Here is a 144179-nt window from a genome sequence, read left to right as displayed (position 1 = left end):
TAACCCTCTGGCATATTATCTTCTGTGTTCGGCACACTCCTTGAATCTGGTGGGCACACTCACAGCTAACTGCTGTCTTCAAATGGTTATGTTTATGCAAAGTCATATGTTTATTTTAGCGCATCAATCTCGAGATGGTCAGTGACCGAGACTATGATAAAAGAAAATAACATCAAGAAAAAACAATTACCTAAGAGACCATATAACAAGATGGGCTGCCAAATGGTATCAAGAGCTTTACTGCTTCATTAATGGGAGTTTCATAAAGCTTTTACAAAAATCTCTAAAAAGTCACAGGAAAAGCCAAAATTCACGTTTACAAAAAATAGGTAATAAATTCTCTGGAAGAATAGAAACCTTGCAGCAATCAAAACTATGCAAAACATTAATACTGACCTTAGAGTTATTTGCAATTTATACAGATCCCTGAAAGAATGTACAAGGCTTACGAGAAAGGTTTGATCATTATGAGATAAAGGGCATGGAGTTTTGTAAATGTAAGGCTAACACCTATGATCTACTCTAAAAGGACAAAAAGGGAAAAAACTTTTCATGATGAATCAAGAAATAATAATATGGCCAGACTCACCGGGAGACAGGACATGATATTTAATGCATTTTATGTCATAAAAAACATTTATAGTGAGCTAGATAACAGGTCAAAAATTTATTTCTAGCACAATGAAGTCTTTGGTGTCTTATACGAACTGTTGACAAACAAAGAAATTTGGAATAGAGCTTCCATTTTATACAAGTATCCTGCTGACCTTGCCTAGGATCGTGGAGAACTTGTTCATTTTATAGAATTTGTAGAGCTACCTAATCTAAACATAAAAGAGCATAATTTGCCTAGTGAATTCTTGAAACTCGATAAGCAACTGACAACTCTTTCCCCTAACATTGATGTAGCTTTAAGAATTTTTCATTCATGATGTCAACGAATGCCTCTAGTGAAAGTACCTTCAGTATTTTAAGAGTTAAAAACTACCTCCACAATTGCCAGATTGTTAAGCCTGACTATTTTAAAAATCAATGCAGAAATTACCATCTGCTATCACCTTTGATATTAAGGAAATTTTACCAAAGAAAACAAGTAAAGTTCGTGTATCAACATTACATTAATTTCTTTGCTATTGACTGGTAATTTTGAATGATTATTAATAATGATTTATTTTCTTATAATTAATAAAAATGTGTTTTATATGAATTAAGAATAGTAATATTTTTGTCACCTTAAGGTAGAAAGATTTTCACAAAGCTCATAAACAAGTTTTTGTGAAGGGGGGGGGAGGGGGTGCAAATTTTTGGACCTATGGGCCAAAGAAAGTTAAATCCACCAGTGAGTGTTTCAGTTAGAGACAAGACATGCAGCTGCTCTGTATCTCTAACTCAGATAACCACTGTATGGCCACCGGCTCTTCCTAAAATGCCCTTTTGTGACTTATGCCAAGGTTAGAATATACTAGATTTCGGAGTTCCGATTCTCTGATATCACAAGACCCATCTAATTGCTTCACTTCATTCAATAGAAATAGTGCCAAGCCTCAAAATTGTTAATATTTTTTCTTTTGAAATTACTAGAACAAGGGAAACAACACCTTTAAGACATAAAACATAAACAGGTAATTAACTATACAATAATATAGTTTGTGTCAGACAACTAATAACAGATGATTAACATGCTTATATCAATCAGCTGTGATAAATACAAGAGAAGTATATGTCTGACCGAATGGATAGTGCAATGTAGCAACTGGTGGTTGGGAATAGCACTCTGGCCTGTATAGACAATATCTCTTATTAACAATATCATTAAGATATGTTACATATCAAATATCAAACATCATATTGTGGTGTAGTCAAAGTGCATCGTTTCATGAGAGAGAACTCATCTAGCGTGTAGAAAGCTTGATCTTGTAGCCAACACAGTAGTTTTCTTCATGGCTTCTGTGTCTTGGAAATATTCTTCCAGATATAGTGGCAGTTTTATGAACAATTTCAATCCACAAATGTTTTCAAATAAAGCTGTTCTGTGGACTGGTAGTGTATAATCTCCAGCCTGTCTGGTAAAGTAGCTATGCAGATTCCTCTGTTTTAAATGGTCTTTGGTTACAGAATAGTTACCAGAATGTAAATTGATGTTACTGTCAGTATTTTGCAGTCTTTGAAGATGTTCCTGCAGCTCTCTCTACGTTCTGATTCTGGCATTATTCTTACTGATCTTTTTGCACTACTAGGCCTCTTATGAAGATTACTTCTAACTCCAAAAGTTATTCCTTAGCATAGGTGGCTTTTGAATAATGCATGGTATGCAATTCTTGTGACCTCTTGAGTGCTGGTTGCCTTTTTTCTTTTTAATGCAAACAATGCTGAGTTAAGATTACAACTTGCTTATATTAACCAGAATACTATATTTATTTCAAGCAAAAAAATGCTCTAAAAATATTTATACCACTGCAACGTTTTGATTGTTTAACACTGAGAAGCCCTTGCTATGAAGCTATGTACCTCTGTTCCAAGGGAATTTCAGAGTTTCTATGTTATTGCTCCATAATACTAGATCCGCTGAGTTGTTTCACCTTCTGACTTTAGGACTCCACTCAGCAACATGGCTGTACTAGCAGCCATCTTGATTTTAGCCCTATAAATACAATATTAACTTCGAACACTCTTTTTAACTTTATCTGTAAATCATACTATATATAATTTTAAACATATGATCAATACACATTCAAAAGCTTTAAAGATTTCTCAATATTTGTATTGATTATTAGGATAAAAAAATGAAAAAAGTTTGGATGTGTATTAAATTATATTTTCAAAATGAGATATCTCCAATAATTCTACAACCAAAAAAGTAAAGGTGTAAAGTGTTTGAAATGTAACAATGTTGTTATGGAGTAAATTGCAAGTAGTTTCTTTGCAGCCAGCTCTTAAAACTCACTATCATAATTTACACTACCCAGAATATAGAACTTATTACCAGCTAAACCAATGTAACATTATACTTCTTCAGCTTCAACTGAAACTGCCTACATTTGAATCCATTGAGGTCAGTGAGGAAAGCTGTATTTTATATAAAAGTACACAATTATCATGAGAAAACTATCACTGTATGCTATTTGGGCAAAACTTGTTTTCAGGTTTCTAAACTACATTTATTAATGCTATAAAGGTTATCCATTTTAAATGGTAACCATTGGTAACTAATATATATATATATATATATATATATATATATATATATATATATATATATATATATATATATATATATATATATACTCACTTACTTTTTTAGTGGCAGATAAAATATTTAGGAATCCTGAATTCCTAAATTTCTTCAGGATTTTATATTTTCATCTAATTTTGGATATAAAACAACATTACAAAACATTTTTATTCTAGGAAGTTTTCTTTTTAACTCACTGAAGGAACTACACCCTACTAAAGTAAAAAATGGCATGTTTACATATCACATCATTACTGGCTCTGGAAAAATTCAAATCAACTTCTTTTCATATCTTTGATAATAATTCTTTTCAATACAAAGTTTTCTTCAGATTTTTCATAGGAATAGACAAAACTTGATGTGTGCAGAAAAAAGTGTATAGACTCAATGTGCAACTAATCTGCAGAAAGTAACCAAATCCATGACGTTTTCTTTACACATCTTTATGGACGAAGTTCTAGGAAGATGCTGGTTATTTAGATGACCAATATAATAATAGAAGACCACTGATGGGAAGATATTAAACTTTTTACTACCCACCAAACTTGAACTATTTACCACATGTATGTAGTATGTATTTATATTTATATACTGTTATGTTATATTGTGTATATGTATAACCCGTCTGATATAAGGACTTTGTCATTACAATATATTTGTGGGACGACAATGAATATTCTTGATTCTTTGCACACCAATAGAATTGTAAGTCATGTAATAAGTCTTTTAATCATTTATTTAAATTGACTAATTTACTCAGTCTGAGGTCTTCAATAAATGCTGTTTAACTTATAAGTCTTCTAAATAATAAAATCAGGAAAGTTTGTAAAGCAACACAACTTCTCACTATTAATTAAAAATATGTTTTAAACGTATTGTTTTATATTGTACACATTTCTTTGCTTCATTTTTAATACCTGTTTCATTTTTAGTGGTTTAGCTGGGTTACAAACAGTACAACAAATTTTTTTGTAATAAAACATGTAATATACAACAACACATACAAGTAACAAATTGCACGAGAAACAAGAATATATTTCATAATGATGTTCTCAAATACTGTGATGAGAACAGTGTGGTCCTATGTTACGAAAACATGGAGTCATGCAACATCTCGATCTCCTTCTCACGTTGGGCGGCACGCAACTTCCGTTTCTTACTCTCCTCATACTCAGGATCATCGGTTGGCAGCTCATGACGGCATAGAGGACAGGAGTTTGTCTGAGGTCAAAGTCGGAAGTCATTTTTTGGGAAAAGTCCAAAGTTTTTTACCAGGACATAATATCTCACAATTAAAAGATGTGGTTAATGAATATTTGTCTGAGTAACAATATATTACGCACCTTCTCCAGCCATGGTAGAATACATGGGGGGTGGAATGTGTGTTTACAAGGCATTTGTTTGACTCTCTCGTTAACTTCCCAGGGCTTCAGACAGATTGTGCATTCACCTTCTATAGACATAAGAAGACAGAGGTTAACCAATTAATTCATGCAATAACAAACTCTCATGCACAACATCATTAGCAAATGCAAGACCAACTCTAAGAATTTTTTAGGATTGTCACTTACAAACTTAGTGTTTCACGACATTACACTTTACTTTATACTCAATGAAATAAAATGCTTCTCCAAGCTATAAAGCATAAAAATATGCTCTGCTCTCTCATGTGTTCACGCCTTGCACCTTATTTTTAATCAGTAGTACTTATTGAGCTCTAAATATTCCTATGTAAAAACCTGTACAATGTTCAAGGAAAGAGCAACACTTACTTTCTAATTCCAGTACTACCTTTATTTAATATCGGTAAATAACAATCACAGATGTGTACGAGATCCCATACGAACATACCTAAGAGTGTGCTATTCATGTAACAACAACTACAATAATCTCTGATAGAGAAGATTAACATAATAAGTACACTTAATAACAAAGATACACTGTTTGCAGTGAATACAAACAACGTGAAATAATGTCTTTCTTGAAGACGTTATTGTATAAAAGACAAAAGAGGGACATATATCCTTGCCATTTTCTGGTTCCAGAGAGATTTTAATCTGTGGTGCCCAAAAGAACAGAGTATGGGACAGGAAAGTGGGGCGGGATTCCGAGACAGGCAACAATAGCCGAGCAGGTCACTGGTATCAGCTAAGTAGACAACAATACAGCAACATTGTGGTGGTAAGGCTTCTGGTTACCGGTAATTGAATAGGATAAGGGGAGGAGGTTTGGTTAAGGAGCAAGATCATGCTTGATTGTCGTTGCATGTCTGTTCTTCTGAGCAAATGTTTTGTGTAGCGCTGAGGACATCAATTTGTGTTGGCGAAGTACTTTTGTGGCATCTATTTTGATATGATATTAATTTTACTAAATTAGGGGAGTGAAGGAATTTTGGATATGGGATAAATTTTAATTAGACAATTGGGAGGGTTAATCGGAATTATTATTTTTGTTCATGTAGGTAACAGTTGACATTTCATTAATATTCAATCATACAATTGAAATGTCCTAGATATAAATAAGGCTATTTATAATATATTTATATTATAGTATATTATTATATGTTTACTATTATATGTTTATTATTATTATTATTAAAATAATATGAGTAATTAACCCAAGCTGGGAGATATTTGTTGTGGTGTAAACCAAGTGACTCTGGGTTTGGTAATTTGGTCTTATGTCTAGTATTAAAATACTTTCTCTATCACGTTGTGGTGTCAATTTATTATTATATCTTAAGATAAATAAAAGAAAAGGTGGTTGAGAAAATAAATAAATTCTTGTTTACAATCTGTATTACAAACTTTTAATGAACTATAATTATTAATTTCTTTTACAATTCTTTTATTAACAATTCTCAGGGTTTTTTTTTTTAAATATAATGAATGCTCTATTAAATACAATTGTTCTGCTCTTATCTAGGGGTAGGTTCTTTCACCTGACAAAGACAATTTAAAAGAAAAGACAGCCATATATTAAATTATTTATCATGACAGTTATTGTTTGGAAGATTAAAATATTGAAATAAAAAAATTGATATTAATTGTAAGTAAAAAAAATATTATGACAGAGAATTGATATTAAAGTATTTTATGAGCTTTAAAGGAAATTTAGTACAATTTTAAGTTCATTTAATTGGGTTTGGACAATGATCTTTGAAAGAAAGGTTTATATTGGAATATAAATTAAATCTCTGACCAGTTTTCTCCTTTATTGAGCGATTGGATAGCTGGGTTGTGATGAAGGGTATCCTTGACGAATGTCTAGAAGACGGGCTCCATCCTGGTGGGTAGTTTGGTGAAATGATGAGAGTGAAGATCTGGATGTTCTATGTGCTGAAGTTCTTGAAGTTCTATTTGAAATACTTCTCTTGATGCTGGATGTCAGTTCTGGCAGATGAAGCGACGAATATGAGAGTGAAAAAATACCAAGTATAATACACTGCTTGGTGTCAATTATGATAAGTTCAATGTTCTCACTCAACTAATTCCCTTTGTCAAGTATAAAAGGAATATTCTCGAAGCTCAGGTGAGTGTACTGTGTAATTTGATATTTTACTGGTTAAATTGAAGGTTTTTATGATAAATTAAAAAAAAAATGTAGTAGTCAGTACACGGAGATCTGTCTTGTCTCAAGACCTCGAGGAGACTGGTTAAAGATGCTAACAAGATGGTTTGGGTCTGTGTGAAGCTGTTTAGATCACTGCTGGCCAATCAGAGTGGTCAGTTAACAATGGCGAACTGAGGAATTTTTCTTATTGGTCAGAGTGAGGAAGAAGGGTTTTGGGTTTGAGAATTTGATTTAAATGTTCCTTTATTGCTCTTATAATTAAAAATAATGATTTAGAAATATATCGGATTATATTAAAAGAAACGATCTTTAGGTATTCGGACAAGTTTTTTTTTTTTAATATATAAGCATTGTTTGGTAATAGTTAATGGCTTCTCCTGTTGTACAAGTGCTTAAATATACTTATGCTAAGGTTCTAAATACACCCAGCAGGGATCACTTCTGGCTGGTTTATACCTACCAGTTGAACCCACCACTGGGCACAGCAAAAACCGATGTGCCACTTCAATCTGGGCAACCTTATGGATGTCCAGTAGCGGCACATCACTAACCGCAAATGTTGAGATTCTGGGATTCATGGGCAATTCGATAGGTCTAGCCTACTGTGGAGGATGGCTGTTGGAGTTGGTGGGGTTTGTTCCCTTACCTCAGAGGCTCTTGTTAACCTCAACAAGGGTGTGCCACCCCCTGCCTACTTTGACTGGAGAGGCTGGTTCACAGCTGGCCTCCCTTCTTCCGGGATGACTTTGAGATGTAGTGCCCTAATTCTTCCTCATGGATCTCGATAGGAGGCGGCCCCTACTCCCTAACCTTACCCATCCTGAATATCCTATCACTCCGGAAGCAGCGCAAAGGTCCTTACAGGACTAAGTGCAATTTATAAGCTTCTTGTCCTAAGAGAACAAAAAAAAAAAAAAAAAAAAAAAAAGGTTCTAAATTATTATATTGTGGGTGTGGGCATTATTAAATTCGTATTCCTTACAAAAATCTACTATAGAAAAGTATAATTTGTTTTGTTCTTAAATCTAGAGATTATTAAATATATTATATGAGAAGTCTTATTTTAATGCATGGGCAAGTGTTTGATTTGAAAGAACATCGATTTTGTCGGTAGGATGTTACTTGAGATAGGTCAGTGGTCACTGTCCAAGATGGCTGCTATTATTACACCAAACCTCCACTGTCGATTGCTCCCTTTTAGGTTATCCCGAGCATTGAAAGAAATTATATTCAAAAATCCTTTCGTAGATGATTTTTATGATCTTGGGTGGTAGTTATCTATATACTGGGTCCTTTTCGCTATTAAATGTACTATTATTCTGGTATTGACAAATATTGTTAAACTAGGCTCTAAATTATGTTTGTTTATAATTAACTACAGGATAATGGTATTTAATATCTAATAAGTGATTTTTTAACATATTTTGGTGATGTTCAGAGCTATATTACATAATATTATAAGAAACTAAATAAATCGAATCTATTTGTCATTGTGTCAGGTCTAGGGTTAAAATTCAATTATGGTTAGGCCATGTTGAAATTGGATAGACTAGTTAATATTATAATTATTTTTGAATCTTCTTATTTAGGTACATGTTTTCTTATAATTAATATTGTTTTGGAATGTGTTTGCATGAAATGATGATATTATGTTGTGTCTTAACTAATAGTGGTCTTAGGCCTATATTATGTAACATGAAAATCTGAATTAAACTTAAAATTAACCTATGAAATTAGAAATAACTGAGAACAAATCTTAAAACTAAACAAAATCTTACATTTAACAACTTATAAATAAACTTGGTTAGTCTTTCATTTAAAAAAATGTAATACTAGTCTAAGCAATGCCACCTATCATGGCATAATAAATCAATATTATTTAATATTGCAACAGCGCAAATTCTGATTTTAACTTGGCCATCTACCAACTAAATTATAATAAAATGATCACAAGTATAAACATAGCAATTAATAATAAAATTATAAGTAGTCAAATAAATCATCAAACTCAAATACAAACTCAATGTTATCAAATACTGCTCAAATAACTGCCTAATATAAAATATTGTTTTGTAATTACCAAATTATTTCAATAAATCTATAACATTAAGAACTTTTAAGAGTTTATATCAACAACCTCCTCTTGTTACGGTGACATCAGGTGGTGGGGGGGGGGGGGGGTGGGGGGGGGGGGGGGTGGGGGGGGGGGGGGGTGGGGGGGGGGGGGGGTGGGGGGGGGGGGGGGTGGGGGGGGGGGGGGGTAAAAAATCAATCACAAAAATGTTAATATTTGTACAACTCCTGGACAACAACAAGCAAATTTCCTCGCTTGAATCCTGAAAAGTAAACAAATACGCTGTCTTAATATTAAACATTCCTATTTGCTAGGCACCAAACACTATATGAACCACATGTTTTTAGATGATAACAAGCATCAATGTATTTAATGGCTCGCAGTATGATAAGCATCCAACACTCGAATGATCAAATCAACTTATCCATTTAGAACAAATTTAATGCTGTCAGACATGTTTAACCTGTAGGATAATAATTGTAAGTACTACGCTGCTTCAAAACTTTCGTGTTTAAATAAAGTTGCGTTATTTTTTATAGTCTAAAATGCGTATATTTCTTTTACATATAATACAATCTTAAAGTTCTATAACGTAATTCACTTTGACATTATTGTTCTGAATTAATTCTAAGTTTAATCATGGCATATATCGATATATGAGTAATGGCTGCTAGAGATGAGAAATAATGTTGTTTGTCGATAACCTTTTACAAAATTTTTGAGGATATGTTCCATTAACGTGTAGCTGTGGTTACAATGTTAGTATACGAATATCTATTTAACTCACTACAATGTAACATTTTAGACCAATAAAACTAATAAAATTATAAAATGGTTAATTCAAATTTTCACTATACAAACAAAAATTATTGGGTTAATACGCAAAGTCTTTATCTACTATTTGTTATAAGGCTATACATACATAAGTAGTATGAATATAAAAGTTTTAAGATAACCCTTTACAAGCGGCACACATTGATCTGAGCTTAAATTTGGGTTGTATCTTGAAAAATGTTTTTCTTTTTTGGTAAGAAGTGTCCGATGGCGTTGAACAGCAAAATCTTCACTAATGGCTAGGGGCGATATTCTGATCTGTACTTTCCAACCTCAGATTCACATCCAGAAAACTTCCCTCGTGATAATAATTAAATTCAAGCTCAGATTTCATGGGCTACTTGTAATATATTATCTTTTATCTTTAGGTGCTTATAGTTAACAGAATTACAATAACCTAATCCAAACCTACTTATATCGCTATGATAACCTACTTTCCAAATTGCAATATATGTCCATTCCTAGCCGCATTTGCTTGCACTAAATAGGCCGCGCATGTTACTGGTTATTGAGTAATCTACAACCAGGAAGTCGTTTATGACAAACACCAAATCATTCAGCCCAGCTTTTACTGAAATAAAAGTATCTTGGTAATAGGTTACCACTGAATCACTGACTACTAATACACGTTTTATTTGTGTCAAAGTGTCTCAGGACATTGTTATCCTTCAAAATAGTACAAAGTAAGTCAATGTTGTCACTGTTTTTGTGTGTTATATTTTATAAATACACATACCTTACATACTATTTTTAAATTCAACATAGTTAATCACTTTTTAAATCCTAAAATAAAGTACCTATAACGTAATTTGGTTGAATTAGGGGTAATTCTAAGCAATATATGGGTCAACCTCGATTTTTCTCATATTACAATATATTGTTCCTATAGTCCAATTAAGAGAAGGAAATGACTAGCAATTTCTTGCCGGGAAAGCAGTTATAGGGAGCAGGCAACTGCCTGACGGTCATATATTGGCTTAGAGTTACGATTAGTGATCAGGGGGCACTGACGTGATCTGGGCTTCAATTTTGGAACTACTCGAGTTAATTTTTTTTTTAAAAGGAGCAAGCAGCGCGAAGCGCTGCGCAGCGCGCAGGCTTCGTGCTTGATCCTTTTTTTATATTAAAAATTTTTGATAAATTGTTATTTAACATATTACAATATTAATGTAGGTGTAATGTATGTAAAACAATTTTAAAACACATAATTTACATGATGGAAAGCAAAGTAAACCAATATAATCCGCCCAATACACAACTTCCGTAAAAATCTGGTAAAGTAATCTGTGTCATTCCTTGGGCCTGAATCTAATTCAGTATTGACGAAGAAGATCACGCACGATGCTTTGCCCGCTGCGCAGCGCTTCGCGCTGCTTGATCTTTTAGAAAAAAAATTAACTCGACGTTAGTTCCAAATATGAAGCCCAGATCACGTCAGTGCCCTGATCACTAATAGGTTAATTCTCGCAGTTGCCTGCTCCCTATAACTGCTTTCCAGCAAGAAAATTTAGTCATTTCCTTTTCTAATTTACTATTGGACACATTATAATGTAATATGAGTTGCCTGCTCCCTATAAACTGCTTTCCGGCAAGAAATTTTAGTCATTTCCTTTTCTAATTGACTATTGGAACATTATATTGTAATATGAGAAAAATCGTGGTTGACCCATATATTGCTTAGAATTACCTGAAGTAAGTAATTATCGAGGATTCTTTATTACTTTCAATATCATGAATATTGATAATTCAAGTGTTGGATGTTTATTATACGGCAGCAAATTTAATTTCTAAAATTGAAGAAAATTACTGATTTTTGTACAATATTTGTAGTGCTTTATCTAGTTTTGTTCATCACATTTAGGAACAACGGTTCTCTTTGTGAATGTTTTAGTTCAAGAATTTTACATTTCTTTGTGCAAGAAATGTTGTGCTGGGCTACCATGGTCCTCTAGCTGAGGATACACTGTTGTTTCATTGATTAGACGGGTTTACAGCATGGAGTGAATTGTTAAAATTTAGTGGACATTAATGATTCAGCCTTTACTATTTTATTTTACTGATCGGTATTATCTCAAGGAAGGTTTTTTGTTCGCCTTCAATCAGTGCGAGAAAGCCACCTTAATGCCACAGCCCGCGTTAATAGCAGGAATGAATTACTGTTAGGCCATTCAAAAACTATTATCGCCTTGTACAAATAAAAATCTTTTTAAAAAATTTAATTGCTTTCTGCTGTTTTTTAATTTATTTTTTAAGCAGTTCTCCTTTTTGAAAACAAAAAATTACTTCCAAAGGTTGCTGAACAAGTAATAATATTACCTCAAATATAATGCTACCATTTGGCTAAGCTAAGGGTATGGGTAAGCTAAGCGGACTCGGTTTTTAATATCGAAATTGGCAAACGATATTAATCATAACCATCGATATAATCAATTCGATACTGATTAATTTATTTTGAACAATTAACTTAAATAATCTATATCAGCACGCTGTAAACACTTAATTAATACAAGTAAGGTAATATTTCAAATTTTATATAAAGTAACAATTTGATTATTAAAAAATAGCAGTCTAATCTTAGAAAACTACACGGGAAATTGCTTTTGAAAGATGATAAGACATGCGTTTCGTTACTTAAACAGGATGGACTCATACCGAAAAAACCCATGTATGTTGAAAAATTTGTGGGAAAGAATCAACTGTAAACTGTGAGAGGGAGCAAATGATGGTCGTCTTCAGGTTTTCCTATATTTGGTTTTTATAATAATTTGTTTGATCACTGTAACATATTAAATTTTATTTTTTATTAAAAAAATATGGTTGTTAATGAGGACTATAGATACTTTTATATCGATTGATTTCTCTAGGATTTTTAGATCGCGAATATTAGGTAATCTAAGCTAACAGTACTAACTTGGAAACATAATTATTTTTTAGGCATTCAAACCTGGTTTTGCAAGGTTAAATTATTGGATCCTGTTTCAGTCTGTCGTCTAAAACTACCCATCCAACTACTTAGATTCATTATGGTTGAATTCTAAGAAATATTAATCATGAAAGTAAAGTAAAAACAGAGCTCTATAAAAGTAAATTATGAATCTAGTCCACAAGATTTTATTAAGTGAATATGATTGCTTTTTGGGTTTATTTTTAAATTACACAAGAGACTGTACATGATCACCGTTACAATTCCCCTTTAATTCATTTATACCCTAGAATAACTGTGAATAATAATTAAGTTTAAATTACAAACTACGAAAAAATGTTAGACTATCACTTCTGATTTGTTTTTCCAATTATACACAATGATTGTTTTGAATTACTTAATGTCTTCTGCTTGTTCAGCTTCAGAACAGCTGAGCTTTCATGCAGTTTTTTTCTTTCAAAGCAGAATCAGCTGACAGTTTGTTTATTGTTAGTAAATAAATCGATAGTACCGAATATTATTATTCTTTTTGAAAGCCGAATTGTTGAATAATGGCAATATCAAAAATGGTGGTAAATTCGCCTAACAGGCAAACGCTATATAAATACCCTAAATATGGCAAAATGTTAGAATGGAGTTCCACAACGCGGAAAAAATTAATGTTTTTTCCCATCTATACCGTATTTAAGGTGGGGAAATTAGTGAAAGAAAGGCGATGGAACGGAAGGAACTGAGAGACCTATTACAGAAGAAGCAATCGTGTTATATCTAGGTTTTATAAAGCATATTGCCAAAAGGGAGCGACATTGTTGATTATTAGGTGTAGTGAAGAAGAAAGAAATACTGTATTTTAATTATAATGGTTAATCAATATTCTAAAAAAATTGTTCAAATTATGTTTGGTTCCCATATAGAAATCATCAAACTATGCCGCTCTCCTCCTAAGATAAAAGTCCCAAGTCTGAATATGATAGCTTTCTCCAGCTGAACTGAGAGTGTCTCGAAATTTGGACTTTATTTTCTAACAGCTTTTTACATCAATAAATTTCATTCTATTTTATTTGTGTATTTACTCTACTGGTGCTTGTACTTGTTTGTATAGTTTAGTTCTGCTTATTAATAACTAGTTTTGTTCTTTATATGTTTATTACAGAGTAGAAACAACTCTTTATTATTAAACTGCATTATATTTTACATGTATCGTCAGATTATAGATTTAACTCATTTATTTCCTAAGGCTGAACGGGGAGGAAACTGTTTGAGTTATATTAGGTGTAAGGTTTTTTTTTAATCACCTTTTTCACCTATTTTAGATGTTGTAACCCGTTGGCAGTAACGCATTAGTACTCCTCTCGGTATGAACTACGTGAGAGGTCACTCATAAAAATAAGTGCATTGTTTCGACCGCCACTTTGTCCCCCGTTAGCAGTGCGCCGATGTTGTAATCCGTTAGTGTTCAATAAACATATGGAATCCCTTGCACCACGTGTCTCACGCCTAATGCCAGTGACTGTTTTAGTTGGGGGGGGGTGGGGGGGGGGGGGGGTGGGGGGGGGGGGGGGTGGGGGGGGGGGGGGGTGGGGGGGGGGGGGGGTGGGGGGGGGGGGGGGTGGAGGGCTTGTAGGAACCCCTTCCTTGCACACTGCATACGGTATACCCTCACATGATTCTTATATCAAATCATTATAACTAAGTAATTATTGTAAACTATAACAATTATTTTAGAACTGCAATATAACATCGCTTATGATTATTGTAGGTGGTGCTAGATTAATTTCAATGGTGACATCAGCAAATGTGTATAGATAAGTAGCCACTTTTTTTATCGTTTGTCATGGATTTGCCCACTTGTACCACTAGTACACTGCATAGATTGTACTTTTCTAGCACTTAAGTTGTATAATAATAATTTTATTTATTTTTTCCTCTAGCATATCACAAAAACTAGTATAGTGGACCCCGCTGACCAAGGTTCTAACTTAGCGGGGCCAAATGCATATATGGTTGGTGAATAAATGAACTCTATTCTATTAAAAAAATCTGTTCTAATCTTTCAACATTTTACAAATAAGAAACAAGAGGTATTTGATTACAAAAAAATTGTTGTGTGAAAAGTACAATTGTCTATCCATACAACAGTGGTCTCAAAACATGAAATATCCGAATAAGAATTTGAGGGAGCGAGTATTCTACACACTACATATCTCAGTTGTTTTTTTTTAGATTTATCACAGGCCATATCAAATCTTCAGTAAGAGAACAAAACTTATTATAAAAATAAGATTTTGAGATCAATTTTGAAATTTTTAATTAGATTTTTGTCTAAAGAGAAAAAATACAAATTGTTTAGCATACACTCGAAATGATGTGCAAAATCCTGTGTCAGAATGTTCTAGTCCGACCATTTGTTTTTAATAGCTTATTTCAATCGCACCCAATGAGTTTTTTTTACATCATTTTACATATTAAAAGAATACACAAGATATTTTGATATGTTTTCTTAAGATAGGATAGTTTTTTAAACAGTTTAAATTTGACTCGATCACTTAACTTGTATCATATTCTCAAGGAAACAGAACCTATATATCCTTTCTATCTCACTGTTATACCGGTTTTACAAATATATAATTTACACGGCTTTCACGATTTATTGGTACATGTTTATGTAAACCCATTTAAAAAGATTTCAGTCGTAGGTGGTTGGTTGGTGAATGCAGACCAACTGTGACCTGTATTAATTCTATAGTTTAGTTTTAATAATTAGTGTTGTGTTTTGTTTACTATTATGTGCATATTTTAGGATTAGTGAAGTTGACACACAACATGGTGGTTGTGATTCCTGACTTATGCGTGTCACGACGCTCTGGTATGATTTGTTTATTTTAACCTAGTTTAATTATGTATAGGGTTAGTTATTTACTTGAAGAAGAGATCAGATTTCAGATCTCGAAACGTAGTGTTACTAATTTCTTTGTATCACTGAACAATAGTAAATGTAACTGTGGAAAATCCTGTGTCCTTCACAACCTTTCCATCGTCAAAAACTAACCTCAATCAAAGAACGAATCCATTATTTATCCAGATTGTATGCAAATTTACCATAAATTATTATTTATTTACATATTATTAGTTTATGATGCAATCTTACATAATATTTTATTTATGCAACTTTTCTGTAATGTAATTAAGTTTTATACACTAACAATTAACTTAAATCATTCCAATACAATAATTGAATCAGTAGGTACCAACAAAACAAGTAAACAAACATTGTGCAACAATACAGTTCTGCCAGCTGAACCAAGAACCATAGAAGAAATAAAAATATGTAAAATAAAACCTAAACAAACCCCGATATTGATATCAAGTTTGATATTATCTATTTGCAACGATACGAATTTTATCGGAATTTAATAGTGTTTACTCAGTTGCGGAATTTAAAAATTACGCGACAAGAAAGTATGTAAATTAAATGCGCCGCATACAAGATGCCTGGTTAATGACGGCGGCCTAATTCACCGCAAATGCGTCGTAGCTAGCTCGACGGTTATAGAACATTCATCTGACAATAATAAACATTATGTTATGTGAAACTTACAACAAAAATAATACAAAATTCCGATAGCTTTTTTATTTTTTAGTTTCTATTTTTTAAACTTTATAACACGCAATATTCCAACAATATGAGTGCAAAACGTATAAAGTGTAATTGTTTAGAACACAGAGCGGTGGCCAGCCAGGAATGTTTACATTCTCCTCATTGTCTCCGCGTTTGTTAACCTATCCCAACACAAGAACATCCCCTCTGCTTGTTTTAGCCTTGTTATCAGCGACAGATTTACAGCGGGATATGTTCATCGTCCGATAACACTTGACCTTGACTGCGGGCAATGACCTGGACTTGTTATACAATGAACCGTGTGACAAGATGTTACAAAAGTTTACTACGCCTCTCCTTTGTTACCAAAACATCAAAGGAAATCATAGGCGTATCAAGGATAACCTAGTGGGGGGGAGGGGATGGGGTTACCTCTACAAATTTTCCGTACCTCCCAGCCAAGCTGGGGTAAGGGAGCACCCTCCTTAAATTAAACGTTTTTTTATATTTCTAACCATGTCCCTGATAAATCACCAACAAAAATTGGATATAAATTTACATTCATTCTTAAACAAGATATATTTACTGTGTATACAACTACACAAATTTTGAATCATAGAATTAGTAATTGTGTGTATTTTTTACCATTGCTGAGCAGTTGCCGTTCATCGCGCGCATTGCGCAGCAGCAGACGCTCGGCGATGAACAAATATAGACATACAAAATAGGAACTTCAAGTTAAATTTTATTGGCAAAGTATATTTATTTACTATTGTTGTGTAATTTTGGGTTTCCATACCCAATGTGTGACAGAAACACGTTACAAGCGATCGGTTAATAGACCTATCTCAATCATTCATAAACGTACACGAATATAGATCGCTGAAAAATAAATATATTTTGTTTTTGGCTATTTTAACATCATCATATTAGTGATGACAGAGACTCAATTACCATATTATGCATTCTTTTGGGTTACAGTTTTAGACAAACTATTACGGAATAAACCTGAGATCTAACACGGCACGATATAGACAACATGTTTTTATTCTTTCTAAAAATGTCTTTCATTTAGTAGTTTCTTCGAGGCAAGTACGCTGAACGTGAAAAAATAAAACTGATAATTTTAGTGAGAAAAGTATTGGAAAATACCGTAACATTGAAATTGGAATAAAGTGTTCAATGAAAGAGATTTTGAAAGACAAATCATTAACCTTTTTACAGCCAAAGTTGTTTAATAAAAAATTAAAGCTTAACAGACGAGAACTTCAAGATGCTTATATTTTACATATCAATGCCCCCAGAATTAATAGTTATTATAAATTAAACAAGTTTGAACACAAAGCTTATTGCTAGAGTAAAATTTGACAATGTCAGGGCCTTGATTGTTACTGTTGGCAATTCTTTGATGACAACCTAAAAAAATTATCACCAATTCTATTTTATTATTATTTATTTATATTTTATGCCTGAAACTTATGTAAACAACAAAAGTTCTAGTGTGTAAAATAAACCATTACAAATTATGAATTTCATTTCAGGTATTATTTAAATACCACGGTATTTTTTGTACAAGGTTGTATATTTTCTCGAGGTTGAGTGGAAGAGAGGGCTAAAATAGTCCTAACTAACTCCGCCTCAAAATAAATTAATTTTTCATTTCATTTCATTACTTAACTTTGATTGTACATATACTTAAAAATTTTTTTTCTACTTTAATTGTGAAATTACAGTTTTTTGTAACATTTGTTAAAATAGAATAGAATAGAATAGAAACATTTTTTATTTCCAAAAACATATACACATATTTTTGTACACATAAATGTGTTGTTACAAAAAATTAAATATTGGAGACATATTGGAAGTTCACCACCAAAGGATTGAAAGTTCATTACTTTAATTTTAAAGGTAGGTCAACTGTAAAACACGTTTTGATAAGCGATGATTTTGTATACGCGTATACGTCTTACAAAATTCTGGTTGAATTGTTTTAAAATTGTGGTTTGGTGAAATTGTACACCGGCGAAGTGTAGCAGTAACAGAGAGTAATATTTAGTTACTTTTAAGAATTATAATGTGATTAAATAGTAAAATCAGTAATCTAGAGGTTTTGTACTTTTATTTTATTTTTGTTTGCGCACCCACTACTGATCGCTATTCATTAATAACACAAGTTACTAATACACGAGAAGCGCCAACAACGAAAGCGATGAGAACTATGTTAAGACTATTACAAATTAGCTGTTCAAAGAGGTGATTGGCAGGCGTTCATGGCCATTGCTCGCTGTCTCTCAAACCCGAAGCGCGGGAAGTGAGGTCTGTAATGTATTTGTCAACCCTTACAAGTCACAGACGGACTCGTCATTCCGAAAAATTACGAAGCATGAGTCTTATGTTTCACTATATGTTTGCTGTAATAGTTAAACTATCAAAACAAACTAAAACAAAACTGAACTATGATACATTGTTCGACAACGAGTACTCTTTCAGTTAACAAAAGTTAAATATTTATATCAAATGGAGGGAGGGTTACAACCCACCCCCCACGGATACGCCTGTGAAGGAAATACCTTCTTTATGTCGAATCTTTCGCAACCCATGCCTATGCGGACACAGCTACATTTGAATAGTCACTAGCATCTTGGATCCTACTCGACCAAATTAGTTCTTGTTTAGCATTTTTAACCAAAATGTATGTTTTCTTCAATAGGAAACATTTGCGCTTCCCGCTGGGTCGAGTATATACGACAAGAACGACAATACGAAGAATATGAAATTAAGGTTATGTCACTATTGTATCTATTAGGCTTCATGGCATTATTGAACAGGTCAAACGATCTTGTGACCATTGAGCCTATCGGGACGAGTGGATAAAAAAAATTTCAAGTACAAAGTCATGTGGTCAAGGGCATGTCACTGAGGTAACCTCTACTTATTGTACCTATATTAAACATTGACCTTCACATTGAGGCTATCGGGACGAGTAGGTAATAAATATTCAAGGTACAAAATGATGTGGTCAATGGCATGTCACTGAGATAACCACTACCTATTCTACCCATATTAAACAGTGGCCTTCACATTGAGGTTATCGGGACAAATAGGTAACAAATATTCGAGGTATTCATGTGGGCAATGGCATGTCACTGAGGTAACCTCTACTTATTCTACCTATATTAAACAGTGGCCTTCACATTGAGGTAATCGAAACAAATAGGTAATAAATATTCAAGGTAAAAAATGATGTGGTCAATGGCATGTCACTGAGATAACCACTACCTATTCTACCCATATTAAACAGTGGCCTTCACATTGAGGTTATCGGGACAAATAGGTAACAAATATTCGAGGTATTCATGTGGGCAATGGCATGTCACTGAGGTAACCTCTACTTATTCTACCTATATTAAACAGTGACCTTCACATTGAGGTTATCGGGACAAATAGGTAATAAATATTCAAGGTAAAAAGTGATGTGGTCAATGGCATGTCACTGAGATAACCACTACCTATTCTACCCATATTAAACAGTGGCCTTCACATTGAGGTTATCGGGACAAATAGGTAACAAATATTCGAGGTATTCATGTGGGCAATGGCATGTCACTGAGGTAACCTCTACTTATTCTACCTATATTAAACATTGACCTTCACATTGAGGCTATCGGGACGAGTAGGTAATAAATATTCAAGGCACAAAGTAATGTGGTCAATGGCATGTCACTGAGATAACCACTACCTATTCTACCCATATTAAACAGTGGCCTTCACATTGAGGTTATCGGGACAAATAGGTAACAAATATTCGAGGTATTCATGTGTGCAATGGTATGTCACTTAGGTAACCTCTACTTATTCTACCTATATTAAACATTGACCTTCACATTGAGGCTATCGGGACGAGTAGGTAATAAATATTCAAGGCACAAAGTGATGTGGTCAATGGCATGTCACTGAGATAACCACTACCTATTCTACCCATATTAAACAGTGGCCTTCACATTGAGGTTATCGGGATAAATAGGTAACAAATATTCGAGGTATCCATGTGTGCAATGGTATGTCACTTAGGTAACCTCTACTTATTCTACCTATATTAAACATTGACCTTCACATTGAGGTTATCGGGACGAGTAGGTAATAAATATTCAAGGCACAAATTGATGGGGTCAATGGCATGTCACTGAGGTAACCTCTACCTATTCTACCCATATTAAACAGTGGCCTTCACATTGAGGTTATCGGGACAAATAGGTAACAAATATTCGAGGTATTCATGTGTGCAATGGTATGTCACTGAGGTAACCTCTACTTATTCTACCTATATTAAACATTGACCTTCACATTGAGGTTATCGGGACGAGTAGGTAATAAATATTCAAGGCACAAATTGATGGGGTCAATGGCATGTCACTGAGTTAACCTCTACCTATTCTACCCATATTAAACAGTGGCCTTCACATTGAGGTTATCGGGACGAGTAGGTAACAAATATTCAAGGTACCAAGTAATGTGGTCAATGGTATGTCACTGAGTTAACCTCTACTTATTCTACCAAACATAACATATTCAAGGCACAAAGTGATGTGGTCAATGGCATATCACTGAGGTAACCTCTACATATTCTACCCATATTAAACAATGACCTTCACGGTGAGGTTATCGAGTTGAGTGAGTAACAAATATTTATTAAATGTCATCTGGTCAATGACATGTCAGTGATGTTAACTTTCACGCATCAGCGAGGTAAGTGAGGTAATCTTTTAAATGGCATCTGTGACTTTCACGTAGACGCCATGGAATCGGTGACAAGATCTCAACATATTAATCCTATGACGTCACCGTGGAGACTAATATATATTTTACTCTCTATATATCGCACGAGGGTGGATCGTGGATTCTTCACAATACTCCCGACGTAGCCCCTGCATAATTGTAAGAGGCGACCTGAAAAGAATCTTCTCATCGACTAAATGAGTTTTTAAACCAAACTGAAACATTGAAAATTCATAACTCAGAAATTTGTGATTCGATTAAGATCAAACTGTTATATATCATAGGGGCAGATGTACTGTTTAATAGTATGTAATTTTAGAATTATATGAGACAAAGCTGTTACTAAATTGCAACTTTAACCCTTATTCTTGACCAGGCGATTAAAAAAATCGGCATTGATCACGTATGCGTGTGTGTCCTGGATGTTCATCCTTTGGACAACACCATGTTTACCTCTGTAGTTCAGCTGAACATCTCCGAAAAAGAACTTTAACGTTATGTAGAAGAAATTGTATCCCAGTTAGCAGACTTGCCGCTCTAGTGTTGTCCAGTGCCTGCCCCGGTACCGTCTTCCGTACCGCGTACCTTCTTACCCCACCGGTAGTGAGTGAAGTCTCGTACCCGGACAATGCTACGTCAAAGGAGGATCGTGAAATGTTAGAATTCCGCCTAGGCATTTTCACTTTCATGTTTCACAGCGCACTCTGCGTTGTTTGAACGATAGCTTGATTTGCTATGCACTAAATTAGTAAATATTTTTCTGCCCTAAATTCAGTTAAAACTCTTCCTAGGTGTTTTCGAGCCTTTTTTAATTCCATGTTTCACCGAATACCTTGTGTTGTCTACGCGATAGCTTGAGTTTCAAAATTGGTTTAAATTTTCCTGCTCAAAAATCGGTTGACTTCCCCTAGATCGTTTTTGTTACATTTTCACTTTGTATTTGACATTGCACTCTGCGTTGTCCATACGATAGCCTGAGTTAGCGAGTGTTATTGTATCAAAGATTAATTACAACAGTGGGGGGGGGGGGGTTAATGAATCAGTTAACCCCCTCCCCCGATATTATTTGTTAATTTATAAAACTAAAACTCAAACAACGGAGCGCTCTTTGTTGTATCCGACAGCCTGAGCTGCTCTAAATTTCGGCCCAAATCAGGCGTAAGAACAAAAATTGGTAAGTGAAAGGAAATTAATAGTTCCGATCGTTAGCAGTTTGTCTCAATGGAGGTAAAAATTTTAGTTTTAGATGTCCCATACACTGATAATACCCAGTGTTCTGTGTCGTCTGGTTGTCAGCGGAAACTGCTTTGACCGGTAGAATCTGTTGTTTGCGCGAGATGGGAAAGTTATTACGCTAAGATTACTCAGCCCTTGACCCAGAGCGTTCCCTAAATAAAAATTGTACACTTGCGGTGAAATGCTGTGGTGCATGTTAAAAATCGGGCACTCTGTGTCAACCTGTCATCCATAGTCTCTCAATATAGAGGGGGGGGGGGTCCAGAGATCGGCGGTGGACCCCTAGCAATGTTTGGTATATTTACAACTTACAAAAATTGTACTTCCATCCCAGAACAGTAGATCCCATTGAGAGTAGTTGCTTAACTCCTTACTTCACTGAGAGGAGGAAAGCCGCCCAAAAGGAGAGAAAGATCCAGTTGTGCTTTTAAGTCTCCATCAGAAGTTGCCAAAACTGAAGAGGTGGGTGTTGATCTTTTTCGCAAGTCAGTTGGGCAGATCCTTGGTTGGCAAAAATGGCTGGAGTGCCGATGTCCACCCTTGTATGGATCTGCATTAACCTGAACCTACTTTGGCATTAGGATGCTGATGGAAACGAGAGTAAACAGTTTAACATGGTCCGGTAAAACAATTCATAAAATGATAAAGTTGATCCTCATATAATTAAAGTCTGGTGTGGATCAAATTAATGAATGTATAACTTGGATCCACAAATTCTGACTAAAGGCTTCAAAGTACGAAAGGAAAATGGTTACCCATACCATGAAGGAAACAGGATTTTTCCGAACAAAATCAGTAACACCAGTGATTTCTTGTATCACTGAACGATGGAAAATGTCCTGAAAAATCCTGTTTCCTTCACAATCCTTCCATCGTCAAAGACAAACTTCAAACAAAGAACCATACCATTTTCTCCTTTTCACAGATAATCAAGGATCAGTATAACAATAAAACACAAGGACTCAGACATGAGGTACGAGCAATTGGCAGACAGAATTATGTGGTGTCTATGCAAATAAACATTTATCAATACTTGTCTGGGGACATGAAAATAATCCCTATTCAATCGCCTTATCAGTGCTCCATGGTGGTAAAGGCTCTTGGATGAGTTAATGGCCTATTTACTGTCTGACTGCCAGGGGAAAGAAGGTGGCAGGAATGCAGTAAAGGGTCTGCGGAAGTATGTTCATATGACACGTTGGATCATCCGTGGGGGTGAACCTATTTGTAAAGTGCTGTTTTACTACTCTCTGTTAAACCTTGCAACTGTTTTGCAAAGAGCAAACTTTAGATTTTCAATCTCGTCCTGGATATTTGTCAAGCTTTTAACTAGCTAACTTTAACTTCAAATGTTAAATAACAACTAATGAGCATTGTCTTGTTGCTGTTCACTCAAACAAAGCCATTGTTGGTATGTACTATGGCTTTTGATGAGTAAGTACATTTGTGTTCATCAACCAGATAATAGTGAATCTAAGTGTCCGAAAATCAATTAAGCATGTCAGGAGTCCTATGGTAGGCCAATATGTATTTATGAAGGCTTTTATTTGTGTACATACTACACCGGTTAGAGCATCATCAGTAAAGTTATGAAGTATAAACGGAAGCCATATGATAAAGCAATTAAAATAAAATTCATAACTAATAATGATGACCAGAAATTTATAAATTATAAAATTATTGAGGGAAAATACTGTTTACAACTCAGAAATTTGGACTGGATTTCTTCTTTTATCAACGGTAGAAAAATATCACTAAAATTTATTATGGTTGAGAAATACTATGAATTTTTGCATCCACAAACCATTTTATCTATCACTTTCTTGCTCACTGTTGTTTGTTTCTAATTTAGTCAAGTAACTTCATAGATTATTAGATGAATGAGTTTTATATTTACAATTTATTTTACGGATTTTTCTGATGTTCCCTTCACATATGAAATACATATTATCTGGATTGTCTTCTTTTTAATCTACTTTTAAGTTTTATTTTAAGTTTCAGCTATATAATTAATCTTAAATGGTTATTTTAATAAAAAATTCAGCCCGTACCAAAAAAAGCCAGATGGATGGTGCATCTGAATTCCCCCTCTACATCCCGCACCCTATATTATTGCCTGTTTTACAAGCATAAAAGATTACTAATTAATCCTATCATCTCTTGGAATAAAAAGAGTTGTTACAGTGAGTCATAGCAGCAAAACATGTTGTTGTCTGACAACATTGCTTCAAATCTCATTTAACTATTTTTGTGTGGGCTGCTCTAGTATCCATTTCTTTAAAAATATTATCTCAGTTATCTGCCTCTAAATTATTAATCTTCTTGAACAAACATTATATTGATTTGATGTTAACATATTGAGTATGATTTGAATTATAATTCAAACACAGTCCACTGAAAGACTTCTTGTAAAATAATGATGTTTTAAATTGATTTTTTGTTTTTGTTATTAATATTTCAAGGTTTAGAATTTTACTGTTAGTTTTTGTGTATGTCATATCTCACCAGACTATAGCTGTAGACCCGTGGAGGAGGGGTGGTGGTTATTTTCGTCTTAGGACTGAAGATTTTCTGTATAGTCTCCATGTGTAGACTATACCCATAGGTACATTATTTTAAACATTTATTTAAATATTAAAACTAGCGCTTTGAAATATACAGGCACAGTCTTCACAGATTTAAATTTGAGATATTTGTGATGCTAGGAAAACTTTTTCTCTGGAGCTGGCAATGGCATCGTGTACGTAGTGGTGGGAAGGTTTTCATTTGGCGTGTTACCGGTGTTGAATGCCTCGATGTTTTTCAAATTTTGTTTTAAATTATACCAAAGCAATCTACTGCAATTGAATTTTAGAACTTACTTATTTAAAAGGCAATTCCACCTTAATTCAATATATTTACTAGTTCATTTTAACATGTTTACTGTGTTGTTCAATTTGCGGTGAGTGCCATTATAGATTTGAATTTGGCGCGTAATCTATCAGTAGCCGCGAACACGATAATCAGCTGTGCCGACTTTTAGGTCATAGCTTTAACAATGGGAGCCTCCTACTATCTGGAATTCTACTGGACAGGTTCTGGTAGGATCATTCCTGCTTAGGTTAGCAAGCGGAGAACGGAGGTTGTGTCAGAGTCATGCAGCTATCGTATAGAGTAGGCCGGATAGAAGTGTATGTAGATTGTCTAGGCTGAAGTGTTGTAGTTAGGGAACTATCTAAATTATTAGTTTATCTTTTCCTGTCAAACCTGATTAGGTTTGGGTAGGGGAAATCTAGTGGCAGATCCATGGTAGATAATTAGTCCTGTGGAAAGGTGCCCTCTTCCGGTCGACACAAGGTTGCAAATTTTGTAATCTTTCTTATACTGTGACATGATTAACCGGTGACTAATAAGCCGCATTTTAAATTTTTTGACTAAAAGAAAAATAACATTTATTTGGTATTTTTTAACCTATACCAAGCAAGTAATATGTGTTCTAAAAATGTTTTAGCATTGATACAAATTTAACTTTTTTTAGTAATGCGCCACCAAAAATGTAATTTAACATAGTTTTATAACTGTACATATGACATATACTATCTTACAAACAACTAACAGTTCTACGAGTAAAAGAACAATAAAATTGGTTGACTGATTAAAGAACGAAGAAAAATTACATATTTAATGCATATTAATACGCTTATTAGGTAATTAAAGGGATCAGAGGTCAACAAATAATACACATCCACATAAAAAAATACATTCATATTATTTCATAGGATTCTATAAAACACTATAAATTTAAACAGATCATTCACAACAAAAATGATCTCAAATTCCTTTGGTAATAACACAGATCCAGGTTTATAAAGTTACATTCAGAGTTTGATCAAAAATTAAAACAAATTAGAAATATTACTGTTCTTAACATTACTATTACAACAGTAAAACAATGGAAGTTTCTCAAATAAATAAATAACATATCCATATTGAAATTTTTAACATAAGTCACTTTTCCTTACAGTTAAATAAATCAGATTAACTGTGCAGTATTAACTGTATTAACAAAATCTTAATTTTAATTTCTGAACATTTCATATCCATTGTTTTCATAAAGAGAAATAATTTTATTGATTGAACTCGGTTCACAGGTTCATGGATCCAAAATAGGTAGGTGGAGTGTGTCTGTGTGTGGAGACCTCAAAACCGAGGGAATGGGGTGACCCCAGAGGTACTGGCACGACCGTAGTCACTGCGGTAACTGTTGGATGAACCCTGAGAGTATCGGTCCTCTGTGTAGTCTGGGAAATCTTCATCCTCATCCTCGTCCTCGTCCTCATCACTCTCATCTACCATACTTAGCTTCTCATCCTCGTGAGATATCAGTTCAGCTATTGCCCTGCACAACATGTGAAATTTTACTGTTACTGTATTTATCACAAAAAATGTATAGCAAATGTTTAAAAAATATTTACCATACATATTGGCCATTCCACTGCCACTCTACACTGCACCTAAATGAATGAAATGTGCAGTGTGTTACTATTTTCAAATTTGTCAGTGTTAATCCTTTTAGCTCCAGCGTCCACCAATATTTCGGACACAGGTGGTGTAGCTAAAATGCCCAACGTCCGGTATATCGAACAGCTCGAGAAATTATTTTAACTCGCTTATAATATGACGAAATGTTATCAGGTTCACATCTAAAAGTACACATATTTGTGAACTATTAAAAAAACTCGAAATTATCTTTAAAAATAGGAAAATTAGATTTATTTTTCCTCAAATATGCACTACGGTTTATTATCACACTGAGCTTTTTGGCAAGTCTATGGAAAAAATGACTAGCGCTAAAAGGGTTAAACACTGAAATGAATGACAACATACCATACAATTTACTGTTACATAGTTCATTATGATTTGCATACATTTTTGTCTAAATCCTACAAACCATGTTTTTTGCCAAGTTGTGAAAGTAATTCACTCTAACTAACAAAGTTATGCTATAAAGACAAAGTTGTACTTTTCATACCAATGTTCTCAGCTCAGTCGGTAACAGCGCCACCTGGTTCTTTTCTTCCTTAACGAGATTGCTACTTGAAAGCCATGAACTGATGCTATATTTTTAATTATTTTGAATTACCTTCAGCACAAAAATATTGCAGACAAAACACCATTGTTATTAAAAAAGAAAAAGGCAGTTATTTTGCAGCATTAACAATAGACTTAAAAAGTAGATCTTTAAATGACAGATCTACTATTACACTGAGCAAGAGTTAAACAAACGGATATTGATTTCCTCTAGCAGTAACAACAGTGAGTCTGCAAATCCAAATTAACATGTTGAAATGGTAGGATATGAGCATGACTTCTGTCTAATATCGGATAGGAAGATTAGGAAACTTCTCATTGCAATTAGTCTTTAAAGGCCTCATGTGCTCCTAACAAAGTCACAGGATTGGTAAGATTGGAGGTAAAGGCCTCCACCTACTGTCGAGATCCAATGAAGAGGAATAATGGACATTACGGAATAATGGAATAATGGACATCTCAGACACGTCACCTTGAAAGAAGGAAAGGCTAGGTTTGCTCCAGACAATTCCAATCTAAGTGGGCATGGGAGACCAGCAGTACTCCCTCATTTTTAGGTTTCAAAAAGCCTTTAAAGTTTAGGGAGCCCCACCCACTCCAACTAGACAATTAGACCTATCAACCAGTCCTTTTTAATCCAACATCTTAACATTTGCAGTTGATGATGTGCCACTCCAGGACATCTATTGTGTTGCCCAGATATAAGTGACACATGCTGTACTTGGTTTTCCTGTATCAGTGTCGGTTCTACTGGCAGATATAAACCAAGCAGAAGTACACCCCCTTATTGGGGCTGGCCAATAATTAGTGCTGCAACAAATTTATTAAAATTTTATTGTGAAATGTTGTCCATCAACTTGGTTCCAAATGTTTATTGAGAATTTGGTTCTGACATATCCCTAGTATAGAGATGAACAATTTTTGACTCACCGGAGCAGCTTCCCCTCGTCAGAGCTCTGGTCCCAGTCCGTTACGCCCGGGTGTGCTACCTTGTACTCCAGCAGCTGGTCTAATCTCTGCCTCAACTCCTGCCAACAGGTCATTAGAATCAGTTGTGTCCTGTTGTCACAATAGATTCACATGAATGTCAGACATTATACAGGAGTGCGTGTAAACGCTACATAATGAGTAAGGACGTCATATGACGTTTTAGCCTTTGTATTTTTGTATTATCGTAAATGCATTGCTATTACTGATTGCCTTTAGGTAGATTAGTCTGTAAAGTGGTTCCTTCTATCGGCAACATACTTAACTTCCATGTTTGTGCTCGCATTCACTTGTTATCTGATTTTATCACCAGATCGCAGTAGCCACCTGGTGAAGCCACCGACTCAAGGTCACGTCGCGCACGCATCGCTTTTTTGTCAGAATATGCCACCACATTATACTAGCCATTCCTTGTATACTGCATACTGTGGCCATATTTATCTTGTGAGAGTGACATATTTGTCAAACAACAATCTAGTTTGTTACTGTTGTCCAAATGGCAGACAATACTGATTGAGTCTGCCGTAGTGAGGAAATAAGACCTTTGATTTTGAAAAAGTACTGAAATATTGACTTGTAGATCACGTAGTCCTTTTTTATTAAGCTTTCAAATGTAAATAAACATTTTTTTAAAGATTTTAAATATTTTAATTTTTTTACTCCTTTTTGATAATAACTCAGTTTATTAGAAATATTCCAAATATCAAAATCTGCTGAAAAATTTACTTAGATAATGTCTAAATTGATTTTATACTTAAATTTAAAATTTATTTTCTTTAGCCCTATAAATAAAAAACACTGTAAACCTCATCTATGGTTCCACAGCACTTCACTAAACACTTGATATATACTCAAAATATATACAATAAATTGTTAAGTGACACTAATTTTTTCATCACTATCCATAAAATATACATATAAGGATATTTTTCACTCTTGACTGTAAAATCATTCATTTGAGTTAAAAATCATTTGAAAACTTTGAAACAAAATCTGGCATATTCACAGAGTTAGCATTTTCAGTAGGTAATCCCTTAACAAACAGTCTATATATTATCTCCTTCCAAAGTGACTCTGAAATTGTTACCTTCACCAAGAAAGCAGTGGAGGTTGCACATGTGAAGCCTATTTTGGGGGACAGTTCAGTAGGGAATCCCTTAACAAACAGTCACCCAGAGTGACTCTGTAATTGTTACCTTCACCAAGAGAGCAGTGGAGGTTGCACAGGTGAAGCGTATTTTGGGAGACAGCTCTATGACCACCATCCCATTCTCCTTGAACAGCTCAAAGTTGTGCCCAAAGAAGATGAGAGCCAAGGCGAACACCATGGTGGTATCGTGCAGGAACACCTTGGAGGTCTTCATTTTGAGATGGTACACCAGGAACCGTCCCTCGAAGAACGGCTCGTTGCTGTTTATTGAGCGTATGTGCAAGCTTACAGGACCATCTTCTGGTGTAAATATCTTCTGCCGTATATCACCTTTCTTTGTTTTCTTGACATTTCTGACATCAGAAAAAGCAGATGAAATTATATAGCATATTTTAAAATACAAAAATCTATCTAAAAAATATGCATGCTTTGGTATGCAAATGTGTTTGTGTGTAAAATTTTTTATAAAAACTTGTAATGGTGTTGTAATAAAGAAGAAAATGTATTGTTCCCGAAATCCTGAAAGCATACTACTGTATATGAAATAAATACATAATACCACTGTTGCGATTTAGTAGATATTGGTCACTTTTCTACCAATCGGAACAAAATACTCCCAAACGCACAAACATTTCTTAAATCCCCTCAGAGAACATTTACAAGATGACAATTGAAGCTAACCTAAGTAGGCTAACTTGAAAGTAATTGTGAAGAAACATTGTAATGTGTTTGAACTGAGTAGAACAAACAAAGACAGTTATGGGATTCATATAAATTCCCCTAAATAAATCATTATTTATGGATAAAACAATATCAAAAATATTACTCATCTCAATACCAAAATTATTGTCTCTATTCTAAAGTACAAGTTTATATCCGATTCCCATATTATTTGTAACTTAGAATAAAATATGCTAAAAGGGTTTGTTTTGTTACCGTTAAAGCAAATCTAGCCATTAAAATATAAACACACATGTTCTCTTACGGAAGACATATTTGTTTGACACAAATTAAAGGAGAAACAAAAATTAGCGAACATCTCTTTCGTGCAGAGCAATGGATGTTCGTGCAGATGCAGCAGACATGCAGCCAAGCAAGAACACATATAGACATAGGAAATAGGAATTCTAAGCAAATTATTAATTACAAAACTGCAATAATTTGTTGATTTGGTTATCAAATGTGTACTTTTATAGACAAAATATTACAAAACAAGTTTCCGTAATCTGTAATATGTGTACTGCCGATCAATTCTTATCTGAGAATAGATGCAGCAGATTCGCTGGATGTGTGAATATAAATATAGATAGAACAAACTGTAAGGAAAATATTGTTTATAAAACTACAGATTTATATTTTAATTCTGTTTATATGTTAATTTGGTTAACTACTATGCTTCTTCATACATAAAGTACGACAATAAAACGTTTTAGCGATCGACATATTGAGGATTATCAGTTATGAACATCGCTAGTCATGATATTTATAGTGAAATAAAAACTTTTCAAGTGTATTTTAAGTACTTCTGTTGATTTTATTCCATATTTTGTAACAAAATACTTTCAAAATATTGGTACTAGAATTAAGTGAAAAAAGCTGTGTTATCGAGAACTGTTGATACCTAAATACAGTTAAGTGTTGCAATATCAGAACACAAAAACTTGATAGATATGTTTATTTATTTACTCGTTGAGTACCCTTTGATAGCAAATTTGTTATGCCTATCCTACAAAGTACAGGATGTTAATAAAATATCTTTACAACTTAAAACAAACATTAATTACCTTTATTTGTGGTTCAAAGTTAAAAAATTACAACTAAAATATTGACAATTTCTCGAGATTTTTGAGAAGAAATGAACCTAATTTTGATATGTTTTCCATTATTTGCATGTAAATAATCAATTCTACATTCCAGATCGACCCACAGACAAAATAACATTTGATCATCGATTTCAACAAACGCTACCCTGATTCATTCTCCTAGTTCTTCATTGGTGTTTATTCATTAGCATACACCCAATCCTTGACAAAACTCCAAACAAACAAACAAAATCACATGGGTAGGTAATATCTGGAGACCTAGGAAACCAAGATATTGAGCCCATGATTTGGGAATGTTTCATCCAAACAATCTCGAACAAACATATTCCAATGGATGGTGTTGTAAAATTACATTTGACTGTACTTCTTATAGTTCAGGAAGAGAAAGTTCTTCCACATATCAATGTAAGAATTTTCACACAAAACATTTAATTTTTCACTATCCCTGGTGTGCTCTTCATAGCAATTGTGTTCTCAGTCTCCCAAATCCTACTATTTGTTTGTTTGATTACCTGATAAACGGAAAGTAGTCTCATCAGAGAAATACTCTTTTCAGACAATTATCATAAACGTTATCTAGCGTAGTAGTTACAGCAAAGTCCTTTCAAAGAATTTGGGGTAATATTTTGCAAAATTGTAGTTTGAATGCACAGAATTTTAAGTATTTGAGAACTTTGTATGCGGCTGAGTGTTTCATGTTCAACTCAAGTGTTGCAAGTCTCATGGATTTGTTTCAGCTCTTCATAGACGTCTGTTGATCACGCTAGACATCTTCACATCGCTGACACAGAATCTACCATTACTTTTCTTGAGGTGTAATCTGTCAGTGTTCTTGAACTTTTCATACCAAGCTCTAATAGAAGTCTTGAAAGAGAATTTCTATTATATCTCATGCGAAATCTCAGCTGAACCGTAACAAAGACTTTCAATAAACCACTCGAATCACTGTGGATTAACACAAGTGTCCATTGAATAAGAATTTAATTATTTGTTTGTGTTTAGCAAGCAACAATATAAACCAGTCATTTGATTATACTGCCTGCAGAATAACCCTTTGACTTGTAATCCCACAATGAATTCGGGAGCGCGTTACTTGTAACCTGCAATAATACTGATAGCCATACGGGAAGCACTACGGCACTAAACAGTTTTCACAATAATGTTTTGTGATAAATAATCTCTCCCCTGAATACGGTGTGAGATATAGCAGAATGGTTAAGAAACACTTTCAAGTAGTTCCCGTTGTTCCCACTAGATCATAGTTATTCTTTTTTTAATCCAATTTACCGCCACCATATGATGGTGGTTAATCAGCCCATATGACGGGTGTACCAAGCTGATTCTAGTTTGGTTTGTGTATGATTATGTTGTTGTATCTGATATATGTTGTAACCACATTTTTACGTTGCTGGTTGACCTTAGTATGTTTATAAGAAAATACTCTCAATACTTTGCTTTATACTTATATTTTTTTTTAAGTAGAATAACTTTTGTGCATAATTATAATTTCTATTTAAGTACACACAAAATCTTCAAATATGTTAAATTAAGTTTTTTCTACATTACTTCTCCTGCAGTAAACCCAAAACATCTACAAAATTTAAACACTCACTTTTTAGGGCACTCTTATAGAGAACCTAAAACTTCATGAACAACTTTTTCATATGGTGGTATTATGAAACTTTCTGATAACTCCACCTCAAAAATAAAGATATTTTTCATTTCATTTTAACTATCCTAAGCCTACTGAATATTTCATGAGCTATAGGCTGCTGCTGTGATGTAAGTATATACTCTAGACTAGGCACGTCCGTAATGTATAGTTTAACCCTTTAAGTGGCGGTCATTTGTGGTCTCAGTGGCAGGCCGTTTTCGGGTAAATTGCCGTGATCGTTAAACTTATTTTTAGAAAATATTGTCTAAGTGATAACCTAGCAACATATATATATTTTTGTGTTTTCCTTATGAACTATAGAATAAGAATAAATATGATATTTTGGTTCCTTATATTTTTATTTTCAGATTGAATATCATTGTAGATGTGTAAGATTTTTCTTTTAGAAAAAATAATTTTTAAGTTCTACTGTCACTTTGAAACTACTACTGGAGCTACAAAATAATGTCATATTCACAGAATATACACAATTTTATTCTAAACAAATTACTTTCCTATGAATTTTTTTCTATTTACAAGAACACAAAAAAGTTAGAAGGGAAAAACTAAATCTATCTATGTACAAACTGTTTTTTTTTGTTTTTTTTTTTACTCCGAGTCACTTGAGTCACTAGTCACTCACTAGTAGTGTAGGCCTAGGGCCTATATGGCTTAGTTTTGTCATAGCACAATATATTTCGTAAATATAAAACAGGAATTGTCTTATCGCAAAACCCCTCCCCATCCTCAGACAGAGGTCAAAGTCGAGCGGTCTAGTAGATAACGTGATTACAGAATCTCGCCGCCCGTTCAGCTGGTGCGCCGCATTCTTGTACTTTGGTGTTTTACTGTGTGTGTAATAGATAAGTGATGGGTGACACTATGAGAATTTGGGATTTACCCAGGAGCGAAGAGGGGACCATTAGTTTTTTTACAAGATCGTGACTAGTTGCCTAAATCTAAAATATTCGTGGCGGTCGGCAGTTACCGCTGAAGGCGGAAATCCACTACGCTCACTCACTCATCCTTGATATTGCTGCATTTTTGGGCGTCACAGGAAACCCATTAACAATTAATAATCGTGTAAGTTTGTAATTGAAGAGTTGCTTTTTTCGTTCTATAATTTTTTTTTCTATAAATTTATATGTTTGTGTTCCTCATACTGGTGTGGTCGGTATAATCCCAAAGTACCCCAACATTTTCCATGACGAACGAATAACCTAAACATTTACCAGTAACACAAACAACGCGAAAAACAATAATATACTGACAATAACAGTACGCAAAGTCGCCAAACAAAACAGTGACGAGACGAGTAGACAGCTGTTCTCTCGTCTGCCGCCAGGTCAAACGAAAACTGTTGGGATTCATTTAGGCCAGCAAACATTAGTAACATGAATACACACTATATTATATGATATGTATAGAGAATTTCATGGAGAATACGATAGTTCAAACTAGGCCTAAAAATAATGGATGGTTGCGGAGCAACAGCCTTAAATGTGAAGCGACGGCTGTGACGGCACTTGCCACTTCGCCACTTTGCCACTTATAGGGTTAATAATCTGACTTGACCGAATTTTGTTCAGGATTCTTATCAGATCTCAATGGTAATGGCACCAAAATTTCTAATTTTAGACCAAGTAATAGTAGGTTTTTATATTTTCAAACCTTTTAACTATATTAGAATTGTTTTATTTAACCCTTCCAAGACTAAGTTCTTCAATACCTTTTTAGATCATATCCAATATATAACATAAATACACTACACTGCACTTGGCCTCATTGAGTAATTTTCTCCTCAAATTTCATTAGAGCCCATTACATACCTTGTTATGTAAATATTTATGAACCAGAACACTGAGAACCTGGAAACGGTCCATCAGATTTTAACAAGTAACACATATAATGAATATGTCACAAAAATCAGGCATAATTTTGGAAAAAATGGTTTCCATTAAAACAGTTTGAAATTTTGACTTTGACAAGTCCTGCAGCCCAACTTATTAAACAGTATAATTATGAAAAATATCCATCCAGCAAGACTGCTGGACTCGTGGCCAATGGTGAAATGTATTTTATTAATTTAATCAATCCATATATTTATATATGAGTATAAATGACAAAATAAAGTGTAACTGAAGTTCTTCAGCCAAAATTGTAAGCTAACAACAAATAAATGAAAATCATACAGAAGTTGGCAGTTTGTTTTGATTCAAGGATATTGCACAGTTGCAGCACTTTGTTTAAGGTTCAACTTTACATTTTTGTGATGTCAGTGTCAAAGTGATGCATTTCATTCTGCTGTACTGGTTACTACATTTTGAATTGTTTAGGCTTATTTACTTTCGTATTTAGTAAGTTACGTTAAGTATTTTATTTTAAAATATTTAGGCAAAGATCCAGTATTCAATTTGAAACGAAAATTAATATTTGGTAAATTCAGATCATTTAAGTGTAGGTGAATTTATTTAAGAACAAACCTAATAATGAATCTAAAATTAAACAACAAAACTATTCCTTAATTTCACTGAAAAAACCTCATATTGTGTCAAAAAATCTAAAAAAATACTCACTTGACGATGGCAACATTCGGGTAGAGACCAGCACAGATAATGGCTTTGATGAGTCCAATGTTATGGGAGTTTCGGTTGCTTTCTCTGTCCTTGACGTAACTTGTGGACAGGAATCGCATGTCATGTAAGTGGTGGGCAAACTGCTTCTTCATATCTCTATTAATAGAAATATTATTTATTAAATGCAATTAAAAATATTATACTATGTGCTGATTTAAATGTAATTAAATTTAAATAATATATTAAACTTACATGAATAAATTTCAATTTGAATTATAAATGATATTCCTGGCCACTATAGACAACATACTAGTGAAATATACTTCAAGAGTGTTATAGTTATTTTTAGTTTTAATTTAGAAAGATTATTTCAACTCCTGTTTGACCATCCTGGCACCACTTTCGGATAAACCGATTCATTTATTAAAAACTCAAAGAAATTTTGTCAAATTGAAACTGGCTAAAGCAGATAGGCTAACTTATCTTTGCCGTTGAAAGTCTGTTGACTAATGTACCAGTTTCAAGATCTCGAATTTTGATCAGAACAAAACTGTTGTCACCAAGTTCCACTCCGGGACTGGAAGTTTAAAACCAACAACAGCTTAATATCTGTTGAATGAGGATGGCTGTCCACTACAAGGCCAAAACATTTCAGTAATTTAATTGTGAGAAATGTTTCGACACAGTGTGAAATGGAAAACAGAGGTGTCAATCCTGTATTTTGTTTCAGATGATGTGCTGCTCTGCCACGAGATGTGCAGATATTGACTTTTCTCCCCAGTGCTGGTGCATGTGTTGTGCAGTGATATGGTTTGTGCTTCTTCTGACCACTCTGGACTTCAGAGTGTACTTCATTTCTTTTTATCTACAATTTGTTCTGGTTGACTTTAGCACACTGGCCATATTAGTGTTTCCTTTTTGTGTATTCTTAACGTTATGTATCAATGTTTTTCACCTGAAGAGGAGGATAGATTCCGACTCTCGAAATGTAGTGTTCTATTTTTGTGACATAATGATGACAGATACCTGATATCCTGTTACTCTCAAATCATCCATCGTCAATAACATATTATAAAACAAAACAGCCAAGAGAAGACTGACACAAACAACTCACTTGAGCATGGAGAGGGTGTTAGGACTGAGGTAGTATTCTCTGGTGAACCTCCAGCCACCGTTGGTCTGGTTCTCTGCCTCCCAGCGTGTGAGGGCCTCGGCTAACACCAAGTGATCACTCTTGGTGCCCATGGCCAATTCCTTCTTTTTTCTGAAGAATGCCTTCTCTTCTTCCTTCAACATCCACACAGTCTAATCAAGCAGGTGTAATTCATAGTTTATGGTAAAAACCTGAGTGAAGCTTATCTAGAACTGTAAAATAACTGGAATCCTACCATTTTCATATATTATATCAATTGTTTCTGTTTTATGTGTGAACACATACACTAACTGACCTAATCATTTATACAGCATTTAATTAAATCTGCAACCATTCAGTAAGAAGTGAAATGAATAGACTAAAAAATGCACAACAACTAACAAAAATACAATTATAAGAAAAATAAAACGAAATTAACATCAAAGTATAGTAAAAGAAGTATTTTGCCAAACAAGAATTGAGGCACAAAAAATTATAATTTAATCCTTAATTGTTCAGTTTTAATAAGCAAAACCGCAAAATAGCACAGTATTTTTATACCTCAGGAACATTTCTTGAACTGGTTACAAAATGACTTACGATAGGAACTACAAAAGCGTCTTTGAAGCTGAGACTAGCAGCCACAGAGAACACAGGGTCTATCACAGCAAACAGAGCTCCCATCAGGATCATCTTGCCTGTCTGGGGGTCCATGGGCAGTTTGGCCAGGTGGTAGCCGAGGGGTGTCAGATGTTCATCGTTGTCCAGGGCGTTCAAGTCGTTCAGAAGCTGCAACACATACGAAACTGTCACAGGTAAAAATGAGTTCAGTATAATATACTTTCACAAATTAGCACCTTAAACAAGTGTAAATCACCTTACAAATAGCTTTTTTAATTTGACATCTTCATGAACCACATTGCAAAAAGTTGAAATTACTTATGATGTGGTTCGTTGGCTCTACAACAAATAACATATTCTGTCCAACCTCCTACATTAACTTACAGAAGTTGCATTAACAAGCATCACAATAGTTAACTGAAATCAATATTGGCATATTGCTTACATTATAGATTAGGATTTAGTACATTTTCTTTTATTGAAGAATAGTTAATAAGTTATTTTAATACGGGATATATATATATATATATATATATATATATATATATATACAGGGTGTCCCAAAAGTCCCACCCCCCATTCTAACTTTTGAACGGAATTAAACAAACCAATATCCTTTAGGGGATGGTTATATAATGACAAATGATGATTTTTGCGCTACTATCAGAAAAACTCTCTCTTAAAGGTTTTAAGAGTTCATGCTTTAGGTTTCAATTGAAAGGGGTTAAACACTGAGTACTTAGCAGCAATGTTTGTTTTGTTCAGTTCGATGTGTTTATATTAGAATTACAATGTTTTGTGAATAGCTTTAATTTCTCTTTGGTCAAGTTTCACTTTACAATCTAAAACACTGTTAACATTTAAAAAAGAAGACTACATGATCTCTTGGTCTACAGTTCATTTAATTTATCAATATGTAAATATAAATATGTCTGAAAAAGTTATAGAGTAATAGGAGTTAATTATTATTTTATTAAACTTAGACAAAGCAATTTTATTTATAGCTTTTTTATATCCAAACAAATTTTATTTGTTTATTTTTCTTGTATAAAATTGACATTTCACATCCTGGATTTTCTGACAGTCCTCTGTTTCAGAAGTCTCAGGAATAATAAAATAGACTCATAACTGATTAAAAGCAAAGATCAATCAAGTACTTCCATATGTGAGGCTGATTCTAAGCAACAAGGTATTACAGAAACTGGTAACCACTAAATAGTACACAGAACAAACATAATTTACCTTTAGAGATAGGTCTATGGCTTTAGGCTCGGGAGGATTCATTACTTTGGAGAGGAAAGGCTTGATGCTGCCTAATTGTAACATCTTGGCTTGCAATATCACTTCCTCTAGCCTGGTCCTCAACATCTCAGGTACTGGGTATGACTCCAACAGCTGCTCCCTGGCTTTGGTGAACAGGTGGTAGCACACACCTTCACGCACTCTGCAGGTCATAACAGATTACATTCCCAACTAGAAGGCCTTGGAGTAAGACATTTGTCAAAAAGCTGGTTCATAAGCTACCTGAAAGGGCGAACGCAGGTCACAGAATTGCAACAAACCAAGAACCGTGTCACGAGCAAGCACCGCTCCAACCCATTGCCAGTGACACGTGGTGTGCCCCAAGGATCCGTCCTGGGACCAGTCTTATTCATACTGCTGACAAACGATTTTGCTAGCTATATTCAGAACCCGAATACAATGACAGTAATGTATGCAGACGATACAACGATACTGCTCAAAAACACCAGTGCAAATGATCTTTACACAGACACAGCAACCGCTCTGAATAAAGCATTTCAATACTGTAAAGCAAATGACCTAGCAGTAAACCCCTCCAAGACATCCCAGATGAATTTCAGCAGGAAGAGAGAAGAAATTCTTGAGACCCCAGGCGTACTGATGGAAAGACATATGAAATTTCTCGGGCTAACCTTGGATGATAAGCTTTCCTGGAATCACCACGTAGACAGCATGTGCACGAAGATCAGCTCAGGTATTTACGTTGTGCGAAGGATCAAACAAATTGGTGGCCCCCAAGCAGCAAAAACAGCATATTATGCACTAATAGAAGCCCATATCAGATATGGCCTCATTATATGGGGAGGAACATCAGCTGCTAATGTCAACCGAATACTTATCCTTCAAAAAAAAGCAATAAGGGTCCTTGCAGACCTTGGGCCGCGGGAGTCCTGCCGAAAAGCATTCGAAACACTAGGAATAATGACTGTGGTGGCTCTCTACATACAGGAAGCCATACTGCACGTCGACAGAACAAATGTCCCTACAGGAAGAGACCTCCACTCCTATGATACCCGGCATGCGTCACAATGCATCCTGCCAATACATCGCACATCCCTTAAGGAGAAAACACCAACATATGCTGGCCGAAGACTGAAAAAACCTGCTCCCGCCAACCCTGGGAAGCCTGACAGGACTGGAGCTGAAGAAGGAACTTAAGAGGTGGCTGCTTGAGAGACCTGTCTACTACACTCTTCAAGAATTTATAGAAAACACCAACTGCATCAGGACAACATGAACATTTGAAGCAGAATATTAAGCCTTTAGTTTAAATCGCTAATTTTGTACCTTGACTATCACATGTCTTGATGATATTGTAATAAAGAATGATTGATTGATTGATTCAGTGATAGGTCTGTGGCTTTGGGCTCAGGAGAATTCATTACTTTGGAAAGAAAGATCTTGATGCTGCCCAATTGTAACAGGTTGTTACAAATGCTTACCAAGATGACACTATGGGAAAAACTTAAAGTGTACGAGTAGTTTGCTTGATTTCAAGATGGCGACATGTCGATTGATGACAAACCTCATTCTGGACGTCCATCAACTGCCCGAATTGACAAAAATATTGAAAAAATTTGACTTTTTGTGCTCACAGACCCTCGAAAGACATTTGATCAACTGTCAGAGATTAGTGGGTTATCTTAGAGCTCAGTTCAGCAAATTTTAATGGGAGATTTGGGAATAAAAAGGATTGCTGCCAAGTTTGTTCCTTGAATTCTGACTGACAATCAAATAGAACATTGTGTTGAAACATGTTGTGTTTTAAAACAACGGCTTGAAACTGATCCAGATTTCCTGTCAAAGACCATTGCTGGTAATGAGTCATGGTGCTATTGTTATGACCCAGAAACAGTCAAGCAAATGGAACATGTCATCGTCACCATGTCCAAAAAAATGTCGTCAAGTCAAAACAATGCTGATTTGCTTTTTTGATGCCAAGGGTTTAGTTCATTCAGAGTTTGTTCCCCCAGGTCAGACTGTCAATTAAACCTTTTATTTTGAAGTTTTACAAAGATTGTTCAACAGTGTTCGTCAAACAAGATCCGATTTGTGGCAGACTGGAGCCTGATTCTTCCACCACAACAACGCACATGCACACACAGCCATCTCTGTTAGACAGTTTTTTGTTGGCTAAAAAAGGCATGGTTCACGCACCTTACTTGCCTGACCTGGCACTGTGCAACTTTTTCTTATTTCCATGCATGAAAGGACACCGATTTGAGGACATCGAAGAGGTCAAGAAAAAAACGAGGGAGGGCCTGTCAACCATTTCTAAAGATAAGTACAAAAAATGTTTCGAATAGTGGAAACATCAGTGGAACAAATGTATTAGTTGTAATGGAGAGTAATTTTTAAGGAGATAAGGTTTTTTTTTGTAAACATTAAAAAAATATATAGCTTTTAAAAAATATTCTGGTTTCTTTTGGGTATCCCCTTGTAGATTACATTCAGTCCTATGTCAGAGGAGCTTTCTAAGCTTTTGGCTCGAAAACATTAGATAGGCTATATCAGGTATCGTAAGTGAACAATTTTCTATCCTTATTTTAACAATATAAATTAGTTATACACAATACCTAAGGATTGAAAATGTATTAGGGAAAAAATCATTTCTTGTTTTCAGTTTTAAGAAAGTTCCACAGGCTCATCATAACGATATACTGGATAATCAAAAAATACTTATGTATTAGCTCTATTTGTCCTCTGCTTGGCATTGGCTAGCCTAACCCATTCATCTTTCAGTGTGAAAATGTTGCCTCTTATTGTCAGCTAGAAAAACTAAAGAACATGAATGACAGAAAGGGCTTTCCAAATATTCGAACATTTTATAATACACTCCTTCCACACGCAAGGAAGATATATGAATACCACCTCTACATTTCTGGGGGTCACCTTGTTTAGCTAAATTCCTACAGTTGCTTAAGTTAGATTACCAAAGTAGCCAAGAGGTAACGACAAAACTCATAAAGAAGTGTGTACGATAGTATGAGATGATCAGATGCTGTGTCAACTGATTTTAAATGACAAGAAGGCAATACACATAATGTAACTATGGTGGAAGTTTGATTCGATGTGAATGTTGAATCCTCTTCACCGAAATTACACTATATTTTGTAGTCTAGGTTTCTCTGATGCCGAAACGATATAAAGAGTTTATTTTGAGTTTCTCGTCACCGACTTTTTAAAAATATCTTCAAACAAACATGACTCCAGATTCCAGGAATCAAGTGCGTGACAGCGTCAGATTCTAGATGCTGCACTAAGAGGACAGCTAAACTAAACTCAACATTCATATAAAAAGACAATGTTATTGGCTGAAATATTGCACATTTGAGACAAAGGTAGTGTTTACAACTACTTGGCTATGCTCACATTAACCCATTGCGGATCGTATTGTTTTGGCGCGTGGGCACCAGCGGGCACGAATTAATTTACGGTCAGCTGCCGCACAAACAGCAATTGTGCGCTACATCGTATCGCTCGCTATTGTATACTAGAAAATTCAGCTGTGAAGGTATTCATTCAGATGGAACATGGGCCTACTGGGGTATCCGTGATGTAGGAACGATAACACGCGAGCAATGTTCCGGGGTGGCAGGGATGATGTCTGAATCATAGTCTAAATAAAGTGGCTCGGGCGAAACGATTACAACATCCGGGCCATTGTCTAGACTAAACCCGCCAACATGTACGTCTGTGTCGTTTAGTTCCGTGTCACTAACCTCAAAAGTATTAGTGTTATTTTCAATAACAACTGAAGAAAACACCCAATCAGAAGCCCTAAAAAGCAGAGAGTAAACTCATATGAATGATTTTTCAACTTCGACATACAACTGCGATCTGTAGGATATTTTTAAAACTTTTGAAAACTCTAAACGTAGACCGTTGTTAAACAATCTTAGTTGACAAGTGATGACGATCGCCCGATATATCAGACATTAATAGAACTATTTGGAGGGAAACTTAAAAGCAGACCGCTTTTGCGACCTGAGTTCGTCATCGTGCCGTTAGGCCCGGCCGCTGCGTGACGAGCCCAGCTCATCAGTGATCCGCAATGGGTTAAATAAAGAAACCAATTAGCACAGAAACTCCACTTAGAATCTTCTTACAAACTATATTGGCTGTATTACTCCTCCAGTGTCAAACAATCGCTCCTGTACTACATTCCAACAAGCATCAGTTCAAGGTACACCCACCTGCCAGCTCTCCCTCTCCTCTGTCTGGCGTTAGCCAGGCTGACCCACTCCTCTTTCAGTGTTGTCACATTGAAGTTCAAGTCAAAGTTCTTCATCTTGATTCTTCCACAGTCGACCACATACACCACGTCGTCTATGGTGATGGATGTCTCCGCTATGTTCGTGGCTATCACTATCTTTCTCACTCCTAAAACAGTTGTTACATAGCTTGAGAAACTAAAAGGAAAGATCATGAAATAATGTTTTAATAATGTTAACTTGTCCACAACTGCAACTACATAAGCTTGCAATTACCGAGGTGTCCACATTAACCCTTCCCACGCCGTAGACAGATATATTAGAATAGTAGACCAAAACGCTAAATAGAGTTATATCCAATATTATAGATTATGTCTCTCTTGGAGAATTTTCTAGTTCATAAAAGGCCTTCAAAATGCCCGGTGCACTCTCCGTGCTTATTGCGGTTGCCAAGAAAGTATTTATAAACGACCTTCACTCTGCGGCAGAGGGAGGGAAGCGCCCTTTGCCTAACTCCGAACACTTGCTCATCAGTTCTGCGTCTCCCACAGAGCCATAACCAAACATATCCTTGGGGTGTATTAATGCTTTCTTTGTTGTCAAGAGTGCTTGTCGACTATGTACCTCGTTATTATTCTTCATCGTGTGGTAGTGTTGTGATTAGTTTGAAATATTTATCTTGTTTTATAGTAAAATGTAATTAAACTTTTCAGTTTAGTTACATTTTGCAATGAAATTAACATTTATTTGAAATAAACAGTATTAATAGTTCTTTATTTATTTCTATCAATACTTTTAAGTAAAATGCCTTGTTTTAAATTTTTTTGCTTTCACATTTTATAATTTAGTTATAATAAAAATTAGCTTTGAACTTAATGAAACAAAATATTTTTACTTGTCTTGGCGTTATAGGAAAGTTAACGGATTTATTGGTAGCGTGTTAAGGTTTAAGACATTGCATCGCTCAAAGGGAGAAACCTCAAATCAAATAAAAACAACATTATTTCAAAAGAATGTTACATTTTATTATCTACATAAATATTTTTCCATTATATAAATTTATATAAATTATCTATTTAAGTACTTGACTTAAGGCAGAATGCACTGAAATGGCATTTTGGTACTTTTCTCTGGAAAATTAGCACTTTGGTTTATGCAGAAATCTTTCCCCTGTATCTTAGCAATGTATCACAAACACTTGAGAGCATGTCTGTGTGATCGTACTTGCTGGAAGCAGAATACAAAAGTTTAACAAAAAAGACTGTCCAACTCATACGAAACATTAAACAACATTCATTTTTATTTATTCCTCTATAATTAATATGCTTAAGACCATATAACAAATTGATCCCTTTCACTGTTACATTTGTAACCAATAAATATCTTATTGCAATCTATTATGTTTTACTATATTTCCGGTTTATCCAGATATTTGTTTTTTCGGATCACTTCTAGTCACAACTAATCCGGTTAAACGAGGTTGTAATGTACAACCTGCAAACAAAACAAGTTTATCTAACTAGTGAAGATATTAAAAATATAACTTGAAAATCATATCATTGCCTTTGCTAGACAATAAGATAGTTACAAATGACAATATACAGGTATAAACTAATAATAATTAATAAGAGGCATCAAAATATTCAACATTTTATTAAATCTTAAAACAACTAAGACATCTCTATCAGAACAATAACTTTTATAACTTTTGTTTGAGGCCATTTGCTATGCTCATTTTAAAATTATTTAATATAATATTCCAGACTACTTTTGGAAATAAGTATGAATTTCTTTCATTCCCCCCCCCCAAAAAAAATTAATGCTGGAATAAAAGCTTTCCAATGCTTCAAAGTTATATGAGGGTTATTTAATAAGTAACGAGACAAATTACTACTGCTAAGGAACGGCTGAATTGGTTCATATGAAACTTGCAGGATATAAAGTTGGCACATTGCGATAACATCTGATCAGCTGTTTTAACATATTTTGTAAACATAACCTCAAATTTACTCAGTTAACAGTGGCAAGTCCACTTGAGAATTGTACAGTAGATGAGCAACGTGCTGTGATCAGAGTTTTAGATCGGAAGGTGAGAAAGGTTTAAAAAAATCCATGAAAGAATGTTAAAAGTGTATAGAGATAATGTTTTGAATCCATCGAATCTCTAAAAATGGGTAGAACAGTTTCAAAGTGGCAGTACAAAAGTTTCTAATAAGTAACGCAGTGGATGACCGGTCAAAGTTCGGACTTCCTCTCTCGAATCTCGGATTGATGCACTAATTCAGGACAATACATGTATAACTGTCCATAAAATTATTCACAACAAGCTACAGTACAAGAAAACCTGTGCGATATTGGTGCCCAGACAACTCACAGATGCTCACAAAGAAACCCGGTTACAGAAATCAATCAGCCGAAAGTTGAGAAATCAATATTTGACTAAAGGAGAAGGTTTTTTGAAAAGAATTGTAACGTGTGACGATATATGGATCCACCACTATGAGCCAGAGTCAAAATGACAGAGCCTTGAATGGAAGCATACGACTTCTCCCACTTGCAAAAATTCAGAACCCAGCCATCTGCCGGTAAAGTCATGCTTTCAGTATTCTGGGATTTTCAGGGGCTAATTTATTGTGATTTTCTTGAAGGCCAAAGAACAATCAACAGCCAGTACTACAGTGACATACTGGAAAACAAGATCAAGACCTACCATTCGAAAGAAACACCGTGGGCTCTTGACTGAAGGCGTGATTTTGCTTCATGACAATGCTCGTCCACATATGGTACTGCTAATGAAAACAAAACTTCAGAAACTGCGGTAGGAGATCCTTCCATATCCCTCCTACAGCTCTGACCTGGCCCCATCAGACTTCTATCTGTTTGGACTTCGGTCTATGAAGGAAACATTTTCAGTCAAATGAAGAGGTTAAAAATCAGGTGCAAAAGTGGCTTTGAGATCAATCAAAGGATTTTATGCCAAGGGCAATTACAAATTAGCTGGAAGATGGGACTAGCATAAGTGTTGCTGGGGGCTACGTTGAAGAGTAACCAAAGTTTTGTACTGATTGAATAAACAGTTTTTGACCGGTAGAAACTTGTCTCGTTACTTATTGAATGACCCTTGTAGTTTATGTAAGAAATGATTCAAACAGCTACATCAGTTAATATCTACCACTAACTAGGTTCCCTTACTGTAGCTAACCTCTTGGTGGGCGGTTGAACACAGACTTCTGGGACACTGTAGACAACATGGAGTGCAGAGGTATCACCAAGTAACCAGCTGAAACATTGGAATTTACTCTACATCATAACATGCAATCTCAATAATCTACGAGACACTTAAATATATTACTTTTAAATTTGTGGTTTACTGCCTACACTATAAATAAACTTTGGCCAAATTCATACACACCTACGGTGTGGCCTGAGTTGCAAACCACAAACTATAAAATTACGATTTCTTACTAGTTGAACGCAAAAGCAGAATTATTACCTGACGAACTTTGATTATGTTATTTGAGAATTTTTGTCAAAGAAAGCAAGAAAAGTGTATGTATCGTTTACTTTGCAATGCAATAATGGTTTTTCATTGTTTTCTTATTAAAAACATAATGGTGCTTTGAAATATTGAAATAAATAAAAATATTATTCATAAAAAATTCTTTTTACGAGGGTTGTCCATAAAGTAACCGCCGTTTGGGCGTGGCGCGATAAGTAGTAGGGGTAGCGCTGCCATTCTCACATCGGTGTACGCAGCCGTTCAGTACGCTTCTAGCTGTGCAAGGGAGAGCATCGTGCGATTGCGCGTTCTTTTGATACAACGTAAAAACATGAGCACCGTGATAGAAAATCCCGCCACGTGTGAAGTGCGTGGTGTAATAAGATTTCTGTGGTCGAAAAGTTACACAGCAGCTGAAATTCATCGTGAATTGAGTGCGGTGCATGACCCAAACATTACGAGCGAAGGTGTAGTCCGTCAATGCAAAGGGGTCATAACCGCTTCGCCAAGCAAGCCGAAGAAAGCTCGCCAATCTTTTTCAGCGAGAAAATTGATGGCTACAGTTTTTTGGGATGCTAAGGGCATCTTGCTTGTTGAATTTATGGAGCGTGGTACGACCATTACAGCTGCAGCTTACTGTGAAACCTTAAAACGGCTACGACGAGCGATTCAAAACAAGCGTCGTGACATCTGGTGTTGTGTTTGTCCATGACAACGCCCGCCCTCATACAGCTCAAAGAACGACAGAACTTTTGAAAAAGTTCAAATGGGACGTTTTTGACCACCCCCCCCCTACAGCCCGGATTTGGCTCCCAGTGATTTCCATCTTTTCCCGTACATGAAGCGGTGGCTTGCATCTCAGAGGTTTGCGAGTGATGAAGAGCTTCAAAACGCTGTAACATGTTGGCTACGTTCTCAGGCGGCAGATTTTTTTTAAAGACGAAATTTAAAAAACTGTTAAAAGATATGATAAGTGCTTGAATTTGTATGGTGAATATGTAGAAAAGTAGAGAAAAGCTGCAGTTATAACATTTATATAATAAAATTTTTGTATCTCAACTAGTTTAAATTTTATTTCAAAACGGAGGTTACTTTGTGGACGACCCTCGTAGTTAGAAAAATAGTCATAAAACACAAGATCTTTGGGGGGCCATTAATCTTTTAGGGTCTAGGAACCCAAGAAAGTGAAATTTGCAACTGTTCACCTTCACAAAAATAGATTGGCCACTCAATCCATATATTATACCACAGTAACTCTAACTCCGTCTCACTGTGCTTGCTTATTTCCCTCCAACCTTTGGTTTGGAGAGAGAAGTTACATTATTTCTGCTTAAATTATATGTACGCCTAATATCTGCAAACTCCTTGATTGGTCACTCAATCTATAAATTGAGAGCAAACTTAGTGCAATGTTGTATATCTTTGAATTTACTGTTGGTCTAGGAACATTTTAATCAACACATTCTACACTTTTGTTTTGTGTATTATTCAAAAGAGTGGACGTACGAGCATTGTAACTGACAAACTGGTCACTAAAGTTGACCAAATGATTCATGAATGCTGTTTCACAAACACCAATGTTCTTATTGATTTTCTAGAGTGTGGTGCAACAATAAACTCTGAGCGGTACTGCCAAACAAGCACCGAGGAATGTTTTCATAAAAAATTTTGCTTTTGCATAACAATGTCTGATCTCACACGGTAAACCGTACACAAGAACTCTTGAACTCTTTCAATTGGGAACTTTAGCTACTCTTTATTGTTATGGGCCATTCTAATTCTGAAAACATATGACAGATATCAATTCCGTGGTCTTTACTGGTTCATTTACTAAGACAATAATACATCATTTAGTTTTGTTACTGACAAACCCTCCTGGGTCAACATTCTATTGAGTCGATATCTTGTCCCAACCAAGTAAGAACACAAGTATAGCTCCTTCACCTTGTGTCCTGTCTATGTACTTTATCAGTTCAGTCACCAGTTCTAGGCTCAACTCCTCAATCCACTTACCTCGCTCAGACAAACCCTCCTGGGTCAACATCCTATTGAGAGTTGATATCTTATCCCAGCCAGGCAGGAAAACAAGTATAGCTCCTTCACCTTGTGTCCTGTCTATATACTTTATCAGTTCTGTCACCAGTTCTAAACTCAACTCCTCAGAATCCTGGTTGTACAAGAAATCAATCACCTGTGCGGAATAGTTCTTGCTGGATGTCAATTCTCTGAAATCAGAAGTTGATATACACATTTACGGTGGATCCACTCATTTAAAGGAATGGTCAAAACTGTTTATTATATTTAAGAATTTTTTTAGATTTTATGGTTTTGCAGCCCCTTCAGTAAATTTGACAGACAGATCCATGTATTGCATGCAATTAAGTTATCATTTATTAAAAGTAGCGTCTCCTCTTTCAAATTAACATTTTTTCACTAAAATATTGCTGGCGATAGAGTTGCCACACATGAACCAGCACTGCAACCTTATTACTCAAGGACCAATAACCTGAAAGGCTGCCAGAATAGTTTTGCAACTAAAACCTAACATCTGCTAAACTCAATGGTGGAATATCTGTTGAATACTATGTTGAATGATTTATTCATCAATGTTATCTGTTTATGTGGGAAATTATTAGACTTGTAATGAAATTATTTTAATCATATAATCATAAGATAAGAATAGTCTTACCTCAAGTATGGATGAACCATGCCTCTAAATAGAAGCATTTCCTCTTTTTCTTTGGGTTTCATTCTCCATTTCTTTGGATTCTGACCACGAAACTTCTGATATCTACCATTATTCTTCAGTTTTGGAATATACCTGAACATAGACAGTATCAATTTAACAGATTTAACGTTGATTAATTAATTATTACATTAACCTTTCAAAAAGTCTAGTTTCTCTAGACACAATACAGTTAGATGAAAGTTATCAAACATCTTTCAAGGGTTTGTAATGGACACAATTTTAGTACTATTATTTCTTTGGACATTATTTATCTGTACAAAGAATATTACGGTACATTAACTTTGGGAATAAACTGAGAAGCTGGCTACAGGAACACCCCCTTCTACACATTGGCATAATACAACCAATGGACTGGCTTATTAAAAAACTAAACTTCCTAAAATTAATCCAATAATTGTATTTTTTGATGAAACCGCAGCTCTTAATGTCCATGTGAATAAAGAATATTTTCTATTACCAGTTTGATAGTTGTAAAGACAGCAAAAGAAAGAACCCATAATACTGACGCCTCTTATTTTATTTGGCCATTCACAAACTTCCATGCTAATGAGAACTTTATGGACGATTTCCAAAAACTGTTTTAAGACATACATTATTATTCATAAATATATTTACTAACTTTTATGGACAGTTAAAATATAAATTATGCCTCTCAATTCTTTCCTTATCTTTAGGGAACCACTCCTACACTCTATTTCCAAATATAGCAACATTTTTGTAATACAGAGTGTGTTGATTATGGGTTTGAGATTTTGTTGTCGACATTTTCAGCATTGTCTATTATTTTTTTACCAAATTTGGTATACAGGTTTATTGAAATAGGGTTTATAAAATTTAAAAATAGTTTTAAAAGCCAACGCAGCAATTTCATAATAGCGGCTTCATAATATTTTCAAAGTTAAATCATTCAAAATCAGCAAGATTACAAAAAACTACAAGAATACTCAGTGTTTTGTATTTTAATTACAAGTGATATAGGATATTTCATTTTATTAGAACTTAACTACAGTTAAAATAGTTAAAAGCAATTAAATCTAATATAGTTTCTTTCTTTTTTTACAGGATCCCGGAACATCCCTAGGATTCATCAGCATACTTTACATTATATGCAGCTAATAACATAAAATGCAGTATAGTACAACCTCATTGACTTTGATTAATTGGACCGATACTATAAGTGATTATCATAATTGGATTATAAGTGAATCATATAAACGAAAATCGTGATAAACCAGGACTAAAGTAAACACACATAGATTACAGATAAAAAGGATCGTATTTGTAGCAAATATAACAGTAAAAAAATGAAATATTATTCTGATTTTACAGAGATTTAATTGTAGAGGAAATTTAAAAGGTAAAAAGAAATGTTGTTTATTATTTTGTAAAAACTTAAGTCACTTTTGTGTCACTATAGTACATTGCTTCCGGGAAGTACAATCAGGTAGACATTTTAAGGCCTTCATTTCCCAGACTGTCACTCAAAATAAACTCAGCTGGTCTGGCTGCACCACGGCATAAGAGTGGGTCATGACATCCATTTTCCAGTTCATCATTATCAGAATAATTTTCCTTGTTATCTCTGTTACCTTTAACCTGTTGAGGAGTAGCTGAAAGTTGTTCCAAAAGAGTACAGACGGTTATAGCTGTTTGATCCCAAAAGAGTATTGATGGTTATGACCGTCCATGACGGGGTTGCTAAAACAATCAATATTGCAACTGTTTATGCACTCTAGTGGCGTTCTTACATACTATTTCGACTGTGAAATGTTCAAAGTAGTTATCAGACAGATACTGAAAGCACATGTTGCACTAAGAGAAGAGGCCGCAGCTGTGACGTGTCCGTTAGGCGGAGCCCACCAGCCGCTACGCTTGTGTCAGGTCGCCATTTCCCCCGCCCACTACCAGTAAGGGAAAATGGCCGAAGGAAGCTAAAACGCTGCTTTGTGTATTCAAATACAACACGGGGTGAGCGTAAAAGGAAAGAAACTGCTTATGAGTGCACAAAATGTGAAGTAGCACTTTGTGTGTACCCGTGTTTTGAACACTATCATACGTTTGTAAAATTCTAAAAAAAAAACAAAATGTATGAATTTATCAAGTTGTAGATCCAAAAAATGCATTATTATGATATTTTGTAAGGTTTCAATACATTTTGCATGAAAACTACAAAAATTTTTTCTTTACTCCCTGGAGTTCATTAAGGATAATTTTGCTTACTCTAGTATACACTAGGTAGGATGACGGTTATAGCCATCAGTACTCCCCAACAGGTTAAAGATCAAAGCTTGCCGGTCATGCAATCATTTACATCTTCCAAATTTACAAATATCAGCCTCCCGCAACCTTACTACAACATTGCTAATGTTGAAAACCAAACATATGTTAACAGAAACATAAATTATATTGAAAATTCAACAACCTTGTTTTTATTCTTCAAAGAATTGGACACCATTACATTCTATTTAGTCAATCCAGATAGCCCATAGATGCAGAAAAATGAGAGCCGGATAAACAAGGTTATACTGTACTGGAAATTAGACCAGTTAACCCTTTAAACCCGAGTTCTTCAATGCTCCTTCAATCTCATTGACTTGGATTTTTTTGCACATGTGAAATTTATGAGTAGTACATAAATATTTATTGCATTAAGTGTATATGATTGTACATATTCTGGTCCCTTTTAAAAATTCAAAAGTAAAAAAATTATTATATTTTAACATGTCAAAGTTTTAATAAATAATGAAAGTATTTAAAAAATACATATCTAGTAGCCAGTGTTATAGGGACTAAGATAATACATATGTTATATAATATATTGTTTGCATCATTTATATACATTTTTGAATATGGTTATATATGTCCGGTTAGGGTACTGAGTTTGTAACTTCTGATGATATGTAAAAATGTTTCAAGGAACAATCTGTATATTCTTATTCCACATGAAATTTTGGAATAAGAATAAGGTTGTTCCTTGAAACATTTTTACATATCATCAGAAGTTACAAACTTTATATTATACCAGTTGTTTGGTATAATATAACCAGTGCTTATCAAACAATTAAAACAACTAAAAAATTTAAATGCTTAGCTTACATTAAAAAAATTATTTTAAGTGAGTTTTAATTATACTAATCGCAAAATATTAGAACTGAGTGCGATGCAACCGAGTGTGCGTTTCTTTTACACCACTGCTAGTAAATTTTTTGTACAGTACTACTTCATTGCTACACGATCAACTGTATTTTTTTAGTGTACAATGTTTCATTTTTGGACACATTAATGTTTATTTACATAGCCTAAGCTATACGTTAGCAACCATAATATTACACATTTAAAATTAAAATAAACTACATATCCAGACCATTTCAGTACATTTATATATCATAGGTATTGAAAAAACATAATCCTAGCATTTTTATCTGTGTATTTTACCCTTTCTTTTTATCTTGCAGAATACGAAGAACGGAAAAAGCTTTAAAGGACCTTTATAAGAAGTATATCAGCAAAAAACAACATTAAAAGATAAGACTAATGAAAAATATGCAATAGATACATAAATTCAACTTCAGGCAGTATAGTTTACTTACTTGTTCATTACATCTTTTTAAGTTTTACTTTTTCCACATTTTCTTTGTTTTCCGCAATTGTAATTTTTAGTGTATATGTACCTTCATCTCAGAAACCATTAGAAATACAGACATGACATTTTGTATGTATCTTTAGCCTATCATAACACAACTTTATACCAGAGGGCTTGTAAAAATATCAACTACAAAAGTAAACAAAAACTTTTATTTTTTAAGCTTTTTTAACATTATAATAAATAAAAAATCATAAATACAAAATAAAGTATATTTACAAAATTCTTGGATGTAAAGATGTATAAAGTCAATGTCAATACACGCAAAGTTTCACTTTTCTTCTTGCAAATTAGATTCAAGAATGTCAATAAAAAGATTATTAAAAACACAAAAACTAACTGAAGATAAGTTGCCGGCAATGAACAATGTAATAATTTGTACATCACTATCAGAGTTGATTTTATTTTCTCGTGGAGACAATCAATTCTGAAGCATACTGTGAGACTTTACACAAATTATGTGCTATGCAATTCAAAACAAAAGACGAGACATGCTGACTACACAGTTTTGCTGTAAGACAAAGCACAAAGTTTGTTTTCTCCAAGTATTAAATTATTTATCAGCTACTCAAATATTTTAAATTGTTTACTTATTGTATTTGAATAATGCCAAACTTCAGTTTACTCAAAACCTTACTGATAAGTCTCCAATTCGTATACATCCTGCATTGGGTGCTTCGTCAAGTAATTTATTTCTACAAGATGAAGATATACCCTGTGAGACACTCACCTGGTCATCTGCAGAACATCCTCTAGGTAGAACTCCTGTACTGGGAAAGTGAACCCAGGAATATTTACTGTCGGACAGTTGTTATAGTACTGAGAGAAATGATCCGCATTCAGTGTCGCGCTCATCAAGATCAGCCTCAGATCTGGCCTCTGCAGCAAAATAAAGACTATATATGAGAGTGGCCTAGTAGATGTTTACATGGACTATCTGGCATCAGTATCACATACTAAATGCTTGAGCTCGACTTGGTCTCCTAGGTACAACCTTAGTCTCCAATCTAAAGAAAACCAAGAAATAAGAAATCAACACAATAAAATCAAGAAGTTTTTATAATTACAAGAACCATAGAGTTGGGGTCTAAGCCTTTTCACAGGTTTCCTAAAACATGAGTACACTTTTATAAAAGGGAAATGCTTACAATACAGAATTCACACAGATAATTTTGGAAAAAAGTCGAATGGGGTTCTCTGGAGAATATCCATGTCGCTGCCCCAGCCATGTTAGAATTTCATAAGAATTTATGCCACAGTGCCATACTCATTTTGTACTAATTTGTACAGCAGTATCAGAATTTGTATCCAACATAGTACAAAGCTATAAACAAAAATGTAGTGGCTGGGCTATCAACATGCCAGCCTGGCCATAATGGAATTTCATTAGCTAGTGAACTTTATGAAAACAACTATGCCACGCTTTAGTAAATGATGGATACTAATTTCTACAATAGCACCAAAATTGATTTTTTTGGCATATGGAGACACAATAAATTCCTAAACATACTGTAAGACCTTACACACACTGTGCCTTGCAATTTAAAACAGAAAACAAAGCAGCTGACTTGAGGATTTTGATGTGAAATAAGGGCCATCCACATGTAGCACAATGAACTCAAGATTTCATTGCATCACTCAACTGAGAACAATGTGATCATCCTCCACACAGTCCCGATTCAGCACCCACGCCTGGTGACTATCGTGTGTTTTTACAACTGAAGAAGCGTCTGAGAATTAACGCCACAACAGATAACAATAACGTCAAAGTTTTATGACAATGGTATACAAAAGTTTGTTTTCCGATAGGTGACTTAATATTAGTGACAATTTTACAGAAAAGTAGATAAAGTGTGAGCTTTCATGTAAAAATAACCATGTCAGTGTAGAAATAGACTTTCCTTAAAGCACAAATCGTTTAATCAAAGTTATTTTTAGAACAATGAGAAAATAGTTATGGCATTCACCTGTTTTTAAGTTGAACCAAATTTCGTGACACTATAACTTTATTTGAAAAAAATATAACAAAACTCCTGGTTTTGTGGCAGTGGTACGTGAAAATATTCATCTAAAGTAGCTTTTTAGTGGTTTCCAAAATAATGTCAATACCTTGAACACTAAGTTACTTTTACTAAGGACATGTTTCATTATTTGGGTTAGTCATTGGTTGGCCTTTTACATCTTTGAGTATTATCAGGGACATTCGATATATATATATATATATATATATATATATATATATATATATATATATATATCAAATGGTACTTTACAAAAACATGTCTCTTATCTTTTACATGGATTTTGTTCATGACAAAGTGGCTACAGCTGTGACAGTCAGATCAAGACTCACCTTTGGTATGATGTCTTTCAATATGGTTATGGCAAAGTCACTGATGGTGTCTCTCTCATGGATTTCATCCAGTATTAGATGGGATACAGCGGTTAGAGCTGGATCTTCCTCCAGCATCCGCAGCAGAACTCCTGTAGTGCAGTATAATATGGATCCTCTTTTACGAGGTGGATGTCTATAAGTAACATAAACTTTCTGTGATCATTTCTCCCTGAAATCGTTCTACAAAAGATTCCACTTGGGACTTTATTTTGTACCTAATTCAGACTTTTGTATTATGCTTAGACAAATACTTCAAGAAAAGTAAATTGATGATGTGATGTTACTTCGTATGAAAAGTGATGATAGAAAGAAAAGATTTCATAGTTACAATTTAAAATTGCCAGAGTACTTAACTAAAAAAAAATCCAAAATGCGTAAACCCAAAAGTAGTTTTGTAATTGACAATGTAATTTACCAAGGAAAACTTGTAGACTTTGACTACTGGATTTTTGTTTGTTAAAACTTATCATGGATGGTAAAGTGCACAGGTTTAAATAACCCCAACACCAACATCAGGTAAAATAACCCGACATAATGTGTTGACAATGTTCAATCTCCTAGTCTCATTTACTCACCTGAATATGCACATTACTACAATAGATAACATCCACTGAAACATTATACACTTTCTTGTTCAAGAGATTTTTGTGAAAATTTCATCCTGTAACGGATTTTTGTCCTATTGATCAGGCAGGTTTTTTAAGCAAGGAAATTGTGGAGTATGGGTTAAATTATTTTTGTATTGAGACATTCACCTCTGGAGTGTTGCATTTACTTTCCATAATACAATAGGTGTAAGAACCAGGCCGAGAGTCGTGCACTAAAATAAAACACATTTTCTTGTCAGTTGAACACACACTTGGTCAGAGTCAGCTGCCAGAGATAACATGATATTGTATCACTATTGCATAATATCGCTTGGTCTATAGTAGAATGTGCAAAACAGATGTGTCATATATGGTTCTGATAACTCAACTATATTTTTTTCTGCTACAAAACGGAAATAAACATATATATTATGAGTTAGTCAATTGTTGTACGGTGGGCAGAAGTAAACTCCTTGTTACAATGTTGCTCTCCAACTTGCCATGTTTTTTGGTTATATGCTATGAATTTATTACTTAATATTTTGGTACATTTGATTAGTAAAATGGAACATAAATTCTTGTAACTAACAAAAATTCAATATAACTATTCTTCCTTACAACTTTTTAAAATTTTTTAATAGTTTATAAATTTTGCATAGTTACGGGTTTTTAAGTATACTTTCAAAAAATATATCTTTCTATCAAAAATTGTTTTGAAAAGTTTGTCTTTTTTGTTTATTCACTATTTAATGAGAAAGAAGCATAATATTTATCTATCTACTACACTCAAATGGAAAATTAAGTTAGAAACATTCTGATAAATTATTTAGGATATATATATATATATATATATATATATATATATATATATATATATATATATGATACAGAGTGAGTTTTTGTCCTGGCACACCTGGATATAATTTAAACGGCCCGAGATATCTATGTGAAACCTTGACCCTACCTATTAGGGGGGGTAAAGGGGGGCAACTAAACATTTTCAAATACAAACTCTTGTCATGTGACCCCTCATTTTAAAGGGAATAAAAAAAGAAATCCAATAATGCAAACTAGAGGTCTACGTTTATTTTAACAGATTTTATGACAAATTTACAATAATAAAATCAGTATCTGTCTTGTCCTGTTTACCGTAACATGAGTCAACACTAACGCAAATTCTAAAAACAGTTACCTGTTTTAATGTAGCAGGTGTTCAAACTGTTCACCTTCGGCTGTTTGACAGTGATAGGGGTTTGTATTTGAAAATGTCTTTAGAAAAGGAGGGCAAAATTTTCAAAAACTTGAAAAATTAAAAAAATATGTTATAATAGGTAGGGTCAAGGTTTCAAATAGATATCTCGGGCCGTTTAAATTATATCCAGGTGTGCCAGGACATAAAACTCACTCTGTATATATATATATATATATATCCTAAATCATTTATCAGAATGTTATATATATAATATATCCAAAGTTATGAAATATTTTACAAAATAAACTTTGCAAATTGCTCATTTTGGTCATGATATTTTTTATATATATTTTCATATATTACAAAACTTTAGTGACAATGAAAAACATGGTTTTGTTGTGGTGTTCAATAAGTCTGTTAAGGATCTAGAGTATAATATCTAGCACGAAAAATTGATATAACCATGGATTTTTAAGACATGGAACTTAAAAAATGTCTTTAAACATTGACACATGTTGTTTAAACAAACACACATTAAACATTATGCATACATGTAAACTTACGACTCAAGCCGGATGGTGTAGCCAACAGCCCCATCATCGCCCACTGTTTCGTTCCGCTCGTCCGCCACCCTCTCAGCCACACTGATGGCTGATATACGTCGAGGCTGAGTACAGACGACATGGCACATGGAGCCTCGCCCACGCTCTATCTCATTGTCAAGGATGAACTGAGCTACTTGCGTTGTCTTACCACAACCTGTAACAGAAATGTGTTCTTGTCAAGAAAATCAAGCACAATGCCCACAGCCCCACCATCGCCCACTGTCTCGTTCCGCTCATCCGCCACACTAATGGCTCATATACGCTGGGGCTAAGTACAGATGAGATGGCACATAGAACCTCGCCCTCGCTCTATCTCATTGTCCAGGATGAACTGAGCTACTTGCGTCATCTTACCACAACCTGTAACGCAAATGTGTTCTTGTCAAGAAAATCAATCACAATGCCTACAGGCCCACCATCGCCTAGTGTCTTTTTCCGCTCTTCAACCACCCTCTTCACCACACTGATTGCTGATATACACCAAGGCTGTTACTTGCATTCTCCTTATCACAAATGTTTTCTTGTCAAAACAATAATGCACATTCTTGGACCAATTTAGTTTAGTGCATTTAATTTACAAAACACGATACTGTAATTACAATGTTACATATCTGTAATGTGAACAACAATAAGTAAGTTATATTCTACTATATGACACATTTGGAAGAATACAATCACCACCCATCATTAGCTATAAACAGTTTTATATAGACATATCGTACACTCTCCTCGTTAGTTGTATGAATAAAATAAAATATTAAAACCTTTGATTAGCATCTCAAATTTCAAACTTTTCGTACACTCCTAAAATTATTATGAAAATTGTAATGAATGAACTGATTTTATTCTTAGTAACAAGAACAAAAATTTTTTGAACATTCAAGAACCAAGAGCACAAATGCTCAATGGCAACCAAGTGAAATGAACCATTTAATGTGCATCAACACATTAAAATCTATCTCCATGAACTAACAAGATAATATACCATACTTCCGCCTAATGTTAAACTGGAGACTGACAGAAGGCACAGGTTATAACAGAGAAACAAAAACTGACAGGAAAAAAAGCTAATTCCATTTTCTCATTAACCCTAGAAGTGGCAGGCGCTGGATATACGGCGCGGTCGGCCGTCGTCTAAGTGGCAGCGCCGGAATTCCGGCCCGATTACGTTGCGTCGCATTATGTTATTTTTTAAGGAGTAAATGTAATCTGATTGTGATAAAAATCATATATTTGGAAAGATAAAGAATCATACTTTACAATGATAACGTATTTTATTAGGTTTTATACTATTTATAGATATCCTCTATGGATATACATAAACAGTTGTGCAGCAGACATCTGGCCCGCCCGCACAACATCTGTTTACTTTCTATTGTTGTTCCAAGTACATAGTTTGGAGTTTATTTCAGCTAGTTATTACTTATGAGCTAAATAATAGTATATTACACATATTTTTGTAAATAATTTGTGATAAAATGAGTGAAATCTTTAGAGATAGATCAAGTGACTTGAGAGAACTGCTATTCAAACTGCTTGAGGAGCTGAATACTACACTTGTATATATTGTAAATATAGGTATGTAACATCAATGCGTTTTATATTTATTTTTTAGTTGATTTATAACCAAAATGATTTTTAGGGTATTGAATACATTATATGTCAACATGTATAAATCGGCTTTATGTCTTACCCTTGTGCATAAAAAATAAGTGCTTTGGTCAATTTCCGTAAAAAAACACAAAAAGTGTAAATATGGATTTTAAAAGTCATACAAAATATTATATATTTCTGATATCACCAATAAATTCTAGATAAAATGTATATATTAGAATTGTTTTTTTATACGCTTGAAGTCAAGTACAAAACGGAATCCGAGGATAAAATTTAATTTTTTACTTTTTTAAATCTTTTTGCCGCATCAAAAATTTATGACATGAAAAATATTTGTTTTTCTGTAGAACATGTTTTTCTGTGTTCTTTTATAAAAAAAATTATGTATAATATGTTAAGTTTGGAGCATTAGTTGAGGAAGTAATATATATTAGAAAAATACACGAACAGTTGGCCTAAAACACCGTGCCACTACAGAGAATTTACAATGCCACCTCTAGGGTTAAAACAAATCTAATAACACTGACCAGTTTCACCACTGATGACAATGATCTGGTTGTTTTCGATCATATGCAGCAGCTCCTCTCGTTTCTCCCAAGCTGGCAACTTTCTCCGGAACTCTTGCATCTCTAGATACTGCTCACTGCTCTGCTTCTCCCTCAGGTCTTCCAGCAGCTCTCTGTCCAGCTCTCGTTCCCTCGACAGTTTCTGTAAAGCAAACAAATAACCGTCACATCTCTAATCCCATGATCGATACACTTTCATGGTTCATCATTTCATCAAACTTGGTCTGATGGCAGATCATGTTGGATTGGTGTTTGATTGTGTGGTGACGCATGATACACACTGTACCAAGTTGGCCAAATCTCTGACTTAAACATCAGCCGTAAACATGTGGAAACCATGTTTGTACTGTGTTAGTGCTTTGTGCGGCTGACCAGGTTCGATAGTGTATGAATTATTGCAGACCAAACTGTGGTTTGGTCAGACCGAGTTGGATATTGTATGGAGGACATCACTTGTGCGTGCCTCCAAACCGCTTTCTGTTAAGCTCTCGTTTCTTTTACAGTTTCTGTACAGTAAAGATATAAGTTTTACCTCTCCAACTTATTCCTACATGTCTCCTGGAAGCTTTCTGTTCAATTTTTGTTCCCTTGACAGCTTCTGTAGAAGACACATGTAACTATTACCTCTTTAGTGGACAATTTTTATTTTCCGCAAATCCTCCAGTTCTCGTTTTCTTGAAAGTTTCTACAGGAAACACATAACTTTGATGAACCTTAGTTAAATGTGTAAGATATCAATGTTTGTTTGATGGTTGATAAGCATAAGTAGAATATTCATATATTAAAAATTTAGCACCACATTTTTTTTAAGTTGATGTGTAAGATAATTTTTAAGTTTAAGATATTTTTAGCATAGAGTTTTAAGGAAACTAAAACTGATCCAATGGTTTTTTTTCCTAGCAGTGAAATCCATATATAAAAATGTGAGAGATTAGGTCAAGAGTTTTGTGAGCTTTCTTGTTAAACTTGTTACACTAATATTTTGAAATTCACATACTTTTCCACCTTTGTTAATTTGGGTGTAAAGTATTATTTGTGCTCTTATCTTCTGTGCAGTGCATTACTTGGATTAATCTCTCCTGTCTGGACTTAATGGTGTTCGTCTATCAGTCAGGTACCATTTATACTTTCGAGTGGCAGCCCATTGCTTAATTTATAAGTTTTTTTAGTGTATTAGGGATTTTTACACCTAAAGAAGAGGGTAGATTAAAATTCTTAAAACATAGTGTTATATTTATTGTAACTTATAACGATGGCAAATGTCTGAAATCCTACTACCCTTTCAAATCAACCTTCATCAATAATAATACACTTTAGACAAAGCATATGGTTAATATTAAAACATATACATTTAAACTTTTGGAAGTTATAAATGGTGAACATGAATAATCCAGTGAGAAGCATTGTTTTAGATAAATGTGTCTCAACAGAATTTCTTTACACTTTGATAACAGTATTTTTGAAGATGGGAAACTAACATTTACAATGAATATCAAAGTCAAATCGTTTATTGCGTAAACATGTTAGCATGTATAGCAAATGTCTAGGAATTTAAATTAAAATAATTTTGTCATTCATACCACAATAACCATTCAGACATACAGTTTTTGCATTCTTTCAGTCTCATTCAAACGCCAATTCTACCCACTTCCAACGTCGGGGTCAGTCTTGTAAATAATTATCAGTCTCCCAGTTGTGTACCATAAATTCGCCGACATTATAAAATGCCTTTTTTAACGCTTTGGGTGTTGGGGCAATTTTGATAGAATATAAATCATGCTGTACGATCATTACTGGTGGACTAATGAGTCTAAATGTAGTCTGTACAATAGTACAACAAAAGGTTTCGTCGTCTTTGTGTTCAAAGTGAAACAAATCATTACCAAAGATGAAGATACTATTGTACTACTCACAGATTTCATCTGCAGGGCATTGTCCACGTTTTTACTCATGCTCCCAGTGATGCTGCGCAGAAACAGTCTCTTGAAAGCACTCTCTTCCAGGTGTTTATACTTGTCACCAATCGTCATTGGCTTCTCATCTTCCAATGGTTCTTTTTTTATCTCTCTGAAAAATATATTTAAAATTGAAAGGTCCAATATGCTTTGCACACAGCAAAGAGAACAGAAAACCTGCCAGTTTATCATTAAGTTAAAACAATTTAGAAAGATATTTTTGTGCTTGTTCACCAACCACTTATTCAAATTGCAACTCTATTTTCATGAATACCTCTCGAAAGATGAAATTCTATCAGTAATAAGGGTGATCAATAATAAACGCAGAGACTCCTAAAACTTTTATGAAAAAGATGGCAGAACTGCTCATTTACATTTTTACATACACTTGTTTAAAATCTAGGTTACACGCTGTCTGAATTTTGGTACAGTATTAAGGATGAGTGTCTGATAGTAAGCAAGACGACACTTTAGGTAGTAGTGGGCTGTTGCAACTGTCATAACGTCACAATGCTGCATAACTGAAACGGTTATGAATAAACAATAAAAAGTAGAACTGTCCTGAAAACACAACCATTGCCAATGGATCATGGACTGGTACTGGAACGAGAACTGAAATGATGAGATAACTGCGACACTATATGTTGTTCAGAAAGGCTATTCACCACCACCATTTGGGTATTGATACATCCAAAAGGATGCCAAGATAAAGAGGATTTTGAAATATCTTTTTGTAAAGATTTACACCAAACTCACACTCTGGGATGGAATTTATGGCAATCAGATAATGTGAATGGAATTACCATTTATGTAAGTTGACTAATGAAAATGGAACAGGCTTGTGGCAAGCAAGCAGCAGCTGCTCAGTCTGTCTCATACTTAGTGTTCCTGTGAGAGTGTCACAGTTATGGATGGATGAGACAGTCATCACCTAACTCTCGCTGGATTCAATTGTTTGGGAAATGGTCTTTGACAAGAAGGCTTGGATCAGCATCCTAGCATACATAAAAAAAAACATGAGAAGGGTAATTCAACATTGGTGCCCAGCTCAATGAACAAATTATAGTGAAAGTTTTCAGAGATTGGGTTCTTTCTTGAAGTAATATGGAAAGCAGTATTACCTGAGTCATATTTGATCCCAGTCAGTGCCGTTTTCACAGGCACAGAGTATCTCTCTCACCAGCATTCTACTCTGAATGCTTAAACTGGCCACACATGTATCAAAACCTTTTGATTTGAAAAATAAAATGTTTCAGTAAAATAATCCAGTTGCAGTCACCACTGGTCTGAGGAGTGCGTTTATGTGTTATTTTAAAATGGACGAGGATGTAGACATTACCGTTCTGTTCTAGGATCATATAATTGTTACAGCCACCCCCGAAAAGAAAAAAATTGAGTTAACCCTGTAAACCAGACGAGAAATATTTCTAGTTTTATCCCAGAACTCAGAAATGATAAATCAAATATTATAAATTCTACAGAATAGGCATAACATTATTTGACCACACGTGGGAACTAACAGATGAACAAGTTAGAAAAAGGAGTACAAACTACAGGAAGACCATCGCACCAGAAGAAAGTCTTCCGATAACAGTCTAGCTCATCGCCACGTGGACATACAACTGTTTCGATGCATTTTAATCCGAGATGTAATTTAGATGGATGATACCTTTTGTTATGATCCTTGCTTAAAATTTTGCAAAAATAACAATGAATCTTGTGTCAATGTTTTGACCTGTGTGCAGAACTCCGCATGACTTTATTATTAATGAGTTGTCTGCAACACAATGGATCGTTGCGCAGCGTTGCTAGTTAAAATGTTGCAATATTTATGCAGCCAGACTTTACGTTTATTAGCATGTAGTAAACAAATCTTAAAATTAACCTCTCAGGTAAGCTAATAGTAAAAATATACAAATTAAAAAGTACTTATTTAGGAGGGATTGTCTTAATTTATTTGAAAAATAAATGACTTTACTTTTAATACAATTTTACAACAAATTAAAATTTTTTTAATATTGTTCTCCAACGAATACTGTTTACAATAATCGATCCTTACCTACGAATTTCTTCAGGAGATTTTGACCTTGAACGTGATCTTGATCTAGAATTCTTTCTTGACCGCTTAATTACTCTCTCAGGGATGTGCGTTTGAACTGGCACCGTTAGAGGAGTACCAATAGAGTCGACTATCTGCCTGATCGCCATCTCTTTACCACGATCCAATGACAGCTCTATACACGGCTGAATGTACAACAACCAATATGTAAATAAAAAGTTATATAGATTCAACTTTATGGGAAGCTCTACAAAGTTTGTCTCAGCTGAAAGCGAATCAATCAGTCACTGTTTTACATGGTTTCTGAATATAAAGACTGTTTGATAATATAGTGGACTTAGGCTCTACACCACAAATTGCATTTCAAACTTCTTAATTTTATTCACATGAAAACATAAATTACATGTTAAATAGCAAGACCAAATAAGTAACACAAATTATTTTTGTATTTTTTTTAAACATGTTTTCCACACACCCCTACACCCTGCCACTCCACCCATTAGAAAAAAGGGACGAAAAGCCCTGGTAACAAACAGGGAAACAGAAATAATAAATTTGTTAATAAATAACTTTAAAGTCCACACTACTTAAGTGTCTTCCGAGAGTTTTATGCAACATTTAAAAAAATGCTTTTCCCACCAGAAAACGTGATTATTTTCAGTTTCAACAAGTTATAATCTACTGCCTCTTAATAATAATAAGCAAGATAAGGGAAAGTTGATAAGTTGCCATCTATTGGAAAGAATAGCGGTAATAGAAAGTTGCTACAGAACTCATGTTGATAGCATTAAGCGTCATGAGGTTGTATAGCAACTTGTTGGGACTCTGTGGCATAGAAGGAGTTGTTTGACACTAGTGACGAATAGGAATAACAATATAGGCGGCCTGTGAGTTCACACTCATTTAGTCAGTGAGACTCCTGACCTCAAAAATGATGTACATTACTGACAACACCAATCTAGAACATTCAATGAAAAAAATGGTAATTATCTCTTTGTTTAAAATGGCATAGTTTGTACAGTCCTTAGGTGAATTTTGGAGTCACAAGTTAAGACTGTATAAACTAGTGTTTTCCGAGGCAGCTATATCAAAATAAGTATGTTGAACAAAATTACAAATGTACTAAAGATTCATTATGTATTTAATTGACTCTATAGCTCTTGTTTATTTACTCTTGCCTTCACAGTGATCTGCAATATTTGTAATCAATCTTTACTTGTCATTTTCATATTGGATTAATTTTCCTCTATGTATGGACGATTTTTATATCACATCATACATCAGTTTGTATTTATTTTTACTTAAATAAGCATGGAAATTATTGCACAGTCATCTCCGTGCAAAAATCTTGATTATGGCGTTCCACAGCGTTAATTCTTGAGACCTTGTCTATTTAACATGTATATAATTTAGATATACAGATTTCTATAGATTTTGTCTGTAAAAACACCAGAGAAACACTAATAACTACTAGAGTGCAAAAAACAGGTCTCTCAGACCACACTGCACAGCTATGTACTATTATCACCGATATGACAAAGCAAACACTGAACCAATCACAGAGAAGACAATTCACTACACGAACAGTGCAGGAACTGAAGCACAATCTTCAAGCACAAGATTGGTCACAAGTCATACTTACTGAGGATGCGGAAGCTGCATACAAAGCATTCAATGGAATCCTTCAATCTGCTATGAACATAGCGTGCCCTCTCAAGATAATAAAGAATAGAAGAAATTTCACCAAAAATATTTGGGACAGTGAAAGTCAGACTCTAAAATTGCTGTACTTGGAGGCCCTGAACAGAGAACTCATCACTGGTCACCCTGATGATAAAAAAGAAACAGCTCGAAGGAAAAAAACTTACGATCAAAAACTCAAAACACTTCGAAAACAGTGCAACTCAGCTTATATAGACAGGTCTGACAACAAATCAAAAGCCATGTGGAGAGTTATAAATAATGAAAGAAAAGAAAAATCAACCAAAAATCAACTGGAATGTTTGAAAATAAATGAAGACATCTCGGATTCTCCAAAGGTCATTGCCAACCATTTGAATAACTTCTTTGCTACAACCGCTGACAGAACACTTAACAAAAATGGAAATAGACCAACACTAATGTCTACAATAGAACTAAATAACCTGCTCCAAATTCCAAAATTAAATTTTTTTTAAACAGATGAACTAGAAATTGAAACAATTATTGACTCGTTAAAACCAAAAACATCAACAGGTAAGGATGAGATCTCCTCCAAACTAATTAAACAATGCAAACACGAAATCATCATCCCACTGACAATAGTTGTCAATAAATCACTCTCTCAAGGAACATTTCCCAGTGATCTGAAACTCTCAAGAATTTACCCAAAGTATAAAATGGAGCAGCAAATGAAGCCACCAGTTACAGGCCAATCTCTCTCATATCAACATTTTCTAAAATTTTTGAACATGTAGTACGAAGTAGACTTCTGGGACATCTCAAACAGCATAATCTCCTTACATCTAGACAACATGGCTTTGTGAAAGACAGATCTACCTCAACAGCAATAGCCCAACTAATAGAAGCCATAATAGACAAACTGGAAAAAGGACAGATCGCCTCAAGTATATTGGTTGGACTTCAGTAAGGCATTCGACTGTCTGGATCACAAACTTATCCTACAAAAGCTACAGTATCTGGGAGTCACTAACAAGGAACTAGACTGGTTCAAGAGCTATTTAAGCAACAGGAAGCAGGTAGTCGAAATCACTCATATGGAGAACAATACTGTGAAGAAAGTAAAATCCGAACAACTACCAGTGAGCAGAGGAGTACCTCAAGGCTCCGTACTCGGACCTGTTTTGTACATTCTAGTAACTAATGACTTCTCAGACTATCTTAAGGACTACTGCAAAATAGTAATGTACGCTGATGACACAGCTCTGATTTTAGCAAAATAAGGACAAGGACCAACTCGACATAGACTCTTTTATTGCATATAACCAGGCAAAACAATACTGCTATCTCAACGATCTGGATTTAAATGACTCGAAGACACAGCAATTAATTTTCACAGCTAGACCAAACAACTTCCATGGCGTCCCAGAAATAACAACAATAGAAACAGGAAAATACCTTGGAATAATCTTAGATCAAAATCTCTCTTGGGAACCCCATATAAACCAACTCTGTCACAAACTTAACAGCAGCCTATATGCAGTACGGAGAATGAAACAAATCAGCAGCACCCGAGTAGCTTTAACAGCTTACTACTCCCTGTTAGAATCTCACCTGAGATATGGTCTGATCGTCTGGGGAAGCACGACAATCGCAATCCTTCAATGGGTACTTATTATCCAAAAAAGGGCTATTAGGATTCTAAAAGAACTAGGACCAATAGACTTGTGTCGAGCAGCCTTCAGGGAGTTGGGAATCTTGACTGTGGTAAACATCTACATCCAAGAAACAATCCTCTTTGCAATAAGAACAGGCCAAGCAAGAACTGGCGACAATCATCCCTACAGCACCAGAAACAGGAGCAACTTCCTCCTCAATCAGCACCATCTGAGCTTGTTTGAGAAAAAACCGTTGTACAAAGGAGCGCTGTTTTTCAACAAACTGTCCGAATCCTTGAGGAAGCTTCCAGAGAAAAACTTCAAATCTTCCCTAAAATGCTGGCTTCTGGACCGTCCACACTACACCGTACAAGAGTTCACCCAATGGAGAACCAGCATCTTGTAATAACAAACACTGAATTGAACACAAATTGTAACACTAACACAAGTGACCTTTGCTCTGTTCTCTATGAATATGTGCAATAGAAAAAATAAATAAATAAATTAAATGACAGTGCCACAGGAGCAAAGTTATTACAGTATATGAATAACACAGCACTGTTCTGCAGCTACCAAAAGGGGTTCCATTTGGATATAGTATGTGGAGAAGGTACTTGAGTTTCTAAAGGTCTGGTTTTCAGTGAGTGTTCTTCCAATTAATAAAGAAAAAACAAAAATAAATCAATTCTAATCTTCTAATCTAATTTGAAATTCTAGACTACGAAATCAAGTGCAATCTACATGAAGAAGTATTTTCATTTTCCCATCTGGTGATCAGTTAAGTATACAATAATCATCTTCTTTTATTGCAGCATTTGGTGTCTGACGCTGTCTCATTCTTGGAATCTGGAGTCGTGTTCGTTTAAAGAAAGTCGGAGACGTAGAAGCTCAAAATGAACCTATCCATTGTTTCAACATCAGAGACACTTATAAATAGGTCTAATGAGATGCACAATTGAGTCTACTACGATGTTTCTGACACGATAGAGATCACAGAGAAGCACAGTGGAGGAGCAACCGAGTTTTCTACACATAACATAGCTATAGTAGAAAGGGTTGATTCAATTTGAATGTTCAATTTAGCTCCAAATCACCTTACTTTTATTGCAGCATGAATTATGCACCTGATGACACTGCCACTTATTAACTATAACTATTTATAGATGTCTCTAATGTAGAAATGATGTAAAGATTCGTTTTGAGCTTCTTCATAGCCGACTTTCTTTGGATCTCTTCACATGAACATATCTCCAGATTTCAGGTCTGAGACGGCGTCAGATACCAGATGCTGCAATAAAAGGAAGGTTATCTGGAGCTAAACTAAACATTCAAACTGAATCAACTCTTCCTACCTTAGCTACGTTATGTATATACAATAATATTTTGGACATGATCACAATGCAAGTCTGTGACAGCATCAGATATCAGATGCTGTGCAAGTGGATGTTGAAATAGAGCTGCACTGAACATTTAAATTACATAAACCTTTAACTTGGTTATGTGTAGAGAACTTGGTTGCTCCACTGTGCATTGGGATTGTATTTAAAGCATTGCAGTGCACTCAAATTGTGCACCTGATGAGAAATGAGAACACTTTTTTATCTAGAAATACATTTTATTTTGTAGTCTAAATGTCTCTGATGTCAAAACGATGCAATGAGTTCATTTTGAACTTTTACATCACCGACTTTTTTTTTATATCTCTTTAGACGGATTCCAGGAGTTAAGTTTGTGACAGAGTCAGATTTCAGACATTGCACGAAGCAGAAGAAATTTAGTTGATCTGAACATTCAAACGTAACAATATATATATATATATATATATATATTTCTGAAACAACGTCCCTGCTTAGTCATAAGACTACAATAGCTACTATAAACTGTAGATAGTACAAGTAACATAACTTAAGACTTACAAGTGAATAAAATACTATTGTAATAATTACTAATAAGAACAAGTTGTATTTTTATTACAGTTAGCATTTTTATTTACTTCTTTCAGTGCAGTGGTTATTTCTCGGTCACATGGATCAAGTGCCCGACTGTCTTTTATCAATTTAGTACAAACATTAGGAAAAAAATGGATTTCATCATTGTTTTTTGGGATTTTTCCTAAATAAAGTGAATAATGTGATAAAAAACTGTATCAAACCCATTATGACAACAAAATTGAGGCAATGCTAAGTAAAAATTGTGGTACAATAAATACAAGTTTTTAGGGGAAAAGATATTGTAAAATAATAATATATTTATTTTTATCTTTTGTTGTTTACAATAAATTATTTATAGAGAAGGATGCACATATGAATGGATTCTATTAAAAATTGTAGAAAGAAACAACTGTTTAAAAAAATTGTATCATTGTTTATTATAAAAAAAGTATATTTGTTAACTAAGTTTTAATATAAACAGTATTTTTTTATGCTTTATACCCAATACTCAATTTATAGAACTCAAGTTGTTGGAACTATACACTTTCAGGGGTTAGTGCATACTTTCCAGAAAAACAATGTCTGAGACCTTCCCCAAAAATAAAAAATCAAGTCTCGAAAGTGTTCTCATATATTTTGCAGGCGGTGGAGAAAGTTTCCCGTTCAAACCAAAAATATTTATTTTCCAGAGAGAGAGATACCAGTACAGCCTCATATCAGACACTACTTATATACCTTTGAGATAATATGATAAAAATAAATAATAATTGTAATATAAATAACCCACAGCTTTTCACTACCACTAACACCTAGCTTCCTTCTGATTTTTCATCTACATCAAAAGTTTTCATCTACTATAATAGTTCAAATCATCAAAATTGGTAAAATTTCAATTTAAGCCCTTTCTGTACCATAAGAAATGGTAAAGCCAATGCACTCAAAGGCTTTACAAATAGTGAAGTTTAATTTACCTCTCTTTGGTCTTCTTTTCTCTCCCTCTTTTCCCTTTTTGATCTGTCTCTATACCACATACCTAGAAATTAAATAAAATTAATTTAGTACAAAACCTCAGATGATTTTATATACAACTTGTATTAAAACTATCTTATTTTGGATGAAAAACAAATGATGAATTCACACATAAAACTTATGTAGGTGCAGGATGGCACCTTACCAGTCCTCAACATTCCACACAACTGTTTCCCAGACTTCTTTTTGCTCTATCAGAAGAAAAATACACTGAATTGATTTGAAACTAAGTTCATACAATATCTAATGTTAACGTAATTCATGACCAGTCCTCAACACTCCACAGAACTGTTTCCCAGACTTTTTTTGCTCTATCAGAAGAAAAATACACTAAATTGATTTGAAACTAAGTTCATACAATATCTAATGCTAACGTAATTCGTGATGTCAGACCACTCTATCCACGATGAGACCGTACTTGTAAATGCCTACATTGAAGAGCTCGCAATCCGACACAACATCAAGGTCTTAAACTTTAATAGGATCGGTCGCAGGCATTTCACAAGACACGGTATGCACCTCTCAATGCGGGGAAAGCGGATACTGGCTGGAATGATTGTGAAGAGCCTTGCTCTGCTGAGACCTGTCCCTCCGGAACCTGAGAAGCCACTCCTAGTGACCCCGTCCCTCCAGCCGTCCTGCCGCCACTTGCTGCTACCCCCGGGGAGCCGGCTGCTGTCTCTCCAAGGTCTCCAAGGTTCCAGCTTGTCTCGTATGCGGAGGTAGCTACAGTGTCAACTACACCTGACAGAGACTGTCCAAAAGAAGGCTCTCTTATATAAAAAAAAAACTGTTCTGGTCAGACATGTGTGAAGCCGACCTAGGGATGACTTCAGATCCAGCTCCAAAACAACACAAAATTCAAAATAAACATTTAAAAAACATTCAAAATTTAAAATTGATAATTGAAACAATAAAATTGATTCACCAAAACGCCCAAATTGCAACCAACAAGGATGAAGAGCTAGAGATCATGTGTGAAGAGCTTAAACCCGATGTGTTTATAGTCTCAGAACATGGTTTCAAATCGGATTCAATACATCTTTTTAAGAATCAAAATTTTGGATTGGTTATGCATTTTTGTCGAACCAGCTGTAAAGGGGTGGGTGGTATGACGGTTTTTATGAAAAATTCCTCCAAATTTGAAGATTTCAAGATTAAAAACAGTTTGGACGTGAATTTTGAAGCCGAAGGCATCACAATCTTGTCCAACTCTTCCAAAAGAATAACAATCATTAGGTTGTATAGATCTCCCAATGGCTCTAGAGATTCTTTTTTCGAGATCTTGGAACACCTTCTGATTGGTCTTTCCTCTAAATCAACAAAGTTTGTAATAATTAGAGTTTTCAACATTAATGTTTTGGATCACACCGACCCCCTCACCCAGCGGCTTCGCGATCTTCTAAATTCCTTCAATCTAAATTGGTCTGTGAATTTGCCAACACAACTGACAGCCACGATGCGTACTGCCATCGAAAATGTGATCACCAACATTCCTAACACAACAGTGAGTTCTACGATCTCTGATCATTTTGCGCAGGAGGTCTTGATTCATGGATGCAAACTAGAAAATCAAGATCCAAAATTCAAAATTACTAGGTACATGGATAACTAAAGGAATTATTGTATCTCGAGAAAGGCTCCAATTTTTCTATGAAATTTTCACTAATACTCAAAATAATGATTTCAAAATGTTTTTTAGAAGGTATCGAAGAATCTATAAGAAGGTCATAAGAGCTGCAAAAGCCTATGACATGAATAGAGCCTTGGGTACCTGTGAAAATTTTTCAAAAACGGCTGGGAAAATAATTAATAGCTTTTCTCGAGATGGAGGTTCCAACAAGTGTTCCAAATCTATTGCAATCCAAATTAATAATGAAATTGTTGAAGATAAATTAAAAGTGGCTAATGAGTTCAATAAATACTTTTCAACCGTTGCTTTTACGAATTCGTCATTTAAGAATCCTCAGTCTCACGGAGGAGAGACTGGGGTACCTGTTGCGTCTATGGCTTTGGCTCCTGTGTGTGAGGAGGAGGTACCACGTTATCATACAGAGACTGAAATCAAAAAAGACCAATGACGCCAATGGGATGTCAGTGTGGCTACTCAAACGCTGATTCAAGCATATTTTGAGTCCTCTAACAAAATTGATCAATTTTTCATGGGAGACTGGAAGTTTTCTATCTCTTTTAAAGACGGCCAAGATCACCCCAATTTTCAAAAAGGACGATCCTTGTCTCACAAGCAATTATCGTCCAATCTCAATTCTTCCAGTTTTCAGCAAAATTGTTGAAAAACTTTTCTACGAAAGGCTTGAAAGCTTTCTGGAAAAATTTGAATTTCTGAATCCAGAGCAATTTGGATTTAGAAAAAACAGATCCATAATTGACGCTGTGAACAATCTTTTGGACAATGTTGTCGATGTTTTGGATAGGCGAGAAAATGTGCTTAGCATATTTCTCAATCTGTCCAAAGCCTTTGACTGCGTGCACCACGAGACACTGTTGCACCAGTTGGAGAAATGTGCCATTCAAGGTATCCCGCATTTATGGATTGGTTCTTACCTTAAGGATCAACATCAGTGCGTGGAGATTTCGAACGTCATTTCAAATAAAATTAAAATAGCCCACGGTGTTCCTCAGGGTTCTATCCTCGGGTCTCTCCTGTTTTTGATTTATGACGGCGGATTGAATTCAGTTATCCAGCATGGAAAACTGGCTCAATATGCCGATGACACGACTCTTTGTTTTAAAAGTAAATCAATACAAGAATTGGAAATGACCTCTTTCATGGAATTGAACACACACATTCAGCATTTCACTGAAATGAATCTGAAAACAAATCAGTCAAAAACAATTGTTGTAAATTTCGGCCTTCGTCAGCATGATCGAGTTATGCGACCGGCCGTATTTATGGATGGATATAGTTTTTGGGAAAGATTCTGGACAAAGGACTGACCTGGAGCGATCATATTGACAGGGTCTGTGCTAGAGTTACCTCTCAGGTATTTATGCTCTGTGCAATCTAGCAAAATTTTGTTCCTCAGAAGTTTTAAGAATGGCCTACTATGGCCTAATTCATCCTCATTTTGCGTATGGAATAAGACTTTGGGGAAGTTGTGCAAAAAACAAAATGGAGCGTGTCTTTAGACTCCAGAAAAAATCTGTCAGAATCATTGAAAATTTGAATTACAGAGAGTTATGTAGGGAATCTTTCAGGGAGTTGAGATTGCTGACTTTGCCCTGTCTCTATATTTTTGAGGTGATCATGTACTGCAGATCAAGGTGCACCTTGATTCGTGGCAGGAACGTTCATCAATATGAAACTAGAGGCAGGGACAACTTTCGAACTCATCAACGCAGATTGACATTAGCGCAACATCTACCGCAAGAAGTTGGTGTCAGATTAATCAACAGGCTCCCTGAATAAATCAAAATTTCCAATAATCAGAATCAATTTAAAACGCATCTCAAACTCCTTTTGGTGTCTAAGGCTTTCTACTCTGTTGATGAATTCATGATAAGCCGCTGGGATATTTGAGAGTGCTGGATCTGAGGTCAATGAAATGAAACGAAAAATTCATTTATTTAAACAGGCAAAGTTAGGGCCTCATGGCCCTTTCTTACACTTAACCTGAACCAGAACCAATGCGATTGTGTTTTGAATGATCGTATGAATTGTGAGTATGAGGTTGAGGTTGCGTGAATGTGTAGATGAAATCGTGTAAATTGACAAACTATTGACGATTGCGATACGATGTAAAAATTGTTAAATGAATGCAATAAAGAGATTATTATTATTATTATGTCTTCAATGAGAGACTCATATTTTAATCAATTCATCCCTAACAAGAAGTAGATACACCTAACAATATGATAATAATAGCTAAATAAAACACAACAAGAACAGTTAATGACTTATAACACCAAACTATCTAACTGGAGTTGTTATAAAGCCTTATAAAACACACAAAATAGCTAATGAATGCTGAACTGTTGTTCACAGCTACATATCATATAGGCCTACACAACAGTTTATGAATGATAGAGAACGGAACAAGCTAATTGTAGGTAAAAGTGTTAAGTTCTGGAACTGGATTGGTTCCAACAGGAATGTTCCATACTCAGAACTAGTGCCACAAAAAACAGTTCCAGATCCAGGCGTTCCATTCCGACAGGTTCTTGCCTACATTATTCCTGGCTGATTTCATATCTGAACAATATGGTATATACTATATTCCAGAATGCTTTGATAATTATATTTGAGATGCAAGATATTCTACTACATGTAGATGTCTTTAATGATATTTATAAATAAATTTATTAAAAAAAAACAACATCTCTTTTCTCATCTGGTTTTCATCCATTATAGATATACACTACCATAAGAGCAGTTCAAATTTTAAATCCCCTCATAAAGTTACGACAGTAATGATAATCGTAAACTAAACAATTTAATGAAACAAATATTTTACAACACATTAAGTATGATAAATAATATTTCTAAAATACTAAAAATAAGTATGAAAAATAATATTTAATATTAATATTATAAAAATTACTTTAAATCACCATATAATATATATACATTGAATCGCAAAAAGTACTTGCTCCGCCGGGAGTCGAACCCGGATCTCTCACTTGCCGGGTGAATGTGCTACCATTACACCGCAGAGCGCTTACTTTTTCCAATTCAATTATTTTGTATTTGGCCGTATCTGTCACATATGCGTTTAAATAAGCAAACTAACATATGATAATAATAATATGTAAACACACACACACACAAGGTGAATTATTAATTATATTAATTAATGTACCCAAGATGTATTAAATTAAATTAAAATGTTTCTATAATAAAACTTTTTCTTATGTTAACTATACGGATTGAGTTAAATATAAATAAGGCACAGAAAACAAACAAGCTACACTGTTAAGCAATGAATGAGACATAAGATCTAAATACAGACCTAAAGCCCTCCCCTTGAGTCCTGGAGGAGGTTTCTCCCTGTCATCTTCTCGGTCTCGTCCTCTTTGTAGCTTCCTTTTGAACTCATAATACTCCATTGAAGCTACATCCATATACTCCAAGTTTTCAATTCGGTTCCTGGTATCCATCAGCCCTCTGATATATCCTTTGCCTCTTCCTTCATCTTGGTGTTTTCCAAAATGACCCTTTCTTCCTCTCCTGCCTCTTCTACCTTTTCCCCAACTTCCTGATGGTTCTTAAAAAAAATAAATAAGTTTTCAGTGGGCTTGCATACATTTAATCGTAAATCTTATTAATTTGCTAAGTAATTAAGTATTCTGTTACTATTAGACCAATTTTAATTATTGGGGTGTAAAATAAAATATTGTTTCCACTAAGTTTGTCACAAGTTATTAATCTTTATTATTATTTGATATTTAATTTATTAATCTAAAAATACATTTTCTCTTATGGCTGTATGTAAAAAATGTAATTGAGATAGAAACAAATTCAAAATTGTATTTCTTTATGCAAATAAATAAAAAAATTTGAAATACTCAACGATTTTCCCTAATGGGAATTTTAAAAGGCACTCAAATAATCTACAGTAATGTAAATATGCAACTAAAACATTCAAAGACCCAGCTGTTATATCATTAATGGCACAGAAAGAAATTTGGAATTATTACTTTTATTTTAAATTTAAACCATTTGGGTGTTTAAATTTTATAAGCAACTGATGGGCTTGTTTGAGACTTTTTAATTTTAACCTATTTAAATTTTCTTCAGGACAAGCAAGGGAAGGCCTTATTACGACCTTTAAGATCATAACACTTTTCATTTTTTTTGTGCTCAAAACCATGTTTGGCCAATGGCTTCTCCTTGTTTTTATGAAAAATATCAAATGTGTGTCCTGTTATTCTGACTCTAAGATGGTTAGATGTTTGCCCAATGTACTGATTGTTACAAAATTTACAATTAATTTGATAAATTACATTCTTAGAGTGACAGTTTACTTTGCCAATGATGGTTTGTTGTTAAACCAGTTACGCTACTTTTAAATTTCCTACAGGTTTTCATAATTTTGTAAGAACCACAACATGGTTTGTTGTGCATCCATCAGTAATGGGTTGGGGGTAGGTAGTTTAGGTTGGACAAGTTTGTTTTTTTTTCAAATTTAGAGGTTTATGAAATATTACTCTAGGTAGCCGTAAAAGTTTGGGGATTTGGAGAGGAAAGTAAGACATTATGGGCAATTTTCAAAATACAGTACTGTTAAATTTTGTGTAGTCCAGGAAAAGATTGTGTAAAAAACTTTGGCTATGTTTTATAATTTAAGGTAATTGGTGGATTTTTTTTGTTTGTTTATTTGATTTTCTAACATTTTGTGTGGATAATATAAATGTTTAAAAATGTTGCTTAATTTTTCAATGTAATTTAAGAAGTCTATATCATTGCTGCATAGCTTCTGGATTTTATAGATGAATTTGTTGAAATAAAACTTTTTTATATACATTGATTGGATGGAAACTTAAAAAATTGAGATATTTCATCCTGTTTGTTGTTCTAACACGTAGTTTTGTTTTTATATAGCCTTATTTTAAAATCATTTTCTAAATATAAAAAAGTGATCATTACACCTCAGAATAGTTTCACGTAAATTTAAAAGGAAAAAAACTCTTGCAAAGATTCCATCCCATGATGCAATATGAAAAATATATTATCGATAAAACGTACCCTGAAATGGTTGAAGATTTGGTGAAGAATGGTGCCCATAGCTGTACCAGAAATTTTTGTCGTTAAATTTAATATTGTTCATTTTAAAGACGAATTTAATTAAATTAATCAAAAAGTTCGTTGATGGAATAACATTATTTTTTTATAGTGTCTAGAAAACTCTTTACAGCCTTCAGACCCTCTTTATGTGGGATGTTCATGTATAGAGCATTTACATCTACTGTTATGAGAATAGCGTTTTCTGGAATTGGTTTGTTTTACAGTAGTAATTCTTTCAATGAAGTCAATAGAATTTTTTTATATAGGGCAGTAATTATTTTACAAACTGTTAAAGTTGATCATCAATCTAAGCTGAAATTCTTTCTGTTAGACTCCCGTAGCTAGAAACAATAGGTCTACCAGGTGGAGGACGAATGGGTTTATAAATATTCGGGAGTGTATAAAATATTGGTGTTCCAGGCCATTTTGGAGTTAGTAATTCAATATTCTTTGAAGACAAACCTTGACTGGGACCATAATGTTTAAGGTAATTTTTGATAATTTCATTAAATTTATTTGTAGGATCTTCATACAGACCAAATGGTATGTATGAGGTTAAAGGCTGACCCAGCAAATCACAAATTTGACGTTAACGTATTCTGCTCATCCTCCTGAACATTAAATTAAACCCTAAATTTAATGAATTGAGATAGAAACAAATTCAAAATTATATTTCTTTATGCAAAAATATAAAATTTTTTTGAAATACTCAACGAAGTGTATGTGTTAGCTTAAATATGTTTAGCTTAACATAAAAGCTTGGTTAGGTTTGCATGTATTTGTATCAGATAACTATGTGGTAGCTTCTTCAATGTAATCTTTAAAATAAAAGTCTTACTTCCATTATCAGCCGGGAGAATGATTATATTGTGATTGTTCTTCAATGATTTAATGGATCGGATTTCATTTTGGGATGTTATTCCTCTTAGTTAAAGAGTTTTGAAATTCCGGATTTGACAAGTTAGACAATACAATGTTAATAAACTGTTTATTCGGGTGATCTGCAGGGAGAGGAGGAGGTTCCCAATCCGATTTTCATCATTACACATTTTGTGTTGTTTGCTGAAGAAAAACGTGACTCTTGATTCCAGAGAAAAGGTAAAAGTGTCGTTTATTAAGCTTATTTGATAAAATTTTGGAATAGGACAAAACTTGAGACGTTTTGAAAGAACTTGAAGTTCATCTTTGTTACGTGGATAGTCAGATATATGTTTAATGTACGATTCAAGAAGATCACTGGAATTATTGATATCTTGGTTGGATACTTCTTCAATAATGGGGTCTAAATTTGTGTTGGGTGATTGTTCAACACAAAAATTTGTTTCGTTATATAGTATGGTATAACATTATTAGAATCAGTATCACTGAAGCATTTCCATTTAGTGGGTATTTCCTTGCGATTATGGTTTTTCTACAGATTTTTAGCAATTTATTAGAAAGTTGTTTAGTTCTGTTAATCATGAAAATCTGTAGCTTTCGTACTATATAATCAATGTCATTATGAAGACAATCACTATCATATTGTGATAATAGACAATCATATATGGTTCTCAATTCTTTACCATGTTTTTCTGTCATGGCTTTATATGATTTAAATAATAATTTAGAAAGTTCAAACTTGTCTTGATAGCTAGAATTTTAACAACTTCGTGCATAGCAGGTGATTGACCAGAATAACGAAATTTAGGACTGTGATTTTGAGGGGTTAAGCCAAAATAAAATAAAGTGCCAACGAACAAAACATAAAAGCTAATTTTTAATGAAAGATATTTAAACTGTTTCATATGAATTTAATTTTAATAAACATTGAATTACAAAAAGTACTTGATTCACCTGGACTCAAATCCAAATCTCTCAATTACCGGGTGAGTGAGTTACTACTACACCAAAGAGCCCTTAATTTTTACATTTTCCAATTACTTTGTATTTGGCCGTTTCTGTCACATATGCGTTAAACTTTATAACATACACAGATTATAACCTTTTAATGGTAAGTGTTCTATATTATTGTCCATTCACAAGTTAATATAGGGTTTTTACATGATTTATACAGTTTTTTACACTTTACATACATTTCTTTGCATTACTTTTCAATTTATATTTCTGATTAGCCTCTCTAGAATTTGATATTTTCCTGATAGGTACTATCTCAAGGGATGTTTTTCTTTCGTTGACATCAGCGGGGGGTAGCACCAGTCCGCGCTAATGGCCAGTCGTCTCAACCTGATAACAACTAATTAATTTGTAGCTTGAAATTAAAAAAAACATTGTTCATTTGGATCAAAATTCTGATCATTTCAGTATTATTTTTCATTTAAAGATGGCGCCGCATCCGATGACGTCATCACGAGGTTGAATCATGGTCACAAAAGGTCACTTGGCTGTACAACATGGAAATATTGCTCTGCGCATGAACAGTTGTTCCATTTTTTTTATGTTCTAGAACTTCGTTATTTCTCATTTCCACCCCATCAAACCTTATATTGTTTTGTTCTGTAGGACAATTCCAATAAGTTAATAACGCAAAACTCGGATTTTGCCGCTGTGGCCGTTAATGTGACAATTACCGACTTTTATTTACATTAATTAAATTTGGGTACTTTGGGATTATACCGACCACACCCAGACATGAATCGTTATTTGACATTTTGCTTCTACTGATTACTAGATTAGCGTAGAACAATATTTTGTCAATATAAAACAGGAATTGCCTTATCGCAAACCCCTCCCCATCCTCAGACAGAGGTCAAAGTCGAGCGGTCTAGTAGATAACGTGATTGCAGAGTCTCGCCACCCGTTCAGCTGGTGCGTAGCTTTGTACTTCCGTGTTTTACCCGTACATTTCTCCAAATACAAAAATTCAACAAAAACAAACATTACCAAACAAAAACTAAACTCTTTATTAAAAGAAACACTCAAAACTTGTTTTTATTCTTGATCACACTCCACCACCCAAAATGCGAGTGCCTCCGGCCCCGCGCTGATGTCAACGAAAGAAAAACATCCCTCGAGATAGTACCTATCAGTAAAATATCATATTCCAGAGGGGCTGATCAGAAATATAAATTAAATTGTAATGGAAAGGCAATTATGTACCGTGCAAAAAACTTAAATAATCATGTGATGCCGCGCGGCCTGCCATAATCGGGATTCTCGAGAAAGATAAGAGGTACTTTGGGATTATACCGACCACACCCAGACATGAATCGTTATTTCACATTTCGTTTCTACTGATTACTAGATTAGCGTAGAACAATATTTCGTCAATATAAAACAGGAATTGTCTTATCGCAAACCCCTCCCCATCCTCAGACAGAGGTCAAAGTCGAGCGTTCTAGTAGATAACGTGATTGCAGAGTCTCGCCGCCCGTTCAGCTGGTGCATCGCTTTGTTTGTACTTCCGTGTTTTACCTCTACATTTCTCCAAACACAAAAATTCAACAAAAACAAACATTTACCAAACTAAACTTTTTATTAAAAAAAACACTCAAAACTTGTTTTTATTCTTGATCACATTCCGCCACCCAAAATGCGAGTGCCTCCGGCCATCAGTGCTGCCCCCGCGCTGATGTCGACGAAAGAAAAACATCCCTCGAGATAGTACCTATCAGTAAAATATCAAATTCTAGAGGGGCTAATCAGAAATATAAATTGAATTGTAATGGAAAGGCAACGATGTGTACCGTGCAAATCACGTGATGCCGCGCGGCCTGCCGTAATCAGGATTCTCGAGAAAGTTAAGATAACAGCGACAACAATACCGATCACAATACCTGGAAATGCTTGTAAGTTTGTAATTTTGTAATTGAAGAGTTGTTTTTTCGTTCTATCATGTTTGTTTCTATAAATTTCTATTTTTGTGTTCTTCATACTGGTGTGGTCGGTATAATCCCAAAGTACCAGATAAGATAACAGCGACAACAATACCGATCACAATACCTGGAAATGCTTGTAAGTTTGTAATTAAAGAGTTGTTTTTTCGTTCTATCATGTTTGTTTCTATAAATTTATATTTTTGTGTTCTTCATACGGGTGTGGTCGGTATAATCCCAAAGTACCTAAATTTGTATAAATGCTAATAGACAAATTAAATCTCAATAAACACTGCATCACAAAAAGTACTTGCTCTTCCAAGTCATGGACCCTGATACCAAATTGATCATAAGAAATGGGCTAAATTTCAGAGCCTGGGAGTCACCAAATTACGTTGTGGAGCTCTACTACAGTGAAATAAACCACCAATCACAGTGAATAAAGATCTTGCACAACAAAATAGATTAGGCCTAGTGCCTGAGTGTTTTGTGTTCCTAAAACATCACACTTGAGGAAAAACAATTTAGACTAATTAAAAGCATGAATGAATAATAGAATGAGTTAGGCCTATACTAGGGGACATTTAAAAAATATATTGACTAGGATACATACTGTTTGTGAGATTTACCTGAATCCATATTAGAAGCTTTCAAATTTCAAAATTAAATATATTTCCATCATTCAAAACTTGATTAACTGGAAAGACTTGTGTTATTTGTCACCAAATAAACAAAACAAACGCATCAGGCAATAATAAGATAATAATAATTAGATCAGTAAATCACTGATCTTTTTGATTTACTTGTTTATTATTGTTATTGGTATGTTCGAATAATCGAGTGACCAAACGTCACAACTCACAGACACATTATCGAAATAAAAAAGTCAACTGAAAAAAAACACAATCATGAAGTTGGCGAACACATACATATAATAAACACAATTAACATTCCTCTGTCCTTTATTTACAATATATAAATAAAATATGAACAATAAAGTAAATATAACATAGCAAATATGTTTTTATGTTGTAGGCCTTTATATTTATATTTTTAGCATAGAGTAAATTTTATGTTCCTATTTGACAATGTCTATTACAATGTTGTATGTTGTTTAATGACAATAAAGAATTGATTGATTGATTGATTGAAATAATGGTTGATTAGCGTCCAAAGACTTAATCAACATGAAAATTAAATGCAATCACTTAAATCAGGGAAATTGTTATATATATTTAATTTTAATTATATACGCATGATTATAGTTGTCCAGAATAATAATCCAGATTTTTTTATATCCTACTTTTTTAATCTTAGTTGTGTAGCGTAATATAAACTTTTGAGATCTCTTCTACATATGCAATTCCAATGACTCTGTTAATCATCGATTTGTAACGGACCACGGAGTATTTTATATGAGTATAACGAACCAGTACTGTTCACAGCACTTTCGATTGGAACGGAAACGTTGGACTATTTTCAAATTTAACAGCGATGTAGTGCCCTATAGTTGAATTTTATATGTCCAGATAGATTTCAAAACGGGTCTGACTATTCTGTGACCCAGGTCATCAACCGACAAAAACCTGAAAACCAGGTATTAAAGATTTTGATATCGTAATGAAACTTGGAACGAAGAGGTATTGTATAATTCTCAATACCGTCTATAAATTTGAAGTCAATCGGACAAATATTAATGACTATTAGTGCATATTGCTGGCCGTTAAGACTGTTGACCGACTGTTTGAACCAAGAACTGTTTTTTTTCTTGTGAGAATGAAATTTAGAATTCATTAATTAAAAATATAAATATTGATCACTCTTTTATCTCATAGTCATATCTTTAAATACTTTTTATAAGCATGCTCTGTATTTATACATAATGAATTTTTACTGTGTGAGTATAACAAAGTGTGATATGGCGTGGGAAATTGGAATTGAAGCCACATGATTTTCACCACTCATTCTAATGGCATTTTCAGGTTTTCAAAATTGATTAGGTGTAGCGTTGTCTTCGATTTAGAGCATTGTCGTGTTTTTCTTAGAGTAAAAATGTGTGGACGTGAGGAGACTCTGATTGATAACATTGGGTCATTGTTAATTAATATACATAGTAAGAATTTTATATTTCATAGTTTTCCATCCTGCTTCTTAAAAACCACCACAATTCTAAACTATTAATTTATAGTAAGAAAGTGATTGTATAAGATTATAGGAAGATCGTGATTATTTCGATGACATGCTAGAATAAATTACCTGTATGTTTAATATCAAAGTTAACTATCTCCCTTAACGATTAGGTCGTGTTGAGTTCACCTCGGTTTGGAAAGTGCGCTCATACCACCTTATAGTTGTCGCGATCTTCTTTACAGAAGCAAGAAGGGTATTCGGCGCAAAACATTATTATTGTGAGCTGTCAAAGGTTTCGTGCGTTTTGCTACTAACGCCCGTCTTACCAGTCCCGTAGTACTTGCATCTGTTTAATCTTCTGCTATTAGTGTTTCCCGCAAACTTAGTGTACGAGTTTCCTCGTACAGAAAACTATATACAGTACTGTGTCTGTTAAGGACAATTATTTAGCCGTGCGAAAATGTGTTGTTTTCATTTTCCTTTATTACACAAACCCCTTATTTATATGAATGATGTAATATATGACTAATGCCAGCATGTTTTACATAGTAAAAACGATTTAATTAAAATGTATTATAAAGATATGAGTACTTTGGTAACACCCGGAGGCCACTATTTCTTACCATGGACCTAAAAGACTACATTATTGGAAAGAACAGAATTTATTTGTTTTTCTGAGAAAATTGCATGTTATTATGACGATCGGTTCACGTTTATGCCTCCCAAAAGGAAGCAAAGGTGGAGAGAAGGAGGGCACTAGGTCTATTTGTTATTAGATTATATAAGTAGGTAAATAAAAACGTGCGTAATATAAATATAAAAAGTTAATGAGCTCTCGCACGCTATAAGCTTGGATTTAGGTTCTATCTCGAGGTATGTTTTCCTTTTTTTTATCAATTAAATTTCGACATGTAGATGTTACTTTGTTTGTATAAAACGTCGTTGCAATGTTCACATATGTGCTTTTCACAGGCAGAGTTTTGTCACGAGCATGGTACTAAATAGATGAGGATTTCTTGTGAAAATTCTTAAAGTGATAACAGGGTTTAGTACTTCACCCCAGTCTTTCCAATCAACGGACCCTAAATTTAAGCTCTACTCAGTAGCCGGAAAATTATTTATAACCGTCTTTGGACTTTCAACACTCTTAGCTCATACGCCATACGCTACATTCATTTTATATGTTCATGCGTCTTGGGATTTTATATGTCATTGTAAATGTTTTAACACTACAGAAACTTTTTTTATCTCATTTAAGCCTCAGCGTCAGCTATGTCGACTTCAAAGTGCACTGGGTTTTGTTATTATTACATTTTTGGACCTCCCTGGGATTTGAACCCGTGATCTCTCGGTTAGAGAGCCGAGACTATAACCATTAGTCTACGGAGGAGGAAGACTAATAGAAACTTTATCACAAATTTGAAAATTTGTAGTTTGGTAATTTCGAAAAGTTGCGCTGAACTCAATATTGAAAATCTACTATTATATAGACTTCAAGAATAAACCTTTCTGTATTTTTTCATATCTTAGTTTGATGTGTTGTTATGGTTGAACACAAAAGCTTGCATCTTAATGACTACCATTTTTGTATTGCCTAATTCCTAAAAAGAAATCAGTGCCTGATTTACAGCAATAGGATACTGTTTTAGATATTATCTTATAGCCTTTCAGTATAAATTTAATAAACTGTAATATATCGGTTCATGTGTTTTAAAACATTAATAATTAATAGTTCTGATGTTCTGTTTGTTGATCATTATTGGATTTTTATATAGCTTTATCTATCCCATCACAGATTTTAACTTCTTATGTTAAAAACATTAAAATTTGCTAAATTTTCTTCGTGTCGTGTATGTATGCACTCTGTTTTATATCTCCTTTTAGTAATATAAAAATTCTTCAGTTGTCAAAGCTTTCTTTCTATTCTCCATTATATTCTTTATCAATGCTGCAAATCGATTAACTAAAATAATTTTAATAATTTTATTACACACAGAAAAAATATAGTCTGCATGAAACAATCGTTATATCACTATTTTCAATAACATTGTTAGAAAAAGTTAGTGACATTGTAATTGTAATATTAATTTTTAAATAAACGAATATAGCCTATTCGCCAAATTTGCCTTTTTAAATTAATTAAACATTAACAAACATAATCTTTATGTACTGTACAAGACAGAGTAAAGCTACAACAATAAATCAATTAATTCAGCTTTATTCTTTAGCGTAATAACTCTTATACATGACTACTGACCACATAATATCAGAAGAAGGTTTACTACTTGTACAGCGACGGCAATTGATGTCGAGAGATAAGAATCACATAGTGATGTAATCATTACAAATATGCTAGTGATAACGATATAACTGTTCATCACACTCTCTTTTTATTAATATGCGATCGTGGAGCCACTTATGTTTAGTTCATGGTTCATATATTAAAAATACAACTTTCGTACAGACGTTTCCACAAGTATGTACAGTTCATTGGGATGAAACTGCGACTCATATGTATTGTTATTCCGTAACATGAATAAGATATCATTTTGAAAACTTCTTTTAAACATTCTAGAATATATCTATTTTCCTTTTTACGGGCTAGTCCTGGCTCTCTTGTTATTCCTCGTCCATCATTTCAACGTATTACATAAAAGCTAGTTAACCTCATTATGAAATTCCATAAACACAGATGATATGAGGGTTAGATGAAAGGCAGTGCTTACATTCCAATATTATACTGAGGGTTAGTTAATATTAAATCTACATTAAATAGAAAAACTTTAACGGATTTTACACCGACCCTATTGAAAATAATTTGTTTTTAATCTTCAGGTTAGAAACGTAATATCATTGTTTAATTGAAACTAGTACACGCTTCCAACTGCTCAATAATGGGAATGTCATAGGTATATCCATTTAAAATAGCTTACCAAACACTCCTAAGTTAAGTAAAGGTCAATAGAAAATATTTAAGAATAATATCCATCCATTTTAGAATAATTTTAATTTAAGTTTGTAGAGCAGTATTTAGAAGCTGTGCAATTGGAGAGTGAGGCAGTTTTCATAATCACCAATCTTAACAGGTTGACTGCCATTCCCGTTTTGGATGTCTTTCCCCTGAGGCCACAATTTTGGTACTAATGTAATTTGTATAAACTGGTTTTTTCATACATTATTAACTGCAAGAAAGTAAATTTAGTGACATTTTTAAAAAATAAAAATTTTTTAAGTGAGTACCGTATTTGGTACTCATGGCCTGTGGCTGAACACGAGTACCAGAAATGGTACTCATGGCCTGCGGGTGAAGAAAATATTTGTATCTCCTTTGTTGTATTAGAAGCAAAAATAACGAAAAATGAGAATATCCAATAATTATTTACAATAAAAGTGTTGGGCTAAATAAATACGTACTCAAAATTCATTTAGAAAATCTAATATCAACATTTTATTATACAACGTTGAACCATACATCAATTATATAGGTGTAGATAAGTATACAAACTCATGAGACACAATGAAATATTACAATTGTCTGTTGTTAGCCTAGAAATGATCCATTTTTAAGTTGCACTAGTGCATTGTCAACAAATACACATAACCAACAAATCCCTTCAGCGGAAAATAATAAACAAAGCAAAGTGCTGGCAACTGTCACATAACTGAAACATAAAATTACTTGCTAAAGTCATAAAAAGCTTAAACGTGTGTTTTTTCTAAGAAACACCATTCTAAAAAAAACACTTAATCTATTTATTGCTTAAAAACACAAATAAATATCAGTCAGATTTTTCAGTGTGGTGAGTACCAAATACTCACGGCCCCAGGGTGTAAACTACTGAGTACCAAATATGGTACTCATGGCAGTCAACCTGTATATAGATAACTCAAATTGCTATGTAATATTACATTGTATTTGAATGAATAGCTCAAACGTTTTCAGTAAAACTAAACTTTGTTTAGGCCAGTCTAGAATAAACGTAAAGTCCGTAGCTTTCTTATAGTGAAAGCACTACAATGTATGTAATATGATGGAGGTTTACGATAATTTTGAAACGGATGTAGGCATATTAGATATACGTCGTTAGTGATAGTTAAAACATTGAAACATTTCTATATATCGTATATAGTGATATTCACGTAGCGGAAGCACTAACATCTAAACAATCGCATAATAAGTATAATATACAACTACATTAATCCTCTAAAATGACACATGACTGACTTGCAGCCAACCCGGCTCGCTGTATTTATACCCTTCGTATTCGTTTTGAAATGTGTGAATATCTATAAACGTGATACAACACAGTGTATGTCCTTGTTTTCTTGAATAGTGATGGGTTCATAAGTAATTTTAGTACCCAATCCTTTCATTTTTATTTCTTCAGCTGCTATAAATATGCTGTCCCGTAATGCCAAATAAAGCTAAACTATACAAGAACTGGGTGATTGTATTGTAATAACAATTAATATTCCACTCATGGCAGCATATTAATATTCGATATGTTACGAGTGAGCACTGAGCTTTCTTATTTTAACTCCATGAAAACATTTTTAACCAATAAATGCCATACTCTTTCAAATCGGGCATTTCCTCTAGTAAATTGAAATCATATGGGAATGTTAGTACTACATGAAAAGTGATAATTAACATCCAACTTAAGCCATTAATGTTTTGCAAATAAGAGATGAACCGTTGTGCTAAGCAATTGGAATTTAATCGTATCTGAAGATAATAATTGACAGAATATTGTTTTTAATGATATCGTAAGACTCTCCTCGTCCTTGATATGTTTTCTTTCCAACTCATCGATTTTTTGAACAGTGTCGGGTAGTAAGTCTAGTATATAAAATTATTCGATTTACAAAGACATAATTTGTTCCTCTTCTTACTCTCCAAATTTATACTTTTTCGAATACAAATGTTTGTGACATCTCAATCACAATGGGTGTCTTGCAATAGCACGTATTAACAATTTGAATTATAAAGTGTCAAGTAATAATCATTGTTAGTTAGTAAATGAATCCCGCATAAGCCTGCTACCATCCAGTACATTTTCAGAACAACAGAACTGACATTGAACTTGGTGACCACTTTATAATTAAGCCATTGGAGATTTCATAGTCAAGGGAGTCACTAAGAAAAAGAATATTGTTGAGTTTTACTGACTTCCTTCTTAAAAATTATATTTTCCGTGTTGTCTGTTACACTAGGTTAACTTTTGTTGTTTTTACAGAGCAAGGTATATAGTGCACTGAACAATAGTATTTATACTTGCACTTATACAACTTAGTAGATCGTCGTGGTCACCATCGGCCCCTATTGCTTGGATGCTTAAAGAAATTGTATTAGACAATTCAACAAAATACTGACTATCAGTAATTCATCAAAATGCGTAAAACCCGTAATAATTGGCTGTTTAAACCTCATATTTAGCCACTCTCGGTTTGGTTTTTCATTTCTGCTTTTTTACTATCTTTTCAGTTTGATGAATAGATTAACTCGTACCTTCTCACTTACAGTCCCATCTTTGACACAATTATTAGATGCACCAGTCTTAGCACTTTAAATATTTTCGTTGCACGTGTCATTAGGAGTACTAGATAGAGCCTTAGCTTCTTTAATATCAAAACCTTGTATAAATTACAACTACCACTCACAAATAGTCAACAACTAATAGTTCGGATACTACCTTTGTTATTATTATAGAGATTAGCAAAATCACTGAAAACAACAGAATGTATAATTACATTTTTGGTACACACTCGAGATCACTGAAGAGGTTTTTAAATCTAAACTTGCCTTGTTTGTTGCTGAGTTGTAGAGGAACCAATAGAACACACATTTCGAAGGAAAATTACTATTCTTAAATTTAAGTGTATCAAAATATTACTTTTTGATACTATTATCCAATCGTTTAGATCTTTTCCAGGTGTGTTAGAGTGATTATGTAACACCTCCCTCAAACTGCTCAAGATTTGTTTAAGAACTGAACAGGTTTAATGTAATTGTGTCATTTAAACCATTGAGACTGTTAGTGACCATTTATCTCTTTTCCAAAAATGCCCTAAAGCTCCCTATCTCTGAGAAACAATCTTTCAAGAAATTCTAAAGTTCTTTTAAGCCTGTAATGCAGTTCTACGTTTGCATTTTCAGTTTTCCTTTTAAATTGTAATATATCCCAGCAAGAGATTTGTATTTAAGGAACCATCGTTATTATGTTGAGTACTAAGTCGATATTGGTATTCTTTTATTTTAAAGATTGTTAATGTGTGCTACTACTATTGGAAGGAACTTTAAATGTTTAAATTGTGTTTTATTAAATTTATTTATTCTGGACCAATTACACAGTATTATCATTATCCACAGAATGTTGAAGAGTATATAAAATGAAAAGTAAATATTCATGCTAATAGACTCGTTTTTATATAGACACTATCTTTACAATAAACAATTAACGTAATTTTATATTAATGAGATAAATATTGAATAAATATTATTGGTTGATATAATATTATTATTATCGTAAATTTTGATATAATATACTATAATATTATTTAATAAGAAAATAACACTTAATATTTTATCCAATTGATTTTAATTTTAACAATACTCATAAAACAACCTATTGGTTTTTTAGATTTTCAAGAGGAAGATGGTGGTAATTTTAAGTCCTTGTAGAAGGGAAGGTATCGTATGGGTAATTTTTGTGGATTCTGTCTCTAAACGGTCCTTATTGAGACCGGAAGCGTTTTCTCTTCCTGGGTCTGTCGTAATAACAAGGGAAAAACTACAACACTTTGCAAAAAAAAAAAAACCTAATGGTTTGGTAATCTCTACTTAATCCAATATTACCCCTATAATATCTTTGATTTTACTACCTACAAATTCTTATATGTATATGGTTTTATGGAATTTTTCAAGCCTTTTTCCTAGAACAATTTTAGACTTACTATGGACAGTTTAATGAGTTGAACGACATAACCTTAGTTTGCTCCCTCTAAATAGTTACATATTATAAAATTATATTACCATAATCCAACATAGTTGTTTAAAATAACTTTTAAACCTAGGAGTAACACATGAGCCTAAATTATTGTTGAAGGATTTCAGTTATTTTGTCAAACAGATTCATACAACAGGCCTAAGCTATCTTTATAAATTGGACTGCACATCTTAGATGAGATATTTTTGTTTAATTTATTCCAGTTGTAAGACGGGCCAATTTTTTTTTGTGGCAAATATAATGTTGTAGTACTTCCTTGTCTATTCGTTGTTTAGATTATTAAACATGACATTATGCCCGTGAACCCATACATCTGAGTGTTCACCACCATCACACCTTTTTAAATGTGGGTTTACCCAACCTAATCTACTGTACCATGTGTTTTTCTAACGTTGTGTTTATTTTTTGGAATTAGTCAGGTCTAGTTTCAGTTTACTGAGACTTTTGGGCCGGCTTCTGTTCTATATTAAGCAGCTACGATGTAACTATCGAATATAAATATTTAAACTATCAATGAAAACCATTTTACCTTATGAATATTCAATAAAATTAATAATTGTCACCACTTTTTTTTGTTTTACTCTTACTGAGTATCAATATTATTATTACGGTACACATTTTATAGAAGTTCTAATGGTTTACAATTCGGTTTGTTATATTATTCCAATATTAAGGGGTACTTTGGTATAATCTGGAGGTCACTAGGCTATTTTTCAAAGTTTTCTTTCCAGAGGCATAAAATAAGTACATTATAAAAAGGAATTTAGGACTTTATTTGCGCTTACTATGAAAAATTACATGTTAGTGATGGACGAATTGGTTCTTGTTTTCGGCGAGAAGTAGGTGACTCACTAATCCTTATATACCTCCTTATTATGTGTTATTGAGTAGGTTTAGATCTAGGTTTGGTCAAAATATGTTTTCTAGTAGTTCCAACATTTCAAGATAACCAATTAACTAGCATTCAACATGCTCTGAAGCTCTGGAATTTAGGTACTATATCTGAGGTATGTTTTTTCCATCGTCAGAATGTGCGCAGGAGCATTTTTCGAAAAGGTAATTTCCTGACTTCATGGTCATGTTGGATGATCTGATACGTGACTGGGGTCTTGAGAAAGTACCTATCAGTAAATACCCGTGAGGCCTATCACTGCAGGTTTCGGTGGTCGGACACGCCACTCTGCTACTTCTGGCGAAAATAAAACTTTTTTTGAGATAGGTAATCTGCATTCAAGTTCCAGATCACATAAAGCACTCGTAAATGTCGACTTTAAACTTTTTATATTTATTTATACAATACATACGGTACTTATATACCTATAGTCCGATAAACAAATTGTAGATTATGAACAGAGTGGACCTTCTTGCCGACTGCTTCATTTTGGGAGCTAGAAACAGATTGTCCATTTTGGACTATATAAGTTTTCACATTTAAGTCGAGTAAAAGTTGTGTTCTTTTCTCAATAATGTACTTTTTTATGTCACCCGGGTAATAATAAATTGTAACCAAAAATTTAGTGCGCCTACTGGAATTAATATCAAATTTTAATTCAACAATTTGTGTCATAAGGAGTTAGACACAGTTTATCCTTCTAATTAGTATACAGTAACTAATTGGTTTCCACTTTTGTTTCGTGTTACCATTTTATGTAATTTGGAAATACTGTGCGCATATAATGTAATTTGATGAGGATTTATTACTCACGAATATTTGCTGATTACGTTTCTTGGTGTGTCGTCTTTATTATACTGCCAAGCCGACTTGGGTCGCTATTTAAGAGTGTAAAAAGTAGTTAATTTTGTGTTTCTTTGGTGTTAAGTTATAGTACAAGTACTTTTGATTGAATGTGGGAAAGATAAACCAGTTAAATTGTAGAAATACTTAAAATGTAGCTTTTATAATTAAATTAATTAATGACTTACCCATTTTTTGTTTAAGTGTGGACTTGTGTTTGATACTGAAGTTCTCTGGTATGACAAAGTAAGTTATAATCTTTAGTCTAGGAAAAATAAGACGGAACACCAAATTACAACTAAAAAAAAAACACTATTCCCCAGGCTTCTGTTTATATTTTTCAGTACAGTTCACTAGTTTTTTAATTGTTTTGGACTTTTGAAAGTGCTGTTGCTAAAAATGATCCTACAGCTTATCTGTTCTTTTAACATTATAAATCTACTTTTATAGAGTTTCTGTTTTGCGTTGATGACTTTTGTAATGCTGATTCATTAGTTTTTCTTTCTCCAGCTAAAATATATTTACAATAAATATATATGCCACTTGTTCTGGAATTTCCCTTAAAGGCTAAATTTGTTGTTTCCATTTTGACACTGTCTTTGTAAGTTTTTAATCCATTGAGTATTTGGGCCTCTGCCCAAGGACTCAGTAGCAGCATTTAGAATTGGGCAAAATTGTTAGGACTAGGGTTAATGCTTTCTAAAACAAAAATCTTTAAAAGATAAGCAAAAAGTTTCTTACCACCACCTATAGAGTTAAAAATTTTTCATTTAATATTAGGATTCTAAATTACTATATTTGTCGTAGTCAAAATTGATTAACAAAAATAATTCATTTGTTTTTGAGTTTAAAAATTAATATATTTTTTCTAATTTGTCAATACATATTTTATTCATTATTATTTTTAGTTGCTTTTCTTAATGTTTAACATAGTTTACCCTAAACAATATGACATTGTTTTTTACTGAAGTAAAAAAATATTCACCCTACTTTTATAAAACAATTATAAGCTCAAATAATATAGGGTAAAAATATTAGTACATTTTAGAATATGATTAAGGCTGGACATTTAAGTCAAAACTTTTATTTCTTTAGAGTACAAAACCATTTCTCTGAGGCCATTTTAATAGTGAAGTTTCTAATTGGATAAACTTTTTTAAGTGCCTTGCTTGGATATGGTATAAAACAGTTTACCTAAAAATGTCAGATTTCTCTCATAGGTTACTGCTGGAAAATTCCAAGGCCTATTTCAGCGAATTTTTTTTTTAAAATTATTTTACTTAAAACATACATTAAAATTTCAAAATATGATTTTTTAGTTATGGTTCCCAATTTTTATTCTTATTCTCTTTTACCGATAAATTGTGGTGGGCAAATATAAATGTAATGAGAAGTGTTTCCTCGAAGATAAATTTGATACTATGATACAAGCAATTACAATTGTAATCGTATATACTATACATTAATTTGCTATATACCAAAAACATGTAAAATTATAATGTACTTTCTTTTTGTGCCAAACTTTTATATTGTCCAAACCCTTTTTTTTATCGTAGGACTATCCACTGAGTTTTTCAATAAGAGAAAAACAAATCTTGATATTTAAATCTAATTTTAATTTTTTTTAAGTTAATGATAATAAGATGCTCACTTTATATCATTGGACAGTATAAGTTTAATATGTTTTGGTACAAATATTGTGTATTCTATTTTATTGGCTAAGCGCACCAAGAAGGTTGGAATCACTGGAAAAAGTATGAACACGTTATTGGTGACTTCCTTGCGTAAGATGGATGAAGAAGATGGAAATCACACAGCATTCCAAGTTAACACATGTTTCCTTTCTGTGGAAAGGTAAGCTGACTTCAGATAAATTAAAACCTTTGAGAATCAAAACCAGGATACATGTTTTTAAAACAAAAATAATGAGTGTACTGTACCATTCTACATTGCCCTTCTATAGCTTATGAATTTCTTTATCCCCATTTAAACACCCGTGATGGGGTTAACCATGTCGTCGTGAAGGGTGTTAAGGATTTTGCCGGCCGAGTTATTCACCTTCAGTCTTATGACAAATGTTGACATTTTATTTTGTATTGTATAACTTAGTGGCTATTCTACTTAGTAGAGGGATATGGCAAAATAAATAATACATTCACGGTTTTGCTGCCTACGATGGTATGGGCATGTTTGATTGGAACTTACAAAGAGGACTGTTGTACAATGTGTGGAATACAGTTTTATTACAGAGATGGTTTCATTAATAAAAATGAACAATTAATGCCTCTTAGTCTAATTAGAATTACCAAAATACCTTTTGTTTTTTTTTTTGATGAATTTGACGTAGTTGAACTGGGAATATATACATCCAAAGTACAGCACTTTTCTCACATCTATGACAGATTTTTGACATACACTTATTTGTTGACTGGCCGATGTTTGTAGATTTTTTCATGAATGGGAAACCTTTAAAGCAAGGAGCCACGCACACAAACTACAAGTACATGTTAATTATCCTGCACTGGTAACACAATTCTCGAGCACTAGTTCAAAACATACAGCACATGTCACATGTATCCAATCAGCAGTGCCCACACCATCTCAGTGGCAAAAAACAGTTGAAACCAGGTAAGTAGTATTTTATTTCGCCATTTTCCGATAGTTAAATTCGTATTACCCATAACAGATCAAAATTCAAATAGGCGTCCTTTGTTGCGTGGTGGATTAAATTGCCAGCAGCCCTTTATTAGTTATAAGCAGTTTGGCAAAATTACTCTGTAAAAGGATTTAAGGGCTTAATCACAAGGGTTTATGTCATTACATTAAGACCATCCTTCTGCCTCAACATTAAAGCACTACTATACTGAAAATTGGAACTTGTACTATTCCCTCGAAAACCTTTATTGTGCCCTTCTACGTAAGTCATAGGGGACATGTTTAAGGACACACTTTGTTTTATTTCTGTAAACACTCAAAATTGACTAAGATGTTTTATGTGTTGTGAATTTGTTCACAAAAATGTGAATGGTATTTTTGTAATTCTTTGTAATTCGATAGTTTTTGCTGTAAAACTCCATCTTGTTGATTATACAAGTTACAAAATAAAGTTTTCTAACTCTGGAATTAATAAATACTAGACTTTTTGTTAATATCTATTTACTATTTTTTAATTTGTAAATCATCATTTAATTACAGATGATTCAGTTAAACCTACAAAAAGCTGGCTTTTTATTGGAGCCTTGGTTTCCTAATTTTCATGGATCTGTCATATATTCACAAATTAAAATTGTGAATATTTTGTTAGGTTAAAAAGTAATTCATTCTCTAACCAATGCATCAGTTACTGGGGGTTTTGTATTGCAAGTCACAAGAAAATGTAACTTATGCATAACGTATTTATGTATGTATACGGCATTGATTTTTTTACTGTTGGGGTTACACCAAAAACATGTTATATTTTGTGCTGTTATAGGAAGCTATGATGAGGAGTTGTGTTGGTATCTGGAACTGCAGGAAAGACGCTGCCAAAAGAGGGACTGATTGCTGGCGGGGGGCCATGGGTGTACTCCCACCGGGACCAGGCCGCCCACCTCCTCAGTCCGCTCAGGCTGTGCGTCGGACTAACGTGTTCGTATTGTCAACCGACGATGTAACACTGTTTGTTTTCTTTAATAGAAAATAAGTTTTAAATTACCCATTTGTTATGTATTTTAATGTTGTTTATACACTAAATATATATTATTTACGTTTTTCAAATTATATTAATTGGGAAAAATAATAAACTCCACCTTAACAAAAAAAAATTAAAAATAATAACCCACATTGGACTGCCGTGTAAATATATTTGACTTAATTATTGAGAATGGGCTCTGGAACCACCAATGGACGTTGCGGGCGGTTTGCAGGTGACCGCGACCCGAAACGGGAATGTTGTGTTAATCTGTTGGCGTTACTTAGTTGGTATGGACTAATATTATAGGAGACTGGGCTTAAAATTCTTTGTCACAATTGCTGCTTTAGCAGATTTTGATGAAACTTGGTTCTTGTAACTCTATTAAAATAAGTCAATGACTTCTAAAATGGAAAACCGGGCAAGTTTAATGTTTAATTTTGTTTATTTATGGTTCATTGGAAAAATTAAAAATAAGTTTTTAGCAAAAAAATACTTTGTTTTTTAAATATAATATTTAAGTTTCTGTATGTAGGTTCAGAAATACTGTCATATTGTTTAAATTTCTAAATTAAAAGTGCATCTTATTGTATTGGAATAAAGCTATTTATTCTGTTCTATCTCAATTAAACTAATAAAGGAGGAAATGAACTCCAATTTTACTCTCATATGAGTATGTTTAAAAATATTTTCAGATTGAAAACAATATGGTTCAGTTAGTGGTTCTTTAAACACAACATTACTACCAGTGTAATATACACTGTTACTTAATATGAGCTTTGTCAAATGAACGGGAATCATCGTTTTATTTCATCTTTCCCAAATACAGTATTGCCACTTTGCCCAAAGTAAATATTTTCACAGGGACACAGCAATGAAATATTAGTTGCTATTTTTGTGGGTAGTATGGTGAAATATCTTGGTGGCGGAGATGGTTCTCGTCAAAGTTTGGCCAGTTGGATTTAAGGCATTCAGTTTTCAATTTAGGTTATTTTTTTAAATTTAATTCAATTTCTTTTAGTTGTAGCCTTAACCTTAGCATTGTATGAAGGCCCTATCGCTTCCTTACAAAGGAATATTCATTTACTATAATCTCTCAGTTGAGAGAACATTTAGTTTTATTTTGGATTTGTTTTTACTTGATTTCTTACTTTAATTTGGATTTATATTTTATAGTTTTTCAAAAATGATTTGTAGGAATTAGCAAAGGTTTTTAAAATTTTATTAGTTTTATTAAAACTGATTTTTAAATTTTCCAAAAAAAAGTAATAATGTCTTCTTTGGATGCCATATCACAACCCAAGTATTTTTATCTGTATCTATTCACAGATCTGGGTTCTAAGAACATATGCTTAAGAGAAATAAAAATTAGTTGTTTGTTATTGGCTGGTCTTAAATATTAAAAGTTGTTACGGTTTAACAATTTATTTTACTGTTGCCTCGTTTCAAATTTTACGCTAATGCAAATTTTTATCTAGGTGTTTAACAAACGAAGTACTCTTTCAAAAATATGTTATGGTTATCACTTTCAAACACCTTTCCAATTTTTTTAAAAATAGTTCAAATAGTTTAATTATTACAAATTCGTTTTAAATAATATAAAAATTCAATTTGCAACAAGGTATGGACCTTTCCATCTACACATATTAATAGCTCTCCTAAAAACTAAAATGTATTGTATTTAAAGTTTGGCTTACATCTCTGAATGGTTGAGATATGGCACTAAAAGTACTAATTTTCATGACATTTTTCTGTTGCATTAGTGTAGTAATAAGTATATTAATCACAGTTAGTCCGTATTACAATGGCAGGAGCTTGAGTGGTTCCTGCAATTAACCACAGCTCCGCTAGCCTATCCCACCCCTCACACTCTGATGTTCTGGAAAGATACTTATATTCGACCCACCTGCTCTTCTATCTCTCTCAAGCCGTTAGATTTTGCGCAATTATTATAGTTAATCAGGACAGTATTTCATGTATTTTCATTGTTTTTAGATAATTCATTATCAAATATTTTGTAAACTTCAATTCAATAAGTATTTTGGTATTCTTTTTGTAACATTTCTGAAGTTAAATCCCCCCTAATTTATCATACATACAATATTCTAGTTATATATTAAAATTTTTGTTAGGTTAAATTGTATAGCTGTATCGTTTTTGTAAAATAAAAAACTTAGCAACAGAGTTGAGCAAAAAATATGAGATGGCAAAAATGTTGCGTAAATATAGTTTTTTATAACTTCACAAAATAAAACACGAGTAAAAAACAGATTGATAAACCATTTATTTTTCAAAATTTTTGAATGGCTACAATCATAAAATAACCTTAAGAGATGGTTGATAAAAAGTATGGGAGATATAATAAAAATATTGTCAAAGGGTTACCTAATTTAAAAAAAGTTGTTGTAATATTCCATATAGGGTAATCCATAAGTCATTGGCACTAGTTACAGTCATTGGCACTTTGTAATTATTATGTTTCATTGACAAGATATTAGGTTGGCCAGCAGTTGAATTGCCAACATAGTTCATTAAGATACTCTTACAACCAGTTCTCCCCCAATTTGGTATTGTGATCTGTGTTTGCAGATAGGACTGCACGTGGTGTATGCGAAAAATTATTTTTTAGTATAGGTAATGCGTTTTTCTGTTGATCTTTCTTGTGCGAATTGCCTATAGAGTTGCTTCTTCTGTACTATGTTATTTTTCTCCCTTTGGATAAGATAAATACTTTGCAAACTAAGGACAATGATAGCTGTTATATGTAGAAGGTGTTGAAAACCATCTTTTCTGATGGTTGGTTTTAAGTTAAAGTAACCTCAAAATCAACACCTGCAAAGGGCGGTGCCAATGGACTCTTGTATGTTTTAATATTTTATGAAATATAGGTCATCGGGCTGGGAGTGCCAATGACTTATGTATTTTTAAGAGATTGTTTATTTTAAGCCTAAATAAACATTCTTTCGAAGTATAAAAAACAATGGGCTTTTTATGAATTATTGGTTATTGGTTTAACACAATACTCAATTTGAAAAACAGTCAATTGGCTACACATATATTATTTCGTTGTTGGCATGCCAATCACTGTAAAACCTAGGGCAGTGATTGGCAACTATGTCTTTGTATAGGATTATTGGCATGCCAAATAAATAACTTTTTTCTTTTCATGATCACCAACGGAGTTAGTTCACAATTATGCCTAAATTCTCTTACAAAGCCGATTCATCTTGAGGCAGGCTTTACAAGATGTTCGAAATGGAAGATGACCCTAAACGGGCCTGCATGCAAAAAAAAGCATGGTGTTCCGTCGGGTCAACTATTCAGTTTCGATTAGTGACAAGTTTTCAAAAACACAACTTTGGTCCTCCACCTGTACTGACGAAGGAAGAACGAGGATACACTTGAAAAAATGGATCAATGGAACTGCTGTCGGAAAGGTTTCCCAACGACGGAAATGAAGATTTGGCAACTGAGCGTTCAAGAAATTCTTAATATCAAAATTGAAAGACCTAGAATCCTTTTAAAAAACAATCTTCACAGGCCTCGGTTGGTATCCAAGCATTTTTTAAAAAAGGCACCCTAACCTAATCCTTCAAGGACTTCCCGAAGGAGTAACTTCTGCAAAGCTCCATGACGTCAGCCGAAAACGATATTATAACTGGTTTTAAAAAACTAGAAGACGTTTTGAAGAAGAAAATTTCGGTGGACGTTTTGAAAGACCCGGACTCGTGTGTCTTGTTTTGATTGTAATGGCGGATGAGGACAAATTTCCTACTGTGTCCAAAGGGGTTCTAAAGTTTTTAGCTCTTCAACAAGGATCAAAAAATGAATGTTTATGAAATTTAGTAACATGGGAAATTCCAAAAGCGGCCATTTAACTGTGAGGTTTTCTTTTTCATGCTTGTGGGCGAATCTTGTTCCACCGATGTTAAGCTATCAGCTTACCATAGATTACCAGTCATACTAGATTGTGCGAAATTCTGTACTCAGTACTCTTGGGAGTTTTGGTCATTCGAACACTGGATGGATGGAAATACACGAAGTCTTTTTATGAGTACATCGGTTAATGTTTTTAATGCACAACCTTGAAAAAAAACAATATTCACACGGCCAGTTATCCTTTTTGTAGATGGGGCCATATAAGAAGCCATCTTTCCCTCATCAGTCTTAAGCCAACTGTGTTCTGAGTTGCAAATAAATATCTGATAGCCTCTATACCCTCAAAACGGGCCTTTTTTTTTTGTAACCCAGAAATAATGCAGCTCCAAGCAGTTGTTGTCCTGCATTTAGGACCAATCAAGTCAGGCTGGAAAACAAGGCCACGTGTTTTTAATTGGCGTAGTAACCACTCCGACAGACGCTTTTAACTAAAGGAGAATGTTGCACCAATTCACCTGGTAAACATGTAGTGGCGATGTGGTTCAAGCCGTCAAACACTTACTAACGGGATTCAGTGCCTGTTGGCATTCGTTTCCTTGGAACTGCAACTCAAGTTGGACTATACAATTGTGTCTTGGTAAAACCTAAAATGAAAATTGGTACCTATTATCCCCCCGCTGGTAAAGGATGTAGTTACCTTGGATACAATTCGAAGGGATTGGTTAGGGACGAAAAATGATAGAATAGAAAAAATTCGACAGATTAGAGAAAGTTGTGTTCGGAAAATAATTGAAACCTCACACTGTTTTTCCAACACTATATCGAGTGTGGGAGGTAGTTTTCAAGAAATAAAGCAACCTCAAATACTTTTGTGAGTTCGCCATACGATGCTGGTCATTGGAACTAAATCCTCACATCTCCAAAAACTGTCCACTGGATGTTATTGTGTGCCAGATAGGCCATAGGGCCTATAGTTCAAAGATTCCACAACAATGATGTTACAAAAACAACCAAAAAACTATGATCTGAAATTAATTTACCTTGCACACCAGATGTCAGTGCCAAATGCATTAAAAAAATGACACCACATATCTTCAACAATCCAAAATGTGGAAAAACAATTGTATTCAACAATGTGTAAATGTAAAAAACTTGGACCATATACTTATAAAACACCGAGAAATAAGTTAAGGTGAAGGTTCACGTTCGTTGCGCTACATGCTTCACAAGGCATTCCCACAAGGCATCCTGGAAGCAGTGGTCCAAGGCTTTTGGCTTGATGTTCTCGTGTGTGGCCCGAAAACTCCAACCAGGAAAAGGGCAAAAAGAAAAAACAGAAAGCGTACCTTACGTTGATGATTCTTCGGAAGAAATGGATAATATATTTATGAAGAAAAGGAGATAGAAAAAAAGGCAAAAAGGAAGAGAAGAGCCAAGGCCAGAAAGGAAAAAGACTACGAGAAGAAAAGAATTTAAAGTAAAGCCCAGAAAGGGGAAACTCTACTAAACAACATGTGTTAATGGATTTCTGTTAGAAAGAGAAAATTATGAAGATCAAATTATGTGGGAAAAGTCCAAAGTTGAAAAGTCAATTGATGTTGATAACGGGACCGTTCTGATATCACAATAAGCCTATAAGTCTGTGGGGAGGAAAAAGTTGTTTCCTGTCAACCAAAATGGATTGTGATACAGTTGTCGGGACTAACTTCAAAGACGAAGGAAGTCTTCCACTCCAACCTGTTGATATGTGACATGTGTGATAGACTGTATCATATAAAATGTATACAAAACAGAGGAGGACCTTGATCAAAATGTTTCCTGTGTTTTGTATGCTAACATCTGTCTAGGGACTTTGGAATATAAAAATAAAAAAAATGAAAATTGCCAACGAATTCTAAACATTTAATGGTTTTATTAAGATGTTGTAGAAGGGCAAACTATTTATTGTCTAGGTTTCATTTGAATATAACGTCACAAATATAGGCTTATAGAAGTAATATTTTTTTTAAACTTTCTAACTTATGCAATCATAATTATTGTATTTCAATAGTTGTATATACATCATTTTACCCTTTTAGAGTAAGTTGTGTGCATGATTTCATTTGCCTCACTCTTATTTCTAGCAAAAATATGAAAGTGTGCCAATGACTTGTTCAAACAGGAATGCCCAAGAACTGCTGGGAATTAGGTGCCCAATCCACTATAATTATGTAACTTAATAACAAAATAAAATGATTTCCCACTTCCACATATACATAAATATTTACTTTTTAAATTTATTGTGGAATGTTAAAAGAAGAAAAGTTAATAATAGCCAAAAATACCAATCAATATTAACAATAAATATATGTTTTCATGTGTCTGAGAAACAAAATATTGAAACTAGACGTAAGGAATAGCATCCTTAAAGTGCCAATGACTGTATAGTTTACCCTTACCATTAGTAAAATATTTGGAGTTTTATCAGAGCAGTAATAAATAACATTGGAAAATAGTGCTGTACTGCCGATAATTTCTAGGCTATTCAAACTAAAAATTGGGTTACTAACACAGAGTAGCTTATACATTACTAGGTTAAGATTTTATCCCCATAGTCTGGTCTCTTAAACCAGTAATAACAGTTTCAAGATAAGGCAAATTAACAGGCATTTGTGAAAAATTCTCACACTAAAAATGCTAATTTTATACTTAGTATTTTATTAATACTAAGTATAAATTATGTACTTTAGACAAATGATAGTTTAGGAGCATCCGAAATACTGTTATCCTTTTCGAATCGACCTATTTTGTATTATTATGTATATCATATTCATTTATGGGACACACCAATAAATTAGTTTTGGACCACTATTCTATGTACAATACCTGTACTGTCGCTGAATATAGAAGTTGTTGAATTGGGAATTGCTTGTAATGTAATTTGAAACAAAACAAGTTTATTCGTGCGTATTTTAATCTTTATGATTAAAAAAATTATTGGATGGAATTATTTTAACCAGAATTAAATCCTAATAGATAGAGCATTTTTATTCACATCAGGCATTTAGCTGCGAGTCATTGTAAGGCGAAAAATAACGGGTCATTACCTGGCGAAAAGAATTTTTTTTACTGTGAAACCGATTTGCCAATGAAATTTCTGGAATTAGGGCTCATTCTTTACCACTTTAAACCTTCAAATGTGAAAATGATCTGAAACTCCGCCTATTATTTTTTATAGCGGCGTGTTAAACAAGCCCCTTAATATGGAAAAAATTGAATCGTAGGCCATTTTATCGCTAGAACACATGTCTAATAGTAAGTGGTGAAAATTTTAAAATGTGTTTTCTAACACAGCAAAGGTACCTCATATTAAAATCGTTTTCAACCCCTTGAAAATCTTAAAAAACCCTTTGCAAAACAAACCGCCTAAATTGAATAAAAACCACAAAAAAATAACTTTGGTATTACATAAAAAGATGTAAGTGTAGAGTAAAGTAATATTTTATATTCTCTATAATAATTTATCAAATTTTTAATCCCCTTTCAACCCTTGAAAACTTACACCATTGATAAAAAATAGTTAACATTTTTTTTTTTATAAAGATGAAAAGGATTTAAATATTATCCTCACATCTCTCAGAAATAATGATTATCATATTCTTATAAGCTTTTGCTAACCACTTAAAAACTACCCTGCCCATAAATTAAAACAGTTAAATTATTATATGATTACTTTATTTAAAAATCAATTTAATTTAGAGTAAAAATATTGCCATTTATTGAATAAAAAATTTACCAAATTATATTAAGAATTTCACTCATAATGTGGTTATATATTTACATATAAGAACGTTGGTATGTATTCATGCCTTCGTTTCCCAAAATATATGGAGCCATTTTATGTATTTTATATCCTATGCCACATTACAATTAGTTTAGGGTCTCTATTATGCTGCGTACTTTTCACTTTGCTCCAAATAGTCACAACTTCCGAAAGGTTTTCAGTTACTAAGTAGGAAAAAAAATATGTTAAGTTTTTGGGACCCACAACTCCTTACAATTTTCATGACTATCACCAATTCTATAAAAAGGCCATTGGTATAATGTAATTCTAAGAGAGCTACAAACATCCTTCATTGAAATATAATAGTAAACAACCGTTTTTCTCAAACGGTTGTAGGGTTAAAGGGCTTCAGAGGAGGCTGTGATTTGCGCTGCCACGCCACTCTTTTTTAAACAATCTATATCGCCGTCATATTTTTGTGATGTCTGAAAAAACAAAAAAAACCAAATTGTTTGTCAGTAGATAAATATAACCTAAAATTTTTCTTTCATCCCTCTACACTTTTTTATACGTATCTATAGTCATTTTTGATGTAAGGTATTATGAAAAAAAGGTGGTTTTTTTTTAAATTTGAAAATTGTTTTTAAATCGTTGACTTTTTGGAAAGAATATTGTGTCCAGAAGCAAGCAAAACACTGACTTACCAATCTATCAAAATCTTCATATTAAAGTTTAATTCTAGGGCGGAATCCGGATTAAATTTTAATTTTGGAGGAAATGGACCACTTAATGAAAACCCATTGATTTTAAAGAAAAAAAAACATTAGATGCTCCTCTTATTTTGCAATTACAGCCTCACTTTTACTTTACGGTGATAAATAGAAGTTTAATAGTGCTCATTTTAAAGCTATATTTCAAGCAACTACAAAAACTTAACCCACATCTTTATTAGAAAATTTTTTTGGGTCCTAAAATGAATCTGCTCGCCGCTTAGATGGGCATTGACAACCATCGATTAAATGTTAAGGACAAAATAAAAAATCGGCTTTTGCATCTTTAATATCTAGCTTAATATTGCACTTAGAAATAATTTATAAAAAAAACCAAATTGTTCATTTTATTACATGCTACCAATTTTGTTTTTAAATAAAAACTTTTGATTAAACCGATTTATTGATTTTGGAGATATTTGCAAAAAAACCGATGAAAACTGTGAAAAAAATTGCGATATTTTCAATTGCCAGTAACTTGAAAAGTATTGGATTTTTCAAAAAAACTTTATAGATGATTTTTTTGCTTTAAAATGATGCCTTATATCGATATCCGAGGTTATTTTGGAAAACAAAAAAAATTCACCCCCGAGAAGGGGTGGGTTGCGGCGAGTTCAAATTATTTTCCACTTTTGAATTTCAAGGGTTAAGTTGAACCTAATTTCCAAATATTCTATGCTAATTTGGTTCTACAGTAAAAAAATTCGGAGCAATAATTAGCTTCAATTGGACCACTAATTTATACTGAAAAGTACATCAGAGTTTCAAAATCTTCTGGCTTGGTTGGAAAAAATGTAGATTTTCACATGGAGGTGTTGTTATCTTGAATTTTTATATATTCAAATGTTCTTGCATGCTTGGTAAAACTTTGGGAGCTACATACTTCTTTTCCTTTAAATTTCAATGGGCAACAATATTTAAATACCTTAAGAGTTGAAAAAATGTGTGAAGATCAATTAAACAGTTGGTTAATTACCTATTCTTAAAGTGTAATTTATTGTACACATTGAAAAATTGAAAATAGTTGAGTCAAAAAGGTGCAATTTGTGAAATTGCACAAAAATTTAATTCTCCGGTATTTTCACAAGAAAATCTCAAAAATACATATTTTTTTTATTGTCAAGGCATTATTTTGTGTCTATTCCTGACTTTCTTGTCTTCTTCAAGTTGCAACGATGATTATATAAAATTTTGGAAAATTAAATGTTCATATCTCAGTTGCTTATTTATTGTAGGCCCAAATGAAAACGATGAATGATAAGGGAAGCTATTCTACTCAGGCACATTTTCAATGTGTAATTTTTTGTGTATCATGATGTTTTGTGAAATCACCAAGTACAAAGGCTCTTTCAAAAGTATTATAATTTTAGTTGTTATAAGTAAATATCGTTAAACAACAACCAACAATTTATTAATTTAATTCATATCCCCTTAAATTTCACGTTTTTAAAAAACAAATGTATGTCATAAGAGTTTTTTTTTTTTGTTTGTAGAGGTTATCAATACGATATTAGTAGTAAGTATGCGTAGTATTTTATGCCAAACCTTACACAGTCTTCGTACTCCGTCATCAATGTTGTACAAATTAACCATCTAAACTAAAATACACTTTATGTTTGAAATTTCGAGATGGCAGTCTCATTGTTACACTCTATCCTTTTCGCCCTAAACTGGAGAGGAATATTATTCCCGTATACTAAGTCCAGCTTTCATTGTACTCATAATGCGATTTGTTATACCCGTAGCAAGTAATTTTTTTACATTAGTAAGGATACAAACGAAATAATTTTAGCATTAGAGGTACTGGTTTCGATTCACACATTATATGGTAGTAGATCATGAATATAATATTCCTTCGGCCTATAGATACAACTATTCCAATAGACAGGATAACAATGTTTATAACTGTATGGTAAGTAAAACTCCTGTCATCCTCAGAATAACTTCTCTACTGATAAACAGTTGTGAAAATAACTAGAAGAAAATTCTTTTTTTTATTAACATAATTTTAGAAAATGACATATTTGTTAATACAGCTATTCCTTAAAAAATTATTTATTTAAAAATATAACATACGTTAATTTCAGATCTGGATATATCTTTCAAATACACCTCGTAAAGAAGTGTCATTATCTTCAACCATTTTACTTTCCTGTTTATAAGATGATGCTAAATTTTGTGTCAGATACATGCCCTTGTTGATTGACCAATTTCTATGTATTACATTTTTTTGTTTTTAGATTTACAGAACTATAATTAATCAATTCACAGTTAAACTATTCCAACCTGAAAATGATTCCAATTAGGGTAGTAAAGAACGATAATAATAATTTTATGTTAAGCATATAGCCCAGGTTGTGTAAAGCACAGAAGTTCATTCAAAACTTATTAATATTACATTTATATATCTCCATTTGGAATTTAATAACATAAATGCACTCAACAATACAAGCAAAGACTCTGTGAGCTTAGCCTTGTTATAAAACTGTTTGGTTATGATGGAGTAGAGAATGAACACATGGTGTGCTGAGCAAGGAGCAGAATGGGTAAGGTCGGGCAGGGGGAACAGCGAGGGGAGGGTGGGCAGAGCATGTTTCAATTGCTATTCTTCTGCTTGGAAGAACATGGCATATTTCCCTAAGGACTTTGCTAATTTGACTCCAAACCCTGCCTTGGAGTCTAGGTGTGAGCCACTAGTGTAAAACATCAGTACACCTTAAATAGGGCAGGCCTCCTTTGTATTCCATCTATCTCATACTTCCCATGGAGTATTTCCATGATTTATTAAAAGAGTATTTCTTTACCATGCATTCAGACACGCAAGTTATCATTTCGTCCTCAGAAGATGTTACCATAAAAAGGGTGATAAGACGAGATAACATTCAATAATTTTGAGTGTTTGGAAATGCTGCATTAGTGAGCAGACTTCCAATGTCAATGCTAACTAATTAGTCTAGCTTCAGACAGTTTCAAAGTTTGTGATTCTGTCGAGTTGCTAATAATAGTCAGTTTTACTTACAAGTGGTTCAGGATGCTCAAGAGGACTTTACATAACTCCCCACATGGTGAATTCTGGGAATTTTAAGACTAGGTTAGAGTGTTGGACAATAAGCTATTTCCTAATACCCAGGTCCAACCCCAAACTCACAAATACATAGATTAGAGCCAGTTGTTATGTGGTAGAGGGAACATTATGGGGATCTACATGTCTTTCTTGGATATCACAAATTGTAATACACTGTAGCTTAAAATCATTGTTAAAAAGTACTTTTATTTCACTACCACATCATTCTTACACTTTTTCTTAATGTACTGATTTTTTTCATTCTAAATGAGTTTAAGAACATGGAAGTAAGTGAAACCAATCAATAAATACCAAGCAAAGGTAACACATAACTAATTTATTGTAATATAATGTACAGCAATAGTGAGAGTGAGTAGATCTAAAATTTAGTAGTTCTTGGCCCATTCCTCCCGCTCCTTCCTCTCCCTTGCAACTTCTTCAATGTATGGCTCCAAATAATGGTCATCCTGGAACAGATAACATGACTGTCATAGTTTGTTACTTGTCTTTTTTATTACATTATTTATACCATCTATAAGAAACCATAATAGACCACCTAAAAGTAGTTTTGAGGTAAACTATGGTGGGTTTCATACAAAATCTTTAACAAACTTTCTTAATTAAAAAAAAAAAAAACTGGATTCCCAAAATCTCTTCACAGAGTTTTGCCAGTGTGCCAATGAAAAAAGTATAACAAACAACATGATTCAATTGTTGAACTTCTCATACCTAATTACAACCCCTGTCATTACTATTGCTAACTACAACTCTTGTTACTGTTGATCAAACAAAAACCAGGTAACTATATAATTCTACAAATTCATCAAAGAAACTGAAATTTGATTTGATTGGGGGTTTTAGTACTAGTTCATTTTTTTTTAAGTTAATTAAGTTACAAAACAAAATTGTAGTTAAGTAAGAATAAAAAAATTTAGTTAGTTTTTCAGTTCTAAAATTATATGATTTTATGCAAAATCAAGCATAAGAACAGATTATATAGGGTCACCTAATATAACAAAGAATTTTTGAACTTCATATATTGCATTACTAGTCACTTAAATAGTGTAACAATTATTTTATGCCAGTTTCCATCAACACACTTACAGCAGATTTGTAAATATGTATAGGTTAAAATATTTGTGTAGAATAACACATTTATTTTTGTAGTTTAATATATATTAGTAGTAATTTTCATTTGTATGATTTAATATAAATACGTTTATATGAATGTTATTGACAATTTGTGAAATTTATTTTCAGCTTTGGTATTTAATATTTAGCATGCAACCGCACACAGCCTAAATCTAGGAAAATTGATTATTTAAAAATTGTTCAAATTAACATACTTAACCCTTTAAAAGCCAGGTGATTTGCTCACAGCCTGTTAAAACTACCAGCCCTTTCAAGTCTTACACGACAGTCAGCCTTTAGATATTTCACAAAAATGTATATAATCATTACCCTTCAATGCAGGACAGTATTCAACATACAAAATTGCCTATTTCGAAAGATGTATTTTTAACACATTACTAGTTTATCACCTTAAGTTTAATGTCAAATTCATTTGCATTTTATATTTTAAAAAATTCATAATTAGGCTAGGGATACAAATCTTACCTAACTACAAAAGTTATGTCACGCCATGTCCAGTTATTGTATATTAAAAAATATATAGTTCATACTGTAATTTAAATGAACAAAAACAGTGATATTTTAAGACCATGCAACGAATACAAGGTAAAAACCTAAACAATGCTTAACAAGGGCAAATATCTTCTATAATGTTGAAACAATCAGCTGATATAAATCATCTAATTCTTAAAAAAAAAACTGAATAATACGAAAAAATGGAGTAATGACAAAAAGATAAAATGTTCATTCTTTACCTAGTGAAACAAATAACTGGTTAAAATACTTGCACCAATAGATTGCAGACGAATACTGCCTACTAAAAAACATGTGCTCACATGAAACCACCACAAGGCAGTGAGTTTGTCAACTAAGCTTAACTTCGAGAAGGATATTGAAATTCCAATTCAATATTTTTCTTCTATAATCATTAGTTCAGATACACAAACATTTCTGAACCAACTTAAACACGATCATAGAAATAACATTATAAATAGCATTTTTGTGGGTGTTTTTATGAAGTATTGGAAATAATTTAATTTGTGAATATAAATTAGGCACTCATGTAAAAAAATAATTTTATCTCAAGTATTTATAAACTAAAAATACAATTGTCAAACTTAAACAGAAAACTACAACGTGTACAATTTATTTCAAAATTAAAATTTTACAAGTCAGAACTTCCATTAACATAAGAAATCTTATGTTACAGAGAATTCAGTCTTGGGCATTTATAAACTAAAAATGCACTTATGAAATCTGCAGAACATTAAAAATTTGTAATTGAACTAAAATTAATTAATCAAACTTTTACAAATCAGAATTTCAAACACTTAGCAGCAGTGAAAAAGATAGCAGTGTTAGCCCTGTACATAATATACATAGATTTCTTTCTATAAAAGAATTGTATGCATGTAAAATATTTAATTCTAAATACATTTTTTTTACTATCAAGCATTAAAAAACACAATTTACATGTAAATGTAATTTGAATATTTGTCTTTGTCCTAGCATTTTGTATCCAAACAAACAATGTTAAAAAAATCGTGGATAATTTTATTTTGGATAATTCGAATTTTTGAAGTGCCAAATTAAGATACATTAATTAAAATTTATTTCACAACTGAAAATAGTTACAAATTCATCAGAAAATATGTTTTACTACTATGTTTGCCAAAAAATTAACACCAGACCTATGGCGTGTCAGGTTACGGTCAAACGACACATACCTTCCCCCTCCCGCCCCACCCCTACTACTTATAACGAAGCCTACTGGACACTGCAACCCCCACCCTCACCCACCTGCCAAACTAACTTCCGAATTCCAGTGCCGCATTCCGTTGTCAAGTCGTGTTTCGTGTTTTCATTTGTACAGTGTCATTTTTAAGTGATTTTAAAAAATTTGTACATAACTACATGTAGAGATCATGTCGTTGAAAATAATCTCAAACCTATATAACACTCAATTTAGTGGTGATTGAAGTGGAAAAAGGCATAAATGAAAAAATTGAAATTGCAAAAGAATATGGAATCTGATCGAACACCTTATCCACCTTCCTGAAAAACAAATGAAAATTCTCAGTAGTGCAGGGGAAGTTGTTTGATAAAGAGAGGAAACGATTAGGAGAACCTGACAAACTTGATATGGACCAATGGTTATTAAAGTGGTTTATGCAGACGAGAGACAAAAAAATTCCTGTGAGTGATTCCTTTATTAAGGGCGAGGGCGAGCAATGTGCTCAGAAATTAGGAAAACAGAATTTCAAAGCTAGCACTGGTTAGATGATTTCAAAGAAGATAAATAAATTTTGTTCAAATCAATCTGTGGCGAAAGTGAAGCCGTGAACCAGTTGGAAGCCAACCAACCAGTGGAAACAAAATTTAGAATATGATACAGGACAGAGATCCAAAGGATATTTTTAATGTCGATGAAACTGGTGTATTTTATAAATGCACGCCTAACGAAACCCTTTCATTCAAAGATGAAAAATGTCACGGAGGGAAGTTAAACAAAGGAAAGAAGAGTGACAATTTTGGTAGGTGCAAATATGGATGGTTCAGAAAAACTGCCTTTATTAATGATAGGGAAATCTGCTAACCCCGATGTTTTAAGAATGTAGGGAAATCTGCTAACCCCGATGTTTTAAGAATGTAAAGTCGAAACCGATCAAAAATGTCAACAGCTCAAACGCTTGGATGACAAGTAATCTTTTTGAAAAGTGGCTGATCAAATTAGATAAAAAAATCATAAAAGAAAAGCGAAAGGTTATCTTTTTATGAACAACTGCACCACTCAAAACACCATTCCTTTAATGAAAAATGTGAAAGTTGTTTTTTTCCCAGCAAACATGACCTCTGTTGTTCAGCCCATGGACCAGGGAATAATACAAAATTTTAAACACCACTACAGAAGGTTTTTAGTTGAAAATATCCTCTCCGGAGATTAAAATGCTCTCAAAATAAAGCTGGATGTTCTGCAAGCCTCTTGAATGTGTAAACATGCACGGGACAAAGTAACGTTGGAAACAACAAAAAACTATTTCAATAATGCAGGTTTTGTTAAAACCGACAAAGACAGTGTCAATGAAACTGTAACGGAAGCTGTTCCTTCCATCGATTGAAATGACGTGTTTGAAATGGTCTGTCCAACAATATTGATCAAAATTCTTTGTTTTGCAACCTCACATAATGAGAGTTACACTTTTCTTGTGGTAAATACATGTGAAGTAAATTATTCTTTTAATGTTATTGCAGAAAAACTTAACAATATTACAGAACAGGGAATTAACTAACGTCAAGGAAACCGTCTTGTGACAGTTATAGGCCATTCAAAGTTTTATTCAGAGTAACAAAAGATATATTAATTCTGACTCACTAGACTTGATGACTAGACTTACCTCTTCATACTTGGTCCACTGGTCCCTTGGGAGGATACTCTTGGTGGCAGACAACTGGAAAGCTCTGATCATACGGAAGTTTCGTTCATCCAGGAGCTTCTTGGGCAGTCGCCTCAGAGCTTCTTCCACATCTTCCGTCTCATAGAGGCAATCATCGTGCTTCAGCCCTGCAAATACAGTTGTTGAAGTTTGAACATGTAAAGCTTAGATGTACAAATAAAAAAAATGAAAGAGCTGAGAGCCTAGGGGAGGATTTTCTATTTGTTTAACTTTGGTAGCAATAAAAAAATAATTATGAGAAAAACAGGAAGAAAAAGATCAAGAAAGGATGAAAAGCAGACGATATCCACATTTTATATCAATCAATTCCTTCGAGTGAGACAAGTTATAATGAAAAAAGCTGTGTCAACAAGTCATGTGTGATAAAACATTTTTAACCCTTTGAGTCAGCAGCGACAATCTTGTTTGTCAAACAACACATATGTAATGTACTGTCAAATTGTCACCTGAGATATAGAGTTATGTGACAATATCTCTCCCTGAAAGGTAAAATATCACAAGTAACCTACTAACTACCTAAATTTTCAGAAAGAAACGTTCAGCAAAAAAGTTTATTAACACCATTTTTATTACTCAAAGGTATATAGTATCTACTATACAATTATCTGAAACCTTAGTTAAATAAAACCTCTTTACTAATATAGAACTTCAGACAGGTTAAAACTTCAACAATTACTGTCAGTCTGATAATACTTTATTTTACAATGTGAAAATTAGGCTCAGATCTGAATGGCAAGTTGACACGTGAACTGTATTTTGCATGGCACTGTGAGAGGACAATGGCTTGGAAGTGTTTGTTTTGTACCTTCAACTTCCCCTCTCCCCTGTGGGTGAGTTTATTTTTAACCTTGTTGGCATTGTTATTTTAAAAATGATATGGGCTACAAAACCCTGAATAATACTAGAGCTATCCAGAAAGTAGATTACATTTTGATATAAACAAAAACAAAGTACAAGAAAAACAATTGTATTACGGTATAGATTTGAAAGTGTCACTAAAATACTATTTTGCAACTAGTGGGGAACTAGTTTTGAAATTCCAGAGTTACAAAATTCTGCCGCTGGAGACTTCAATCAACTAGTCACACCCTCCCGCAGTTTCACGTTGTCATCAAAGCGCTGTGTCACAAGCCAGGTCTTCATTGCTGGAAACAAGTGCTAATCTCTGGGTGCAAGGTCAGAACTGTAAAAGGGGGATGTGGAAACAAAATCATCTTGCACAAAATTTATGGTAACCTAACTTTTGTGTAACAACTTTGTGTAAAACACAGCTTGAACTTTAAGGAAAACTAAGTGAGAGTTCTGTTATTGTGAATTGGCAGTCTTCTTTAATCTTCTAATCAATTTTTGAGATAATTTCATCGGTAACAATGTTTGGCCGTCCACTTTGTTTGTTATGCACATAAGTTCGGCCATTTTTAAATCCTTCCACCTTCAGTAATCAGATTATTCCCATAAACTTCACAGAATTGGTGATAAATCTTAATTGGTTTATTGTGCTTAGCCAACAAAACCTGTATTACCGAACACACTTTACAACTCACAGGATTTTCAATTGCATCACACATTTTAAACTGCTATTATAAAACAAGGAGCAACAGTAACCTCTCACTAGCATGGCTGGATAGCCACTGAATGGAGAAATGCCTTGAAATCAAAATGGACATGATAGTCCCGCCCCAAGTGGCTACAGAGCCAAATGTAATCTATAGATAGGCCTAGTACTGCAACGAAATCGTAACTTCAACGCAAGAACCAGATAATCAAGGAAGCAGTGACAGTGAAGAAGAAGCAGCAAACGTCACCGTACCTTCACATTCTGTAGCTTTTATGTCCTTAAAACAGTAATGTTTTGGTATGAAGCGAAGCCTGAATACAGTCAAGTTCAGCTCCTGCTATTCAAGCGAATAAAGGATTTGGCCAGCAGAAAACAAGTTTCAAAACTCACAGAATACAATATCAGCAAGTTTTTAAATAAAAATATTAATGATTTCGTACAGTTGTGTTTATTTTCTTGTGTACACATACATACATAATTTGTAAAAATGAGGTGAAATTTTTTTTTAATGAGTGCATTTTTCTGGTATTAAAAGTACAAATAAATTAAAGTACTTTGTATGTATGTTTATATGTATATGTTTATATAAACATATGTTTTATATGTTTATATAAAATATATGTTTATATTTAAGCACATGACGTGTATTCTTTATCAATCCCACCATTTTATTGTAACTAGGAATTTTTAGGTTATTTTTTTCAAAAAATGAAATCAAATTGGAAATTTGAACCCCCCAGACCCGATTAGTTCAGATTTTAGACGCTCTATTGTGTACAGAAAACAAATTTTAAACAACTTTGTTTGTTTTTTTGTAAATATCTTCGACAATCTCTTTTGTTTAACTTTAGTGGCTTCTGGGAAGTAAGACTATGCAGACTTTTAAAGGACATCATTTCTGCTGATGAAATATTGGACTTCCCACAAAATAAACCATCAGTCGACCTAGCTGCACCATTGCATCAGAATAAGTCATGACATCTTCCTGTTCTTCATTACCAGAATCATTTTCATTTAATGTCAGTTTGATACTCGATACCGGTCAACACACCAATGCTACTACTGCCAGTTTGATACTCGATATCAGTCAACACACCAATGCTTCTGCCAATTTAAAGCCAATAATTTACATCTTCCAAATTTACAGTTATTAACCTCTCATAAGCATCCTAAAACTCCTAACTCCAGTAAACATTTGTAATATGCACCAATCCGAACTTTCTGCTATAAATGATAAACTGAACCAATGACAATTGAATTGATGACAACCAATAATAAATTTTCTCTGCTCTACAGAGTGATATGGGCCTAAATATTCCATAGCCTAATACAAATACAACTACAATATAATATAATATAACTAATACAATACTGTTCATTGCATTTATCAACGTTTTTTGACACCACATTACTGTATTTGCATTTATTTCCTTTATTCTGAAAAGTTAGTATCAATTTAATTTTACCTAGTTTGAATAAGATAGCTACTTTATTTCTGTTCATGCATAGTAAAATTTGTGTTCCTCTTGAAGAATTAATTTGAAATTTGATGACTAAAAATACTTACCAATTTGGCAAAAACCTGATGTGTTATAAGCCCAGTTCTTGAATGTTCCTGAAATGAAACAAAATTCATTAGGACAACAAACTTAGGGAACAGTGATGAATCCAATAACAGTAATCACATTGCTTACAACAAATTCAATAAGTGGTAAATACTAACATGAAAACTGTTTCATGCTCAATTGCTTCGCCTCACACCTACAATCAACACACAATAATTATGGAATGGCCTCCTTCTCGCCGACAACACTTCCTTTTGGGAGGCAGAAAACAATAACCACTTGTCATAATGCCATGTAATTTTCACAATATGTCAAATAAAGTCTGTTCTTTCTAATAATTATTTTAGGTCCCCGGTAATTTAAAACTTCCAAAAATAGTGGCCTCTAGATAATAGCACAGTACCGGATAAACTCTACACTGCTTTTAAAGAATGTGAAAATTTTTATTAGTTTTGTTGAATCCCTTTAGAGCCACAAATGGTGTCACAAGTTTCCGATGAGTTATTGATAACTTAATTAGAAATGAGGGACTATTAAACTATGGAGAAAAACAGCTATTTCTGCAAATGATTGTGCAACCCTATCCAACCAATCAGAAAAAGCAATGTCGAGATGCCCAAATAATCAAAAGGATCAAAATAACAAATAAATACTGATTAATTAATGATCTTCACCATGGATGTAGAAACGATGAATAAACTTCTCCATGGAAACCAAAATTGTGGCCAAAATTAAGAAAAACAGAAAAAAGTACCGAAAATTCTTAAATTATCTTCAAAAGCATTTAGTAGACCTAATCTTCCTCCTCAAATCCTTGTGTGAATGTTGACAATCCTGCTATCTCCTACTCTTATACCTACCCCTCTTTAGTTTGATGAACTAATTAAGATATAACCTAAAATTAAAATATTTTAATAATTGTTTAGCAATTTATGGTTTACGACCACCTACAAATTCTTTCTGTGAATGAAAATATACTACTTTAACCCTAACTTTTTAATGTAATATTGCATTCATAGCGATTGCGTAAATGTGTTCTATACTATACTATGCATTGTTATACTGTTCCTGTTTTATTTTGTCTGCTGTATGTGCACATCACACAAGTAGTTCTGGTATTTTCTACTAGATGTCAGCACTTCCTTGGTCCTGTGTTATGAGTGTTTCACCTTGGTGAGTTGGCTGTAGTCACACAGTGCAGGCAGCTACCAAAGTTGTTGCATGTAACCCGTCCTGTAGTATTTTGATTTTATTTCTAGTGTTTATTGTGCCATGGCAATGTCCTACATGCAAATAGGCAGTTGGCTTTGTTTGCATAATGATGGCATGGACACATAAAGTGAACATGATTTGGTGAACAATTTATCAAATATAACTAAAATTTTAAGAAAACACTTGTATAAAAAGTAAATATTAAACTTGGCTGCAGTGTAAATAGGCCAAATACTCGAACCATTGATACAATCAAATCAACAATCAATTTTTACAATTTGTTTTGAAACATTTATCTTTCCTAACTCAAAATCAGTTATCATATTCCACTTTTCTTTCTTCAATAAAAAATTCAATATTGTCTACACTTTGAGAACGAAAGAATGTTTTAGAAATTTGGTTTTTTGATGTATTTAAGTCTAGGTTATCATATTTTAAACTGATTACAAGTGTAATATGATTTGCAAAGTGGCCATCTACAGAGTTTACAGCATACAAATCAGTAGAGAAATTTACCTATATATTATCTATGCAAGAGTTAGCTCTTGTTTGTGCCAAATAAGTACAGTAAATGTTAAGTGATCTTAATAAGTTTAGAAATTGAATCGAATTTTGGTTACTAGTCTGCAACATCTCTATATTAAAATCTCCACAGACAATAACTTTTGTTTCATTAGATATAATTTTCTTTATGGCCAATTCAAATTTTTCAAAAAATGTATTAATGTTACATAGAGGCGACCTGTAAAGAGAAATAACAAATAAATTTTGTGAAATTAATTTTACACAACTTAACTCAATACAATTTCCAAACAATACTCTAATTCATTTCAATCACTCCAATTTCAGTACCCAGCTTTACTAAAGTTCCTGACCCTCCATTTTTGAAAACTTTTCTACAAAAAAAAAGTTAACAGGAACATAACCTTGAGGTGAGGTGTAATATATATATATATATATATATATATATATATATATATATATATATATATCCACCTGTTCTGAAGTGAGCCAGTGTTCAGATAGACTGATTACCTCAATGTCATGTTCCTTACAGAAGCTATCTAATTCTAGTAGTTTGTAGATACTGCAGCCTCCGGTTTTTCAATGCACAGATTGCTCTTTGCTGATGAGGGGAGACTTTAATAAACGTCCTACACTCATTATTCGATTATTATCAACCGATGTGATATATTATCTAACTTCGATATTATACAATAATTGTACATAACAAGAATTTTACTACACCAACAACAACAAAAATACATAGCAATTCTTAATAAAATTAATATAACAATAACATTAGCAAATAACAAAACCAACTTTGCCTAGACCTACATATCAGAGAAACGTTACAGTATTCATAGATTGCTCTGATAACAGTGAATTATTACCAATTCTGTGAAATGGAGAAAAGAATTCTCCAGACAGGCACACCTCCCTGCAGTACAAAAATCACAAAGATAGTCAGCCAGTATTCCAATCCTCAAATTTCTCTCGACCGTTTGCCAAGAACTTTCAATTGTTCATTTCACACAGTTTCCTCATATTCATTGCAATTTATAAATTCTCCAAACTAGTTACTTATTTTTGTTTAATGTTATTTTTATCATTAATAACTTGAAGCCCCATATGTTAAGTTAAAAAATTTGGTACTTATGCACTAAACGGACCCCATCTATTTTTATACAAATTGGGCACAGTTAGGAGGAAAAAAAAACAGGTGTACATGAGTTTATTTACAACAATGAACGAGAGAAAAATGGTTACTGTGTATTGGCGTCATCCCAGAAGGCCACGATATCCACTACTGCTGACCGCCACAAGTAGGTTTCCAAATGATGATGAGCAGTTCCCCTTTGGACCTTATTGCGCCACTTCACTCTACCCCACATTCTTTCTACACACTGCGTGTTGGCTCCAGTCTTGGGATCTACAAAGTTGTAACTGTGATTGTCCGAAAAATATTCAAATCCAGCACTTTCCAGTTCATCGGTTTTGTATCCTTTGCAGCAGTCAGATATATCCGTACTACCTGGTTCAATATGCTCCAGAATCGCAGCCATAAGTGTAGCTGCACAACGGTCCGGTACCTTAACCAATAATCTAGAATTAGTTTCCCTGCAGAGCCCACCAACCGGCCATTGTTCAGGTAGAACACGTCCAACATTGTTCTCACGTCAGATAAACAAGGTCTCAACTATTTTATTGGTACCACCAATTTTCCCAACATTTTTTTATAACAGACTCAACACACACCTCTCTCATGTCATTGTTCCAGTCCACTGTTGTGTGAATAGACATTCCCAACTGTCGGTCACACCACTTGACTGAATTTAGTCCCTCGCACCAACAATACATAAAACGCAATGTTGTTACAAAAGGTAACCTACTGTGTTCAAACCACGTACAGTACTGACATGAAATCCCACTTTCATCTTGAACGGTCTGACATCGCATTTCCAAAAAGGGTATTGTTCGCTGAAATACAACTTAATAGCATGTCCTCCTTCGCATAATTTCGTCACGAGCAGCTTACCTCAAGATTGGAAAAACCCCACGGCTTCTTCTTCTGTAGAAGGCACCTTCCAAATCAGCACAGTGACGGCAATGGAATGACTGTACTGTCGCTGGGCGGTATTTGCCAGTGACTTATCAGGCAGTGATAGGTGCCTGACAGTGGCCCACACGCCTGATCTGCAGACCCCGGTAGGAGACTACCTAGTCTCTTGACCTAGGTTAGGTTATGATAGTAATTTAACATAACATAACCTTACTCTACCCGATTTGTAAAAAAATAGGTGGGGTCCGTATAGTGCATAAGTACCATAAATTTTAATATAAAATCATTCATTTTATTAAAAACAATAGAAACATTTGATTAAAAACAACCATATAAGGAGTGTAGACTGCTCTTAAAGTCTCCCCTTCACTGATTGAAATTAGTCAAAGACATCCCTTGAGATGGCCTAGTTTGTATTAGAATACCAAAATTATAGAAAATCTGATCAAATTACTCGAGAAGCTACTAGGCCTATATTGATGAAATATTTTAATAGGCCTAAATGCTAATCTACATTTCAAATAATGGTTTGTGAGCTTGTTTACTATGGAAATGAATGCTTACTACTAACAAAGAAATAAATTAATTTTATATCCCTTTAGAAGATATAGGTAAAATAAATATTATCTGCATATTGTTATACTACTCACGTTTCTACATTGTTTATGTCAGTCTAAGTGCTACTAATGATTTTACTATTTGACCTTACATTATACTGAAGGGTAGCTGTGAAAAATCAGCATTTTGAGAATATGGACTTCTATAAATTGGTAAAACATACCCCAAAATCCAGGAGGAAGTTTCTTAACTGCTTTACTAGCCATTATAAGTGGGTAATTTGTATCTAGTTAAATAACTAATCACAAACCGTCTTTACACCCACAATAACCAGTATAAGTCTACAGTGAATTTCTGACTTTGAGTAAAAAAACTGAAAGAGCAGAACAGACGCAAATGAACAAAAAAGACTATAATTTACACTTTCTCTTAGTTTTTTTTTAGTTTGCATAATGCTGAGTATTTGATGTGTGAAACCTCACAGTACTATACTTTGTAATAACGTACTGTATTAAAACTATTTTTCTTTGTGTAACCCTTTTTTTAATTTTTCCCTTTCCCCTTACATAAATATTTCTTTTCTATTGTAACATTTATATTAGGCACAAGATTCATGTTTTAGTGCTGGTTGTTAGTATTACAGAAGGGAATTTGCTTACTTGAAATACTTCATGTCTTCGTCGTTGACCGGACTTAACGGATAGACTGGTTCGTATTCACCAAACTATCGTCATTATAAAATAAAAACACACTGTGTACATATATACAAAATTACATAAGTCATAAACCTTTATTGTCTGTAAGCAAAACACATACAGTACATGCAATAGACAACGTCAATGGCCATCAACATATAGATTGATGAGATACAAAACAGTACAGTATTTTGATTAAAATTTAAAACATTTACCAAAAGTTATAAAGATTTAAAAATTCATAAAGTTAACAAGGATACAATTTACAAATTTACAGATCTAAGGCTAAAAAATTCATTTAAATCATAAAAAGGATTTAAGCTTAACCAATTGTAACATTTGAACTTAAATAGTTTAAAATCTAAGAGTTTACTTTCATTGTGCAACTTGTTAAATATTTTAAGACTTACAATATAAAAGCTATTTTGACATTTACTTATCCTACTGTTTGGCACATCTAACTGGAGTTGATTTCTGGTATTGTGATTATGTACATCAGATCTATGTACAACTAAACCTAAATTAAAATTCTTCTTCTTATACAATAAACATACATAAATATACAAGTTTATCACAGTCAAAATCTTACATTTAATAAATAATGGTTTACAATGTTCTTTGAAAGTTGCCCTATTCATTATTCTTAAAGCTTTTTTCTGTAACACTAATATCCTATTAACATGACAGCTATTTCCCCATAGAATTAGGCCATCGTTTATCACAGACTGAAAGAATCCAAAGTACGCTGTTCTTACATAATTCTCTGGAACAATTGCTCATAAGGGATCTTAACAAATATATAACTCTGGACAATCTAATACAAACAAATTCTACATGTGATACCCAAGACAGTGAATTATCAAATATCATACCGAGGATTTTTACGTTACTATTTTCTATTAAACTATGGTTAGTGTTTTTAAGGCTACAAAGTAGGTTCTGGGTTTTATCATTATTTAAAAGAAGGCTGTTTGCACTAAACCAGGAGCAGGCCCTTTCAAGAGTGTCGTCAAAATTTAATTTTAAGAGGCTTTCATCTGAATGCACACTTAAAAAAGTAGTATCGTCTGCAAACATGATGGTTGATGAGGCAATGATATTAGTTTCCAAGTCATTAATAACAACTATAAAAAGGAGAGGCCCCAGCACAGGGCTAAGATGGGCTATGAGTGGCTCACTAGAAAGCTTCGGAAGAAAGTACATCTGAAAGTAACATTAACGTAGGTTTTATGGCTCAGTATGGTCTTTGGCTTGGTTTCTTCTCGCTAGGGGTCCATCAGGCTAGCATATGCATATTCCAAAAGTAGTTTGGGCCAAGAATTAGGAATCTCATGAATAGTTACAATGATTTTTGTGTTTTTTTTTTTCAAGTGACTACGTACTTTTAAGCGGGCTAAGAATATATGTTTTGCACATTTCGGGATAAAGCTATGGACTACCAATTTATTTATTAACGTATCCAATGCAAAATTGATTAACTTACTGCATTATTTAATAGCAATAATTAAAGCTCGCCGGATTCTAAATTGAATTTCGGCACGATTATAGATGGATTATTTAGACGTGAAATGGTTCGCGCGTGTAGTGGCGAGGGAGTTAAAGAGAAGCGTGGGATGGGTGGGGTAAGAGGAGCGGGACACCAGGTGCAGCTGGTAGGCTATTAGCACTATTGCAGATATTGGTAGGCTACTAGCACTTTTGGGCTGATGCGCGCCTAGACGTTCATTGTACACCGTTAACATTTCACAACTCCAAAACATTGCTTGTTAAGAAAATTAAATATTACTAACAATAAATTATTTCTGAGTTGTATATTCCAGACCTACCTTAATCATCCACTAAAGGAGTAACCCCCAGTCATGCAGTGGTCGTTATCGGTGATTCGTTCTTTAAAACTGCCTGAGCAATCGGCATCACTTCTTTTATTGTCATTGACACTGAGCTCACTCTCATTCATCTTGAGCAATGAAATAAAACTTTCCCTTGACTATTTCCACAACACTTTTTAAAGAAAATTTAATATTTTTCTTTTGTATGTACCTACTCCTTTACCGTTGTCCTCATAATTTGTATTGGATTGAGGTCGAGATAGTATGGGAGTAACCTTACAACATGGTGACCTGCTTATTGTAATTATAACATGACTGAATTGTGACTAATATTTTTCTCAACTAACAATTTGATCATATCATTTTTAAACTTGACGTTGGTGCCGGATTTAACTGTACGTTATGGTAGGATGCGTTTTTGATAATTAAAACATGGCTCTTCTTCAGATTTGGGGCGAGTTTTTCTCCTACTAATTTCTTATAATTCTTAAAAATTGTGTCTTAGTTATAATTAAAATATAAGAAGAACCTGCCTTCTTTTCAGATTCAAAAAATACCAAGGCATTAAGGACGAACCCGTTTTCACCGCCGGTTTGGAGAACAATTACTCGTTTCCCTTTACTTCTTTAAACGATTATTTTCGCTCTCTGTCAAATTTTTAGGGACCGCAGAAGAGCTGTGAAAGTGTGCTTCATCCATATATACAATGTTATGATCTGCTTCACGAAATTCTTGAATTTTCCCTTAATAATCCAATTTCTTATTCCTCCGGATAACTGATTATTCTATTAGAAGTTTCCTATTATCTTCTGTCCTCTTTCACTTGAAACCGAGATGAAAAATAATTTTTCATGAACTAGATACACACGCTTCATTTTGTATTCTTTCTTTCACTGCCCTTAAAATCCCCTTTAATGTTGGCCTTTCGTCTTCTGTTACGTGAAAGAAGTCTTTAACTATTCTTCTCTGTAAACATCTATTAAAATTGTGTTTGATTGAAATCTCACTCGTTGACTTTTCCTTCGTGTTTTTTGATAATGAGTAATGTATTTCTTTGTTTTTTTTCCGGCGAGTTTTAACTTTTTTTTTAAACTCTGTACAGAGTACGTGATTTAATTTCCCTCAAGCATAAGCCACTTTGCATCTCAGCTGCTTTCCTGACGTTCCGTGATACTGTTTCTCCATATAATAGACGTATATTTCGTGTAACTGGCTATGAATAACTGCTTACTTTCCCGTTTTCGAAACCGGAGCACTTACGGTGTCCATAACAACCACTGAGATTTATGTTTTTAGCCACGCTAATAGGCTAATGCGCACTTACCTCGTGGAGAAGACAGAACTGACTAACTGCGCTGACGGATGAGCGGGTCGGGCCGCAACAATAGTCCTCTTCGCACTCTAGGCCCTTTTCACGTCTAAATAATCTATCTGTAATATTAATTTCTACTCCAATTCACTACTAGTTTCGTCCTTACGGGATTTTAAAGAGGATTAACAATACATTGATAGAACTTTTTTAGCTAACAAAGCCGTAGTGTAATTTAATCATGGAAGAAAATTAGTTTTTTGTTGATTATAATCATAACCTTTACTCAGTTATATCGGGCCTTACTTTAATTACATTAAAAACTCATTACGTAAAACATCGTACGTAAAAGTACAGCAGCTTGCCCTTATCACAGTCACAGCACAAAACAGGAAATGATTCCACTCCTGCGATCTAGGGTCTACGCTAGCTATTCACGTATGTCTACCCTTAACTGTCTGTATTAATGAGTATCCAATTGGCAATTACTTAACAAACTTTCTGTTTTTAGTAAAACAGAAATATCAAAATATAGTATTAGGAGTAGAGACCATTGTCTACATAAGTACGCATGTTTGGCCAAATGTTCTTAAAACTCAGAGCATTATTTTACGAAGCTTAAAATAAATCAATGAAATGTAAGATGACTGTCTTGTAAATGAGTGCAGTGAAAACGTTTTATTAATTTTGATAATTGTTTCAATCTTTACTTGTAAGGAATCAGAATATACAGATAAAGTAGTGACAATACTTGACTAATGAGTTCAATTACCTTTCCTTTTTGACAAATGCCAGACGTTGTGTGAAATAAATAGACATGCAAAGAAGATCTGAAAATTTACCTTGAAATAAACCTTGTTAGAACAGACAGAAAATGGTGGTATTGATAAAAGTGCATTTCACACGGTTGTGAAAAAAATGTATTTTCGGCAAAATATTTTCCTTTTATTGACTATCTGATTTCTACTCGTCCTTTTATGATGTTGATTACAATTTCGTTAAAATAAAGGGTAGTAAATATTTGTACATATTTGTATTAAAATGATCATGGTTTATATATGAAGTTAAAATAACTTATACAAGAGGCAGAGAATGAGTTTAAAAAGAAGTAAACTCCGTTTTTTCAACATTTTGATGCTGTTGGTAACTATATAAGCATCTAAAAACACGGGTCACATAAGCATTATTGCCGATTTCAATGTCCTACATTTACAAAGCAGCTTTTTAGTAATGAACCAAATATAAACAAAATAGCATGTTCAGCAGTAGAGTTGAAATGTGATTGGTCTTATCACTGGTGCTTCTATGTAAATATAGTTTCTAGGAAAAAAGCTTATTTGCCTAAACGAATGTTCTGTATTAAAAAGTCAATTCACATTATTATTCCCTAAACATACTTTGGAATCGTAGAAGAATAACAAAGATTATCATTTGGTTGGCATAGTTCCTTTTTATTAAGAGATTATACAACATTAAAATTCCCACATTTAATAAACTGAGGGGAACTTATTAGATCATCATTAGTTTCAGTTTGGCTCTTTACGAGTTTAGATGTGTATTAATAGTAATAAACTTACGTAAGTGTTAATATTAACATTGATACAAAATTATTTAATGTCTGATTTGCGTGATGTTATATATTATTTATTAATAAGTCACACAGAATTGAACTACTATATATCGTGCACAACTTCAAAATACAAAAACCGTACCTAGTAATTTACAGAGGTTTCCAGAGCGGCAAGAGTATGCTGTGCTCATCGTGCGATGTTACATAAACCTATTTCTTCGTTTTATGTGAAACACATTTTGGCTACGTTAAGTTGGTTTTAGTAAGAAAGGGTAAAAGGCTAAAAGAAAGTCAATAATTGGCAAAAAATGATATATTCTCATTGGTAGACCACACACAAAGTATTACAAAAGAGTCGTATTTTAGACTGGAACAGTAAACTAAACACAAACAAGGAGGAATGTTAGTAAAACCCTTTATTTGTACTATGCAACGAAGTCTTAAAGTAAGCTTTAAAATAAATGAATAAACTGTTAAAAATAGATATTTCAAACAATGTCACTACTTATAACTAAGTAGCGGCTTTGTTTTGAAATATAGTAACTACAGTACCTACAATAAAATAGGGATAGTAAAAACGACTAAACTTAGACTTACAATTGAATAAAATAATATTGTTGTTATTAACAAGAACAAATTGTAGGTACTACAGTTAACATTTTCATTTATTCCTTTAGTGAAGAGGTAATTTCTCAGTCATACGCATAAAGTGCCAGGATAAAAACCACTTCACAAAACTGACACAAGTAATACTTTTCTGCTTTGTTATTACAATTAATATAATAAACTTAAGTATAATTTGACTATTTGTAAGATAAAATACACAAGCTCTATATTTCTTTACATGACACAAACAAGCATCGAGGTTTCATTCTATTTTACTTTGTTGAATAACTGGATATGATGCTGTCACAATAATATTTGGTGAATATTGAGTTTTAAACAATTTTTTTTGTTTTAATTGGAAACATATATTTTGTTGTTTAACATTCTTGAATAACTATCCAAATACAAGAATGACTGTATAAAATTATGAAAATTTTACATTATCTAGATCAAGTGCCAAGCCATTGTACAAAGAATGTAGACGATTTTTATTCCTATTTAATATTTAAAGGATTATAGTTATAGTAGTAGTAGTAATGACATTAGACCGGAGGCAAGATCTGTTCTGTCTCTTGCTGTATGAGAGATAAAACATGCTCTATGTAAATAAAACATTGATTATGTTTCTCTATATTGCTTATAAGGTAAATTCACCAATGTAATCATCAACTCTCGTATGGTATTGCAATTTAACCCATTAAAACATAAGCTGTATACTCAACATTTGAATAAAATAAGGGTAAAGTGTTCTTCGAAAAGATTATGGAATGTCTACTAGTTTAATAACCAAGTGTGCATTGAAGCCAAATGGTTCGAAATGTGAAGATCTTCACAAAACTCCCAGAGACTAAACAATATTTCAATAGGGTCATCAGTTACCAACCCCTCTCAAAGGTTCAACGGTTAACATGGCAAAGGCATGCTTTAGTATAAAACAGAACCTGGAGGAACTAAATTACTACGTGTACCTGTCTGCTTAAATATATACAAATATTTTTTATCCATCTCGATTTTGGCTATGAAGGACAATAAATTTTCTTTTTATCTACTATAGTAAAGCCCGCTGATCAAAATTTTACTAATGTAGATATTTTGTTAAGGCAAACACATTAAGTGATAACATAAATATTGCAAGTTCAAGATACAAAATTAATAATTATTTAATTAAAAATACTTGTTTTCCTTTCTAAAAACAATTTTTGTCTCAATCTCTCCCCTCTCAATCACAATGTATACATAACTCTGAGAACATAAATTGGTAATTGGTCTTGCACAAACATGAACCTTTAACAAAGTAATGAAGATTTTCTAAAATAATAATAAATAAAATGTTCTATGGCTAGTGTGGCTATACAACTACAATGTATCATACACCTATATTTCTTACAATATACTACTAAATATCTTGTTTAATCCATAAATGTAATAATCTCAACAGGGGTTGGTCCAAATTAATTGTTATTAACCAAACCTACTATGCAATTAAACTAACTTCATTAATTTTTAATTTATATTTCTTGTTACTATGAAATTTTTACTCAGCCTCAAAAATATGATATATTGTATTGCAAAATTATTGCAATGTAAAGGCAAAATTATTTGTGCTGTTTATCTCACACCAGGAATGAAATAAAACTAAACCTATTTTTTATATTTAATCAATCACCTGTAAATTTTATTAATAATTCATTAAAAGTATTTTTGCTGCTTATTTTTTGCTTTTACCAAAAATGTACAACTGATTTCTTACCCTTTAGATGTATAAGGGATCTTGTGGAAACCTTATTTACACAGAATACTACTCCACACCCCATGGTTGAAGTCATAGTTTTTCTTAAGTTATTCCCATTCAATAACCAAATTCCAAGTTCATCTTTTCTCTCAATCTGGATGAACCTTTTTGTTAACAAATTAAAAATCCTAGTTTCTGGCAATAATGCATGCTTTATATCCAATGCATGACGATCAACTAGAGTCAAGGTACGATTATCAATAAATAAAAATTTGTTATCAAAGACAACAACTGGCTGGTATGGATACGATCTAAAAGTCAGGATAATTTCTGAGGTCTGAGCATTATACAATGTAAGAGTGTGAGGTATCCAAAGCTGAACGACATCATTGTGAACATCAAACTCAGAATAATTGCCTGTTGTCTGAAAGGGTAAAAAAGAGAAAGTGATTAGACTGTAGATAATATAGGTTAATTTTGTTTCAGTCATATCTCTAATGGCAAAGATAATCATTGGATAAGAACCTCTAATGGCATCAACAAAACCCTTTTTGATCGGTAAAATCTCTTTTTTTACCTTTACACCTTTTTCTAGATCCCAAACATGCATCTCCAAGTCTCTCGGAAGGATTCCTACAAAGTACTTTCCTTGTACAATGCGTAGATTTACCCATTCATAAAGGGCATGACTTCTGATGCTCAATCGTTTTCCATAATCAACTAAGTTGTCTAACTTTTCTGAATCCTCAAAGAAAAACACATACTTCAGGAAGTTCTGTTTTGTACTGAATTCTAAGTAGTAACATTGCACACAACTTAAATGGAAAATATAGACCATATTGTTTTCTCCATGTATTTTTAATTCGTGCGATACAAAAGCAGTAAAATAAATTGGTTCAACTATATCAACTGCAGGGTTGTGGCTCACATCTAAGACATTGATTTTGTTTTTAGATGCCACCATCACAATGTCATTTGTGAGGAACTTAGCAGAGCTAGGCCAGTTTTTATTAAAAGTTTTTTCTAATAGCCACTCTTGCTTGAATTTCCCTTGCATCCAGTTGTCCCAGAGATGATTCTCCCTCATGAACGCCATCCTCCAGTAGCTAATAGGACTTAATGTGCTGTCCTCAGTCTCTGGGCTGACAAAAGGTGGATCTACCTTGCAGGGGGTAGTCCTCAAATATTCTGCTAGTTCCTGGTTACAGTGCTTTCTCCACAGAACATCTTCTCCAAAAGTTTCCCTCATCCTGCAGCTGACAGCACAACAAGCTGCTAGCTCCTCCACTGTAATGTGACGCGTTATCAACTCAATGATGTCCAGGGGTAAATCTTCTAATGAAGTTGGCACATCTGTTGCAGACTCCATAATTTATCTGGGAAAAAAATTGACATCTTCAGTCAGACTTATTAATTAAAATTAAATGTATAAACTTGATTTAATGACATTATACTTTTAGATATTCACTACGATATCGTGTTCAGGGAACTAAAACTGCTTACTTTAACCTGCCTCTATGTGCTAGAGGTGGTTACGTACTGCTGGACCAAGTGTACTTTCATACAAGGCCGAGACATCCACCAGTATGGAACGAGAGGCAGGGACAACTTGGGAGTGCAACAGCACAGGATGGCAGTATTTGCTGTCTCAAGTTGGTGTTAGCCTACTTAATAAACTTCCTGAATGCATCAAACAAATAGAAAATCAAAATCACATTCAAGCTCGATTGAAGCGCCATCTAGTGGCAAATGTGTTTTACTCGGTTGATGAGATCATGGAGAATCACTGGGATAACTAATTGGCCCTAAAACAAACCAAATTTCGGATCTGATGTACCAAATTAAACTGAAATTGAATGAGTGTGTGATGATTGTAAGTATGAATGGATGTAACTATTAGATTAGAATTTTAACTTTAAAAACCTGATGTTGAAAAACAATGTGTATTGTTAAAATGCAAACACTCCTTATGGCATCGCATCAACTAGTAATAAAATTGTTATTTACAGAATTTAAAAAAATAAAGAGGATTTTCACAATTAAAAATCATTCATATCAAACTCTAGTCAGATGTTGCAGTAAGTATATTGCAGTAAGGACTCTTTTGGCTTTGTCAACTTGTTTGAGAAACCATTTATTTGCCAATTCTCATACGGTAACTAATATTTATAACCTTCACTCCAGTAACTCACAAGTCCTGGAGAGTGAATTATGTATTTACATATTGATCCTAGCATATAGAAAGATTTTGAGTTGATCGTAAAATCCTCTCTCACACTCTCACTCACTCCCTCTCTCCCCCCCCTCAATTTTTTCTCACTAACGACAGGGCTCTGCCCCACTGACCTCTAAAGTTGTGAAAATTTTCAGACCAAATGCATTACAACAAACACACGTTAGGGATAAAAGATTTTGTTGAATATGATCAGCTGTTGAATGTAATCTAATTCTCATACCAACATGCTCATTTCTCTCAATTCCGATACATATACTTTCAAAATATTGATTAATGAAACAAACAGAAAGGTATAAAATGTGTTTTGTATGAGACTATAAATTATTCAAACGCTTTCATCAACATAAATAAAAATTAAATGCAGTTCGTTGGTAAAAGCACATTACCTGAGGAAGCTAGGCCAATATGCTATTGTGTTTAACCCTTTAAGTGCCAATGTCCTGTTACACGGATATTCTAAAAACTACACCTAAAATACCAACTTCCAATTAACCTAATGTCACAAAAAGCATTAAAATTAAAAAATAAACATTTTATTTATTTAGAAACATTTTCTCTTTTATAAACGTATGATTTTATATAATAAAACATGATTTAGTATACCGGGTGTATCAAAAAGAATGACCTGATTTTGTACGGTAATAATTACGAAAAATAAGGTGTGCGGGCAAGGAAAGCTGTGTATTTGGAATGGGTGTGGCCTAAAGTTTCATAAAATCGCCGCTAGATGTCGGTCAGTGCGTCTTCTTCGTTTCCAGTCAGTCTGAAGTAAAATGGCGTCCGCTCAACAAAAGGCGTTTTGTGTGTTGCAGTTTGCCAAGGATGAGTCAGTTGTTTCGGTCCAGCGTGCTTTTCGTCGTCATTTCGGCATTGATCCGCCTTCACCTAAAAACATTCGTCGATGGTATCGCCAATTTGAAGAGAAAGGGTGCTTGTGCAAAGGTAAAAGTTCAGGCCGACCTCGCACTTCTGACGAAATGGTGGAAACAGTTCGGCAAACGTATGAGCGCAGTCCACGAACGTCTACTCGCCGTGCAAGCAGACAACTGGGTATGCCTCACATGACTGTCTGGCGAGTGTTAAGACGTCGTTTGCTGTACAAACCATACAGACTAAAATTAGTACACGTTCTCCGGGTTGGTGATAAAAGGAAACGTGTTGAATTTAGTAATGCTCTACTTGAGGACATGGAAGTGGATACATTTTTATCACGATTAATTTTCAGTGATGAAGCAACATTTCATACTAATGGTAAAGTAAACCGACATAACGTGCGCATATGGGGACTCGAACAACCTCACGACGTTATTCAGCATGAACGAGACTCGCCGAAAGTGAAAGTTTTTTGTGCAGTCTCTCGTAAAAAAGTGTACGGTCCCTTCTTTTTTGAGGGAGACACTGTGAATGGAATGAGCTATCTTCAAATGCTGCAGAATTGGCTTTTCCCACAACTTCAGGCAGACTCTGGTGACTTCATTTTCCAACAGGATGGAGCTCCACCTCACTGGCACAACAATGTTCGGCAGCTTCTCAACAACACTCTGCCCCACCGCTGGATAGGGCGCACGGGACCTCGAGACAATGCCCTTCATTCTTGGCCTCCAAGATCACCAGACTTGACCCCATGCGACTTTTTCTTGTGGGGATATGTGAAGGAAAAAGTGTTTGTTCCCCCTCTAACTCATGACATCGAAGAACTAAAGAACAGAATAACTGTCGCAATAAGGTCTGTGAACGCAGATACGTTGTGTAAGGTTTATGAGGAATTTAGCAATCGTCTGGATGTTGTTCGTGCTGCTGCTGGTGGACATATAGAACATTTGTAATAACATACCTAAAACTTTAAGATTTTGTGAGTATTTTGCAATAAATTTTATTTTTGTAGTACATTTTTAGCAATAGATATTGAGTTTTAAAATCAGGTCATTCATTTTGATACACGCCGTATATGTATAAGATTTTATTACAGTTGGAATAAGACGGTGATGTTTTAGAACTAACTAACTTTTACAATGCATAATTGTCAGTTTAGTTTTATTAGTATGTTTGTTAATTTTGTCTGTATTATTCCTTAACTTTATATTTTGTGTAAAATTATTAACTGTGTTTAAGACTTAGGTTGTTTAAGACTGTGCCAGTTGTTAGGTTTCTATAAATATGCCACAATTATTTTATTTGTGAACATTTTACCATTAAATTTCAACAGTGTGTCCATAATTTAGTAGACTTTACATTAAATTTATTGAATAGAGCCCAGCTATTTTTTCATCACCATAAGGAGGTCTAAATACAAAAACAAAACACTTTTTCATGTAAATAAACAGTTTTGTAATAAAAACATATTTTAATTAGACTAATTTTAGTATTTTATTCCAACAGATTGAATTTTTATCTATAATTAGGTTAATAACTCGTTAAATTTGTGTAACAAATAATAGAGATACAAATTATTTACCAACACATTGCAAAAAGGGATAGAAACCTTCTGGCACTGGAAGAAACACACTTGTAATAAATACTTGGCACTGTTAGAGCACAATTTGAAATATACCTATGTCGTTAAAAGAGTTAAATGTTCTAAATTAGGTTTTATTGGGCGAAACCATCAGATAATTTGGGGATATATATCCACTGAAACAAGCAATTTCTCATGTTTTGAGTGTAGTATTGCAATAATATAAATAACAATAGTTCTATTTACCTTTTACTATAGATAGCATCAGTGACAAGTTCAAAGCAACTAATCTATTCAGTTTATTATTTCAGCATTGCTATAAAATTCAATTAGGCTTAATGATAAAAGTTATTAATATGTGTACATAATGGGATATTTATAGTAGCTACAGGAAAAATATAAAAGGAATGAGCAATAACATAACTCAAAGAACCATTCTTTCCATTACTATAATTTAAGGAACACAGCAACGCACCCAACACAAAGCCCAATATTTCCTGAATGAGGGATCATTGAAGGGGAAGCAAGTGTATTTTGCACTGATGAGGGATAAGTAAAGTAAAGTGGTCTTATTTTACCAGGAGAAGTTAAGGCTAAGAAGCGCTCTCTAACACTCAACCTGGGGATACAATACTGATGAGATTTATAAAAATGAATATTATTCCTACACTGAATCAAGGAAGGACAATAATATAGCAAACAATCATCACAGAGCAAGGACTTGCACTGTACTGTATCAGGTTTACAATGATCTACTTATACTTTCCAAGAATGAAAACCGAGTATACAAAGAAATACAGTGACCTGAGTGGTCCGCAAAACAGGCAGATATTTCTTTAAGAGATTTCACTAATTGTAAACATTACAGATGTTAATTTTTACATTTTTGTGCTTCTTTTATGCAAGAACAATTATACAATGTGTTGAAAGTTTGCAAAAACGGTATAATAATACTTTTCGAATATCCTATTTCTGTTTTAAAATTATCATAGGACTCCTTTATATTACATCACATATGCTCTCACTAAGAAAGCTAACACACTTCTAATGTAGAATTCTTTTTCTCGGCACAAAATAGTTAAAGTACTACTGAAATATTTTGGGCAGTCCAATAATACATCATGGAATGTTGTATAGAAATTCAAGTGGAATACACTCCAATGGCCATCACTTATTTTAGGAGTGCATTGCCATTTTTAAAAGATATATGCCTATAAGTCCCCTATTGTTCAGCAAGAAATTGTGTTCAAAGCAGATAACAGCTAGTTATTTTATAAAATGTGTATGTACACACACATGAGTACAAGCATGTATTGGATGTTTAGGTGAACAAAAGTACAAAAATTAGTTCACTATAATCAGTGGAAAGATTAAAAGCAATATTCTTTAGCCACACTTCCAATAAATGATTACAAGATATTTAATTTGTATGAATGTCCATTTGTTTATTTATAACTCATGCTGCACTTGTAGATATAAAAGTGTTCATAGATCATAATTTACTTCTTTAAAGTTACATTCAGTTACTGTAATTGCTTTCAACCGTTAAGACTCATGCTTTTAACCAATTTTGCTGTCTCAAAATATCAAACAATGTCCAACGTTATAATGACCATTTTTGCTTCATTTTCAGCCAGTCTGCAACATTTGTAATTGGTGCCGTGATCAAACGGTATTCTCAGAGAAAAAAAACCTAAAAATCAAATAATACATCCAAAGCTCAAAGGGGGATTTAAAATGAAACAAGAAGACTACAGGCCCATATCAGTTCCCTTTTTAAAATTGTTGAAAAAATTGCCTTATCGAGGTTGCTGTATCAATAATGTGCTGCCGGAAGAATAGCACGGATATATAGCTGGATGATAATACTGAACACCTCGTAAACTCTCGGGAACGAGGAGAAACAGGAACCACTATCCTATTAGATTATAGCAAGTCTTTCAACAGTTTGAGCGATGAATTGATGTTAAATTGCAAAACACAGTGTAGTATTATCTTACTACAGGTACCTGTGGCTTCACAAGCAATTTCACAATGTTGCACCTTTATGAGCACTTCTGGTTCAAGTGAAGTATATTTCCGATGCCAAGGTTAAGTTTGCCTTCTTTCTACAATCAAGAAAATATGGAAAAAGGTGAAAATTTATGATCATTTTAATTCAATCCGGTCTTAGTATTTTTTGTTCCAAAGCTGATTTTGCCCTGATCAAGAAAATACAATATATATACATACACAGCTGAGAAGCCTACTTTTGTAAAAGATAACTTAGATAGGTATAATTAAAGCATTTAAATATATAGTAAAAGTTAGACTACATTGTCTCATATCTGCATCAGTAGTAGTTTACCCGCTGCTTTGCACGCAATTTAGTAGGTGTTGCACGTTTAAGACCACTGCTGGTTCGGATAAATTATACTTCCAACACCAATTTTGAGTTTGCCTTGTTGCCGCAATCAATAAAATACATCAAAAAGTTTATAATTAAGGCCATTGTAATTTACTTCATTCGTAGACATAAATACAAGCAAAACTGCTAATTCTACCTGATTAATGCGCTGATGTTGTGATAGGACATGGTATTCTTTACCAACATTCAACTGTATAGTTAAAGTTTGGTGGAACTTTAATGTACATCCCTCCCTTGAATGTATGTAATCTTCTTAGTTCTAAAGTCCAGCCACCGTTACTATTCAGTAATCTGTCCAATGATGTAAAATCTATTGCAATGAAGTTCTGTTGCTACTATGAAGAAGAGAGTAAGTTCATAAAAAATGAGGTTAAAAGACTGGTCTCAGAAGGAGTGATTGAACCCAGAAAGTTGCCGTGGTGAGCCCAAGTGGTTGTCATCAATGATGGACACAAAAACATTTGTGCATTGATTACTCACAAACTGTTGACAGGTTCACACAACTGAAGCATATCATCAAACTCCAATCCTTCCTAAAGATCAACCATTCACAGCATTCAAAGCAAACGAAAAACTTTAACAGTACACTTGTATTACTTTTGGCGTTACAAATGGTGTAGCTTGTTTTAAAAGAACTCTTGATCAAATTATAGAATCAGAAAATCTTTTAGATACATTTGCTTATCTGGATGATGTTACTATAGGTTGTCAAAAACAGGCTGAACATGATCGTAATCTTTCCAGATTCACAGAATCAATCAAGAAATACAATCTCACTGTAAATAAACACTTAAGTTAATTCTTGCAAATTACCTATCCGGTTCTGGGATACATAGCGGAAAACATGTCTATGCGCTCTGTTCCAAATCAATTGAAGTCTCTTTTAGAATTTCCTGACCCAAATGTCAATGCAAGTCTTAAACGAGCTCTTGGTATACTTTCTTACTATGCCAAGTGGATACTGAAATTCTCTGAGAGGATTCTTCACTAACATAAATTTTTTCCCTTTAAATAGTGAAGGAAAGCTTGCCTTCAAGACTTAAAAAGAAGAAATAGCAAGTTCCAGTATGACTGCAGTTGATGAGACTATCCCTTTCACTGTCGAGACAGATATGTCTGATTACGCTATAGTAGCCACGCTATCACAAGCTAGCAGACCTGTTGTTTCTTCTCAAGAACCCTTACTAAATGTGAACAAAACCTGCAAGCAATTAAAAAGGAAGCTCTTGCAATATTTGATTCCCTTCAAAAGTTGAGACATTTCCTGATTGGATGGTGGTTCAAACTGATTTTAAAAGTAAATGTCATACATGTTTAACCAAATTCTGAGCTACCTGGCATTGCTTATATTTGTTAGGGCATACTGCCTCAGTCCATTCATTGGATAGTGAAAAAACCTGTTTTCAGTGGAAAAGCTCATTCATGTCCAGTCTCTATCTTTAAAAGTAAAATGTCACTGAGAGCTGTCTAATGTAAGAATCATTAAGTACATTGAGACGTTAAAAAAACGTATTTCAAAACGAAATAACTGTACACAATTATCACATGTTGAACCAACATACCCAACATTACTTAGCAGTTATATCAACCCATCACTTTGCAGTGCCACCCGAAACTATTCTACAAAATGAGAAACTTATCATACCAGCATCTTCAGACTCTGACGTTGCATCCACAAACACAAATACAGATTGTAACTCACCTCAAACAAGGAGGAGTAGCCAAGATTGAATAATAATCAGCAAGAGGATGCCCCTATTGAACCTAATGATAGTACCGTAATCCCTCTTGAAAATGACAATCCTTCCCTTATGACGACTACACAGTCAACATGTCATAGCCTAGAGCAGTCAACAATATGTCGCTCCTTCAGAGTAAGAAGAGCCCCTACACATCTCAGAGACTTTGTTTAAATAAAGAAAGGGTGAATCTAGTATTAAATTTTCTGTCTTAAAACAGCTGTTTATTAATCCTCAATATTTTTGTTTACTGTTTACTTTCTGTAAATCAGTTTATATAAAATATAGCTTTGTTTTAGGTTGAATAAAACCATTTAAGTTTAGTTCAAACTTTTCATAATAATTAGCATAAAAGATAATACATCAAAATGATTCAAAAGTTACCTATCCAACTGGATCCAAGCTGTAAAATTAATATCAACTGTGCACTGCCAAACCCAAATGATCAGATCCAAGGATATGGTCATATTAACACGTTCAATGCGGTTGCGGTAGATCTACTGCACGGCTGCCTCGCGCCAGGCGCGCATGACGTAGATCTACTGCACAGCGCCATTGTTTAGAAACCCAGTCAGTGTGCTCTCAGCACTCGTCGTGTATGGTTGTCCGTTTTGCAGCAGCGAACGTGTTAAAAGGAGTCCCTCTAGGATCTATATTAGGACCTATTCTGTTTATTATATGTAAGTTATTTGCCAAGTTACCTTCGTGGTAACTGCAGGTCTCTTATCTATGGAGATGACACTATACTCCTCTTTCAGAATATACCAACTGAAATACTGGAAATAGAATCATTTATAACAATGAGGATCGCTCAACAGTATTGTGCTGCAAATTACCTGGTCCATAAAAAGAACAAGAGTCAAGAAATTCTTCAGGGGGAAAAAAAGATGCAGTGACAGAAATTCCTGGAAAGAGTGTACCAAGCAAACAAAGTACCTTGGAATATTTATAGATGACCAATTGTCATGAAATCCTCACATATAAAACTCTGCAAAATATTTAACTCTTCACCGTATATACTGAGGAGACTAAAACAGCATTGAGAATTAGCAGTGTTGACACGGTTTAAACAGCACATTTCGCCCCTTTGAGATCCACCTGTACAAGCTAATAGCCAGTGAAAAAGAAAGACGTGCATATGTGCAGAACGCTGACCCTAGCACTGTTACAGCGGTACAATGAATGGTACTTACTTTCTCATTATGCCTCATACTTCCAGATGAAATCAAAAACCCAAGACACAACCAACGTCTGAGGAAGAACGTCTACAAGTAGCTCTTGAACTACACTTTCTACAGTCTACAAATATTTGAGTCTCGCAACTATGAACCTTAACCAACTAACTATCGAAATACTAAATTTACTTATTGTAAACTTCATGAAAATACTCAAATTTATATAATGTGTAGGCTAAGATGACTATTCTTAATGAATATGTTAATAAGGAATCATGATTATAACCATCAATAATAATGAAAAAACGGTACTTTGGGATTATACCTGACCACACCAGTATGAAGAACACAAAAATATAAATTTATAGAAACAAACATGATATAACGAAAAAACAACTGTTTAATAACAAAATTACAAGCATTTCCAGGTATTGTGATCGGTATTGTTATCGCTGTTATCTTATCTTTCTCGATAATCCCGATTAGGGCAGGGCGCGGCATCATATGATTTGTATGGTACATAATTGCCTTTCCATTACAATTCAATTTATATTTCTGATCAGCACCTCTAGAATTTGATATTTTACTGATAGGTACTATCTCGAGGGATGTTTTTCTTTCGTCGACATCAGCGCGGGGCAGCACCTACCAAAGCCCGCGCTGATGGACGGAGGCACTCGCATTTTGGGTGGCGGAGTGTGATCAAGAATAAAAAAGAGTTTTGAGTGTTTTTTCAATAAAGAGTTTAGTTTTAGTTTGGTAATGTTTGTTTTTGTTGAATTTTTGTGTTTGGAGAAATGTAGAGGTAAAACACGGAAGTATAACAAAGCGATCCACCAGCTGAACGGGCGGCGAGACTCTGCAATCAAGTTATCTACTAAACTGCTCGACTTTGACCTCTGTCCGAGGGTGGGGAGGGATTTGCGATAAGACAATTCCTGTTTTATATTGACGAAATATTGTTCTACGCTAATCTAGTAATCAGTAGAAGCAAAATGTCAAATAACGATTCATGTCTGGGTGTGGTCGGTATAATCCCAAAGTACCGAAAAAAACATTACATCAAAAACCATGTACAGGTTAGTTTTACTGTTACTCTTTCATTAAATATGAGAGCAGTTAAGGACATAGCCGGCAAGGGTATCCAAGGGTTCCAGACCCCCCCCCTCCCGCCGCCATATTTGTATTTATTTCAATAACTTTTTAGTAAACGATTATTATTATTTTAATAATTCAGTATTACTAACATGTACTGCTGAAAGATCGTTCTCAACAGAGAAATGGGTCAAGAACTTTTTAAGGCCTTTAAAACCCATTAGTTGTTGAATGGGCTAATAGTAATGCCTCCGGCAATTAGCACAGGTCAGCATTGAAGGTAAAATTTTACCAATCAGTAAAATATAAAATTCAAAAAAATTACTAAACATTAAACTTGTCTACAACAAGTAAACAGTGTATCCTCAGCTATAGGACAATGGCTGTCACATTTGTTGCAAATAGTACAAAGTAACTACATGTTATTATATTGTGCTGTTTTTTACATATTATAAATATACATTGCCTTGATATATTTTTTTATTCATCACCAAAGTATTACTTTTTTAAGATATAAAAAGAGCCGAACTATACTGTAATTTGTAATACTGATAACGTAATTTGATTTTAGTTGTTATATCGAGGATTCGTTACTCAGGATATCAATTATTCAATAATCATAGTATCGATGATTCAATTGTCATGGTGGAAGCTTATTGTACTGCATATTTGCAATTCTTCTTCTTTACACCTACCTAATGTTTTTATATATTTACTGTTATTGTAAATATATAAAACACTGTTAGCAAAAATTTGCAAACAGTGCAAACAATATTTGTGACTCAGTGTTGGTTACATTTTGTGAAACAAACTTCATAGGCTCAATGATTGGAACACATTTTATGCCATTGATGAGTGATTTGTAATAGTTTTTATTTTTCAGAAAATTAGCACATAACAATTTTATTTTGTTTTATAATAAAATTATTAAAACAAAACAACATAAGGTTTCAATGGGTGGAAAATGACAAATTTCGTTATAATACATGAAATGTGGAACTACTTTTCTTGCATCGAGCAATATTTTCATAGTACTTTGGGATTATACCGACCACACCAGTATGAGGAACACAAAAATATAAATTTATAGAAACAAACATTATATAAAGAAAAAACTACTCTTTAATTACAAAATTACGATTATCAATTGTTAATGGGTTTCCTGTGATGCCCAGAATGCAGGCATATTTTAGATTTAGGCAACAAGTCATGATCTTGTAAAAAAACGAATGGCCCCCTCTTTCGCTCCTGGGTAAACCCCAAATTCTCATAGTGTCACCCATCACTAATTTATTACACAGACAGTAAAACACGGAAGTACAACAAAGCGACGTACTCGACAGACACTGCGGCACAAAAGTACAACAATGCGGCGCACCAGCTGAACGGGCGGCGAGACTCTGCAATCACGTTATCTACTAGACCGCTCGACTTTGACCTCTGTCTGAGGATGGGGAGGGGTTTGCGATAAGACAATTCCTGTTTTATATTGACGAAATATTGTTCTACGTTAATCTAGTAATCAGTAGAAGCAAAATGTCAAATAACGATTCATGTCTGGGTGTGGTCGGTATAATCTCAAAGTACCTATTTCATTTGTCACATGGTCTTTATTATGATCGTAAGTCAACTTCCTATTGGTTGCTGCTGACATAAGACTTTGCTATCTTTGGATACGTAAAATAACAATAATACTGAAATCAAAGGAGTTTGACCAAAAGACATTTTTGTTGATTTAACCTTCTAAGAATAAAAATTCATATCAGTCTGAAACAAGTGCTTCTGACCAGCAGTGCAGACTATGGCACCGATGGTGCCCTGCACTGATCGTGACATATGGAAAAAACATCCCTTAAGGTAGTACCTACCAGTAAAAAATAAAATTTTAAATGGTCTGATCACGAATGCCTCCAGCCATTATTGCTTTATAGGAAATGCAATTTGGAAAAACAAACAAATATTATAAATTCATTTAAACATTATTTGGTACTTTGGGATTATACCGACCACACCCAGACATGAATCGTTATTTGACATTTCGCTTCTACTGATTACTAGATTAGCGTAAAACAATATTTCGTCAATATAAAACAGGAATTGTCTTATCGCAAACCCCTCCCCATCCTCAGACAGAGGTCAAAGTCGAGCGGTCTAGTAGATAACGTGATTGCAGAGTCGCATCGCTTTCTTGTATTTCGTGTTTTACCTCTACATTTCTCCAAACACAAAAATTCAACAAAAACAAACATTACCAAACTAAAACTAAACTCTTTATTGAAAAAACCACTCAAAACTTGTTTTTATTCTTGATCACATTCCGCCACCCAAAATGCGTGCCTCCGGCCATCAGCGCGGGCTTCGGCAGCACCCGCGCTGATGTCAACGAAAGAAAAACATCCCTCGAGATAGTACCTATCAGTAAAATATCAAATTCTAGAGGGGTTGATCAGAAATATAAATTGAATTTTAATGGGAAGGCAATTATGTACCTTGCAAATCATGTGATGCCGCGCGGCCTGCCGTAATCGGGATTCTCGAGAAAGATAAGATAACAGCGACAACAATACCGATCACAATACCTGGAAATGCTTGTAAGTTTGTAATTTTGTAATTACACAGAGTTGTTTTTTTCGTTCTATCATGTTTGTTTCTATAAATTTATATTTTTGTGTTCTTCATACTGGTGTGGTCGGTATAATCCCAAAGTACCCATTATTTACTATTACCTTTTTTTTCCTCCTTGGGGCGGCCTACTGCCATGCACTTAAGCCTCAAGGGCTTTTTGCGCACCCTGCGCACCATGAGGCCCACCAGTCTACAACAGCAGTTCAATAAAACCGCCGAAAACAACCTATCAAGTCCTCCTTACAAGAAAAGTAGTTCCACTTTTAATGTTCTAAAATTCATTACTTGTCATTTCCATACCCTAAAACCTTATATTGCTTTGGGGTAGGGTACGATAAGCGGACCCTGGTTTTTATATTGAAATTGGCAAAGGATATTACTTAATCATAACCATCGATATAATCAATTGATACTGATAATTGTTTTTAACGATTAATTAAATAATCTATATCAATAGCTGTAAACACATTTAAATAATACTCTTAACTCTACAACTGGCAGTCGCCTGATTATCAGTCGATATTAATGTTTCTGTAGTGGCAGTCGCCTGAAAATCAGTCGATTTGACACGTGCCCGTTTGACATCTGTTATAATCAAAACACGAACTAAACTGCAATGATTCATATACCACTGGAATCAGAAATAGTTGCTGATTTGATCGATGTATTTTGTTTTGTTTTGTAAGCCATGATTTAAGTATGACATATTGAAAACGAGAGTTGTTTTAAAACTGTCGGCCATTGTTGTTGTATTGTTACCCGGTCGCGTTATTCTTGTCCATCTAAAACGTAAGTTTATTACATGAAATAAGTGTGTTTATTTATGCGTAAAAATTCTCGTAGATTGTGTTTTATCAGTTTATTTTGTGATGTTATGAAGAAATATAACATTGTACGTATTACATTAGGTATTGCACATGTGATTGCACTGATCAGGAGTAAAAGAATGAGATGGATGGGCCATGTTGCCCGTAGGGGAGAAGATAAAGTGATAAAGAAGGTGTGGCGAGGGGAACCAGAGGGAGTGAGGCCATTGGGCAGACCTAGGATGCGATGGAGAGATCAGGTGGAGAAGGATTTAAGAACGATTGGCGCTACACTGGAAGTGGTTCAAGATAGAGGAAGTTAGAGAGACATTGTTGGCGAGGTCAAAAACCATCTGGGTTTTCGAGTGGCCACAGGAGTAAGAGTAAGTAAGTATGAAGAAATATATGTGAAAAAAATATATTAGTGAGCTTTTGCATTCTAGGCTATGTGCAGTGTTATGATAGTTTTAGTTAGCTTTAGGATCATTTTCATATGCGATGATCATGATATAAAGCTTCTTTATTTATTTTTATAGGCTTACTTTTAATATATTTTATGAATTTTTCGAGTAATAATTAAAATTTTGATAAATTTTATAACACAGTCGTATCCATAGCAACGAATTTAGCTGTATTGTACTTTCTTCAGTTTAGAGTATTTCATTTATTGTTTTAATAAAAAAATGTAGTAAACTATACATTTTCTAAAACAAAAGAATAAAGATTGTTAAAGATTTTCAACATTTTGGGTATTTTGGAAATATTTTTTTTCACACAATATGTCTTTTATAGGTGCATCCCCACCACTTTTACATACCTTTTTTTATTTTTTGAAAAAACAAACTTAGTAAAAAATTGATAAATTTCTTATATTTTGGGGTTTTTATTTCCATAAATAAAAAGTAAATTTTCTTGTGAAAACAATTATATATAATACATATATAGGTTTATAATCAAATTATACAAAAAAAAAAATTAAAAACCGATACTACTGCAAAACACCTCAAAATGGCCTGCCACTTGAGGACATTTCAACTGCCAGCTCGAGGGTTTAATGTAATATTTCAATTTTATATAAGTAACATTTGATTATTAAAAATGACAGTCAATTTTAGAAAACTACCCGGCATTGCTTTGGAAGATGATAAGACGTGTTTTTCAAGACTTCAGCATGTTAGACTCGTGTGGATAACCCCATTATGTGAAATTTGTGGGAAAGAAACAACTGTAACTGTGAGAGGAGCAAATATGGTCGTCTTCAGTTTTCCTAATTTTGGTTATAAGTTAATAATAATTTGTTTGATCACTGTGAATATTAGATTCATATTTTAATTTAAAACATAGGTTTGTTATTGAAAACTATAGATACTTTATATCGATTGATAGTCTAGGATTTGAGATGTGAATATTAGGTATCGATGATTACATTTTTCGATATAAAAAACCGGGTCCGCTTATCGTACCCGGGTAGGGTCCAATAAGCGGACCCGGTTTTTTATATCGAAATTGGCAAACGATATTACTTAATCATAACCATCGATATAATCAATCGATACTGATGAATTATTTTTAACAACTTAAATAATCTAATATGAACAGCTGTAAACACTTTCAAATAATACAATTAAGGTAATATTTTAAATTTCACGTAACATTGTGTATTAAAATGGCCGTCAATCTTAGAAAGCTTCACGAAATTGCTTTAAAAGACGATAAAATATGTTTTTTATGGCTTCAGGATGTTGGGTTAGTACCTAAGAATCCATTATGTGATATTTGTGGAAAGGTAACAAATGTAACTGTCAGAGGAGCTAACATGGTCGTCTTCAGATGCAAAAAAAGAAGGTAATGGTGGACACAACTTTAGTAAAAAACGTTTTCGTTCTGTTTCATTTAGTTAAAGTTATGAGTTTCCCTGATTTTGGTTATGTTCATTTATTATTTGTTATCATTAAATTCACATTTTAATTTAAACATATGATTGTTATTACTTTTATATCGATTGATAGTCTATGATTCGATATGCGAATATTAGGTATCGATGATTATATTCTTCGATATAAAAAACCGGGTCCGCTTATTGGACCGTACCCTCGTACCCTACCCTTGCTTTGTTAAGTAAGATGATAGCAATGGGATAGTAATGCGAATCTTATCTGATAAGGACAAAAATTAATACAAATTGAATGAAACAATTATTCGTCCCCTAAGAATATAAAATTTTGAAATATGTAGTTGTGTGATTTTTCTAATTAAATACAGAATTCAAATATTTGGAATTACTTCTTGTAATTTAAGGCTATAAAGTTATTCTTAAACATAACAAATGTATAACCACAACGATCAATTGACAGCAAATTATTACATTGCTTTGATAAACTTTACAGTTCTTTATTAAGTTAGAGAATTTAATTCAGCAAATTTTGGCACAAAAAAAACATTACAAGGCCCTAAGTAGAAATTGGAGAAAAGTGTTTTTTTACAAAAATATAAAACAGTGTGCATGCCACAGTTTTATGAGACTTTCAAAAGTAGGCGTTGTAGTTTTAAGAGACAATAACCTTTTGTTCCAGGTTAAGACTCCTAAAGTCCTCAGGCACTTCTAGACCAATGCCTAGGTCACTTCTAGATCATTTTGTATACATAGGGATACTTCATATTATGGAATAATAGAACTATCAATCAATATCTAAAATACCAAATAAAAGTCATATGTTTAAAATTAAATAAATAGTTTAATATAAACAATGTCACAACCTAATATGTCATAACCATAAAACGTCATACTTTACTTTCTTCCTTGTATAATCCTAAAAATATTTCTGGCACTTTTCAACTTAAAAATTGATTCACATTTTCACTAACTGTAAAATACCAAACACACTTACCAAAAATGAGGGGAAATTGTGTAATACAACTATACTTTCAAAAATTGCACAACTTCAATTCAACCGAATTTCTATGAGTAAGCGAGGTATGGCCAGATGGGGTTACTGTTGAGTACTGTTAGTACAGTAGAACACCGTTCTGCTGTTCTGCAATCGCAATAATTTTGCAGAACCATATGGTCTGCAGCGCAGATGTAGCGTATAGCAACTAGCAGACGTAATTTGTCAAGACTGGACTTGTTTATAAACACTTTTGCTCCACTTTAAAATATTACTGTTATAATCGTATAAATTATTTAGAATTTATTACTGACGACGGTTAATGGAACATTTTTAAGGATAATGAGATTCCGACCTTTAAATAGACACTAATATACACTGTACTTCATATTTTTAGAATGCATGTTGGTTTTTGAGCGAAGGGAAATGATACTGTTACATCAACACGTAAATAGTGTTGACCATGCAATGCTTTAAAA

The 144179-nt window shown here is 33.7% G+C and overlaps 4 protein-coding genes across 5 annotated transcripts; all 4 read right to left on the bottom strand.

Annotated features, from left to right (window-relative positions):
* Nucleotides 1-4177: 4177 nt before the first annotated feature.
* On the bottom strand, nucleotides 4178-8973 carry LOC124363669 (E3 ubiquitin-protein ligase RNF181-like; the record flags this gene model as incomplete). Its single annotated transcript, XM_046818928.1, has 3 exons — nucleotides 4178-4453; nucleotides 4576-4685; nucleotides 8943-8973. Coding segments are annotated over 3 exons (276 nt in total), but the record flags the coding sequence as incomplete, so codon positions are not given.
* A 17002-nt stretch (nucleotides 8974-25975) lies between these two features.
* LOC124363037 (ATP-dependent DNA/RNA helicase DHX36-like) lies at nucleotides 25976-84984 on the bottom strand. 2 transcript variants are annotated; one of them, XM_046818100.1, is made up of 20 exons: nucleotides 84861-84984; nucleotides 74887-75141; nucleotides 69859-69920; nucleotides 63640-63824; nucleotides 61539-61692; nucleotides 59587-59767; nucleotides 57404-57599; nucleotides 55020-55194; nucleotides 53397-53545; nucleotides 48964-49095; nucleotides 48288-48499; nucleotides 45978-46055; nucleotides 42758-42944; nucleotides 38502-38703; nucleotides 37239-37427; nucleotides 36621-36793; nucleotides 35507-35662; nucleotides 29500-29806; nucleotides 28247-28344; nucleotides 25976-26624 (listed from the first exon to the last, which is right to left on the bottom strand). In XM_046818100.1, exons 1-20 carry the CDS (start codon nucleotides 84979-84981, stop codon nucleotides 26426-26428), a joined length of 3411 nt encoding a protein of 1136 aa, XP_046674056.1. In that variant the 5' UTR covers nucleotides 84982-84984; the 3' UTR covers nucleotides 25976-26425. The 2 variants fall into 2 exon arrangements, with proteins under 2 accessions (XP_046674056.1, XP_046674057.1); XM_046818101.1 differs by lacking the exon at nucleotides 84861-84984 and adding an exon at nucleotides 81103-81326.
* A 21824-nt stretch (nucleotides 84985-106808) lies between these two features.
* LOC124363036 (cytochrome b-c1 complex subunit 7-like) lies at nucleotides 106809-118938 on the bottom strand. Its single transcript, XM_046818099.1, has 4 exons — nucleotides 118757-118938; nucleotides 114203-114250; nucleotides 111018-111184; nucleotides 106809-106958 (listed from the first exon to the last, which is right to left on the bottom strand). Exons 1-4 carry the CDS (start codon nucleotides 118797-118799, stop codon nucleotides 106878-106880), a joined length of 339 nt encoding a protein of 112 aa, XP_046674055.1. The 5' UTR covers nucleotides 118800-118938; the 3' UTR covers nucleotides 106809-106877.
* Nucleotides 118939-124234: 5296 nt separating this feature from the next.
* On the bottom strand, nucleotides 124235-143852 carry LOC124363035. Its single transcript, XM_046818098.1, has 2 exons — nucleotides 143701-143852; nucleotides 124235-127650 (listed from the first exon to the last, which is right to left on the bottom strand). The coding sequence occupies exon 2, from the start codon at nucleotides 127641-127643 to the stop codon at nucleotides 126264-126266; it is 1380 nt and encodes a 459-aa protein (XP_046674054.1). The 5' UTR covers nucleotides 127644-127650; nucleotides 143701-143852; the 3' UTR covers nucleotides 124235-126263.
* Between the last annotated feature and the right edge of the window lie 327 nt (nucleotides 143853-144179).

This window comes from Homalodisca vitripennis, chromosome 5 (genome assembly GCF_021130785.1).
Source record: "Homalodisca vitripennis isolate AUS2020 chromosome 5, UT_GWSS_2.1, whole genome shotgun sequence".
Taxonomy (NCBI): Eukaryota; Metazoa; Arthropoda; class Insecta; order Hemiptera; family Cicadellidae; genus Homalodisca; species Homalodisca vitripennis.
Note: the sequence above shows the minus strand (reverse complement) of the source record. Positions and strands in the feature narration are given on the sequence as shown.

Bases quoted from the DNA above. Each gene is read 5' to 3' on its own strand.
- LOC124363036 (XM_046818099.1), bottom strand. From the start codon at position 118,799: ATGGCTAGTAAAGCAGTTAAGAAACTTCCTCCTGGATTTTGGG. The intron at 114,251-118,756 runs GTATGTTTTACC...GTTTCATTTCAG, and splicing joins ACTTCCTCCTGGATTTTGGG to GAACATTCAAGAACTGGGCT. The intron at 106,959-111,017 runs GTAAGTCTAGTC...TATCTGTTCCAG, and splicing joins AGTGGACCAAGTATGAAGAG to GATGACCATTATTTGGAGCC.
- LOC124363035 (XM_046818098.1), bottom strand. From the start codon at position 127,643: ATGGAGTCTGCAACAGATGTGCCAACTTCATTAGAAGATTTACCCCTG.
- LOC124363037 (XM_046818100.1), bottom strand. From the start codon at position 84,981: ATGAACAGTTATATCGTTATCACTAGCATATTTGTAATGATTACATCA. The intron at 53,546-55,019 runs GTGAGTCTTGAT...ATTTTGCTGCAG, and splicing joins TGAAAGACATCATACCAAAG to AGGCCAGATCTGAGGCTGAT. The intron at 29,807-35,506 runs GTGAGTATTTTT...TTCTGATGTCAG, and splicing joins CCGAATGTTGCCATCGTCAA to AAATGTCAAGAAAACAAAGA.